The sequence below is a fragment of the Thalassophryne amazonica genome, chromosome 9, assembly GCF_902500255.1.
Source record: "Thalassophryne amazonica chromosome 9, fThaAma1.1, whole genome shotgun sequence".
Classification (NCBI taxonomy): domain Eukaryota; kingdom Metazoa; phylum Chordata; class Actinopteri; order Batrachoidiformes; family Batrachoididae; genus Thalassophryne; species Thalassophryne amazonica.
In genome coordinates this window covers 89782836-89927014 of record NC_047111.1, presented here as the reverse complement: position 1 = coordinate 89927014, position 144179 = coordinate 89782836, and the positions used below count along the sequence as shown (strand labels likewise).

The following is a 144179-nucleotide window of genomic DNA, read 5'->3' as shown; positions in this document are numbered from 1 at the left end:
GTTAATACCAATACCTTTTGGTGTGCAAAAGGCCAATACTTTGCACAATACCTGGACTTCTGCACACCTGTATATTTGTACAACTACTGAACAACTGATGTGCACAACCATATCTTTTGCACAATAATTCTGTCATGCTGCTCATTACAAGTGTGTTGCTTTTTATTTGATTTTATTCTTGCACTTACATATTGCACTTTATTTATATTCCCTGGTCTACTTTTAGCTTATTTAACGCGTGGAACCTTTTGAAACCTAATTTTGTATCGTGTCACATGGAAGCATATATGGTATGACAAAGAATCCTTGAATCTCACAAAGATTTATGGTATCATAAGCAGTTGTATAATATATTATACAAAAACATAAGAAGCTTGTTTGCATAACACACATTATTTTAAAAAGGAGTGCCAAGTTAACCCCCAAGAATCAACAAAGCTTTTTTCTAAAGGTCCAACAAAACCGTCAGGATCACAACACAGGAATCGATGAACGTGTCAGAGGCATCAGATAGAAATGTGACACTGTCCTTTAAGAGAACTGCTCTTGATTGGCATGCAGCAGTAACTATGTACCTATATTTTGCTTGTGTACTGTACTCAAGCATAAATTTGAAGTACAGTGTGTGTCTGTTCAATAACACTGGCTGCTGGCTCTCTGCCTGACCAACTGGTGTGGCTCTGTGGCCAGGTGAGCCACAGCTCCGTCTGGCCTCACTGACAGTCGCTGAAAAAAAGCTCCTCCCAGCAGGGTGATGTCCGTCACTCATTCTTCTGCTTTTTGCTATTAATCATGTGGTTATGACTCCCAGACTGACTGTTTCGCTTTTTAATTTTCGCTTTTTTCGGGAACACACGACGGTTCACAAACACGGTGACTGTGAGACTTGTAAAATCTCCGGCGGAAATGCACCTGCTGAATTGCCGAGAAAGAGCGATAATTAGGAATAAAATACATCAGCGAACACTACGTATTACCGCATGTGCGCGGAGAGACTTACAGTCATGAATACTTGGTGTTACTAACTGGAATGTTAAATAATGTGCGACATGTTATTTAAAAAATTAAATAAACATAAAAAAAACTGAAAACCCCCTACGATGGATGCATCACAGCGTAGGGGCCCACATCACAGCATCGGGGCCCACTACGCTCAACTGCGCTGGCACGAACCCTGCAGTACTATATTTGATTGCATCCATTTTCTGCTATTCTATTCTTCTAGATGCAAATGTTGTGCATATATATCACTACACTAAATTTATCTGACAGAATAAGATTCTAGTTATTAGAGCTCAACGATAGAACTGCCATAGGAGACCATGGTAAAATTTAGTTTTCACAATGTTAAAGTTTGAAACAGACATAAACATGAGAACAGCCAGCGAGTCAGTTTTTTACTTGCATGTCCAAGTATTTTTGTATAATTTGTTAAGATGGTTTTGATTTTATTTATTTCAGTCATCATGAATTAATATACTACTATGTAGCTTGAATGAGTGTGAGTGTATAATGATCCTGCTGTAAATAGCCGCACTGTCTATTCCGTGTGTCTGTATAGGAGAATTTGGGGGTCTTAAAAATGACATCATGCATGACTCTGGCCATCTACAGAACGGCAACAAATGCTATTGTTGTTAGCATTTGAAGCGCAACACCATCAATGATTCTTGTAATAATGGATATTTTAGGGGTATTTTTACTGAAAAACATAAGTAGCACTTAGGTCATATTTAGACATTTCTAAGTGCTAAAATCTTAGAAAACAACAACAAACACTAAGAAGTACTATTTTTTATTATGAAATATTTTTCACACATTTGTCACGAAGTTGTGACGCTGAATTCGAACAATGTCCTAATCAAAATGTGCAACATATTAAAAAAAATGGACAAAATCTGCTATAAGTATAAAACAGACAAAATCCGTTATATGTATGTAATGGATTACGCAGTTACAGCAAGGAGGTGCCGAACAATCTACAGGCAATCCCCAGCACCAATTAGGCTCATGTATTTCCTTGATTAAATGCCTGACCTTGAAAAGAGGCCTGCCTCATTTAATGACCGAGTCAAAATTTCATCAGAAAAAAAAAAAATAAACGCCTGCCTTAAATAAGCACAGAGTATTACGTGAATTAAAAAGAATTCCATTTAGTCAAGTCACTCTTTTTCTAAGTCCGCTCTGGAGTGGTACCTTAAAAGCCTAAAACCTGATTTATGCTTCCACAGCTCCGTAACTCTGTGCCCATGCAATGACGTTGATGTGCGCGTGACCTTTTTAAAGTTCTCCGTTGCTTTGGTGGGTGTCCTAATGCAATTTACCGCAGGAACAGTAGCTTTTTCTGGATCAATTTGTTCTTCAACGAGCTCCACTTCTTTATACAATCATCAACCTCCAAACCAACAGTATGGTACGTGCCATTTCCCTCCATGAATTGCAGGCCATTTGAGCATCTTTTTCTGACTCCGTGTTGTAAGGTTGGTCATATTTGCAGACATTTCTACCAAACGTATTTGATCCATGATTGAAATGTAATCAGTGTGTGGACTGCAAATCTTTTGAAATATGAGGTTGGAAAGAAAGACCTGAAAGCAGAAAATTGACCAATCACAGCACTTGTTGTCTGTCGTTTCAACTGGTGTTGTCATCTGATTCCCCCCCCCAATCGCAGCCACACATGGGGCTCTGATCTAAAGCGGTTGTGTTTGGTTTGCCATACTCAGGGATATGTGTGAAACTTAACACTAGGGATGAGCGAGTACACCACTATCTGTATCTGTTCAACCATCTCAATTATCTGTATCCATATCTGATCTCATAGTGGGCATGGCCTAACCCGGAAGTGGGCGTGGTTTAACCCGAAATGGCTAGGGCTTAAATCAGTACATTATTTTAAGTCTGAAATTGATATGATTGATCAGAAGTTGCTATATTTATTGTTTATTTCAAAACTATTTACAGAACAGCCTCAAAATTGAGATTCAAATCAATGTTTTTGATCACAAAAGTAAGAGAACTATTATTTTTATGAACTCAGAACATGAATACTCTTAAGTCTATGAATGAATATTTACAGCACAGCCTCAGAATTGAGATTCAATGTTTTCTGATCACAATAGTAAAGGAACTATTTTACAGAACAAGTTTTTTATGAACTCAGAACATTTTGATCACAACAGTAAAGGAGCAATTTTACAGAAAACGTTTTATTTATAAACTCAGAACATGAATATTCTTAAGTGTATGAACGAATAAAAGAACAGCCTCAGAATTAACATTCAATGTAGTAGGAAAGTATGAACTACTAATTATGCATGAACAAGAGTTGTCAGTTGTCATACTCAACTTCCATTTTTTATTTTTATGATCAAACTGTGATTTTTTTTTTTCAATTATTTATTTTTACAACCTAGTGTGTGTGTGTGTGTGTGTGTGTGTGTGTGTGTGTGTGTGTGTGTGTGTGTGTGTGTGTGTGTGCAGGACTGTCTGTGTGCATGTGTGTGTGACTGAGAGAGAGAGGTTGTTTGACTGACCAATTTATTTTTATGAACTGCAGTGAGAAAGTGTCAGATACTGCATGCAGCCATGTTCAATAAAAATATTAATATATGCTACTTTGTGTGTATGTGTGTAAGTGGTCTGTAAGACTGTTTATTTTTTAATGATCTGTGTGAACTTGGTGATTCATGCAACCATCCAGTGATGGCAAACAGGGAAACATTATGTCAGCCTTGTTCACTGTATTCTTCTCAAAAGTACCACGTTCAGTAGGAGCAAAGTTTTCCAAATGACTTTATATCTCCAGCCAAACTTGGAGCAAACAAACGGTAAAAAATAAATAAATAAATAAAAAAGACCGGAGTGAAGGGAGCGACCGACGCGACATGAGCCGTTTTCAGCTCTGTCTTGTCAAATCCACCGCGTACGATACGAAACAAGTTCACCAAGTAACTTTAAATATCATACAAACTGAAAAAGAGGTGAGCTGAAGAAAACTTAGGTACTGTATAATCAAGCCAAGCACAGAGAGAGATCGTGTGTGTGTGTGTGTGTGTGTGTGTGTGTGTGTGTGTGTGTGTGTGTGTGTGTGTGAGAAGCTGCAGTGAGATGTGTTTGTGTAGGGAGGGGCAGTGCTGGCGTTGACTGGCCAATCACAGAGTGTGAAGACAATCAGTCAGCCAATGAGAGCACAGATATTGATGAGCTTTATACGTATCATGCTTGTACTCGTCAAAAATGCTTTATCCGTACCAGATACTCGTTTCAGACGAGTATCCGGCTCAACCCTATTAATCACCATATTACAGTGCAGGCAGCAAGCAGCATTTTGTTTGGGCTGAAACGATTAGTCGAGTAACTCCAATAATTTGAATATAAAAAATGTTTGAGGCAAATTCTGTGAAAAACCAAATGATCCGCACAGCCACAGCGCTCCCAGTCAGAAAAAAGGTAAATTCTGTGCCTCGAAGTGCCATTTAACATTGTAGTACATATGCCAGGCCTGTGTGTGGCGCTGTAACATCCCCAGAAAAAAAAAAAAAAAAAAAAACGGAAGACTAGAGCATGCGCATAGGCTGTGTAAAAACTAATCAATTTAGCACCAAAAGCTACAACTTTCCAACGTGATGCAGGGAGTAAAATAAAGAATTTTAAGAGGAAGAGGGTCCACGCTTATCATCTGAAATAGACTTACTGCACATTTAAAGCGAAGCAATGTGTTTGAGACAGAGGGAGGAAGGGGGGAGACAGCGCTTCATGTACTGTTTTGAGAATGGCGCGCATTTCCAAAAATAAATAAAAGTACTTCTTTTAGTCTTTTGGAGTCAGTTTGGGTAAATTGTTGGAGTCAGTTTGGGTCAGTCTGGGTCAGTTTGGGCAAATCCTCACACCCTTCCAGAGCCCAGTTTTTCACAGGCTGTGCTCACATTCACATGCAGCCTGACTGACTGAGGATTACGCCGACCGCCTGCACTTACGGTCCGGTGTCAGGGGAGTGCTCAGCTCCTGACATCGGGAAAGATCCAAAACTTGTAAAGATGTGAAAAATAAATTACGCAGGAAGGGTACAGAAAGGGATACACTAAATTTGACAATCTGCATGATTGCCCAGCAACATTGTACCATGGCTTAGGGAGAGCCCTGGACTACTGATGTTGTTTAAAAATGCAAAAGTACTTTTTATCCAATTACTCGATTAATCAATAGAATACTCAATTACTAAAATAGTCAATAGCTGCAGTCATACATTTTGTTAATAATTGCCAAACTTGAATAAAGGTCTTGCGTGGTGTGATGCTATCTTAGACTATAAGCATGCATTATTGGCTACAAAGCAGACCTTCTACTCTGATTTGATCAACAAAAACAAGTATAACTCAAAGTTCTTGTTCGACACGGTGGCGACACTTATTCATGGACAACCACCTGTAGTTCGCTCTCATTTTACAGCACACGATTTCCTGGATTACTTTGAGAAGAAAATAGAAGACATTAGGTTAAACATATCCCAGCATGCCTCAAGCCAGCCACTACACCCTGCTACTGAGGTGGGCGCCATTACTGAGGTATTACCTAGATTTAGAGAATTTGACAGTATCTCACTAGGCATGCTGACGAAACTCGTAATGTCAACAAAAAGCACAACCTGTTTATTTGATCCTATACCAACAAAACTGTTTAAGGACCTGTGGCCCACTCTTGGGCTGACTGTGCTGGAAATTATTAATCTTTCTTTAACCTCTGGATCTGTTCCTAAATGTTTCAAATCTGCAGTGATTAAACCATTACTTAAGAAACCTAATCTTGACCCTAGTGTATTGAAAAACTATCAAATCTATCATTTTTCTCTAAAATTCTGGAAAAAGTGGTGTCACGGCAGCTCATGGACTATCTTACTGAGAATAATCTCTTTGAGCCACTGCAGTCTGCTTTTAGAAAATATTATTCCACAGAGACGGCTCTCACTAAAGTGGTGAATGATCTTCTGTTTGCAATGGATTCGGACATCACTACGGTTCTGGTGCTGTTAGATCTCAGTGCTGCATTTGATACCGTGGATCATCATATTGTACTTGATAGGCTGGAAAATCACTAAGGGAATACTGGGATCACTTTGGGATTAATGGGAGTGCCCTTGCATGGTTGACGTCATACTTGACCAGTCGCTCTCACTGTGTTTTGTACAGTAACACTAACTCTAACCTTAGTGATATGAAATTTGGGGTTCCACAGGGGTCCGTCTTAGGCCCCCTGTTTTTCTCCCTTTATATAGCACCCCTTGGGCACATATTGCGGCATTTTGGGATTACCTTTCACTGCTATGCTGATGATACTCAGTTATACATGCCGATAACTGCTGGTAATCTCATTCACATAAAATCCTTAGAAGATTGCCTTGCATCAGTGAGAAGTTGGATGTCTAGAAACTTCCTACTTTTAAACTCTGATAAGACTGAAATGATGGTTCTTGGTCCTGTGAGACATTGGCATCAATTTGACCATTAACGCTTAGCCTAGGCTCGTGTGTCATACATCACACTGACAAAGTGAGGAACCCTGGGGTAATTTTTGATCCTTCGTTGTCCTTTGGCCACCACATTATTACTAGGACTACCTTCTTCCACCTGTGAAATATAGCGAAGATCCGTCCCATCCTGTCTATGGCTGATGCTGAGACCCTGATCCATGCGTTTATCTCTTCTAGATTGGACTATTGCAATGTTCTATTTTCTGGTTTACCGCAGTCCAGCATTAGGGCTCTCCAATTGGTTCAAAATGCTGCAGCCAGACTTTTGAAACAAAGCAGAAAGTTCGACCACATTACACCCATTTTGGCATCCCTTCGCTGGCTTCCTGTCCCAGTGAGATCAGATTTTAAGGTTCTGCTACTAGTCTATAAAACTGTTCATGGACTGGCACCTCCCCACCTAGCTGACCTAGTTAAACCTTACATACCGGCCCAGGCTTTGTGTTCTCAGGGTGCAGGACTACTTTGTGCGCCTAGGGTGAATAAGAAGTCTGCAGGTCATAGAGCTTTCTCTTATCGTGCCCCTGTTCTGTGGAATGAGCTCCCCACATCAATAAAACAGTCAGATTCTATGGAGACTTTCAAGTCCAGACTTAAGACGCACTTATTTTCCCTTTCGTATGGCTAGCATACTGGCATAGTATAGTTCTGTGTTTTTTACTCTTTTAACTCATTTTATTAGGAAACGGAGCATGCTGCGGCCTCAACTTTACCTAAATTCTGGGTCTTTTAGTGAAACTTAGGGCTAGTGGCCGGCAATCACCTTAGTATCCTGTTTTTCTTGATGTTTAATTTAGGCAAATTATACTGTATTTCTTGTCTTTCTGGTGCCTGATTCTGTTTTTTCTCTCTGTTTAAAGTGCAGCTCCATCCAGAGATGGGTGTGGTATTTGTGCTGAAAACCCTCCTGTCCTGTGCACCAACAGCATTGTATATTTGTTTTGCGATTTGTTCTGTAATTTGTGTCTGTAGCATGGCCCAAACAGAGGGTCACCCTTTGAGTCTGGGATGTTTTGTCTGATGTGAGTGAAAATCCATTACAGTGGTCCCTCGCTATAACGCGGTTCACTTTTCGCGGCCTTGCAGTTTTGCGGATTTTTTTAATGCAATTTTGCATGCTTTTTTTTTTTTTTTTTAACAGCGCATTGTGTTCTGCGTCCTTATCAGGCGGGCCGGTCGCGGCACTGGTCGGCATCACCGCAATTGCTCTCACTGCCTCCGATGCGCTTACTGAGTTTGCGGGCTCGGTAAACGCAGCAGCGGGCCACTCACGCCGCCCTCCTGTCTGCTGTGCGGAGCTGTGCCAAATCTGGCAACAGGTCCACAGACTACGCTCACTGTTTTGATGCAGATGTTGACCGCAGCCGCAGAGCTCTGTGGCCACCGAGAGAGGACTTGGATTCTTTGCGGGTCCCGCATCCGTACCTCCGGAGGCAGTGAGTGAAGGGAGAGTTCTGCGTGTGTCTGTTTATAATCTTCTCGCCCAGAAGAAAAAAAAGAGTGTTTACACAGGAGAGAAAAGTGAGAAAATGTTAATGCCTGTTTGAGAAAAGTGTATAAAGTGTGTAGAGAGGGGTTTTACAGTCTTAAAACATCTATAATAATTGCAAAAAAATAGCGCTATTTTGCGGATTTCGCTTATCGCGGGTTATTTTTAGAACGTAACTCCCGCGATAAACGAGGGACCACTGTATACAAAATCTGCAGTCACAGACCGAACACCCTCCACCACACACACACACACACACACACCCTGCCTTCACTGCACATGCGCCATTAGCCGTGGTTCACAGATCATCACCTCATTTCTGCTTAAAACTGCACTCATTCAACTTTCTCAGCGACAGATATCTGAAGCTTTTGTACAACAATCATTTCCACATGAATTCAGCATTATTTCATCATAAAAGTCAGAGGAAGCGATCACAGCGCCACAGCTACATGAGCTGCTAGCTGTTGCATTCACTGGGCATCTGTCATTTCAAAGCGTCACGGAATATTGCCTCATTTCTGCTTAAAACTGACTTTAGAATGATTTAAGAGGTTGTACCTTGTCATCTGATAGTTAATAATCCCATTAAACCATTTGATCACTTTGGGTGAAGACATTCCATCTCAGATGTGCTGCTGTGGTCCGAAATGATGCATGCGCAGTGAAGGCAGGGCGGACCAATTTTTAGGGGGGAGAGTTCAGTCTGTGACACCGGTATATAAGGTGTTTATTACATGGAAAATCATACAAAAGCATCGGGACTTTTGCTTTTGGCTAGTGAATGTGAGTATCTGGTTTATACGGTGACGGTTTTACTGTGTTGATTTTCATTTAATTTCTTGAAGCATGAATTTGGCTAAATTTTCATGCTAACAACAGACATGTTGAAGCTGTATGGCCTCTGGGGTTTTTTTTTTTTTAAGTCCTGAAAAAGAATTTTCCCTGGCACCACGATAATTTTTCCTTAGCAATTAAATAAGGGGTTCATAATTAGACATCACCAATATGATGAAAATTCCCTCTATCTGGAAACAATTTAAAAATTCTCCCCCTGAAGGGGAGAAATTCAAATGATCAGACACCATGACCTACATTTGGTAGAAACATCATAGATCACATGTGGGCTTCCCCTGATCTGTGCATGGATGCTGGGAAGGACACAGCAACTGTCAATCAGAGTAAAGAAAGGCATCTTGACGTCAGCTGGCTGCTCACTCAAAATAAACTAAGATGGAAAACACTTCACAACAGCTTATTTCTGTGTAAATCTAATATGTTTCTCATATATTTTGCAAAAGTTAGCAAAAAATAAAACACTTGTAACCCTAAAAATGTTGATTTTGAAAACAGATAACACCTCTGAAGACACCTTACGAATGTTAGCATGCACGTGCATCAAGCAATTGGGTCAGGTCATACATAATCTCAAAACCTCATGCACACACTTCCTCCCGCAGTCCGTCTCCATGGCATAGGAAGGAAAAGACAATATTTGCCATGGGATCCCGCCAGATATATATGTTCCCCTCATTAAAATAAGCTGTCATTTTGCAACATGTTACAAAAATAAACCAACAATATAATGCTTGGATTTCAGCAGAAACTAAATTTTCTCAGTTTTGTTCAATCTGAAAGGCCGTACAGCTTTAATGAATGGTGCACGTATTTTATTAAACATTGGGACATGCAGATGCCTTTTGACTATTCCAGGCTTAATGCCCTTGAGATCATTCATTAAAAAGCCCATTTTTTTTTAACAGTTATATTTAAAAGATTTGTTGTGTAGGTGTGAGGGAAATAGAAACTTAGAAGGATACTTATTACTAACAATATTTTGAATCCTTCTGAACACGCCAAATTGAATGGACACAACTTATGTTTAAAAATGAAAACAATTAAATGAAAGGATAACATTTGCAACAGAAAATAAACCTTTGATAAAGTGACCACTACAAATATGTGTTTTGTCCGTTCCCAATATTTTCCCATGACTGGGACCCTCTTTTAATCACTCTCAACTACTGTATATACACAGTCTATGCTACTGCTTTCCCCCTCAGAAAAAAAAAACCTTGCGGTCCATTTGTTTGCATGTGTTGTTATTGGTACATCCGTAAATGATGCAATTTTTTTCCCCATTCCTTCCTTGATGTTGATTGCAAAAAATGCTAAAATGTTGTGTAAACACTATGAACTAACTATGTCACAAGTTGGCTGTGCTGACAACCAGGCTACTTAGGAGAAGAAGAGGCATTGAATCAAATTCTCCAAAGTGGCAAGCAAGGATACCCTAAATAAAGATATTATCATTATTATTATTATTATCCATCCATCCATCCATCCATCCATTTTCTTCCGCTTTATCCGGAGTCGGGTCGCGGGGGCAGCAGCTCAAGCAAAGCCGCCCAGACCTCCCAATCCACACACACCTCCCCAGCTCCTCCGGGGGAACCCCAAGGCGTTCCCAAGCCAGCCGAGAGATGTAGTCCCTCCAGCGTGTCCTGGGTCTTACCCGGGGCCTCCTCCCAATGGGACGTGCCCGGAACACCTCTCCAGCGAGGCGTCCAAGTGGCATCCGGAAAAGATGCCCGAGCCTCCTCAACTGACGCCCTTCGACGTGGAGGAGCAGCAGCTCGACTCCAAGTTCCTCCCGAGTGACCGAGCTCCTCACCCTATCTCTAAGGGAGCGCCCAGCCACCCTGCGGAGGAAACTCATCTCGGCCGCTTGTACTCGCGATCTCGTTCTTTCGGTCATGAGCCAAATTTCATGACCATAGGTGAGGATCGGAACATAGATCGATCGGTAAATCAAGAGCTTTGCCCCCCTACTCAGCTCTCTCTTCACCACGATGGTCCGATACAGCAACCGCATCACTGCAGATGCTGCACCGATCTGTCTATCAATCTCATGCTCCATCCGTCCCTCACTCGTGAACAAGACCCCGAGATACTTAAACTCCTCCACTTGAGGCAAGGACACTCCACCGACCTGAAGAGGGCAAAGCACCTTTTTCCGGTCAAGAACCATGGCCTCAGATTTGGAGGTGCTGATTTTCATCCCGGACGCTTCACACTCGGCTGCAAACCGCCCCAGTGCACGCTGAAGGTCCTGATTTGATGAAGCCAACATCTACTGTTTGCCACATCGTCGGCAAACAGTAGAGACGAGATTCTGCGGTTCCCAAACCAGACCCCCTCTACACCCTGGCTGCGCCTAGAAATTTTGTCCATAAAAATAATGAACAGAACCGGTGACAAAGGGCAGCCCTGGCGGAGGCCAACGTGCACTGGAAACAGGTTTGACTTACCACCGGCAATGCGAACCAAGCTCCTGCTGCGGTCGTACAGGGACCGGATAGCCCTTAGCAAAGGACCCCGGACCCCGTACTCCCGGAGCACCCCCCACAGCGTGCCCCAAGGGACACGGTCGAACGCCTTCTCCAGATCCACAAAACACATGTGGACTGGTTGGGTGAACTCCCATGAACCCTCGAGCACCCGATGGAGTGAGTAGAGCTGGTCCAGTGTGCCGCGACCAGGACGAAAACCACACTGCTCCTCCTGAATCCGTGGTTCGACCATCGGTTGAATTCTCCTCTCCAGTACTCTGGAATAGACCTTACCGGGGAGGCTGAGGAGTGTGATCCCCCTATAGTTGGAACACACCCTCCTGTCCCCTTTCTTAAACAGTGGGACCACCACCCCGGTCTGCCAATCCAGAGGCACTGTCCCCTGTCGCCACGCGATGTTGCAGAGGCGTGTCAGCCAAGACAGTCCCACAACATCCAGAGACTTAAGGTACTCAGGACGGATTTCATCCACCCCAGGAGCCCTGCCACAAACTGTAAAACATTGTTTGAGCTGCTGGTGATAAAGAAAGTTTTCTTTTGGCTTTTTTGTTTTGTTTTTTGCTGGAGGTAAAGTGCCTGTGAAAGTGAACTTGCATCATACTCCAAAGCTGATGAAATTATTGACAAAAAGGTAGGTTATAGTTGCATTTACTGGTTAAACGGGACAACAAAATAAAAACAGGGAGGCTCCATTGTGGAAACTGAAACATTACTCAAAAGACAGGCAAAAGTTTAACAACTCCTCCAGCAACTTGCAAGTGGGAAGATACCTTCTGTTCTGTCTTTTCACATTATAAGTCCCTGCCATAGATCAGGTAACTCAATAAAGTATCAGGCATCTTAAAATGATGAAGCACAGATTAAGATGCTTTGCAAAACGTCATTGAACGTACCAACGAACATGGGAAATGCAATATTTTCCATCACCTGGAAAGGTACCATGTTTTTGTTTTGTTTACATTCTGTATTGTTTGGTAACATGTAATGTGTGGCGTTAGATAAAAGGTTTTTAACCAAAGACTGTGTGCGTAAACCTATATGCTGTGATGAAATAGCTGCTTTAATTTATAGCATCTGTTGGGGTTTTTTTGTTTTGTTTTTTCTTCTCCCACAGGAGCAGTAATGTGCCTCCCACCCACTGAATGTTTAGGCTCCAGTGATGCTCATCCTGCATCATATCCGATCACATGTACATGCAAACTGCAGCAAAAAATGATAATAATAATAAAGCGCATTTTGTCAGAGAATACGTACCTTTGATTGCGTTGATGACACTGTTGCCATCTTTAATCACCTCTTTGAGAAACTTGTTGGTTCTTTCCAGCTCCACTTCGTAACACTTAAGAGTCTCTCTGAAGTCTGGACTGTCCGGATAGCAGTCACTGAACTCCAGAGCAGGATGGCCCATGACTGTGTGTGTGTGTGTGCTCCTCTCAGCCTCGTCTGCTGCTGCACACTTTCTGCTGCTGCTCCCTCTCAGCTGTTCGCGAAAACACAAACCATAGTGTCCGTGGGAGACTCCGGCGGCCGCTGCTTACTCATTAACCGCCTGAATCAGCCAAAAGCACACTGACGGACGCACTTCCCTCTTTCCCCGTTCAACCGACGCGCTCATTACCGTCATTTAACCGCATCCTACTTCTCTTTCACCACTTTTCCTTGTTGCGGTGGCGCTATTGCTAGCGCGTCTGAAATCGGTCGGGACGCATACCATTTCAGAATGATCCCGACTTTAGGAAAAACTCCGCCTTTACCTTTCATGGATGAAACTCTGTTTTAGTGTCTAGACTGAATGAGATCATAACTTTAATCCAGAGAGTTAGTGAGATGTTTCAAAAAGGGGATATTTTTCAGATCATTTAGCCTGCCTTATTTTAAAAAAGCATATGTCAAAACTAAATGGTATGCGGAAAATTGGCGCGAGCTCGACTCCTACTTTTCCACACCCAGGAGGTTCTTAAAGGAGCGGCATCGAATGCTGCTTTCATGTGCTGTCAGAAAACCGTGTATTCATTTAAAAAAAAGTGACAGAATGAACTGGGAGAGTGCAAAGTAGCAATGATGATGATGATAATAATAATAATAATCTAACAATAATAATAATAATAATGATAATAATAATAATATGAGCGAAGCTTCGCGCAACGGTGCAACGCTCACTCATGGTACAGGGCGTCCTAAACAGGAAGTGCCAAATTTCAAATCCACAGTAAAACAGGAAATGTTCAAATGTCAAACACTTCCTGGATTGACAGATGAGATCCCATGGAATCTCGCGGGAACTCAGTGGCAAGCTCACACTCAAACAGGAAGTGCCAAATTCTCAGTCACAGTGAAACAGCAAATGTCCAATGCTGAACACTTCCTGGCATGGGTGGAGCTAGAGCGGAGGCCGGGGATTCACTGGACTCCCCTGAAATCTGATTGGACACAGATGATTGACATGTCACAGCACTGTACGTCTGGCTGAAAGAGCTGCATTTTCAAATCAGTGAGTCACATTGACTGCTGGGTTCTTCCTGTCCAGTAGTTGGTGCTGTGTACCACAATAAGTTCTCATCCACCTTAGTAGAAGAAGAAAAATGTTTGCTTTAGATTTTAACTGAACACATCATTTGAACTATGGACTTCTAATCACACCAAACTTATATTGGTGAGTAAACGACCGTATTTTATGTCAGAAATGAGGTCCAGGTTGTTAAAAGCAGCATTTCTCCTTTAATTCGGGTTGCCTTATATACACGTTTAAGCTAACAGATAACAGCTGGTTCATGCTCTGCTGGCTTATTAGTGCAGCAGATAACTGAAACAATCCTTAAAATGGTGATACAAGCATCAAATTCAGCACAAATACAGTTGGAGCAAAATTAATGGAGCAGCTTTAACTTTTGACCCCTGTACAACCTGAAACTAACCCTTGTCACCATTCTTGCTGCTTTTACCTCATAACTCCACACACTTCAGTCACAGATTGTCCAAACTATACCTTTTTTGGAATCTTTATGATCAGGCAAGTAATGTTGTGTAGTTTTCTATATGATTGGAGCATCTTTTAATTTTGACCCCTGTGTAATTCTTCAATTGACCCCTACCTGGCTGCCTTTGAAAATTCAAGTGGCCAATCAGTTTTTTTAAGAGTTCAATCAATCAATCAATCAATTTTTTTTATATAGCGCCAAATCACAACAAACAGTTGCCCCAAGGCGCTTTATATTGTAAGGCAAGGCCATACAATAATTATGTAAAACCCCAACGGTCAAAACGACCCCCTGTGAGCAAGCACTTGGCTACAGTGGGAAGGAAAAACTCCCTTTTAACAGGAAGAAACCTCCAGCAGAACCAGGCTCAGGGAGGGGCAGTCTTCTGCTGGGACTGGTTGGGGCTGAGGGAGAGAACCAGGAAAAAGACATGCTGTGCATGCATGTCTATGGATTATTTGTGCTAAATTTGATGTTTGTATCACCATTTGCAGAATTCCACTCTAAATATTCTCTTATCTGCTGCACTATATATGAGATGTAAGATGCTGCTCCTCAGTGTTTTTCATTTGCCCTCAAAAGTAATGGAACACTTGGTATTTCACACATTTTAATTTGTTTATTCCATTTCAGATGCATTTTTTTCTAAAATTATCTTCCTTAACTCAGACTGAAAGCAAATCTCTACAACTTGATATAAAGTAATTAAAAATATAAAATCCAGCTTCCTGATGAAGTGGTGTAGAGGAGGATTATCTTAAAGTGAAGACCTGAAAGTTTAGCTACAATTTGACAGAAAGTACATTTGAGATGAAAGCCTAGATTTGATGTTTTGGTGAAAGAAACTTTAGTATTTCTTCATAATTGATGTACGTAAATAAAGTCCAAGACATATTCAGTGACTTGGAAATGTTCATGCTTCCATCACCTGACTTGTCTAAAGAAAACTGGCAATAAAACTGATTATTATTTACAGGTTTTATCAAGTTTTAGAGATTTGTTTTCAGTTTGAGTTTGAGGAAGATCATTTTAGAAATTTTTATTCTTTTTTTTTTTTTGTATTTCTTGTATTTAAAATGGCATAAACAAATGAAAATGTGTGAAATTCCAAGTGTTCCAATACTTTTGGAGGGCACAGTATCCTAACCTTATGATGAGTGCAAAATGAGTGTGGTATTATTATTGTTTTTGTTTAAGAATGGTTAATTTTCACTGTTGCTGCACTTTGTGTCAAATCATAGTCATATCCTATATCATATTGATATAAAAATTCAGTAAGGTATATCTTCTATTATACATTCCAAATCTAAGGTGGAACTCGACTAGTGTTTACTAAGGTACACCTAAATATCTTTAAAAAAGAGAGTAGAGCCACTTAGGTGCCTGGTCTTGAGAACCATGGGAACTCTCCCTACCAACCTAAGCGGCTCAAGAATATGGACAGCATGTATATTAGTGACATTTACATCATAATTTATATGACAATATTGAGATACGATAATTTGGCCATATTGTACAGCCCTACTGTCAACTAGTTGAAAATTTTGAATATTAATTTACATCTACATTTTAAAAAATGGTTAAAGTGGCAGGGGGTTAAGCTGTAATTGGGGTGTCAGCTGAAAAGCAAAAAAAGAAAAACTCTTAAAAATGTGGGGAGTATGGGGCAGAGCCCTCCAGAAGCTGAAAGGCAAAATAAGGAAAATGCTTAAAAAGGCGGGAGTCTGGGGGGCAGAGCCCCACCAGAAGCTGAAAGATTTTAGTCATGCTCATGCTCCCAAGAACCATTTTACTGAAAAAAGTCTGAAGGACCTAAATGACATGGTTAGATGCTGATGAGCTTTGCTCATTCATATCCGGGACATATGCATATTAATAATAATAATAATAATAATAGTGACTTATCATGATCATATCCTGATGTAGATATTAAAATTTAATGATCATTTGTTGCACTGTCATAGAAGTTAAATGTTAAATGAAATGCCTTCTCCGGTGATTGTGATTGCTCAAAATAAATACGTTCTTACAAAAACCTTACAAAAATATTACCAGATTCAAGGAAAATTTTAACCACAAGATGAGGAGCATTGTATGGAAATAAAAGTTCTCGTTATACAATTTAAAATAAAAATACATGAACTATTTTGGCAAGTAAGTCTGTATGTTATATAAATATCTATGAGGGATTACATGAGTCAACACTTTGTTATGCCTTTTTAATATAACTTTTAATATTTACATATATGGAGAGCGGCGTTGTGAGAAACATGTTATATGAAGTTCAGTAATTCAATAATGTCCAAATGTTCCATTGGTCAAATATATGATTTTAAGGGCAGAAGCATTTTTCCCATGTTTGTATGTTTAATTTAATAATCTATTTATGTAAAGATGATCAACTCCATTACATTACAAAAGCAGAATGGCCTTTTTAAAATAACTCTTGTGTTCTATTACAAACCATTAAAATCAAATCCAAGAGGTGAAAATGATGAACAGTGATATAAATAAAGCAAGAAAACAAATACACATACAACATCCCGCGGCCTCAACTTTATCTAAATTCTGGGTCTTTTAGTAAAGCTTGTGGCTAGTGGCCGGTGATCACCTTAGTATTTCTTTTGTTCTTGTTGTTGCTTAATGCTGACAAATTATACTGCATTTGTTGTGTTTCTGATACTTGATTCTGTTTTTTTCTCTCTGTTTGAGGTGCGGCTCCATCTAGAGATGGGTGTGGTGTCTGTTTCTGAAACCCTCCTGTCCTGCGCACTGGCAACATTTCCTGTATATTAATTTTGTGAATTGTTTTGTAATTTTTGTCTGTAGCATGGCCCAAGCAGAGGGTCACCCCTTTGAGTCTGGTCTGCTTGAGGTTTCTTCCTCAGAGGGAGTTTTTCCTTACCACTGTCGCCTGTGTGCTTGCTCTGTGTGTTGGTAAGGTTAGACTTTACTTGTGTGAAGCGCCTTGAGACAACTTTGTTGTGATTTGGAGCTATATCAATGAAATAAATTGAAATAAAACTGAATTGAAACCTGCTGTAAACAAAAAATAACAAAGTAACATATCATGTCTAAACAGTCACTTTGATTAGACTGTTGAGCTTGATGGAATTTTATATGTCATGAAATGAAAATTTCACCCTGCTTGGACCAAAGAGGTTGTCTTAGCAGTAATGACCAATGACATTTAACATCCAACATCGACATTGATATTTTACATACAGGAGGAGTCTACATTGTACCGTGAGCTTAGGAAAATGAACAGATGATTCCTTTACATCCACATATTATTTTGCCTTTCAGTGGCTGAAACCCATACTTGTGGTCAGATGTTTACATACACTCATCATGAGCATGAATGTCGTGGTAATTTTGAGCTTTTAATGATGTATTTGAACTGTTCTTTCACCAGGATGGAATGATTCAGCATACATTGTTAATTAATCATTTTAAAAATAAACAAGAATCTTAGATCTTCTCTAATCCACACAGGGTCAGAATTATGCAACACAGTTATTCTACCCTGGCAAAAGAACAGTTCAGAGAAATCATTAAAAGCCTAAAACTACCATGACATTCATGCCCAAAATGAGCGCATGTAAACGTCCAACCACAACTGTATGAGTCTGTTCAACACATTAAAAGAGAATCACATGACAAAGCGGTGGAATCAGGACGGCTGGCACCACGGCCAGATATGTGTGAGATATGGTGTAAAGCACAGCTGTTGATATTTAATAATACTGCTGTAAAAGACAGCACTTAACTGCAATTAATCTAGTGAAGAAAGTAAGATTTTTTTTTTAATGTTGTTGATACTTGTACTGTTGTCATATACTGTAGTTACTATAGTAGTACTGCACATCACCCCCACCTCTGTCCGTCAGGCTCTGCCCAAAATAACTCAAAATATGTAGCACGGTGCATGGATGTACACATTTTGTGACGTGATGGCCCTTAGGGCAGGGAGGAGCTGATCCTATTACAACACAGATCCAGATCTGATTCAGAAATCTTTTCTTGTATTAATCTGTTTTCATTTAATATCTTTGCCTGCCTTTCAAGAACTGGCCTCATGACATTACAAACCAAACATATACTGACAGCACTCTGGCTTTATGATGTCACAAAGATCTAGATCCTTAATTTAAAATCCCATGTCTGTGGGTTAGGAAATAAAGGCCACAGCAGACGTATGCACTGCATATTCTAGTTTTACAGAGTGACAGGGGACGCGTGCATGTGTGTGGGTGTGTTCGTGCATTTGAGATAATCCGCCTGCTTGTGCTGTTCAGGCAGTTTAACCAAAATCAATTGACATAAGCAGCACAAGAGTGTCCAGCCCTGTGCACAATTTTAGAGCCTAAACAATGTAAATGGCATGTTATTACTGTTGTAAAATACAGTGTGAAGCTAATAAATTGCTTAAATTCTCCTGCTTCTGTTAAGAAGATGCTGTAAAGCTGAATTCAAATGTTAAACACCCTTTATAATATTTAATACTGAACATTCACAGAGCTGATTGGGTCTGTGCTGAGGTGCTGCACCTGTTTGTATGAACTCATTGATGACAGAGCAGCATGTTGCTTCACCTGTCATCCTCAGAGAGCTTTGATCTGTGCACACACACGAGATGGTCACGTCGCAGTTACTACTAGTGACCTCCAGATGTCATCCGTCAGACTGAACCAAAGCAGGACAACAAACAAAAAGGCTCCATCAGACTTGACTCCATACATAAGCAGTACCTACTGTGCATAGTTTGAGGCACAAAAAAAAATCGTTAAAAAAGAAACAAAATTTAAAAAAATCATAATAATAATACAACACAAAGAAGGCTGCTGTTGACCAGCTAAAATTGAAATGAATATAACAACCTGATTATATGCATATACAGTCAGATACATAAGTATTTGGACTATGAAATCATTATTACATCCACCTAGGACGTAATAAAATCATCTGGGTTTACTTCTCTGTCAGTCTGCCTTTTAGCAGGATTACATCAAAACTACTGCATGGATTTTGACAAAATTTCCACCACAGATAGATATTAGGCCAGTGAAGAATCCATTAAATTTTGGAAGGTAGATTTCATGTGGATTCAGGATCACGTGAAAACTACTTCACGGATTCTCACCAAATTTTCACCACAGATACATATTAGGCCATGGAAGACTCCATTAAACTTTGGAAATGATCCAGATCCGGATCCAGATTCTGGATCAAGATATCACTTTATATACACTTGGAAGGATTACTTCAAACTTCTTCACAGATTCTCACCATATTTGTACCACATATAGATATTAGGGCATGGAAGACTCCACTGAATATTGGAGGTGATCCCGATCTGGAGTCTAGATCAAGGTTTCCCTTTACTGTATATAGGTTCTGAAGGATTACATCAAAACTATTTCATGGATTCTTACCAAATTTGCACAACAGATAGATATTAGGGCATGGAAGACCCCACCGAATTTTGGAGGTGACCTGGATCTGGATTGGTGGACGTCAGAAATCTCTGATTGCTCTTGTTTTTAATATAATTTTGTCTCTGTCCATCACACTGAAGTTAACCTGCAACAATCAATTCAACACTTCCCGAACGTAGGTTGAATTTACAGTCGGACAGCATTCGTGCTCATTTGGCCTCTAGTGTGCCAGAGGTATTAGAGATGTTCATGTATCCATCCCCTGATTGTGTGTGTGGTCCAGCAGTGCAACATCGAGATGTTGCTCAGCATCACGTGGTTGACATATGAAGCTGGCAGACTGAAGGAGTGATAATTACGATAATAAACCCCCATCCTCTTTTGAAACATTCGTTTTTTTTCCTTTTAGACCTTTATGTTTTACTCCACATTGCGTCAAAATCGTCCTCCACTTCCTTTCAGCAACACAGCACAATGATGACAAGAGGACAGGCCTCCGGTCCCCACACAGATTCCTCAGCTGGGCAGAACTTCAGCGTTTGATCTGAATTCTAAAGCTGTTTGTTTGCTCGTGTTAAATGGAGCTATTGTATGCAAATATTGCACACAGAATCATATGACCTCTCCAGTGCAGGGCAGAGGCTAGTGTGAGAGAACTTATTAGCAATGCAAAGTCACGGTGCTCAGATCCTCCGATTCTCAGACAAAATGGACACCAAATGTGCCACCTTACGATGTTCTGGACGTGTTTTATTCTAAACTACAGCTGAAGGTAAATAAGTTCTTATTTATTCAGAGGCAAAGATTGTACAGCCTGTATTAACTCTTTGAGAAATACTTACAGAGCTACTTTTTAACAGGGGAGGGTCCACTAGACCTTGGGTCCAGTCCTAGGGTACACCGGTCCTAACTTCTTTATATTATTTGATGGTGACATTACAACCCCAAACTTATTTTACAGTTCACCCTAACCCCTAATCCTAACCAAGACTAGTGAACCCTAGAACGAGTGGGAAGTTCCCTTTTAACACAATCAGATATTTAATGCAAAAATTTTATGCCTTTGTCCTACTAGTAATCCAGCCCCGCTGCCTCTTATCTCTTATTGGTTGTGCTCATTACTGTGTGCACCGCGACAATAGCAGAACGTTGGTATTGTGAGATGCAGTTATATTTAGTACAAATGGCCACCTTGCAGTCTGCATCATGGCAGCTGGTGAAACAGGTCACATGATGCACAGTGCCAAACCGCAGTCTCTTTTAAGCGACATGCCATCCGCCAAGGCGGTCAGAGAGGCTTTAATCTCCTCTGGGTTCATATCCATACCCACCCGGTGGGTCACCATCATCCTGTACGTTGCCTCGAATGACTCTTACACCTCCTGCTGATCTCGGTAACAACTCTCACATTTATATCAGACAAACACAAATTACAAGGATTTATACATTTTCAAGCTTTAAATGATTTACTCACTTAGAAAACTGAAAATTTGCTTATCTTTCAGATAGAATAAAATGTAGAAAACTGCCAGTGTGTTACTTTTATTTAAGTAAGCAAAGTGCAGATGTTTAAGTGCACTATAAATGTTGAAGATGTTAAGACAAAATGTACACAAGTATTGCACTTGTGAGAATGTTTTAAAAATCTCATTTTTATTATTGTTTTGTTTTCATTCTCTTCACACAAGTCTTCAGCTACCACTGAGCAAAACAGAAATTCACCCACAACCTCTTTAAATGTGGCAGTATTTTATCACTGTAATATCACATCATTTGTTTTGTGATTTATTAACATAATCTTGTTAAATTTGAGTAAGCTGTACTGTGATTGAGAAAGATACAATTTGAAAAAGTAAACTAAAAGTACACATGAAATATATATTTTTTTTAAAAATCAGCATCTTTACAAATATACGATATTTAATTACACAGTATGTTTCACATTATAGAGCAATGAGTTAACTAATATAAGGAGGTTGATGGAAACATTATGGTCAACTATTGTGGTAATTAAGTGTTTATGTTAGTTATAAAGCAAAAAGTTAAATATTGATCTTTTTTTCATTTTTAAAATATGGTGATTTGTTTTCTTTCCTAGTTTATTTGAAGTAAATTTGTTTAAACAGCATTTTAAATTTATTTGAACATATTCTGTACTGGTTCAAAACAGATATTTTCTCATTTTGTTCTGGTTTGCAGTAGCTATATAATAACAGTATACAATTTATATCAAATTGTAAAGATTTGCTTTCAGTTTGAGTTTAAGGAAGATAATTTTAGAAATTTCTATTTTTTTGTGTTTTTTGTATTTTTTTTATTTTTTTATTTATTTATTTATTTATTTATTTATTTGTATTTGAAATGGCATAAACAAATTAAAATGTGTGAAATACCAAGTGTTCCAATACCTTTGGAGGGCACTGTATACAGAGAAAATAAAAAAAAAAAATGGATGGAAATGTATTTATGTATATATTCTGTGTTTTATGCACTTTGTTTTTCAGATCCACCAAAGATGAACTGGGCGACATTTTATGCTGTTATCAGCGGCGTGAACAGACACTCCACGGGCATCGGCCGCATCTGGCTCTCTGTTCTGTTCATTTTTCGCATCCTGGTTCTGGTGGTTGCAGCTGAGAGTGTCTGGGGGGATGAGAAGTCTGGCTTTACCTGCAACACCCAGCAGCCAGGCTGCGACAGTGTCTGCTATGACCAGTTCTTCCCCATCTCCCACATCCGCCTGTGGGCGCTGCAGCTTATCCTGGTCTCCACCCCTGCCCTGCTGGTAGCCATGCACGTGGCTCACCGCCGCCATGTCGACAAGAAGCTGTACAGACTGACAGGCCGCATCAACCCCAAAGAGTTAGAGCAAATTAAGAGCCAAAAGATGAAAATCACAGGGGCTCTGTGGTGGACGTATGTCATCAGCCTGCTGTTTCGTATTGTCTTTGAGGTCACCTTTATGTATCTGTTTTACATGATCTACCCTGGTTATAAGATGATCCGGCTGGTGAAGTGTGACTCGTACCCCTGCCCCAACACCGTGGACTGCTTTGTCTCGAGACCCACGGAGAAAACAGTCTTCACCGTCTTCATGCTGGCTGTGTCTGGGGTTTGCATCCTGCTCAACATCGCAGAAGTGGTCTTCCTGGTGGGGAAGGCCTGCAGTAAACATCTGCACAGTGCTGGAGACTCCACCATGGGGGCTTGGATCCAGCAAAAGCTCTGCTTATAGCGAACAGCACATTTTAAACAAGCACAAAGAGGCGTAGATTTTGAACAACGTTTAATTTAGTTTGTGAGAAAGGTGCACGAAATGTGCAGTGCACTGCAGCTTGCCATGGCGACAGATCGCCAGTGCGCCATTATCTTCCAAAGCTACTCGGTGGCGATGGATGGAAGGGAATCCGTGTTTATTTTATTTTCCCTTCATTACATTTGCCATCAGTGTGTGAGCTGTTCTCACCAGATGAGGTTTCATTTCTGCAAGAACTGCAGCATCTATCAACAGCTGACACTTTGTGGCATTATTGTTACACTGAAACAAAAGACTGCATACAACAGCAGCATGTTGTGGAGATGTAAGTTTAAATAATCACTGACACAACATTCAATCCAAAAAGGCTTTCATTACCAGAGCAGCATACACTTATTACCAAGATTTATGATGTTGAAATATGAACATTTAAATGAGAAATGTGACTCTTATTCTTGTTCGGGAAACCATCAGATGTTAGAATGAAGTCTTTTTCTTTTCCTTTTAAATGAACTGGGTAACAGTGTCCATTGTAGACAGTAAGAGTAATCTGACATTTGACCCCAGTGAGCTTGACCTTTACGCAAATGACTGACCTCTGCCTAAGCTTGGCAAGGCAGCTGTGCAGTCCATTCATGTGTGCCCCGTTTGGTCCATACTTGGTTGAAAATAATTTCTTGACCTTGACTTTTGCACAAATGAACTGTTTTAAAGACAGCTTTTCCAAGTTTGGTAGAAATCAGCAAATGAACGTAGCAGGAGCAGGCTAACAAACAAACAGGCAGACATGACCTTGACCCCAAACTTGAGCAATTTCGGAACCAAACCCCATATATGTAGCAAGCTTGGTGCAAATTGGATGAAAAATCATAAATTCTGATCTTTGACCTCAGTTACATTGACCCCAATGACTGACCTTTGGTAAATTAGACTTGCCTGGGAAATTCCACCAGCATTGTCTGTAAATGAGTGAAATATTGATGGGGTGTAATATTTCTAACCCAAGGCTAGGTGCAATATTGTCATTTTAACATGACTAAATATTTTATTTAAATATGCTCATTTTGTAGCTGAATGATCGTTTTCCTTATACAGATGGATAAAGCTCTTTTAACACATTTAGGTATCTTATATTGTAATACATTTTTATTGTGATCGTTTATCACTGTGTGTTTGTGCTGTCAGTATTCTTTGAAGTGATTTTTTTTTTCTTTCAAGACCAAATGCTCCAAATCCAAAGTTACACTGTTTTCATAGTAAAGCCAGGTTTCCACTTTCACAAATTCTCAACATCTAAACCTGCCCCACCCACCATGTAGTCATAGCACTGTGGAGACACCACTACAGCATCGTTACATCACTGCAGCTTTGCAAACCTGATAAAACGACCAATAATAAGTGCCATGAATTCTCACAATGTTATGAAAGGTTACAGATGTGTGACGATGCCGGTGCGACATGTCACAGTTTGTAAAGATGTCAGCCACAACTTTTGGAAAGTGTTAAAGTTTCTTCTGAATATAAAACATGCTATGTATTGTCATCATTGTGAATTATGGACACTGATCCTGAATGATGGATGATACCGCAGCTGAAGAGGAAGAATGTCTGCTGTCATGTGATCTTGAACGTGATGTTGCTGGTTCATGACTCAGCAAGACACTGTCACAAAACCTCCAAGACCCTGACAGGATTCAAATGGACTGCATTTCTATATGTTGCAGATGCTCAAAGTGTTTTAAAATAGCACCTCATATTCACCCGTTCACGTGCCATGCAACATGCTCAACAGCAGACTGGGAGCAGCTTGGGGAGGGAATTGAACTGCAGATCCTCTGGTCACAATCCTGCCTCACTAATCTCAAAACATTCGAATCCAAAATAACATAACACATTATTGTTGTCATCAGTGCCGCATCATGTCATATTGTGACTGGGGACTCCGGTTTTCCTCCCACCATCAAAAAACATGTACGTCTAAGGTCTGCTCCTTTCCTTGCCACCAAGAAGACAGTGTGTCTAGATCTAGACTTGATCCCCAGGCACCGGACTGTAGCTGCCCACTGCCCTGATTGGTTATATTGTGTATAACTGTATTTAGGATGGGACAAATGCAAAGGACAAATTTTGCTGTATGCATCCATGAATATATATTAATAATAAAAACCTTTCTTCTGTTTAAATTTTTTTTTTTTTTTTTTTTTTTTTTTTAGCATTTCAAGAAGTGATGCAGCAGAATGTAGCCCTCCAAACCCTCACAGCATATCATGAGGTGGTGCCGGTGTTGCGGTCCGATCAGTCCCCCTGTCTTCACTGTGCATGCGTCATTTTGTAGCATCAGCAGCGATTAAACGATTATCGCCTCATTTCTGCTTAAAACTACACTTTAGAATGATTTAAGGGTTTTTACATGGTCATCTGATGGTTAATAATCACATGAGTCCTTTTGATCAGTTTGGGAGTCAGAATCAGACACGTCGGTGTCATGCTCTGATACAGGGGTGGGCAACTTGTTCCAGAAAGGGCCAAGAGGGTGCAGGTTTTCTTTGCAGCCACTGACTCCACCAGGTGATTTCACTGATTAACTGATTCCATCTGCTCAAAGTGATATTAATCAGTGAAATCACCTGGTGGAGTCAGTGGCTGCAAAGTTTGTAAAGCACTATCTTGTTTATTTTTTTCTTGATGGAAATGAAGTCCAAAACATGTTCATTGACTTGGAAATGCTTACGTATCCATCACTTGACTTGTCTGAAAAAAAAAGGACCTGTAATTGTGGTCATTCATATTAACCCCTTAACGCCCGAATTTATATAGCTGTATATAAAAAAATGTTTTGTGTGTGTTTTTGCCTTTAAGTAGATGGTAAATAATGTTGAGTTTATTAATTTCACTTTTGCACAAAAACTAGATAGTATTATTGGGTATTCTGGTAATGACTTTATGTTATAATGTTATAATAATAATGATGGTATGTTGCAAATTTGCGACAACGGGCATACAGGTCAGTTTGGTGAGTTGCATATTTGAGTCAGAGATTGTAGCATATATGCGACGATGGGCGTTAAGGGGTTAATAATAATCCTCATATTTTGTTTGTCAGTTACTTTTGGGCTCTGAAAATAGAGTGATTGTGTATTAAAATGGCAGTAAGTACTAAATGGTTGCCATCATATTTTCTTAAACCCTTTGAATTAAAGCTGAAAGTCTGCACTATCAGTATATTTTGACTGTATTATTTAAACTGTTGTTGTGGTGTATGGAGACAAAATTGAAATCAATAAATAAAAATTCTACTGTCCAAATTACTTATGGACCCACAATAGTCATTTAGGATTCAGGATATGTACATTATATAAATGAATTGATACAGTTTTGTTTAAATATATGTAAGTCATATCCAGACAGACAGAACACCCCCCCCCCCCCCAAAAAAAAAATCATCAATTTGTAAGTGTGATGAATATGATCCGTTAGTCACAAGTATTCCTAGTATGTAGGAACAAAAATAAAGCTGCAGTCGCAGCAGTGTCACTTCATGTAATTCTTCTCAGTTGTCAGCAGTGTGACTCCTCCCAAGAAATAAATACATTTAAAAAAAAAAAAGGAAATGTGACCAGAACACCATATTTAACTGTATGCCAGAGGTTGGCACCTGTCTTAGTGATGAATTAAGTTCTGCTTCTGGTGAGCAGAGTTTTGGGTTATCAATAGCCTCACCATGTAAGGGGTCATGTGTGAGTGACAAAGGTTAACCTGGCAGACAGCTGAACTTGCCACGGTGCTTCTCTTTTTACATGACCATCGCTTGCTGAGCACACATCGACAAACTCTCCTTCGATCCATTTTTCCTCTCTGTGGTTACTTCATTTACACAGCTGTTGTGACTAACAGTTTTGTTCTTTGTGAGGTATTTTTGTCACCTTTTTTTCCCATGATGGATAAGAAAAGCCTCTTTAATGTAACTGGCACCTCAAACTCCCTCATGAGGGGGAAACTAATTTTAATCACAGTTTTTGCAAACAATCCCTCTGCTGTGTCACTGAGATGAGGAGATATGGGGACAAACATGCACAGAATTATATTACAAGTCAGGAGTCAGCATGATGAGAAATACTTTGATGGTGAACCTAAGGGGCCATTTAACTGATATTATCAGTTAAATGGCCCCTTTTAAAATCAGTATTAGCTCCCAATTCGGATCAGGGAGACAGACACCCTCTCTACTTTTAAGATTAGGCTTAAAACTTTCCTTTTTGCTAAAGCTTATAGTTAGGGCTGAATCAGGTGACCCTGAACCATCCCTTAGTTATGCTGCTATAGACTTAGACTGCTGGGGGGTTCCCATGATGCACTGAGTGTTTCTTTCTCTTTTTGCTCTGTATGCACCACTCTGCATTTAATCATTAGTGATTGATCTCTGCTCCCCTCCACAGCATGTCTTTTTCCTGGTTCTCTCCCTCAGCCCCAACCAGTCCCAGCAGAAGACTGCCCCTCCCTGAGCCTGGTTCTGCTGGAGGTTTCTTCCTGTTAAAAGGGAGTTTTCCTTCCCACTGTCGCCAAGTGCTTGCTCACAGGGGGTCGTTTTGACTGTTGGGGTTTTTACGTAATTATTGTATGGCCTTGCCTTACAATATAAAGCGCCTTGGGGCAACTGTTTGTTGTGATTTGGCGCTATATAAATAAAACTGATTGATTGATTGATTGATTGATTGATTGATTGATTGATCAAAAAATTATTTAAAAAAAATCTAAATAATAATGGTGTTTTTCAGTATTTAATCAGAATAAATAACTGGATTAAAAAAGCAAGCATGGGGCCCACTTTGAACTCACTCTACAATTTTGATCAACATGTGTAAGTAAGATAAAATATTTCCATATTTACAATATGTTGAATTAGGTAAGATAAATGAAGGATTTGACACAATTTAAATCACATGGTCTTGTTTCATTACTTGTGATATCATCTTTTAAATGAACTTTTTAGTCGTTTTAAACTGTTACCAAATTGAAAAATCATTGCACACCTGCAGTACCTTTATTGCCCTGGAGGGGGCGCAGCCGACACTTTGGGTCACTGCTGTACACTAAAAGACACTAAACTAAAAAACAGTTTGAAATATGTGAACACAGGCTCATATTTGTATTTATTTTGTAAACAAATAAGTATGGTGATCAGTTATACTCAGGTCCAAAAATAACTGGACATGGAATTTTTGTACATTTATCTCTGCATACCACCACAGTCACCTTGAAGTGGAACAGACTTGCAGAAAGTGCAGACTTTCAGCCTTAATTCAAGGCATTTAACAAAAATATAACGTTATGCCATTTGATAATTACACACACACTTTCATATACAGTCCATGCATTTTCAGAGGCCATAAGTAATTGGACAAAGTAAACACAAGGATTATTGTTCATAAATAAATAGTTCACTTCTTCTTCTTCTTCTTCTTATTCTGCAGGGAAGCACTTTTAACATAACAGATCAGATGAGTAATCCTCATATTTAATTTCTCCCTGCTCGCCAACAAGAGTGACCAAAAAAGAAAAAAAAAATGCATGCTTCACCATGAATTATATTTAGACTGACACTGACACGTAAGACAACATCCTGCAACCTCACCGGACTCTTTAACTGCCACTCATATGAGGAGAAATACATTTCAAGGCCTTTTAAATATGCTGTTACGCAGAGAGAAGGGTTTATTTTTTTGGGTGAAGGTCAGACAGTATTTTAGTTGAGGGATCTTGTTGAACACCAGGCATTGATCAGGTTGGTGAGGGAGGGCAGCAGGCGGGATCACACCGCCTTCAGTGAAATCCATGTAAGAAAAGTTTATCTATAGACCACAGTGTTATGGTTCAGGACACCGCGGCATCAGGAAGGATCAGGATTGGCACTGCTGCAGGAGATGATCATTATCAGGTAGGTCTTCTTTAAATAAAGAAATGTGTTTGATGTTTTAAATATACAGTGCATTTGGAGAGCATTCACAGTGCTTTACTTTCTCCACATTTTGTTATGTTACAGCCTTATACCAAAATGGATGAAATTACCATACCATTATCATGATGACAATGTGGAAAAAAAGTTTTTTTTTTGTTTTTTTTTTTGCTAATTTATTAAAAATAAAAAAGCTAAGAAATCACGTGTACATAAGTATTCACAGCCTTTGCTAAGAAGTTCAAAATTGAGCTCAGGTGCCCCCTGTTTCCACTGATTATCGTTGAGATGTTTCTACAGCTTAATTGGAGTCCACCTAGGGTAAATTCAGTTGATTGGACATGATGTGGAAAGGTACACACCTGTCTACATATAAGGTCCCGCAATTGACAGTGCATGTTAGAGGACAAACCAAGCATGAAGTCAAAGGAATTGTCTGTAGTCTCCAGAGACAGGATTGTCTCGAGGCACAAATCCAGAGAAGGGTACAGAAACATTTCTGCTGCTTTGAAGGTCCCAGTGAGCACAGTGGCCTCCATCAGCCTTCTTCAGATCCACCAGGACTCTTCCCAGAACTGGCAGCACGTCTAAACAGAGTGAATGGGGGAGAAGAACCTTAGTCAAGAAGGTGTCCAAGAACCTGATGGTCACTCTGTCAGAGCTCCAGCATTCCTCTGTGGCAAGAGGAGAACCTTTCAGAAGGACAACCATCTCTGCAGCAACCCACCAATCAGGTCTGTATGGCTATGAAAGTTCGTGAGTGGCCCAGCCAGAGCCCACACCTGAACCTGACTGACCATCTCTGGAGGGATCTGAAAATGGCTATGCTCCCCATCCAACCTGATGGAGCTTGAGAGGTGTTGCAAAAAGGAATGGACAAAACTGCCCAGTGCACCAAGCTTGTGGCATCACATTCAAGAAGAATTGAGGCTGTAATTGCTGCCAAAAGAGTATCAACTATGTACTGAGCAAAGGGTGTGACTACTTATGTACATGTGATTTCTGAGTTTTTTTTATTTTTAATAAATTTGTAAAAAAAAAATAAGTAATTGTTTTCATGTTATCATTATGGGGTGCTGTAAGTAGTAGAGTGTTCTGAAGGAAAATGAATTTACTCCGTTTTGGAGTTCGGCTGTAATATAACAAAATGTGGAAAAAGTGAAGTGCTGTGAATACTTTCCGGATGCACCGTAGTTCCAAACTGTGTAAATATCTCACATTCACAACAACAATTAAAGTATGAAGGCAAAATGCAATTGCAGGTTTGGCATCTGATCACTGAAGATTATATCTAAAGAGTAAGTCAGCAGTTATTAGTTAAATTCAGATTATATACAGTTTATATCCAGTAGCCAGTCAACCCTTGACCTTTTTTCCTGCACTGGTTACAGGCAGCATAGGGCTTTAGGCAGCAAAAATGTAGATGAGTGGGTCAATAAATTAGTCCATCAAAGCTATGTTGTGCAGACAGTAACTCAAAAACAATAAATGCTAACTTGTCATTCAATAAATTCAAAGAACATATAGCAAAAACAAACCCTTTTGTGTCTCATGGACTTTGATGCACCAAATTGATAATAATATTTTTTAAAAACCCTTGCACATAATTTGTCTACCTCCTGAACACGTGCTGCGCACAACCCAACCAATAAGCTAGCAACTGCATGGAGAAACATGATGTCAACTATATGGGCAAATACTCAAGGAAATACACAACAGAACAGGAAATTAAAACTGGAATTCAACAATAGATAAATTGTTTGGCTGGGGATATTGTCAAAACATTTTGCCTGTTCTAAACAATAATGATGGCTAACTCAACTCACTGCCCTGGAATATTGTGAAACGTGTTTCAGATATTGTTCCAGAATTATCAAAAGGAAGACATCACTAGATGGGAAATACTAGATCAAATATGCAACAGAACCAGAAGTCAAAACTGCAATTAAAAAAATAGACTAGCGCATTGTCCATGGTGATCCATGGGCTCTAAACTGGGTAGTGTTTATAAAATAGATAAATTACATTTTTCAAGGGTGGCAATAAATTATGCTAAGTTTCTGTAATGAGTTGGAATGACGTGTGAGTCCAGAATGTTTTTAGAACCTAAAACCCCTGTTACACCAGGCTTGCATGCATTTGCGTTGTGATGCATATGGAATATGCTGGAAAATAGCGCAGGTTTGGCGTAGTCCCTGTGTAGGCTGTTGTGTGAATGCGTTCCTAGTCTTGCTTTCAGTTGTTTACTGCCGCTATTTTTCTGTCTCTCACAGTCCACTCCTGCCTACTTTTTGTTTTGTTTTGTTTTTTTGTTACATTGTGGAAATGCGATCCATTCTCAAAACAGTACATGAACGGTACTCACGTTGCACGTTGAGAGAGAGAGAGAGAAACCTTGCGTGCAGAGGGGAGAGGTCGGCTCCATGATGCTGACTGACACACAGATGGATGTGATACATTGGCAAAAGTCAGAAGACATTATTTCAAGGGGTAAATGGACTTTATTAACAGGTTACAATTGTGAGAAAACTTAAGAAGGTGAAAGTGCTGAGAATTTCTAGCTGGCAATCGTGCGCATTCCGTGCATGAGGAGTAAACAGTGGACATGTCACTGACCATCCGTCCGTGAGGAGTTAACCTGGACATGGAAATATCCTCTTGCTGGTGATCGGTCCATGAGCAGGAGCTAATGGACTTTATTTAACCTGCCACAATCTTGAGAGAACTGAAGGATGTGATTGAAAGCTGCAGCGGCGATGGCGCATGCGATCCATGCATGAGAAGTGGACATGGAAATGTCCTCTTGCTGGCGATCTGTCTGTGAGTAGGAGTTAATGGAAAATGGGGCCCATTAGTGCGCAAAGGAATTGTCTGTAGACCTCAGAGACAGGATTGTCTTGAGGCACAAATCCAGGCAAGGGTACAGAAACATTTCTGCTGCTTTGAAGGTCCCAATGAGCACAGTGACCTCCATCAGTTGTAAATGGAAGAAGTTCATATCCACCAGGAGGATTCAGGATATGTACATTATATAACATATGTGTGGCTGCAACTGACCACCATTGTCACAATCTTGAGAGAACTGGAGGAGGTGAAAGCAAAGTGGAGATGCATCTGGCGGTCGTGCACGGGATCCGTCCATGAGGAGTGAACGGTGGACATGTCCTCTCGCTGGTGATCTGTCCATGAGGAGTGGACGTGGACATGTCCTCTAAATGTGGAAGCTTGGCTCGCCTCTTCTTCTTCCATTTTGATGCATCACTGCCAGCAAAGTTCAGTGGGATGAATAAAATCTATCAATGCAGGTATGTACTGATAAAAGGATTTTTCGCCCTGGTATGTAGAATCAAGATCACGTCTACTGAGGAAGTGATCATTTTAGCCAAAAGACGAAGCTGGAAAAAACTTGCTTTGACAACAGAGTTTATCTGTTGATCAAACCTCAAACAGCTGTCAAATATCACTCTCAAATTCTTGACAGCTGGTTTTACATAATTAGCCAGGGCACCAAAATTTGATGTTGCCACATTTGGTATGCCAGAGCACTCAAATACCATGATCTCAGTTTTACCATCATTCAGGTAAAGGAAGTTTTGGGACAGCCACTGCTTTACATCACAAATACAATTAAATAATGGTGACAATGCATCACTCCCATTAGTCCTCATAGTCAGATAGATTTGCAGATCATCTGCATAGCAATGAAAGAACAGGTTGTGCTGGGCTATAATTGACCCCAATGGGAGAATGTGCAAAGAAATATAGGACCAAGAACAGAACCTTGCAGCACACCACAACACAGAGGAAATAGAGGAAAGCCAAATACAATCTAAACAACTTAAGTGCAGTACCCTCACTAAATGCCAATAACATGTTCTAACTGGGAAACAAGTACTGTGTGATCCACAGTATCAAAGGCTGCTGTGAGGTCCAACAGCACCAGCACAGCAGGATTCCCTGCATCCACTGACAAAGTGATGTCATCATGAACTTTTAAAAGTGCCGACTCAGTGCTGTGTCGCAATCTAAACCCAGATTGCAATTTTTCAAGGATGTGTTTGTCTATGTTGGCCTAGGTGTGAAAGAAGCTTCAGACCTAGTATGCTGGGGCCAAAATCTGTATGTGCACTAACATATATGTTTCTTATAGTACATCCCCAAATCAGAAAAACTTTGCATGCATGGAAAATGCAAGAAACCCCACAATGATGACTTCTCTGGGTTCCGAGGCATCTGGGCTGGACCATCACATAGTAGAAATGTGCATTGTAGTGAAACAAATGAGTATTCCAGATGTCTTTTTGGAAGAAACAGATGCCATGTAGGTGGCACAGCAAGAAGGTCCTGGGATTGTTTCCCACGGGTCCTTTCTGTGTGGAGTTTGCATGTTCTCCTCATATTTGAGTGGGATCCACCCAGATGTTCCCACTTCCAAAAACATGCAGTTTCGGTGAATTGCAAACTTTAAATTGATGATAGGTGTGAGCGACGGCTTGCTCAGGGTGTACATCACCTCTCGCTCAATGACTGCTGGCATAGGCTCCAGCCCACCCATGACCCTTAACTGCAATAAACAGGTGTAGAAAATATATGAATGGATGCCATTGACACTGGACCAAAGATGAACAGGATGAGACTGTTAACATCAACAGGACCAAACACCAGGGTCTGTCATGGGATTGTGTCACTGCCGTTGGCAGAGGTCAGACTTCTGTTGTTATTCATACAGCACCACAGTGGATTCAGCACAGATCCACATTGGGATTTGGCACAAGTTTTACACCAGATACTATTCCTGATACAACTCCAGTATTACTGGGAGAAACACAACACCTAGTGTTCCGAAAAGGTCTCCCATCCAAGTACTAACCTGGATCCACTCTGCTTAGCTTTTGAGATCTGACAGCATGAGGCATACACAGAGTCGTGTGGCTGCAACTGTACACTTCTGTGACAGCAACATTAATGTAGAAAAGTACATTGAAATATTACAGCAACATTGAAGACAATATCTTTTCCATGGATGTCTGTGCATTTTTCAATAAGACAATGCAAAACCACATTCTGCACACATTACAAAGGTCTGGCTGCAGAAGGGAAGAATACAGGTACTGAACTGGCCTGGCTGTAGAGAATGTGTGGAGAATTTCTAAATGAAAAATGCAACATTGACCCTGTACTGTTGTGCACCCTAATACATGTTTGCAGGAAGAATGGGATAAAATAACACCAGAAAGTAACACTTCATTGCTTGGTATCTTCAATGCTAAAGGGTTGTGTTGTGAGAAGGAATGGCACTTTTTTTTTGTTATCAACTGTTTATTGATTTTTTACATATATAAAATTCGATGAAAAATGGAACAACAACATGTCTAGCCGATCTATGAGTATAGTCCCTAGTGCCAGGGTTCATCATGGGCCAAAGATCTATCAACCCAGTATCAGTATACTATTGCTTGAGTGCCTCTGATGCACGTTTCTGATTTAGATTTTGAGAAAGACCCGATCGATCAAGAAAAGAATCAGCCACTGCATTAAAATCTCCAGCTACCACAAAGTTGAAATTTGGTAATTCAAGCATTATTTTGGTTAAACATTCATAAAATACTTTATCATAATTGTTAGGTGCGTATACAGAAATAAAAGCCAAATTTGTCCTTTCAATATGCAATTTTGCAATGGCAATTCTTCCTTTATTATCAGACCAACAATCTAAAAGTCTAAACTGTAGGTTTCGACGGCAGATGACAGCCACACCTTTGGATTTATTGGAGGCGGAGGAAAATGCTATAACCTTATAAAATTTATTTGCTAATCGATTGATGTCAGATTTCAATAAGTGGGTCTCTTGGAGCATAGCGATCTGGATGCCGTTACTATGAAAATAGTTTAAAATGGCCACTCTTTTTACTGGGTTATTTAGACCCCCAACATTGAGAGTTAGTATTTTCAAATTAGTGGTATCTGACATTTAATTGAAAAATAAAAACACCTGAGCACAGATTATACATCATACAAGCACTGCCCTGGACCTGGACAAGGAACTCAACCTGAACAAGAAAAACTAGAACATTACTAAAATACAAACTGAAGATGAGGAGAAGATAAGGCTCAACCATATCAAACACTCCTATGGAATATGAAAAAAAACGACCCCTATATTCTAGGCTGCGCAGAAAAGAAAATAAATAAATAAAAGAGGAAAGGTTCTCAAATCTACCTAAAGTCCCCCTCCCTGTCTGTCATGAGCATAGGCATAAAAATTATGTTCTTCAAAAAATAGGTAATTATGAAAAATTAAATGAAAAAGGACAAATGTTCCAGAAATAGATAACATTCCTGCTTAACATGACAAATTTACACATAGAATATTAACATCTTATGTTACGAGAGTCAGTTAACACTCACCACCGCACTTTTGTTCATTAAATAACTCTACTTGTCCTCGTGGGACGCAGCGCTCCCAAGGAAAGCTCTGGCCCGTTTGGGCTCTGTAAAAGATTTCTTTATCCCGTTCATTTCAAAACACAAGACTGCAGGGAAGGTCATGCGAAATCTAATATTCCGCTTTATGAGATCCGTGCAGACATTGTTGAAGCGTCTCCTGGCGAGTCGGACCGCTGGTGGGATGTCAGGCACTACGCGGAGAGGTCGATCCTCATTGCTGCAAATTCCCCGCGCGTTTAGCTGCAGACAATACCGTGGTAACGTGCCTGGGGCGATGAAACTTGATAATGACGGGGCGAGGGCGGCCGTCAGCAGCAGGTGGACCAGATGTGCGGTGAGCACGGTCAATGGAGATGTCAGAGACGGGTAACTGCAGAAGTGTGGGGATAAACTTTTGAAAAAATAAAATGGGGTTAGACCCTTCCGCAGACTCTCTCAGGTTCAAAATGCAAATATTATCCCTCCTTGAACGAGCCTGGAGATCCAAAACGTGCGAAGCTAGCTCTGAATTGGACTTGATCAGCTCATTCACTCTGGCTTTCAGCGGCGCCATGTCATCCTCTAGTGCGGAGATGCGGCTCTCTGCCTCGGCTTGACGTACCCCGATAGAGTCATATGAGGCTGCTACTTCGTCAATGCATTTAATAACGTCGTTGATTTTACCATCAAGAGATAACTCCAGCCTAGCAATGGACCGATCTATGGCTGTCTGAGAGCGTTTTGCTTCTGCTGCAATTGTTTCAGAGATGTGTTGTAGCAATGTCCCGCTAACAGGCTCGATAGTGTTAGCAGCAGGGCTAGCATTTCCCGGTTCCTCCGGAAAATCTTCCGTGAAGTCCCGGGGTGAATCAGTCTGTAGTTGTTTTTGGGTCTTCGGCATTATATAAGCTTTATGGGTTGATTTTTAGCCCAAAAAGATGTGATAAAGATGGACACGGCTATATTTTCAGGATACAGACAGGGAGTAGACCAAAACACGTCACCACCATCTTGAGAACCCCTCAAGGAATGGCACTTTTATGAAGTGATGAATGCTTTAGCATGCCTACTTTTTTTTAATGTTTTGCAGGCCTGAAATGCAGGAATCAATGTATTAACAAATGAATAACAATTAAATAGAAATCAAAGTAAATGTAAGAATCACAGCAGGGTGTGCGCGCATGCACGTGTGTGCATGGGCATGCACGTATGTGTGTGTTTTTTGTTTTGTAATCTGCATTTTTTCAGAACTTCCAACTTCTTTCTGATTTGGTGTCGTATAAAGAAGACTCCTAACACTGTAGTCGGGAGCCACTGTGTCACATCACATGAGGCCGTATAAGCTGCTGCAGGGCTTCTCCTCACACAGTCAGCTGTGTTATGGCTCCTTTCATCAGCTTACATAGCCATCATATTACACAGCTAAAATATAGAATTCACGATCAATGAGTCAACTGATAACTGAGCACTTAGCATTTGAGAAAAAAAATATAAGTATTTCAGTATGTGATGTACTGTATTTGGAAACACAAAATTCAAGAAAGGCTGTTTGAACGGACATTTATAAAAAGTAATTTCAGATTTAATGGATGGTGCTGTCAAGTTGCGTGGAAAAAGAATGAGGTTTATTAAGGTAACTCGTGCAATGTCCGATGGAAGTTTTTTGTTTGTTTGTTTGTTTTTTTACTTTTATGGGGGGCAAATATCACTTGCATTGCAAAATAATACAACCCCAATTCCAAAGAAGTTGGGACATGGTGTGAAATGTAAATTAAAACAGAATTCAATGACTTGCAAATCCTGTTCAACCTATATTCAATTGAATACACCACAAAGGCAAGATATTTAATGTTCAAACTGATAAACTTTATTGTTTTTGTGCAAATATTTGCTATTTTAAAATGCATGCCTGCAACACGTTTCAAAAAAGCTGGGGCGTGGCAACAAAAGATGGGAAAGTTGATGAATTCTCAAAGAACACCTAATTGGAAACAGGTGAGTGTCATGATTGGGTATAAAAGGAGCATCCCAAAAAGGCTCAGCCGTTTACAAGAAAAGATGGGGTGAGGGTCACCACTTTGTGAACAACTGCGTCAAAAAATAGTCCAACAGTTTAAAAACAATGTTTCTTAACGTTCAATTGCAAGGAATTTAGGGATTACATCTACAGTCCATAATATAATCAGAAGATTCAGAGAATCTGGAGAACTTTCTACATGTAAGTGGCAAGGCCGAAAACCAACACTAAATGCCCGTGACCTTCAATCCCTCAGGCCGCACTGCATTAAAAACCAACATCATTGTGTAAAGGATCTTACCACGTGGGCTCAGGAACACTTCAGAAAAGTTAACAAAAGTTAACAAAAGTTGTCAGTTAACACAGTTTGTCACTATATCTACAAGTGCAAGTTAAAACTCTACCATGCAAAGTGAAAGCCATACATCAACAACATCCAGAAATGCTGCCGCCTTCTTTGGGCCTGAGCTCATTTGAAATGGACAGACGCAAAGTGGAAAAGTGTGCTGTGGTCTGCTGAGTCCATGTTTCAAATCCAGATTGTTACCAGTGCAAAGTTCAAAAGCCAGCATCTGTGATGGTATGGGGGTGTGTTAATGCCCATGGCATGAGCAACTTACACGTCTGTGATGGCACCATCAATGCTGAAAGGTACATCCAGGTTTTGGAGCAACACATGCTGCCATCTAAGCAACGTCTTTTTCAGGGACCTCCCTGTTTATTTCAGCAAGACAATGTCAAGCCACATTCTGCACGTGTTACAACAGCGTGGCTTCGTAGCCAAAGAGTGTGGATACTAGACTGGCCTGCCAGCAGTCCAGATGTGTCGCCCATTGACAATGTGTGGCGCATTATGAAGCCCAAAATACGACAACGGAGACCCCGGACTGTTGAACAACTGAAGTCGTACATCAAGCAAGAATGGGAAAGAATTCCACCTACAAAGCTTCAACAATTAGTGTCCTCAGTTCCCAAAAGCTTATTGAGTGTTGTTAGAAGGAAAGGTGATGTAACACAGTGGTAAACATACCACTGTCCCACGTTTTTTGAAACATGTTGCAGGCATCCATTTCATAATGAGCAAATATTTACACAAAAACAAAGTTTATCAGTTTGAACATTAAATATCTTGTCTTTGTGGTGTATTCAATTGAATGCAGGTTGAAAAGGATTTGCAAATCCTTGTATTCTGTTTTTATTTACAATTTACACAATGTTCCAACATCATTGGAATTGGGGTTGTATACAAATAATGAATGTTTATGAGTTCAATGGTACAAATATTTCATGAGGTGAAAGCTGGAATATACCATTCTACAAGGCGAAGCCGAGTTGAATGGTATATTCCAGCTTTCACTGAATTAAATATTCATTCCATTGAAAGAATGTAAAAAAAATCATTATTGGTTTATATAATGACTAAAATAGATCCTTGTCATTTGATATTTTATTAATTTATAAACAACAGAAAAGGGATTTACACTGTGGTGTTCCACTGCTGCTGAGGTCCAAATTGTGATGTGTAGTCCAGTGATGCTGTGCACTGACTTCGGAATTCCATAAAAAAAAGAAAAAAAAAAGACTTTGTGTAGTTCCTCAGTCCAGCCAAAAATCATGTCAGCTTTTCATCTGAACAGCTCTTCATGCATCCAGACGGCTTACAGTGGAGTGGATTTTGTGTGTGTGTGAGTGTGTGTGTGTGTGTGTGTGTGTGTGTTACAAGAAATAGCAGCGTCAGTTAGCTCATTGTCCCCCACGCGCGTGCGCAGACACACACAACCAGGTCAGCGCTTGTGCGCGAGTGTACTACCAAAAAAGACTGTGTACATCCTCAGTGCAGCAGAAAAAAATCACGTCAGAAGTTAGTCCAGCTTTTCATTCTTTCTTCCTGCTACCAGCCTCCAGACAGTGCAGTGGATTTGTTTTGTGTGTGTGCTCACACGTGCATGTGTGGGGGAAATGTGTGTGTGTGCACATATGCAGAGTGCAATGGTATGGAACCACATTTGCACTCCAAATGGAAACAAATTGCACTCTAAATGCAATGCAACACAAATGGGACAATTAATCCATGTCATGTGACATACAAAGCACCAATCAAATGACAAGGATCCACTCAGCCGTTATATAATAAAGAAGAGGATACAGTTTGGTGTTGGCATATCAAATTAAAATTATGTTGAATGAAGAAAGATATGAGTTAATGCATTTAGTTGGTGTCATTTGATGATTAACTTCACATGGTTCAAGGTTATTTTCATTAACTAACTAACTTGGTAGGAGTTGTCGATAGAGTAAGATAACGTTCCTTAGTGTGTTTTGTAAAGATAACCACAAACTAATTCTGTGCTTTCTTAAATTCAAATGAAACACAATATTAGTCATTGAATTAAGTGTTGAAGCTTGAAGAAGGGTTTGAAAATAAATCCCAAACAACTTCATACTGAAGGATTGAGTTGATAATAAGCACTTTTATGTCATTTGGGTCTATGTTTTGATTGATATGTTATATTAATCATCTCATGTTCAACCGCTTATCTGGGATTAGGTCGCGGGGGCAACAGCTCTAGCAGGAGACCCCAGATTCCCCTTTCCCGTGCCACGCTGACCACCTCTGACTGGTGGATCCTGAGGTGTTCCTAGGCCAGTGTGGAGATATAATCTCTCCATTTAGTCCTGGGTCTTACCCGGGGTCTCCTCCCAGATGGACGTGCCTGGAACACCTCCCTAGGGAGGCACCCAGGAGGCATCCTTACCAGATGTGCAAACCACCTCAGCTGGCTCCTTTCAACACAAAGGAGCAGCAGCTCTACACCGAGCTCCCCACAGATGACTGAACGTCTCACCCTATCTCTAAGGGAGACACCAGCCACCCTCCTAAGGAAGCCCATTTTGGCTGATTGTACCCACAATCTAGTTCTTTCAGTCATGACCCAACCCTCATGACCACAGGTGAGAGGAACGAAGATTGACCAGTAGATTGAGAGCTTTGCCTTTTGGCTCAGCTCCCTTTTTCATCACAACAGTATGGTAGAGCAAATGCAACACCGCCCCTGCTGCACCAATTCTCCGGCCAATCTCACACTCCATTGTCCCCCCCACTCGTGAACAAAACCCAGAGGTACTTGAACTCCATCACTTGGGGCAAGACCATATCCCCTACTTCTAGTAGGTAATCCATCGGTTTCCTGCTGAGAACCATGGCCTTAGATTTAGAGGTGGTGATCCTCATCCCAGACGCTTCACACTTGGCTACAAATCGATTCAGTGAGTGGTCGAGGTCACCGGCCGATGAAGCCAACATAATCACATCATCTTCAAAAAGCAGTGATGAGCCCCTGACCCCACCAAACTGCAAACCCTCCTCTCCCCGACTACACCTCAGTATCCTGTCCATGAATATCATAAACAGAAGTGGTGACAAGGTGCAGCCCTGGCAGAGGCAACCCCCACTGGAAACGAGTCTGACCTACTACCGAGCACCTGAACCCAGCTCTCGCTTTGTGAGTACAGAGATTGGGACCCCTCACTCCATACTCCCGCAGCACCTCCCACAGTATCTCCCAGGGTACCCGATCATACGCCTTCTCCAAGTCCACAAAGCACATGTAGACTGGATGGGCATACTCCCAGGCACCCTCCAGGACTCTTGTGAGAGTGAAGAGCTGGTCGGTTGTTCCAAGACCAGGATGGAACCCGCATTGTTCCTCTTCAATCAAAGGGTAGACTATCAGCCGGACCCTCCTTTCCAGCACCCTGGAGTAGACTTTACCAGGGAGGCTGAGAAGTGATGCCCCTGTAGTTGGCACACACTCTCTGGTCCCCCTTTTTAAATATGGGGACCACCACCCCAGTTTGCCACTCCTTAGACACTGTCCCAGACCTCAATGCAATGTTGAAGAGACCTCTCATCCAAAACAGTCCCTCCACAACCAGAGCCTTCAGCATTTCTGGACGGATCTCATCAACCCCTGGGTCGTGCCACTGCGGAGTTGTTTGACATTGTCAGTGACTTCCACCAGGGAAATTGATCAGCTTCCAACTCTGCCCCTACTATAGAGATTACAAGTATCTATGCAGGAGTTCCTCAAAGTGTTCCTTCCAGTGCCAGATTAAATCCTCAGTTGAGGTCTACAGAGTCCCATCCTTACTGTACACAGCTTGGGTGGTTCACCATTTTCCCCTCCTGAGGTGCTTCACGGTCCGCCAGAAGCACCTTGGTGCTGACTGAAAGTCCTTCTCCATGGTTGCTCCTAACTCCTCCCACACCCGCTGCTTTGTCTCCCCCACAGCAGAACCTGCTGCCCTTCAGGCCTGTCAGTACCTTGCAACTGCCTCCGGAGTCCTCCAAGATAACATATCCCGGAAGACTCCTTCTTCAGTCGGACGGCTTCCCTGACCACCGGTGTCCACCATGGTGTTTGAGGGTTGCCGCACCTTGAGGCACCTAAGACCTTCAGGCCACAGCTCCCTGCCGCAGCTTCATCAATGGAAGCTTTGAACATTGCCCATTCTGGTTCAATGCCCCCAACTTCCATAGGGATGCTAGAAAAGCTCCACCAGAGGTGTGAGTTGAAGATCTGTCAGACAATGGGCTCCTCCAGATGTTCCCACTTCACCCGCACTATCCATTTGGGCTTACCAGGTCTGTCCAAAGTCCTCCCCCATCCTCTGATCCAACTAAACACCAGATAGTGATCAGTTGACAGCTCTGCCCCTCTCTTCACCCGAGTCTCCAGAACATGCGGTCTCAGATCAGATGATATGATGACAAAATCGATCATTGATCTTCGGCCTAGGATGCTCTGGTACCATGTACACTTATGGGCATTCTTATGTTCGAACATGGTGTTCGTTATGGACAGTCTGTGACTAGCACAGAAGTCTAACAACAAATGACCATTTGGATTTAGACTGGGGAGGCTGTTCCTCCCAATCACACCTTTCCAGATGTCTCTGTCATTGCCCACATGTGCAATCAAGTCCCCCAGCAATGGAGTCCCCCACCAGAGCCCCATACAGGACTCCATTCAGAGACTCCAAGAAGGCCGAATACTCCAAACTGCTGTTCGGTGCATACGCACAAACTACAGTCAGAGTAGTGTGTATGACCACCTGCCTGTTTATCGACCATGCCTAAGCCTGATGTTAGTTGTACTTTTGCTCTTGATGGACTGCCTTCTTGTATACCGGACCCCATTTGCTGTCTCAGTAAACTGTTTTTACATACAGAGCTACCTGTCTAAGTCCTGCATTTGTGTCCACCCGTTTCTGACTACCAAGCCTGATGTGTTTTAATAAAAGCAACTGTTGAAATGTGTTGGATTTAGTAAAAACACACCAGATGCCCTTTCTGACACAGCTCCACATTACAAGGAGAAATACAGCAGGGGTGGGGTTTGAACTGGAAACCTTCCACACTGAAACAAAGTGCACTAACTACTTGGCCACCACCCCTGCAATCTGTACCTAAAATAATTGTAAAAGCTGTAATTTGTATCAGTTTGTATCACAGGAATTTAAACTATTCAATAATACTGAATGTAACTTTGTTGGCTAAGTTTTCTGTGTTTAATTTACCTAATATCATGACCAAACTTAAGTAAACTGTGTACAGTTTACTTAAGTTTGGACAAAAGCAGACTGTGACTCAGCTTGTTGTTAACAGTTTTTGGTTTGTTTGTTTGTTTTTTCTGCCCTGACAGATATCTCTCTTGGGTTTGGTGAGAAGTCAAAATACGTGAACTAGTATGGGGGACTGGAGCTCTTTGGGGAAGCTGCTTGAAAGTGCCCAAGAACACTCTACTGTTGTGGGCAAAGTCTGGCTAACGGTACTGTTCATCTTCCGCATTCTGGTTTTGGGAACTGCCGCTGAGAAGGTTTGGGGCGATGAACAGTCTGGCTTCACCTGCGATACCAAGCAACCTGGTTGCCAGAATGTCTGCTATGATGCAACTTTCCCCATTTCTCACATCCGCTTCTGGGTGATGCAGATTATATTTGTCTCCACTCCAACACTGATTTATTTGGGTCACATCCTTCACCTGGTCCGCATGGAGGAAAAGGAAAGAGAGAAAGAGAAGGAGCTCGCTCTCCAAAATGAAAAGCAGCAGCATTTACTTGGCAACAAAGGCACCAAGTCTCCAGTTAAAGACAGCCAAGGCCACGTGCGCCTCCACGGGGCACTCCTGAGAACCTACGTCTTCAATATTATTTTCAAAACCATGTTTGAAGTGGCTTTCATTGTAGCTCAATATTTCTTATATGGCTTTGAGCTCAAACCCATGTACACCTGCGACCGCTGGCCTTGCCCTAACACGGTGAACTGCTACATCTCACGACCAACAGAGAAGACCATCTTCATCCTCTTCATGCTGGTGGTAGCCTCCATTTCACTGCTGCTTAACCTGGTGGAAATGTATCATTTGGGGTTTAAAAGATGTAAACAAGGACTTCGTTACAGGCGGTCACATGCTGCAAGAGAAGCTTCCAAAGCCCAGAAGGAGGCCATCATGCCTTTTGTCCCAAGCCATAGCTACTTTGTTGGTCATTCTACAGCCCCTGAACCTTTCACTTCGTCAAAGCACAGCATGGCAGAACACAGTTCTGCCTACAGTCCATACAACAGCAAAGTGGCTCACAAGCAGAACAGAGACAATATGGTCATGGAGAGAAAAGGCAAAACAGAAGGAGATGATCTAAAAGACTGGAAAAGCTCAGACCCTGAGTCAGCTGTTGAAAACCAACGAAGAAACAGCCAATCCAGTAAACACAGCAATAACAAAACCAGGCTAGATGACCTGAAGATCTAGAAATATGCTGTTTTCATGCAAAATACAATGCATAAGTCTACGGTGTATTAACTGGAGGAACATTTATATAAGAATGGAAGATGAATAATTAGGATAAATCGTAATAAAGATACAATAAACTGTATTCCATTACAGCTGTCATTGCATTTGCAGTAAAATGAAAAAGTAATCAGATTACAAGTACTTCTTTTTAAACATGGTGGTTATTTTCTGCAGCGCACAATTGCCTACATATGAGCGTAAATGATATCTTACACCTGATGGGTGAAACAGAATAAAAGTTACTGCTACTGGAGACAGACTGTCTGCAGACCACAGGCATCTCCACTCTCAGCAACATGAGTGCTCCTTTCTCTGAAGCCACCTCAGCTCTTCCTAAACTGGACAAGTTACTTTTTTTACTTTTAATGGGTGCAGTTGTATTAATCCAAAATTATACGAGTAGTGTACTCTGCTGTTAGGCAACAGAAAAATCATCAAACCATTATTGACGGCTGCTTATAATAGATATTTTAGTAATACCCCATTGTTTGCAAAAACAAACAAATATATAAATTAATGTCAACCATGTGTCCTGTATAATAAATAGCACATAAATCTTCTGCTGGAGCAGTATTATGTTCATAAGCTGCATGGAATTCCATTAATAGTGTGTCACTGATTAAATCTTGGCAATGACAATGGGTACTGTGCAATCAGTTAAACTGACATATGGAATTATTGATCAAATAGTTACCAGGTATTGTTCCACACCAAGTTGCACCTCATGTATATTTAGATATAACAGGATAATGCCCATTACGAAATATAAGGTCAACATACGAGGGCTGTCAATAAAGTAACGGTCCTTTTTATTTTTTTCAAAAACTATATGGATTTCATTCATATGTTTTTACGTCAGACATGCTTGAACCCTCGTGCGCATGCGTAAGTTTTTCCACGCCTGTCGGTGACGTCATTCGCCTGTGAGCACTCCTTGTGGGAGGAGTCGTCCAGCCCCTCGTCGGAATTCCTTTGTCTGAGAAGTTGCTGAGAGACTGGCGCTTTGTTTGATCAAAATTTTTTCTAAACCTGTGAGACACATTGAAGTGGACACGGTTCGAAAAATTAAGCTGGTTTTCAGTGAAAATTTTAACGGCTGATGAGAGATTTTGAGGTGAGACTGTCGCTTTAAGGACTTTTCACGGTGCGAGACGTCATGCAGCGCTCTCAGGCGGCGTCATCAGCCTGTTCAAGCTGAAAACCTCCACATTTCAGGCTCTATTGATCCAGGACGTCGTGACAGAACAGAGAAGTTTCAGAAGAAGTCAGTTTCAGCATTTTATCCGGATATTCCACTGTTAAAGGAGATTTTTTTAATGAAAGACGTGCGGACGGGTCCGCGCGTCGGGACGCAGCCGCCGCGACGCTCCGCCACAGGAAAAACACCTCTGTTGAAAGCCTTAAGGACAAGTTGGAACATGTCCTGCCTGTTAAACAATTTCTCATATACTCACTCCACTGAAAGCCATCAAAAGCCGCCTGGATTTTACAAATGGTTATCAACACGGAGGTGTTTTTCCTGTGCCGCCGCACCGCGTCGGCTGCGTCCCGACGCGCGGATCCGTCCGCACGTCTTTCATTAAAAAAATCTCCTTTAACAGTGGAATATCCGGATAAAATGCTGAAACCAACTTCTTCTGAAACTTCTCTGTTCTCTCACGACGTCCTGGATCAATAGAGCCTGAAATGTGGAGGTTTTCAGCTTGAACAGGCTGATGACGCCGCCTGAGAGCGCTGAGCGACGTCTCACACCGTGAAAAGTCCTTAAAGCGACAGAATCACCTCAAAATCTCTCATCAGCCGTTAAAATTTTCACTGAAAACCAGCTTAATTTTTCGAACCGTGTCCACTTCGATGTGTCTCACAGGTTTAGAAAAATTTTTGATCAAACAAAGCGCCAGTCTCTCAGCAACTTCTCAGACAAAGGAATTCCGACGAGGGGCTGGACGACTCCTCCCACAAGGAGTGCTCACAGGCGAATGACGTCACCGACAGGCGTGGAAAAACTCACGCATGTGCACGAGGGTTCAAGCATGTCTGACGTAAAAACATATGAATGAAATCTATATAGTTTTTGAAAAAAATAAAAAGGACCGTTACTTTATTGACAGCCCTCGTATAACAATTTTCAAACAAAAAGGAGACTTCCATTTCACAGTATCGGAGCCAGTTTAAAAAATAATAAATCATTTCCAACATAAATTGGATGCCTTTGTAATAATTACATTAAAATCATTCTCAGAAAACCTAAAACCTTATTGTGCCCCTGTTCTGTGGAATGATCTCCCTGCATCAATAAAACAGTCAAGATTCTGTAGAGACTTTCAAGTCCAAACTTAAGACGCACTTATTTTCCCTTTTGTATGGCTAGCGTACTTGCATAGCATGTGAAACTTAGGGCTAGTGGCCAGTGATCACCTTAGTATTTCTTCTGTTTGTCTTGTTGCTTAATGCTGATAAATCACGCTGTATTTGTCTTTCTGATGCTTGATTCTGCTTCTTTTTCTTTTCTCTCTGTTTGAGGTGCAGTTCCATCAAGAGATGGATGTGGTATTTGTTCTGGAAACTGTCCTGTGCACCGGCAACATTTCCTGTATGTTCGTTTTGTAATTTGTGTCTGTAGCATGGCCCAAGCAGAGGGTCACCCCCTTGAGGCTGGTCTGCTTGAGGTTTCTTCCTCAGAGGGCGTTTCCTTACCACTGTTGCTCTGGGGGTTGGTAAGGTTAGACCTTACTTGTGTGAAGCACCTTGAGACAACCTTGTTGTGATTTGGTGCTATATAAATGAAAATAAATTGAAATTGAAATATGTTGAAATCATTTATAATTTTTTTCTTTCTTTTTTTTTTTTTTTTTTTGGTTGGGGTCATCATAGTGGATCCATAGGCATTTGACAAACATTTTAAACTGATGCAAATGCAGACATGGAGAATGGGGCATGAGTGGCATTGATCCATGAACTTTATAGGGGAGGTGATGGTCTACTGGTTAAACGTTGGGCTTTTGACCAGAGGATGCTTGGATCAAATCCCAGCCTGACTGGAAAATCACTAAGGGCCCTTGGGCAAGGTCCTTAATGCCCTAGTTGCTCCCGGTGTGCAGTGAGTGCTTTGTGTGGCAGCACCCTGACATCGGGGTGAATGTGAGGCATTACTGTAAAGTGCTTTGAGTGTCTGATGCAGATGGAAAAGTGCTATTATAAATGCAGTCCATTTACCATTTACAGTCCATTAACCTTCCATTTGGGAAGCAAGTGTACTAATTGCATACACTGCCATGTCACTTAAATGCAGCTTTCTGTGTCCCTCTGGAATTGAGTGAATTTGACCGACATCAAGAGAATCCTGTTTCAAATGAGTACATAAAGATCATGCTTGGTGAATGAGGTAATATTTTCAGTCATGTGTGTTTGACGGCAGGAGGATATCTAAAAGAACCTATTTCAGTTAAATTTGTTGGTGAGGAGTTGAATAGAATTTGTAGCAGATGTGGATACAGGATCCCTTTTAATCAACATGTCTGCCATTGAATTTTGTAATATAAACTGTCCTGAAGTGTTGGTCATGGTGCTGTTTATCAACAAACAACATGGTAATCAATGGGAGGTAGAAAGAAGACTACTTGACTTTGGCAGATGCATCAACTCTGATATTAGACTTTAAATTTAAATGCATTGAACTATTTGTCAGCTTATCCTTATAATTGCCTTTTAAAAAGCAAACGTCACTACATGTAATTATTTTTTTTAAAAGGCAGATCTTTTTAAAGTTGTAAGAAGGACAGTATCTCATCCGCTTAAAGCAGCATATAATTATAGTCAAAAATATTAACTCAGAACATAGAAGTGAAGGAGTTCAAAATTTATATCAAAAACCAAACAATGTTTTCATTGTTTTAAGTCAGATGAAGTAGGAAACCACCCATCTTATATTCATTTATCTGTACAGGGTGAATTGGGTCACGAGAGACCATCACAACATGTTAAAGACCTAAAATTAAACAAACTATAATTCACACAATCAAATGCTTTTTGAAAGAAGATTCTCCAACAAAAATGTTTTGGTATACAAGCTTCCATAATTGTTGATGACGTTTGTTGCTGTTCTGTTGTTGTTTACATTTTACTTCATCCATAGTGTCAGATGCAGAATCAGATATTAAATGGCAAACAGACTGTTGTAAAAGTGTAGAAGAAAAAAAACTTCTTAATGGTGAACATGTGAGATTTTTTAAGGCAATGTTATTCAGTTTATGTTTCACAGTTTCTGCCTGTTATGAAAAGGACATATTGCAGATCACACTGCACCCAAGGCTCGATAATAAATTTGGCACAGAGGGTGCCTGAAAAAGTTTCAGCTTTGCTGTGACTCTTGACTTGTGGTTATTTGATTAACTTCAATTTTCCATCCTAATGAGATGTGTCCTTATCTAATGTCTAAGATCTCAATCTAAAAGCCTTACATTTAATTAATATTATAAATGCTGTGTATTCCTAAAACAAAGATGTGTTTAGTCTTGCCAAGTCAATTTACAGTATTACTATACCAGTAACTTTTCTTTTTCTTCTTCTTCTTCTTCGTTCTTCATGAAAAGTTGCTTGCAAATTTTGGGGCCAGTGTTTTAAAATTGTTTGGATTTCTTTCCTAAAATGTAGTCACTTATGTTTGAGCTTGTCCCAAATATGTCCAATTCCCAATCACAAACTACATTAATAAAATGAAATTTAACAAGATGACATCTGTGGAGCATCAATCAAAAACTTCAGAAAGGGTATACACAAATATCAAATTATATTACAGAGGATCACAGACAAATGTTTACTGGTAACCTGAGATTCACAGTTTCAAAACAATTAAATCTATAAATAAATGAACATACTGGCGCTTAGAAGAACTCAAAAGACAATCAACCATCCTCCAACACTGAAACTCCTGGCAATTTTGACAAATAATTCACATCTATATTTGATTTAAAAATATCCAAATATAAGAAATCATTATTCATTAATGAATCACTGCATTCAAATATTTTAAAAGAGAAAGAAGATTTAGAAAATGTCAGAAAAAGTCCTCACAGAATCTAGAGACTATTTGCAATTATTGGTGCAGAAAATTAATAAATTATCAGATTTCTTTCTGTAACTAAAATCAATAAACAAATGTACTGTTTTACTCAAGCGCCCACAAACTGACAGATAAATCAGAAAATCAGAAAATGTTGGAACAGCATGGAAAATGCAATGATTCTTATATTTACTTCAACTCTAATTTCATTGCGGACCATATGAGCTCAAAATATTTCATGTTTTGCATGGTTAGTTTCATTTCCTTTATTGGTACATCCATTCCTGCATTTCAGACTTGAAACATATTTTGGGGGGGGGCAGGACATTAAAGCATTTACCACTTTGCAATGTTCCCATTCCTTCACACAACACTTAAATGATGCTTTGCCATGGAGGATACCAAGCAATGAAAGGTTTCAGGTATTATTTTGTCTCATTCTTCATGCAAACACATCTTAAAGTGTGCAACAGTATGGGGCTGCCATTGTTGCCTTTTTCGTTTCAAAATTCTCCACATATTGTCTGTTGGGGACAGATGAAGACTACAGGGCCCGGTTTCATAAAGCAGTCTAATCTTTTAGTCTGCTAAACGTATTTAATCGACTAAGGTTAGTCGCCCAATATTAGCCGTCGAATCTCCATTTCACATCAACGGCCAAACTTGTAGTTTAGCTGTCTAACGTTAGTCGACGATTTTCACAGGCATAAGCGGCATGGCCGTTGCCAAGAAACACCTCCAATGCGCGAGAGTTTCGTTTACTTCTGGGTTGGTTGTCAGCTACAACATGGCTGAGTCTGCTCCGCCAGAGGAGAAGCGCTCCTGGCCTCTGCATCCGTAAACGTCTCCAATGAATTATTCTGGTCACGGAACACCCGCTCCCACCGCAAGGCTCTCCTTCCTTCCAGCTCCATCAAGTGGTGATACAATGATAGCTGCCATTTTTGAGGTAAGACACTGAAGTTTTGTTGACTAAAATAAGATTAGCTTCCTCTGTAGCAGGTTAAACACTTTAGTCAAGGAATGCGAAAGTTCAGCCGACTAAGCGCTTTGTACAATGACTAACATCAAAAGATAAGTCGACTAATTGAGTTTAGTCAAGTAAACAAGATTAGACTCCTTTAGGAAACCGGGCTCAGGTAAGCCAGTCTAATGTCCGTGCCCTCTTTGTCCGCAGCCATGTCTTTTAATGTGTACAGAATGTGGTTTGCATTGTCTTGTTAAAAAATAAGATTAGATTACATAAAACTTTGTTGATCCCTTGGGATAACTCCCTCAGGGAAATTGAGGTTCCAGCAGCATTGTGTAGCAGCACACAGGGTAAGAAGCACACAGAGTATCAAACGTGAAAGTAAAAAAGAAAAACAGTTTGCAATATAAATACCAGACATAATGATCAATACTGGTTTACTGGCTACTACTGTTCCTCTCATTCCAGACCTCTGTCTTCCTGTTACTCCTCCTCCCCCTGAAATACATGGAAGGCAGGGTACACCCTGGACAAGACTCCAGTCCATTGCAGGGCCACATACAGACAAACAAACACATTCATACACGCACACACACCTGTGGACAATTTAAAGTTTCCAATCCACCTAACCTGGTGTGTCTTTGGATGTGGGAGGAAGCCGAAGCACCCGGAGAGAACCCACGCAAACACGGGCAGAACACGCAAACTCCACACAGAAAGGCCATAGGGGGGAATCGAGCCCATGACCTTCTTGCAACAGTGCTAACCACTAAGTAACCATGCTGCTCAAGAAGTAAACTTGAAATGTTTAAAAACTCGATGTACTTTTCTGCATTAATGCTGCTATCATAGAAGTGTATATTACCTAATTGAGAAGGACACTGACACAACCCCATAAAATGACAAAAGAAGTCAAAACACACGTTTTAAGAATCATAGTGTGGGGGTCTTATTTGCATTGTCCATACTGTCACAACTTTTCTGATTTGAGGTTGCAGCTCACAGTGGAACTCTAACATGGAGCAGTTCTGAAAATAAATGACCAGAATCACAAAGTTGTAAAATTCAAGCACAAATTGAAAGAAATAAAGATTGTTTCACTTGATGGTACCTTAGCACTACAGAAATGTAGCATCCAATTTGACAATCTGGACAGGAAATACTCCAGAACCACTCAGTTTCTGGGCAAAATATTGAAGAGTACCCAGTGTAGTCTACAGTGCATTCTTCTTGATGGAGGTTCAAGTGTTTTCGCTCCAGACTCAAGTTAGAGGTTCCATGTTTACTGACCTGTTCTACTGTCTGAGATTCGAGTGTATAAATAAAGTGGATCTATAATTCTCTCTCAAGTTGTCAAGCCCCTTTTTGACATGAATTCATTTATGAACATCTGTTTCAGGGATTTTCTTGAGATTGTAGCAAATCTTAAAGACTTGATGCCTCATGGTGCATGCACAATGTGACCTGCTGACCCCTCAGCACTGGCGGCCAAGCACCATATTTTGTGCACCACAGCCAGAATGGCTTTATGTGCCTGTGGCAACAACAAAACAGAAATTTTGTTTTTTTTTTTTAAGATTTGATATCTGAACAGTTTTCTTATTGATGTACAACCTCAATTCCAATGAAGCTGGGACGTTGTATGAAATGTAAATAAAAACAGAATACAATGATTTGCGAATCCTCTTCAACCTATATTCAATTGAATACACCACAAAGACAAGATATTTAATGTTCAAACTGATAAACTTTGTTTTTGTGCAAAATATTTGCTCATTTTGAAATGGATGCCTGCAACACGTTTCAAAAAAGCTGGGACAGTGTTATGTTTACCACTGTGTTACATCACCTTTCCTTCTAACAACACTCAATAACTGGGAACTGAGGACACTAATTTGAGTGTCATGAATGGGTATAAAAGGAACATCCCTAAAAGTCTCAGCCATTCACAAGCAAAGATGGGGCGAGGATCACCATTTTGTGAACAACTGCGTGAAAAAATAGTTTCTCAATGTTCAGTTGCAAGGAATTTAGGTATTCCATCATCTGCAGTCCATAATATAATCAGAAAATTCAGAGAATCTGGAGAACTTTCTACACATAAGCAGCAAGGCCGAAAACCAACACTGAATGCCCGTGACCTTCGATCCCTCAGGTGACACTGCATTAAAAACAGACATCATTGTGTAAAGGATCTTAGTGCGTGGGCTCAGGAACACTTCAGAAAACCATTATCAGTTAACACAGTTCGTCACTACATCTACAAGTGCAAGTTAAAACTCTACCATGCAACGTGAAAGCCATACATCATCAACATCCAGAAAAGCCGCCGCCTTCTCTGGGCCCGAGCTCATTTGAAATGGACAGACGCAAAGTGGAAAAGTGTGCTGTGGTCTGATGAGTCCACATTTCAAATTGTTTTTGGAAATCATGGATGACATGTCCTCCGGACAAAAGAGGAAAAAGACCATCCAGATTGTTACCAGTGCAAAGTTCAAAAGCCAGCATCTGTGATGGTATGGGGGTGTGTTAGTGCCCATGGCATGGGTAACTTACACATCTGTGATGGCATCATCAGTGCTGTTAATGTACATCCAGGTTTTGGAGCAACACATGCTGCCATGCAAGCAACGTCTTTTTCAGGGACGTCCCTGCTTATTTCAGCAAGACAATGCCAAGCCACATTCTGCACGTGTTACAACAGCGTGGCTAAGTGCAGGTACTAGACTGGCCTGACTGCAGTCCAGACCTGTCACCCATTGAAAATGTGTGGCGCATTATGAAGCGCAAAATACGACAACGGAGACCCCGGACTGTTGAACAACTGAAGTTGTACATCAAGCAAGAATGGTAAACAATTCCACCTACAAAGCTTCAACAATTAGTGTCCTCAGTTACCAAACGCTTATTGAGTGTTGTTAGAAGGAAAAGTGATGTAACACAGTGGTAAACATACCACTGTCCCAGCTTTTTTGAAACGTGTTGCAGGCATCTGTTTCAAAATGAGCAAATATTTGCACAAAAACAATAAAGTTTATCAGTTTGAACATTAAATATCTTGTCTTTGTGGTGTATTCAATTAAATATAGGTTGAAGAGGATTTGCAAATCATTGTATTCTGTTTTTATTTACATTTTACACAATGTCCCAACTTCATTGGAATTGGGGTTGTATTTACAAAGTGAGGAAAATATGTACGCAGGTCATATCATTCACAATAAATGTGAAAACGCTTGCTTGAAACATCTATCAAAATTGATGAAGGTTAAAAACAAAAACCTGTGCTGTGCTAGAATTTGATTAAACTGATGCCCAAAAGACCAGCGCTGTGTTTGTATGAATTTATTTATACAGTATTTCTTCCTTTCAAACATATGATTTTCTCTCCTACTTATGGCAAAATGTTTCAGCCAGATTTGTTTTTCTGAACATACCCACTGCTGCAAGGAGATTGCTGATGGTTTAATGTAAATAAGAAATGCATCCACTAAAAATCAAATGTTTTATTCATCCCACAGCTCAGCAAATGTCACAGCAGGCGCACCAGAAAATGCTGATATTCACATAAGCTTCTTCTAAAATGACGGATGCATCATCATTAATTTACCAAATGTGCCTGTTGAAAGTGTGACGTAGATTTGCAAATTCTGTGCTATGTTGGTTTGTGGTGCCATTTCATAAGTAACAAATTGATATTTTAATCAGTGAACGCAAGTTTAAAAAAAACATTTTCAAGTGAATGTAGACTGAAATAACTTTATTCCACAGAGAAACTTGCTTTGCAACAGCTGGCAAATATTGCAAGATACATCTGCAGTACATTAAATAAAAAGGTGAAGGCAAAGCCAGTTACTACAGTGCTGTAAAAAGAAACAAAAAATTATCAAGTATATTTGTCTGATCTGAAGGACACACACACACACACACACACACACACACACACACACACACACACACACACACACACACACACACACACACACACACACACACACACACACACACACACACAACATAAAGACCTTGTTTATTGAAGGAGCTTTGGAAAACGTCTTTTGAGTCATATCTGAGAAAAAAAACAAGCTTTTTTTTGATTCACCATAACATTTTTAAGCTGCTGTGTTTGTAACATTGTAAACCCAAATGTTCACATTTAAAAAAGTGGAGAAGATGTGACCACCCTCGTCGGAGTCCCAAGCTGAAAGCTAAAGTAAGTACTCACACCGGGCCATGTGCCAGCAAGGAGCATGCTGTGCCATTACAAAAGAGGGCAAACCGCTGTGTCTGTCTTGGGTTTTTATTTTTTATTTCTTTGTTGTTTTTGTTTTTGTTTTGTTTTGTTTTTTTTGGCCTCCACATTTAATCAACACACACACTGTACTGTAAAAAAAATAGTTGAGAATACTTCAAATTTGCAGGCAACAGTCTGCACTAAGACTTTTATGTTGTGCCGATGATAAACTATATACTATAACATATATTTCATCATCGGCACAACATAAAAGTCTTAGTGCAGACTGTTGCCTGCAAATTTGAAGTATTCTCAACTTCTTTTTTTTTTACAGTGGATTTCGGGTTCTTTTCGCCCTCTTTGGTAATGCCAGCAGTGCCCCCATGTAGGCACGGCAGTGTTACATTAGCTGTATAGGGAGTCCTCACTCTAGCTTTCATGATATATGTAACTCCATGAGCACAACTTAAAAGATTTAAGTCATTATATATGAAAATATCCGAGTTGACGTAATGAACACTTTCACAGGGATGGTGACCAAGTGGTTAGTGTGCTTGTTTTCGATGCAGAAGGTTTCCGGTTCAAGCCCCAACCCTGCCAAATTTCTCCATGTAATGTGGTGTTGTGTTAGGAAGGGCATCCGATGTAAAACTTGTGCCAAATCAACATGCAGATCCACCTTGGAACTGCTGTGGTGACCCTGAGTGCAAAAAAGGGAGCAGCCGAAGGGACTTACTTTTACTTAATGAAAACTTTAATTTAATTGTAATCATGAGGTACAAGTAGCATATAATCAAAACTTTTAAGTTCTGGGAACAACTGACTTTTATGTTTATGAACTCAAAAATTTTGTGGCAACTGATTGCCTCAATATTTTTGAATGCTGCTAACTTGTTCGGGTTTACAGTATCAGACAGGATCACTTAAGTCAATTGTCACTAAGATATAATGACTTCTTTTTAGATAATACATCTAATCAAATAAAATGTTGCAAGAGTCTTGGAAACATCTAATTTGGAGCCAACTTTGAATCACCATAAGATGTAACACTTCCTAAACAAGTAATGTAAACCTTAAAATGTGTTTTCTCAGCTAATTTCAAAACCTCATTTCGAGAAAGTCAATTTTCACTTGTTCCATTGGCAGATGTCTTTATTTACAATTTTTTACATGAAAAAAAGGTGTTTTTAAGTTATGCCTTGTTATGTGGGCCGCTGAAGAGGAGGTACTGCTGGCCCACCACCACCAGAGGGCGCCCTGCTTGGACAGCTGTCACTCATCGCACCAGCTGTCACTCATCATCATCACCATAAAGGCCGGACTGCAACTCCACCTCCTCGCCGAGAAATCGACTACCATTGAAAAGGTAATTTCTCTGCTGACAGACACTTTGTGTGTATAACCTGAACTTCTGTTGCAGCCGTTTTCCTGGAGTGTTTCCTTGTCTGAGGGATTGGCGTTTGGTGTGACAGCGACGGCTTCACCTCACATCCCAACCCAGATAAGTGGTTAAACCAGGAGCTGTACGAGTGTGTGATTGGAGGTGGAGGTGCTCCCTCCTAACTGTGTATGGACTGTGGATTACTGAGTGTGCGGACTCACACTCATACATCTTATCTCTGCTTTCTGCCAGCAGTACCAGGGTCGACAGCCGAAGACAGAGGCCACCTGGGGACTCGGGACTTGGCGGCTCCGGTGTTCTTCAGACCGTTGGTGGTGGAAGCCGTGTGGGACGCGGCTTCTCTCTCGTCGGGGGTCTTCTATCTTCGAGCCTGCCCACACGTCACCTGGTGTTTATTGACTGTGCAAATTTCTGTAAATTTAGTTGTGTATTATCACAACATTAAATTGTTACTTTTTGGCTTACTCATTGTCCGTTCATTTGCGCCCCCTGTTGTGGGTCCGTGCTACGACACCTTCCCAACAGGATTTCTCGGCCATCGTCATGGATTCCGAGGGGCGTCAAGCCGAACTTGAACGGCCAATGGAAGAGCCAGGAGCGCAGGCATCAGCGGGAGGCGTGTTGAGTGAGCTGCAGCAAATCTTAACCGCCTTCACAGCTCGGCTGGATTTAGTGGCCGAGCAGAATGTTCTCCTTAACCGGAGGGTGGAGGCTCTCACCACCAGGGTGGAAGCGCGCGATCAGGGCGCTGCTGCAGCCACTCCTCTGGCTGGTCCTGGGCCTGTAACAGACGTTCCACTGGTCGTTCAACGACCCCCCCCCCCCACCGTTCCCTGAAGCATACATAAGCCCTCCGGAACCGTACGGAGGCTGTGTTGAGACATGCGCAGATTTCCTCAAGCAGTGTTCGCTCGTCTTTTCACAGCGTCCTGTCATGTACGAGTCAAACGCCAGCCGGGTGGCTTATGTTATTAGTCTGCTTTGAGGAGAGGCACGCGCCTGGGCTACGGCGCTTTGGGAGAAGAATTCACGGCTCCTAACGTCTTATGCTGAGTTTATACGGGAGTTCAAACAAGTTTTTGACCATCCCAACAGAGGCGAGACCGCTTCGAGCGTGCTGCTGTCAATGAGACAGGAGCGCCGCAGCGCAGCCGAGTATGCAGTCGACTTCCGCATCGCGGCAGTGTTTTCCGGCTGGAATAACGTTGCGCTCCACGCCGCCTTCGTAAATGGACTGTCTCTGGTCCTGAAGGAGCACCTACTGGCTAAGGAGGAACCGTGGGATTTTGACGGGCTTGTCGATTTGGTTATACGCTTAGACAACCGTTTGAATAAGCATCGTTGGGAGCAGGCCGGGGGGCGTGACCGGGCACGAGCCGTCCCTCCCCCTTCTGGTTCCGAAAGGGTGACGTCGTCCCCACGCTTCACTGCGAGAGAGCTCCGTGTGGCTACAGCTCCCCCTGCTGAGGAGGCTATGGACACGAGCAGGGCCAAAATAAAAACAAACGTCAGACAAAGGAGGCTGGCCCGCGGGGAATGTTTTGTCTGCGGCTCTTGTGAGCATATGCAGAAGGACTGCCCCAAAACGGTCAAACTACAACGCCCGTCCTTAGAAACTGGGCTAAGGGTGGGCCATAACACGCACGCGGGGAAACCCCACAAATCTGCACGAATCCCAGTAACGATCCTTTGTGGGGATTTAACCCTTCACGCCCCAGCACTGGTAGACACGGGGTCGGAAGGGAATCTGCTGGATAGCGGATGGGCAAAGGAAGTAGGGCTCCCCCTGGTGGCTCTGCTGGCACCATTGCAGGTGCGAGCACTAGATGGCACCCTGCTTCCATTAATTACACATCAGACACATCCAGTGACCTTGGTTGTGTCTGGAAATCACAGGGAGGAGATCGTGTTCCATGTAACACCTTCTACCTCCCGAGTGATTTTGGGATTTCCATGGATGGTGAAGCACAATCCCCGGATAGATTGGCCGTCTGGGGTTGTGACGCAGTGGAGCGAAACCTGCCACCGGGAGTGTTTAGGATCCTCGGTTCCTCCCGGCACGACGGCTAATGAGGAGGTTAAAGTCCCCCCCAATCTATCGGCGGTGCCAAAGGAGTACCACGATCTTGCTGACGTTTTCAGCAAAGATCTGGCGCTCACACTTCCCCCGCACCAACCGTACGATTGTGCCATCGATTTGGTCCCGGGCGCTGAGTACCCGTCCAGTAGGTTGTACAACCTCTCACGTCCGGAACGCAAATCAATGGAGACCTACATCCGGGACTCTTTAGCTGCCGGGCTGATCCGGAACTCCACCTCCCCGATGGGTGCTGGTTTCTTTTTTGTGGGCAAAAAGGACGGCGGACTCCGTCCATGCATTGATTACAGAGGGCTGAACGAGATCACGGTTCGCAACCGATACCCGTTACCTCTGTTGGATTCAGTGTTCACGCCCCTGCATGGAACCCAAATTTTCACTAAATTGGATCTTAGAAACGCATATCACCTGGTTCGGATCCGGAAGGGAGATGAATGGAAGACGGCATTTAACACCCCATTAGGTCACTTTGAGTACCTGGTCATGCCGTTCGGCCTCACTAACGCCCCCGCGACGTTCCAAGCTTTGGTAAATGACGTCTTGCGGGACTTCCTGCATCGGTTCGTCTTCGTATATCTGGACGATATACTCATCTTTTCCCCGGACCCTGAGACCCATGTCCAGCATGTACGTCAGGTCCTACAGCGGTTGTTGGAGAACCGGCTGTAGGCCCGCTGGTCTCTGTTCTTCGGGCGCTTTGACTTCCGGATCATGTACCACCCCGGGACCAAGAACCAAAAATCAGATGCACTGTCCCGGGTGCACGAAGAAGAAGCCAAAGCGGGGCTGTCGAACCCCACTGAGACCATCATCCCCGAGTCCACTGTCGTGGCCACCCTCACCTGGGACGTGGAGAAGACCGTCCGGGAGGCCCTGGCAAGGAGCCCGGACCCGGGGACCAGCCCCAAGAACAGACTGTACGTCCCACCAGAGGCAAGAGCTGCCGTATTGGACTTCTGTCACGGGTCCAAGCTGTCCTGTCATCCCGGAGTGCGTAGGACCGTGGCAGTAGTCCAGCAGCGCTTCTGGTGGGCATCCCTGGAAACCGACGTCCGGGACTACGTCCAGGCCTGTACCATCTGCGCCAGGGGCAAGGCAGACCATCAGAGGACTTCGGGACTCCTCCAACCCCTGCCGGTGCCTCATCGCCCCTGGTCTCACATCGGCCTTGACTTCATCACGGGCCTCCCGCCATCCCAGGGCAACACCGTAATTCTCAGGATAGTGGACCGGTTCTCCAAGGCGGCCCACTTCGTGGCCCTCCCGAAGCTCCCGACGGCCCAGGAGACGGCAGACCTCCTGGTCCACCACGTCATGCGGCTGTGTATAATAAATGTTATTGTGCTGTTTTGCACCTGTCTTAACGTAACCCTGAGAATTTAATTTTGTTTTAGCACTCTGGGGTCAGTCTGAACTGGGAGCGAAGAGCTGGATGTACTTGTTACTGATAGCACGACTTTGTTTTCGTAGCCACTAACGACTGGGAGTGAAGCATGCTGGGATCATTCTGAACTGGGAGTGAAGAACTGCTTTTATTATATCTTTGAAATAACTTTCAGATGCCTGTTGATTAAAGAAATTATGTGCGCCAGGGAGGTTGAGTTGGCCACTCACCCTCCCTTCGCGGACACACTAGAAAAGAGGGAGTAGAACCATGCTTCAACAGAGTCTGCTGCGGGTTAACGTACGAACGCCCAGCCGGTTGACAGGCGCACTCTGCTGAAGGTGTTGGCTCTCCACCTTAAAGGCGTCACGGTAAGAGAAAAATGCGCTGCAACCACTTGTGTTTGATGTAACTGCTTTTGTGGGGAATAAATATACGCCTTTTTATTCTAGCAAAATGCAGTCTGTGTGATCATTTCTGTGTGCCGATCTGACCGAACCTTGTGTTTCAAAACATTTTTGGCGTTGTCGGCAGGATACGGTTACGCTCAGACTACACACAGAAATGTCTTGCTTTAGATTGGGAAAGAGAGATGCGGAGGTGGCATCTCAGCAGGAGTCTTGCTTTAGATTGGGAAAGAGAGATGCGGAGGTGGCATCTCAGCAGGAAGAAGTGGTCCCGGGGTGGGATGGGATCACTTTTAAGGAAATAGGCCAGCTTCTACGGCGACGTGGGGGACGCCCTGGGCCGTGGACTGGAGCGATTCCCACCGCGACTCCGCCAGTTTTATGTGAAATGTTAAAACGGGTGGAGGTTAAAGAGAAAGCTCCGTTGGGAGGTATTCATGAAATGATGTGGATTTGTGCAGAAGCCTGGAAAGAGCGGGTTTTAACTTTAGATACAGTCCGCTCATCAGAATGTGCTAAATCACAAAAGGTGACAAGATTAGAACAACAAGTGAAGCAATTGGAAATTCAAGCCGAAGAAATAGACGGTGTACCAACTTCCTTCTTGGCTGAAAAATGTAAACAAAAAGGATTGAAAGTGACTTGTGTGTCAGGGATGCGCCCTGATATGTTTGAATTGGCCTCATTGTTGAAAGAAATTTTGCAGGGAGAAAAGAAAGGAGTGAAACCTAGTGCCCCTCCCCTACAGGAGGAGGAGGAGGAGGACTGATGATGATCAGCTGCAAATAGCTGCAGTCCGGAAAGGAAAGAAAGACAAAAAGAAGGGGAAAAATAAAGAAAGGCGTTCTTGGAGCTTTGACCCTTGCGAGGAAGATTAGGATGATGGTCAAACTCTTGTGGCCCGCCGAGAATTAAAACAATGGTTTTTGGAAAAAATCAGTTCAAGTCACCTCGGCTTTAGTGGACACAGGAGCGGAGGCCTCATTGATTCATGGAAATCCAGAGAAAATGAAGGGACCTATGGTTCCTTTAACTGGATTAGGTGGACAATTGGTGTATGGAAAAAATATATCGATACCGCTTAAAATTGGAAATATGCCAATTAAAGTGTACACTGTAATAGTGACTCCAATTAATGAATGGATAATTGGCATGGATATTTTAGCTGGAATGACTTTGCATTTAGAACAGGGTAAATTTCAATTTGGGATAGCAAACATAAGAATGATTCTGGTGGGAAAAGTAAAATGAAACCTTTTCCCATTCCAGAGGCTACATGTGTGATTAATCAGAAACAATATCGTATTCCTGGAGGACAAGCAGAAATTACTGCAACCATAAAAGACTACTTGGAGGCAGGAGTTTTGAAACCAGTGACAACAAAATGGAATAATCCATTGTGGCCAGTCCGTAAATCGGATGGTACATGGAGAATGACTGTAGACTTTAGAGGTCTAAATAAACATACACCGGCTTTGACTTCAGCTGTACCTGATGCTGTGAGTATAATTGAACGAGTGCAACATCATAGTGGTACGTGGTATGCTGTTATAGATTTGGCTAATGCATTCTTTACCATACCAATCCCAGAGGATAGGATGGAACAGTTTGCATTTACGTGGGAAGGACGGCAATATACATTCACAAGATTGCCACAAGGATATTTACACAGTCCCACTATTTGTCATAGAGTGGTGGCGGAGCATTTGGAACAGTTCCAGGTTCCAATGAGAATGATGATCTCACATTACATTGATGACATTATGCTTCAAGGAGATACAGAAGCAGAAGTAGTGGAATATCTACCGAAATTAGTGACTCATATGAAATCATTTGGCTGGGAAATTAATCCAGCAAAGATTCAGGGACCAGCTCAAACAGTGAAATTCTTAGGAATAGTTTGGAATAAAGGAGAGAGGGAAATCACACAAAAAGCTAAAGAGAGAATAGCTAACTTTCCAGTACCTCACAGTAAGACAGATGCACAACGATATATTGGTTTATTTGGATTTTGGAGACATCATATTCCACATTTAGGACAGATTTTGCAGCCTTTATATCGATGCACTAGAAAAAAAGAAGAGTTTGTATGGGGAGAGGAACAACAATGCTCATTTGATATGGCAAAGGAGCCATACAACAAGCTGTGTCCTTAGGAAAAATGCAATCAGGACCAGTAGAACTTCAAGTGTCTGCTCTAAATGATTATGCTAATTGGAGCTTATGGCAAAAACAAAACAGGATACGAAAACCTTTAGGATTCTGGTCGAGAAAACTCCCGGACGCAGGTATGCGTTATACACCTTTTGAAAAACAGCTTTTAGCATGCTATTGGGCGTTGATTGAAACTGAATCACAAACGGTGGGACATGAAGTAATGATGAGGACACAGATACCTATTCTCTCATGGGTGATGAGTAATCCCACCACTCACCGAATAGGGACAGCTTAGGAGGCTAGTGTGATAAAATGGAAATGGTATGTGTCAGAGCGTGTAAAACCAGGTGAAAAAGGGGTGTCATTGCTGCATGAACAAGTAGCTGATGCTCCTGAGGAAGATGAGGAACCTTTTGAAGTTCAACCATTGGAGGAATTTCCTGTTAAAGCAGGAAAAAGGTGGGATGATTTGTCAGATGATGAGAAAAGTCGAGCATGGTTTACTGATGGTTCCTGTCAATATCAAGCAGGAAAAAGGCGATGGAAAGCAGGAGCTTTTAACCCACAATTAGGTCAGTCTCTGGAAGAATTAGGAGAAGGAAAAAGCAGTCAGTGGGCGGGGTTGAAGGCCGTGCATATGGTGGTCATGCAGGGAGGACCACAGGGCCTCCATATTTATACAGACTCATGGTCAGTGACCCAAGGACTACTTACCTGGATGCCTACATGGCATGCCACTAATTGGAAAATACATTCTAAAGAAGTTTGGGGAAGAGAATTGTGGGAAGACATTTGGGAAAAGGCTAAAACAATTCCTATTACTGTGATGCATGTAGATGCACACACTAATGGACAAGACTCAGAAGCTTTATATAATAAAGCTGCAGATCAATTAGTAAAAGTAATGATTGAATTAAGACAATCCAGCCCAGGATTGGCTAGATGGGCTCATGTCAAAGCAGGACATTGGGGGGTTCAAGGTACCCTAAAATGGGCCAGAGATCGAGGTATTGATCTAAAATTGGATGATGTGAAAACAGCAATCACTGAGTGTGAACAATGTCAACACCACCGGAAGGGTGTTCCTCAACATTTGCATGGGCAGTTAAATCGTGGAAAAAGTCCTGGTCAAATTTGGCAGTTAGATTTTATTGGACCACTGCCCCATGTCTAAGGGATGTAGACATGCATGCACTGCTGTAGATACATTTTCTGGGGTCTTGGTAGTGCATCCATGTAAATTTGCAAATCAAATGGCCACACTTAAGTGTTTGAAAATAATACAGCAGTATTATGGTTTGCCAGTACTCATTTTACAGGAAATAAAGTGAAAGAGTGGGCCCAAGAACATCATGTTGAATGGATTTATCATATTCCCTATTACCCGCAAGCGGCGGGGTTAATAGAGCGAATGAACGGGCTTCTTAAAGAGACCCTACGGAAGCTGTCAAAAGATCGCACTATGCGACATTGGAAACAGGACTTGACTACTGCTGTGGATCAGCTGAACAATCGACCTTTAGGGTCGGGATCCACACCCTTGATAAGAATGATTTCAGGAGAAATGATAGAGCATACTACAGAAAGCATCAAAATGTGGAAAATTGATCCACAAGCAGAATTACCTGTCAGAGCAACTCCAGGCTCAGCAGGACTAGACTTAAGAACATTGACTACTGTCACATTGGTACCTGATAAAATTCAAGTGGTAAAAACAGGGCTAGGCCTACAGTGTCCGAAGGGCACATATGGGCACATCCTGCCACGCAGTGGTCTATCACTTAAAGGGCTGACTATTCAGGCCGGAGTGATAGATGCAGATTATCAAGGTGAGATTGGAGTGGTTTGTCGATTATTTGGAGAACAACCCCTGATATTGAACAAAGGGGACAAAATTGCTAATAATTAAACCCTGTGAAATGGGGTTGGTACAGGAGATACCAAAACCCGTAGTAATAACTACACGAGGAACACAAGGTTTTGGTTCCTCAGATCAAGCAGGTGCCAAAGTTTGGGTGAAACAACCTAACGGACCGCCTAAGGCGGCAGAAATTATAGCTCAAGGGAATGATGCAACTGTTAGTATACTCTATCAGGGTGAAGAAAAATGGGTAAATGTGCCTGTATCAAAGTGTTATGTAAGAGAAGACTAATCGTTGTCATTCTACCCGTAGTTACACTTGTGTTGTCTAGGCTCGGATTGATGCCCTGCTGGGAGTTGCTGATCGGGCGATCGAGGACCACAAGAGGCGGGCGTCGCTATGGCAACCAGTGGAAGCCCCGGGATTGGAGGTGTCGGCTGCTGGGTCATACTCCTCCTTGTAGGTGGTGCCATGGTCTCCGGTTGTTGGGGAATGACGGAAGGACATCAAGTGAGAGAAGTCCAACCACGAGTGGAGCTCGTCTGGAGAAATCTCACTAAAACAAGTCAACAGGACAATTTTACTTGTGCCACAAGCAACAGTGAAGACAAAGGTATATTGGCAAGTTACCTTTCCAAAAATTCAGAAGACGTCGAAGGGCGTGGTATGACACTCTATTAGGAGGAACAGGAACTGTCCTGGGGGTGTCGAATACAGTAGATAATGAGGTAACCAGAACAATGTTATCAAACACTGGGAAATACTCGTCCCAAGTAGTTCATCAGGTTGGAGAGTGGAATGTATAATAAATGTTATTGTGCTGTTTTGCACCTGTCTTAACGTAACCCTGAGAATTTAATTTTGTTTTAGCACTCTGGGGTCAGTCTGAACTGGGAGCGAAGAGCTGGATGTACTTGTTACTGATAGCACGACTTTGTTTTCGTAGCCACTAACGACTGGGAGTGAAGCATGCTGGGATCATTCTGAACTGGGAGTGAAGAACTGCTTTTATTATATCTTTGAAATAACTTTCAGATGCCTGTTGATTAAAGAAATTATGTGCGCCAGGGAGGTTGAGTTGGCCACTCACCCTCCCTTCGCGGACACACTAGAAAAGAGGGAGTAGAACCATGCTTCAACAGAGTCTGCTGCGGGTTAACGTACGAACGCCCAGCCGGTTGACAGGCGCACTCTGCTGAAGGTGTTGGCTCTCCACCTTAAAGGCGTCACGGTAAGAGAAAAATGCGCTGCAACCACTTGTGTTTGATGTAACTGCTTTTGTGGGGAATAAATATACGCCTTTTTATTCTAGCAAAATGCAGTCTGTGTGATCATTTCTGTGTGCCGATCTGACCGAACCTTGTGTTTCAAAACAGGCTGCATGGGATACCATCGGACATTGTATCAGATCGTGGTCCCCAGTTCTCTTCGCAGGTGTGGAAGAGTTTCTGTAAGGAGCAGGGGGCCACCGTGAGTCTCTCGTCCGGGTACCACCCCCAGACAAACGGCCAGGCAGAGCGGGCCAACCAGGAGCTGGAGCAGGCCCTTCGATGCGTCACCTCCGCGCACCCGGCGGCCTGGAGTCACCATCTGGCCTGGATCGAGTATGCCCATAACAGCCAAGTTTCGTCTGCTACCGGCCTCTCCCCTTTTGAGGCATGTTTGGGGTACCAGCCCCCATTGTTCCCGCTGGTGGAGGGAGAGGTCGGTGTGCCCTCGGTCCAGGCCCACCTCAGGAGGTGCCGCCGGGTGTGGCGGACCGCCCGCTCTGCCCTGTTGAAGAGGAGGTACTGCTGGCCCACCACCACCAGAGGGCGCCCTGCTTGGAGTGCGGGCTCCAAGCACGAGAGGGCGCCAGACCCAGAAGAAGTGACAGCTGTCACTCATCGCACCAGCTGTCACTCATCATCATCACCATAAAGGCCGGACTGCAACTCCACCTCCTCGCCGAGAAATCGACTACCATTGAAAAGGTAATTTCTCTGCTGACAGACACTTTGTGTGTATAACCTGAACTTCTGTTGCAGCCGTTTTCCTGGAGTGTTTCCTTGTCTGAGGGATTGGCGTTTGGTGTGACAGCGACGGCTTCGCCTCACATCCCAACCCAGATAAGTGGTTAAACCAGGAGCTGTACGAGTGTGTGATTGGAGGTGGAGGTGCTCCCTCCTAACTGTGTATGGACTGTGGATTACTGAGTGTGCGGACTCACACTCATACATCTTATCTCTGCTTTCTGCCAGCAGTACCAGGGTCAACAGCCGAAGACAGAGGCCACCTGGGGACTCGGGACTTGGCGGCTCCGGTGTTCTTCAGACCGTTGGTGGTGGAAGCCGTGTGGGACGCGGCTTCTCTCTCGTCGGGGGTCTTCTATCTTCGAGCCTGCCCACACGTCACCTGGTGTTTATTGACTGTGCAAATTTCTGTAAATTTAGTTGTGTATTATCACAACATTAAATTGTTACTTTTTGGCTTACTCATTGTCCGTTCATTTGCGCCCCCTGTTGTGGGTCTGTGCTATGACACCTTCCCAACATGCCTAGAGCTGCAGTGATTAAACAATTACTCAATTATTTTCGTTTACCAAGTTAATCAACAACTATTTTGATAATTCATTTTAAGTCTTTTTTTATATCCAAAATCTCTGATTTCAGCTTCTTAAATGTGAATACTTTCTGGTTTATTTTAGGGCTAGGGTTTCTGTCGCCTGTGTGTTTGTTCAGGGGGGTTGATAAGGTTAGACTTTACTGGTGTGAAGCATCTTGAAGCAGCATTGTTTCGCACTATACAAATAAAGTTAATTGTATTTTCTGTACCGAACAACTATTTGGATAATTGAGAAAATAATCAACTGATTGATAACAATAATCATTAGTTGAAGTCCTACTTGTGACAAGTATAAATAAAAAAATTGATGAAGCTAACAGAAGAAGCAAAAATTCACTTAAGATTTCTTGAAATAAGGTGTTGAGATGAGCTGAAAATTCATTTTAAACTTTATTTTGCATGCCTTATTAGATATTTTGACTGTAAATTAGACAGATATACTTGGTAAAAGTTTGCCTTTTTTGCCGTGCACATGACGTTAATGTGAAAAAATGCTGTCAAAACTCCAACAAAATACTCCAAATGTGAAAATTTCAATCAGCTGCATGAAAGCATTATTTTGCCATGTGCTGCTTTTCGTTTACAGAGACTAAATTCTCCTCCTCGTGATGTTTAGCAGTAAATGATGACATTTAAATGGAAACAAGATAATGTCTTCATTCTTCAAAGACAGAAAAGTCACAGTGTGGACCGTGACAGCGGGACGTACAGTGGCCATATTCATGTGGGAGTTTGATCCAGCGTGCACTGCGCTTACTGAACACGTCCCCTTTTTCCACAGTGTTGCCAGAAGGTCTCAGGCCTTTGAAAAGTGCAATGAAAGACATTTCACACTTGTGAAGTATCATCAGCCTGCGTGTTCTCTTCACATCTTTGCAATAGTTGCTGTTAATAAAGGAGAAAAAAGATATACTTTTCTATAATAAATGTTTTTTTTTTTTGTTTTTTTTTTACACAAAGCCTGGATCAACATAGCACTTATTCTGTTTAGATTTTGTCTGACGTTCATTTGGTGAACATCATATTTTGTAAAACTGCCCATGTCTCAAATTTTCCAAAAAAAAAGAGTCTCGCAAATGAATGAATTACCAAAAGGTCACCGCAGAGAGGGCGCCAGTGGACCTCAGTCTGCAGTTCATCTCCACCTTAAAGACACTAACCACACGTTTGAGGACAAGGAAGTTAAAATCTTAGCCAGAGAGAAGAAATAGTTTGAGAGAGGGGTCAAGGAGGCATTCTATGTGAAACAGTTGAAACCCAGCGTTAACCGGGGAGGGGGTCTGAGACACGCTTTGTCCCCTGTTTACAATGGGGTACTCAGATCAAAGCACTTTCAGTCTTTTGTTCATGGTAATGAGTCATTCACGTCATCAGGAGAGGCGTCCGTCCCATCATTAGGAGGGACAGCTGCCCTGTCATTAGGAGGGTGCTAACTAGAGCACACAATAGGTGCTAATTAGAGCTATTGTTTAGTCACTAGCCTATAGCAGTCTGCCTCTCGGTAGGAGGGGTCTGGTTAGGTTTAAAACTCCAGCTTTTGTGGCTTCTGTTTATTCTTCTCTACAAGAGTCAAGACAGAAGTCAGACTACCAGAGCAATAATTTTAGCTGAGGAAGCTTCTGCGATTTGAAGCGAAACGTCCTCGCGTCAAGCAACCCGGTCCAGTCGAAGATTTAAGCTTCTCTACTATGGAAACCACCTGGACAACTGAGAGCCTTCACAGAAATATATTACCAAAAGATAAGTCGAGCACTGACAAAAAAAAAGAAAAAAAAAAGAAGTGAAGCACTCCTTCAAATCAAGTGTACTTGAAATGTGCATGCCAGGCTTTAAAAGGAAATGTTTCAGGTCGTAGTGACACTGTGAAGTAAAACGGTGACTGTGAGACGCCGAACGCAGCTGCAGCAGGTTTGACTGAAAGTGAAGTGACAGACAGGTGATGGAGGCCAGAGGTCATGAACTCTGGGATCCAGAATAGAGCGAGCCCATCCATCACGGCCTCACGCCGCTCATGACTGACTGCCCATTTTAAGACGAAACGGTGAAGACAAATTTCAGGGGTAAAGAAAGTTTCCTGCACCTTAAGATGTGTTTTTTGTAGTTGTGTGAAGAAGTGTCGTTTGTTTCTGTGCATTAAAGCAGCACTTGTCCATCATAAGATCCTTTTGTGGTGTATGATGGAGGGGAGGAGTTAATTCCCGAACCGAGGGACGAGTCCAGTGGGGGAGTGACTGTAACAGTGGTGCACATGACTCCTGAGGAGGAAAAAAGAAACAGTGAAGTAAAAATAAGATGAATGAATCTTTTTCATGTGGGAGCAATAAATCAGTAGGAACACACTGATGCTGCAAGGCGTGAAACATTCAGATGAGAGAGAGACTGGATGGGCTGAAACAATCTCTTCAATTATTATCTTTTGATGTCTGCAAAATCCCTCTTTTTTATGCAAACCATTGATTTTGCTTTCATGTTTGTATCAGTGTTGTATATTTTAAGTCTAAAAATTGGGTCAAACTATACTAGGTCAAATCTGGGAGTATGCGCCAGTGTCACGCAACGCAGCATCCACCACACTGCGGAACCGCCTTGGGTCCAGGATGGCAACCACTCAGGCAGACAACTGCTCCAACCCCACCTCTGGAAAACAACTATCTGCAGCTTCCTTGGCCTTCTCCAGCCCACAGGGGTCCATAAACACTGAGGCACCTATATGCTGGATCATGCAGCGATGCACCACGTAGCACAACAATATTTATTGTGAATAAATAAGTCCTATAAAGGTTCTGAGTCCCATTAGGGCATCCTCAGAATCTGGAGTGTGAAGCAGATGGGAGTCTACAACTCCCCCTGGATGGGAAGGCAGTCTACTGCAGTTACATCCCCCCAACCAAGGATGCAACCCAGAAGTTTTTTGTCCAAGGACACAGACGGGTACAGACCTGGGTCCGTATCCATGAATGGATATGGACATGGATAGGATCCTAAGCATCCTATCCATGTCCGTATCCATGAATGGATATGGACATGGATAGGATCCTAAGCATCCTATCCATGACGTCATTCTAAGAAAAATCTTAGAATACTTCAAATTCAAAGACATGTCTTAGAATTTTCCCTTAGTAAGATAAAAAAGTTATTCACAAAGCATCTTAGGCCTTGAGAGAGCTCCTAAGGTGCCAAACTGTTAAGCGGAGGGAGGAGGACTTTTAAGAAACTTAAGAGTGTGTGTCTTAAACAGACAAGAAGGCAGAAAGACAGACAGGAAGGAGAGATATTGTCCGTATGTTGAATGGCAGTGATTCAGTAACACTCTGCAGGCTTGATGGTGCAGGAATAATTTGTTTGTGGTTGACCTCATCAGGAACGGGCTTACTTTTCCCACCCAGCGCAGTAAGGTAATTGTTGTGAAAGTGTCGTGACACGGACCCACAACAGGGGGCATTAATGAACGGACAATGGATAAGCCAAAAAGTAACAATTTAACGTTGTGAATCACACAACGATGTACAGACAATAACAATATAGTGACTGTCAATCATACACCAGGTGACGTGTGGGCAGGCTCGACGATAGAAGACGCCTGGCGAGAGAAAAGCCGGATCCACACAGCTTCCACCGCCAATGGAGCTGAAGAACACCGGAGCCGCCAAGCCCTGCGCCCCAGGTGGCCGCTGTCTTCAGCAGTCAGACCCGGTACTGCTGGCAGAGAACAGAGACAGTCCAGATGAGTGTGAGGTCGCACACTCAGTAATCCCACAGTCTGTATTCAGTAAAGGAGGGAGAACCTCCACCTCCAATCACACACTCGTGCAGCTCCTGAGTTAACCACTTATCTGGTTGGGGTGTGAAGCGAAGCCGTCGCTGATCACACCAAACGCCAATCCCACAGATAAGGACACACCACAGGAAAACGGCTGCAAAGAAGTTCAGATTATTACTCAATGTTTTGAGTCAGCAGAGAAAATTACCTGATTGGTAGTTGATTTCTCGGCGAGGAGGTGGAGTTGCAGTCCGGCCTTTGTAGTGGTGGTGATGGGTGACAGCTGGTATTGATAGGTGACAGCTGTCACTTCCAGTGGCTCTGACGCCCTCTCGTGCTTGGAGCCCGCACTCCAAGCAGGGTGCCATCTGGTGGTGGTGGGCCAGCAGTACCTCCTCTTCAGCGGCCCACACAACAGGACCCCCCCCTCAACGACCAGGCTTGTCTGGGTGCCGGGCGTAGAAGTCGGCCAGGAGGGCCGGGTCCAGGATGAAGCTCCTCTTCACCCAGGAGCGTTCTTTGGGTCCATATCCTTCCCAGTCCACCAAATACTGGAATCCCCGGCCCTTTCGACGAACGTCCAGGAGTCGGCGCACAGTCAAGCCGGCTCCCCATCGATGATCCGGGCAGGCGGCGGCGCCGGTCCAGGGGCACAGAGGGGAGAGGTGTGGCAGGGTTTGAGTCTGGAGACGTGGAATACTGGATGTATCCGCAGTGAAGCTGGCAGCTTCAGCTTCACTGCGGCTGGACTGTGGACCTTCACGATGGTGAAGGGTCCTATAAATCTGTCCTTAAGCTTCTGGGATTCCGTTTGTAGAGGTATGTCCTTTGTGGATAACCAGACCGCCTGCCCGGGCTGGTATGCAGGGGCCGTCTGCATGGGCCTTAGCCCTCGTCCGGGCTCTGAGCAGGGCAGAGCGGGTGGTACGCCACACCCGACGGCACTTCCTCAGATGGGCCTGGACTGAGGGCACCCCGACCTCTCCCTCCACTAGCGGAAACAATGCGGGCTGGTACCCCAAACACACCTCAAACGGGGAGAGGCCGGTGGCAGATGAAACTTGGCTATTATGAGCGTACTCGATCCAGGCCAGATGGTCACTCCAGGCCGTTGGGTGCGCGGAGGTCACGCAGCGGAGGGCCTGCTCCAGTTCCTGGTTCGTCCCCTCTGCCTGCCCATTCGTCTGGGGGTGGTACCCAGACGAGAGACTGACGGTGGCCCCCAGTTCCCTGCAGAAACTCCTCCAGACCTGGGAGGAGAACTGAGGACCACGATCCGAGACTATGTCCGATGGAATCCCATGCAGACGCACGACATGGTGGACCAGGAGGTCTGCAGTCTCCTGGGCCGTCGGGAGCTTCGGGAGGGCCACGAAGTGGGCCGCCTTGGAGAACCGGTCCACTATCGTTAAGATGGTGGTGTTGCCCTGGGACGGCGGGAGGCCCGTGACAAAGTCCAGGCTGATATGAGACCAGGGGCGACGAGGCACAGGCGGAGGCTGGAGGAGGCCTTGGGCCTTGTGATGGTCGGCTTTGCCCCTGGCACAGGTGGTGCAGGCCTGGACATACTCCCGGACGTCGGCTTCCATAGACGCCCACCAGAAGCGCTGCCGGACCACTGCCACGGTCCTTCGCACCCCTGGGTGACAGGAGAGCTTGGAATCGTGACAGAAGTCAAGGACCGCAGCCCTGGCCTCTGGTGGGACGTACAGATTGTTCTTCGGACCTGTCCCCGGGTCCGGGCTCCGTGTCAGGGCCTCCCGGACGGTCTTCTCCACGTCCCAGGTAAGGGCGGCCACGACAGTGGACTTGGGGATGATGGTTTCAGGGGGGTCTGACAGCTCGGTCTTGACCTCCTCTTCGTGCACCCGGGACAGGGCGTCAGATCGTTGGTTCTTAGTCCCGGGGCGGTAGGTGATCCGGAAGTCAAAACGCCCGAAAAACAGCGACCAGCGGGCTTGCCTGAGGTTCAGACGCTTCGCGGTCCGGATGTACTCCAGGTTCCGATGGTCCGTGAAAACCGTAAATGGTACCGATGCTCCCTCCAACAGGTGTCTCCACTCCTCAAGAGCCTCCTTCATCGCAAGAAGTTCCCGATTGCCGACGTCATAGTTCCGTTCAGCTGGGGTCAACCTGCGGGAAAAGTAGGCACATGGATGGAGAACCTTGTCGAACTCCCCACTCTGGGACAGCACGGCTCCTATCCCTGAGTCAGAGGCATCCACTTCAACAACAAACTGGCGCTTGGGATCGGACTGCACCAGAACCGGTGCAGTCGAGAACCGGCGTTTCAACTCCCTAAACGCGGCTTCGCACCAATCCAACCAGGTGAAGGGGACTTTTGTGGAGGTCAGGGCTGTCAGGGGGCTAACTACCTGACTGTAGCCCTTGATGAACCTCCGGCAGAAATTTGCAAAACCGAGGAACTGTTGTAGTTTCCTACGGTTCGTTGGTTGGGGCCAATCTCTCACCGCCGCAACCTTGGCCGGATCAGGGGCGACGGAGTTGGAGGAGATGATGAACCCCAAGAAGGACAAAGAAGTGCGGTGGAACTCATACTTCTCGCCCTTCACAAACAGCCGGTTCTCCAACAACCTCTGTAGGACCTGACGTACATGATTGACATGGGTCTCAGGATCCGGAGAAAAGATGAGTATATCGTCTAGATATACGAAGACAAACCGATGCAGGAAGTCCCGCAAGACGTCATTAACCAATGCTTGGAACGTCGCGGGCGCATTGGTGAGGCCGAACGGCATGACCAGGTACTCAAAGTGACCTAACGGGGTGTTGAACGCCGTCTTCCACTCGTCTCCCTCCCGGATCCGAACCAGGTGATAAGCATTCCTAAGATCCAATTTTGTGAAAATTTGGGCTCCATGCAGGGGCGTGAACACTGAATCCAACAGAGGTAACGGGTATCGGTTGCGAACCGTGATCTCGTTCAGCCCTCTGTAATCAATGCATGGACGGAGTCCGCCGTCCTTCTTGCCCACAAAAAAGAAACCAGCACCCATCGGGGAGGTGGAGTTCCGGATCAACCCAGCAGCTAACGAGTCCCGGATGTAGGTCTCCATTGATTCGCGTTCCGGACGTGAGAGATTGTACAGCCTGCTCGACGGGTACTCAGCGCCCGGTATCAAATCAATGGCACAATCGTACAGACGGTGCGGGGGCAGCGTGAGTGCCAGATCCTTGCTGAAGACGTCAGCAAGGTCGTGGTACTCGGCCGGCACCGCCGTCAGATTGGGGGGGACTGAAACCTCCTCCTTAGCAGTCACACCGGGTGGAACCGAGGATCCTAAACACTCCCGGTGGCAGGTTTCGCTCCACTGAACCACAACCCCAGACAGCCAATCAATCCGGAGATTGTGTTTTAACACCCATGGAAAACCCAAAATCACTCGGGAGGTAGAAGGTGTTACATGGAACACAATCTCCTCCCTGTGATTCCCAGACACCACCAATGTCACTGGCTGTGTCTGGTGTGTGATTAGTGGAAGAAGGGTGCCATCTAGCGCCCGCACCGACAATGGTGACAGTAAGGCCACTAGAGGGAGCCCAACCTCCTTTGCCCATCTGCTATCCAGCAGATTCCCCTCCCACCCCGTGTCCACCAGTGCTGGGGCGTGAAGGGTTAGATCCCCACTCAGGATCGTGACTGGGATTCGTGCAGATCGTCGGGGTTTCCCCACGTGGGTGTTGTGACCCACCCTTAGCCCAGTCTCTAAGGACGAGTGCTGTTGTTTTGACCGTTTGGGGCATTCTCTCTGTATGTGCTCGGTAGAGCTGCAGAGAAAACACTCTCCACGGATCAGCCTCCTTTGTCTCTGATCTGATCGTTTTTTGGCCCTGCTCGTTTCCATAGCAACGTCAGCAGGGGGAGCTGTTGTCACGTGGAGAGCCCTGGCAGTGGAGCGTGAGGAAGTCGGCTTCCTTTCGGACCCGGGAGGAAGAGGGACGGCTTGTGCCTGGTCACGCCCCTCGTCTCGTTCCCGTCGGTGTTCCGTTAATCGGTTGTCTAACCGTATAACCAGGTCGATAAGCCCATCTAAATCCCGCGGCTCGTCCTTCGCCACCAGGTGCTCCTTAAGGACCAGAGGCAGTCCGTTTACAAAGGCAGCGCGGAGCGCAACAGCATTCCAGCCGGCTCGCGCTGCCGGGATGCGGAAGTCGACTGCATACTTCGCTGCGCTCCGATGCCCCTGCCGTATCGACAGCAGCACACTTGAAGCGGTCTCGCCTCTATGAGGGTGGTCGAACACCTGTCGGAACTCCCTCACAAACTCAGTATAAACCGTTAGGAGCTGTGAATTCTGCTCCCAAAGCGCCGTAGCCCAGGCGCGTGCCTCTCCTCGAAGCAAATTGATCACATAAGCCACCCGGCTGGCGTCTGCTGCGTACATGATGGGACGCTGTGAAAAGACGAGCGAGCACTGCATCAAGAAGTCCGCGCACGTCTCCACACAGCCTCCGTACGGCTCCGGAGGACTTATGTATGCTTCAGGGGAAGGTGGGGGGGTTCGTTGAACGACCAGCGGAATGTCTGTTTCTGGCACACGGTCAGCAGGAGGAGGTGCTGCAGCAGCGCCCTGGCCACGCGCTTCCACCTGGGCGGTGAGACCCTCCATCCTACGATTGAGAAAACTGCTCTGCTCGGTAATTAAATCCAACCGAGCGGTAAAGGCAGTTAAGATGTGCTGCAGCTCACCCAACACGCCTCCTGCTGGCGCCTGTGCACCTCGCTCTTCCATTGGCTGTTCAAGCGATGGTTGACGCCCCTCGGGATCCATGACGCTGGCCGAGAAATCCTGTTGTGAAAGTGTTGTGACACGGACCCACAACAGGGGGCGTTAATGAACGGACAATGGATAAGCCAAAAAGTAACAATTTAATGTTGTGAATCACACAACGATGTACAGACAATAACAATATAGTGACTGTCAATCATACACCAGGTGACGTGTGGGCAGGTTCGATGATAGAAGACGCCTGGCGAGAGAAAAGCCGGATCCACACAGCTTCCACCGCCAACGGAGCTGAAGAACACCGGAGCCGCCAAGCCCTGCGCCCCAGGTGGCCGCTGTCTTCAGCAGTCAGACCCGGTACTGCTGGCAGAGAACAGAGACAGTCCAGATGAGTGTGAGGTCGCACACTCAGTAATTCCACAGTCTGTATTCAGTAAAGGAGGGAGAACCTCCACCTCCAATCACACACTCGTGCAGCTCCTGAGTTAACCACTTATCTGGTTGGGGTGTGAAGCGAAGCCGTCGCTGATCACACCAAACGCCAATCCCACAGATAAGGACACACCACAGGAAAATGGCTGCAAAGAAGTTCAGATTATTACTCAATGTTTTGAGTCAGCAGAGAAAATTACCTGATTGGTAGTTGATTTCTCGGCGAGGAGGTGGAGTTGCAGTCCGGCCTTTGTAGTGGTGGTGATGGGTGACAGCTGGTGTTGATAGGTGACAGCTGTCACTTCCAGCGGCTCCGACGCCCTCTCGTGCTTGGAGCCCGCACTCCAAGCAGGGTGCCATCTGGTGGTGGTGGGCCACCAGTACCTCCTCTTCAGCGGCCCACAAAACAGTAATAACGCCTGAGGTGAAGGTCATCACAACATTGTGATACCTGGCTATGGGAAAAAATGTAAATTGCATGTAAATTCTATCTTTCATGTTGTTGTCCATTCGCTGCTCCTGTCCATTCGCTGCTCCACAGCGGATACAGCCAGATCCGCATTGGTAGTTAGCACTAGTTTTATGCCGGATGCCCTTCCTGACGCAACTCCAATGTAACCTGGAGAAACACGCACTGCTTAGTTTCTGAGATCTGCAATTACTAATATCAAAGTAAGCAATGTCAGCAGCCAGAGACTAAATGGTTGCCTACAACACTCACCTGTTTGAGAAGAACTTTGCTTGTGTGCTGCAATCTCTGCTCTCACGTTGGATTGCAGTACGTAGCAACTCTTCTCACATTCATCGCTTGCGCGCAATTACCAGCATGGAGGATGGCAACCACTCAGTCAGACAACTGCTCCAACCCCACCTCTGGAAAACAACTATCTGCAGCTTCCTTGGCCTTCTCCAGCCCACAGGGGTCCATAAACACTGAGGCACCTATATGCTGGATCATGAACGGGGCCATGTATCATGAGATTTTAAGCCAAAACCTCCTTCCATCAGTGAGAGCATTGAAGATGCAACGTGGCTGGGTCTTCCAGCATGACAATGATCCCAAACACACTGCTCAGGCAACGAAGGAGTGGCTCTGTAAAAAGCATTTCAAGGTCCTGGAGTGGCCTAGCCAGTCTCCAGACCTCAACCCCATAGAAAATTTGTTGAGGGAATTGAAAGTCCATGTTGCCCAGCGACAGCCCCAAAACATCACTGCTCTAGAGGAGATCTGCATGGAGGAATGGGCCAAAATACCAGCTACAGTGTGTGCAAACCTGGTGAAGACTTACAGGAAACGTTTGACCTCTGTCATTGCTAACAAAGATTATGTTACAAAGTATTGAGTTGAACTTTTGTTATTGACCAAATAGTTATTTTCCACCATAATTTACAAATACATTCTTTAAAAATCCTACAATGTGATTTCCTGGATTTTTTTTCTCATTTTGTCTCTCACGGTTGAAGTGTACCTATGTTGAAAAATACAGACCTCTCTCATCTTTCTAAGTACGAGAACTTGCACAATCATGGGCCGAGTAAATACTTTTTTGCCCCACTGTATAAAGAAGTTCATTAGCAAGTGTTTAAAAAGCCTTTAAAGGATCCCATTTACTTTGTTTTTACTGTGAAGAGAATGCATACGACTGCTAACACAACAGAAAGGGACTGATTTTATTTTATTTTTGTAAACATTGTTTCAGTTTGCACCCAAATGTGCATGAGGTGCATCAGCTTTGAACATGGCTGCATATTGTCATAGTATTATTGCTCATACTATGTGTTAAATGAACCAGTAGATTTGTACATTGGAGAGAGTACAAGCAAGAGGGAGAGACAGCTCTGAAGTGTTTTCAAACTTCTCATTCGCACGCGCGCGCACACACACACACACACACACACACACACACACACACACACACACACACACACACACACACACACACACACACACACACACACACACACACACACACACACACACACACACACACACACCCATAAAGTAGCCATTTTGAAAATGCCATTGGTTACCAAAAGTGAAGGCAGTGACCCCTTTGTGGACTGTGAAGGTACTCTAGGTGGACTGTGAGAGGTTATTATAAATAAATAACCTCTTCGATTTTCAATTTTTAATGAAGTTTAGAATTACCCAAAAATGGTTATAATTTTCAAGATGTTTCAGAATTAATGCAACAAGGGTATTAAATTGTGTGCTCCATTTTTCTGATGTGCAGTGAGGCAAATAAATATTTGATCCACTCTCAAATTTGCAAGTTTACCCTCTTACAAAGAATGGAGAGGTCTGTAATTTTTATTGTAGGTACACTTCAACTGTGAGAAAGAATCAAAAATTTTTTTAGAGTACAGAATAGGAGAGCTTCTTAACAGGTCTGTGACAGCCAGAATTCTTGCTGGTTGGTAGGTGATCAAATACTTACAGTTGGATGTAAAAGTTTGGGCACCCCTGATGATTTCCATGATTTTCCTTTATAAATCATTGGTTGTTTGGATCAGCAATTTCAGTTAAATATATCATATAGCAGACAAACACAGTGATATTTGAGAAGTGAAATGAAGTTTATAGGATTTACAGAAAGTGTGCAATAATTCTTTAAACAAAATTAGGCAGGTGCATAAATTTGGGCACCCCAACAGAAAAAAATACATAAATATTTAGTAGATCCTCCTTTTGCAAAAATAACAGCCTCTACACGCTTCCTATAGCTTCCAATGAAAATCTATATTCTGGTTGAAGGTATTTTGTACCATTCTTCTTTACAAAACATCTCAAGTTTGTTGGTTTCTGAGCATGGACAGCCCACTTAAAGTAGACCTGCTTTGAAATAAATGTGTTCAGATCTCAGAAAGAAATAGCTGATATGTATTTATAAGACCCTTATGAATGCAGCAAAGTAAATCTGCAAGCCCAAATTTGTAATCAGGCGGAGAATGCTTTGTTTAAAAATGACAAATTTGCAGCTAAAATTTGGCCCTCCGTGAAAACTGGTTGTACATCCGGGACATTGCTGTGACGTAAGTGAGAAGACAGAGCGCTAGTGCGATCCCGTGCGTTGAGTGAATGCAATACTAGCTATTTCTCAATTAAAATTGATGTTATTTGTTAGTAATGTTACTGTTTTACACATCCTGGTTTCAACATCCAAACGTAAGCTGCAATGAATGCGAGATACAGCTCTGCATGTTCAGATCAGCGGCGACATCAACAGCAGGCGACGTTCTTCCCCAACTCTTACTGCGTCAGTCCACTCGCTAGCATAGCATGCAAGCGGGTTGTCGCGGTAACCCCGACCCCAGCCCTGCCCCGTGAGAAAATATTGGCTTACATGGAGTGCCTCCGTCCGTTCACTCATACTGCAGCTGCATTGATCATGCAGATCCTACTTACATTGCAAAAAGTCCTGAAAATATCATTTTTATGCAGTCCACAAACATTCAGTCTTAGAGCAAGATAATATAAAACTCACCAATAATTGTTTTTTACGGGGAAATATGTTCGAATATAGATCTAGCCTAAAGGCAAAACAATCACAAACAACCTCGAAATGGCGGTAGGGTAAAAACAGTAGATTTTCAATGCGACACCACTCAATCAAATGGCTGTATGAAAAAGTCCCCAAAAATATTTTTCAGGCAAAAATAAAAGAAATGTATACTCACCAAACGTACCGCAAGACAATATGAAGTTTTAAAAAGAGTTGATCCTTCCGTATAAGACAATAAAAAGGTGCTTTTGTAAGAGATGCAAACTGATGGAAATCCACAAATTACAGCTGGTGCGCGCAATGCATGCTGGAATAGTGTCTTCTCTCTGATGTCTCGGCAACGTCCCAGATGTGATGACAGGTGTGCTGAGGGCCAAATTTTAGCTGTAAATTTGTCATTTTTTTAAACAAAGATTTCTCCGTTGAATGACAGATCTGGACTTGCAGATTTACTTTACTACATTCAGAAGGATCTTATGTGTAAATATAAGCCATTTTTTGGTCCAAAGATCTGACTGCATTTACTTCAATGCAGGTCTACTTTAAAATCACACCACAGATTTTCAACAATATTCAGGTCTTGGGACTGAGATGGCCATTCCAGAACATTGTACTTGTTCCTCTGCATGAATGCCTTAGTAGATTTTGAGCATTGTTTAGGGTTGTTGTCTTGTTGATCCAGCCCCAGCGCAACTTCAACTTTGTCACTGATTCATGAACACTGTTCTCAAGAATCTGCTATTGACTGGAATCCATGTGACCCTCAACTTTAAGATTCCCAGTACCTGCACTGGCCACGCAGCCCCACAGCATGATGGAACCACCTCCAAATTTTACTGTAGGTAGCAAGTGTTTGTCTTGGAATGCTGTGTTCTTTTTAAGCCATGCATACCACCCCTTGTTTGTCCAAATAACTAAATTTTAGTTTCATCAGTCCACAGCACCTTATTCCAAAATGAAGCTGGCTTGTCCAAATGTGCTTTAGCATACCTCAAGCGACTGTTTGTGGTGTGTATGCAGAAAAGGCTTCCTCTGCATTACAGCATCATACAGCATCTCTTTTTGTGTAAAGTAGACTGTACAATTGAATGATGTACAGAGACACTTTTTGCAGCAAGGTCATGTTGTAGGTCTTTGGAGCAGGTCTGTGGGTTGACTATGACTGTTCTCACCATCCTTCGCTTCAGTTTATCGGAGATTTTTCTTGGCCTGTCACTTTGGGCCTTAGCTAGTACTGTGCCTGTGGTCTTCCATTTCCTCACTATATTCCTCACAGTGGAAACTGACAGCTGAAATCTCTGATAGCGTTTTGTACCCTTCCCCTAAACCATGATGCTGAACAATATTTGTTTTCAGGTCATTTAAGAGTTGTTTAGAGGCTCCCATGTTGTTGTTAGAAGAGATGCAAAGAGGAGAAACATTTGCAAATGGCCACCTTAAATACCCTTTCTCATGATTGGATTCACCTGTGTAAGGAGGTCAAGGGTCAATGAGCTTCCCAAACCAATTCTGTGTTCCCATAATTAGTGCTAAATGCATTAAAATCAATAAAATGGAACGGGTGCCCAAAGGGTACACCTGCTGAATTTTGTTTAAATAATTATTGCACTTTCTGTAAATACTAGAAACTTCATTTCACTTCTCAAATATCAATGTGTTCATGTGCTATATATTTAACTGAAATTGCTGATCCAAACAACCAGTGATTTATAAAGAAAATCATGGAAATCATTAGGATTTGGATTTATATTCTGCAATAAAATAAAGGTCAAAGTAAATATAAGAATCACTGCATTTTTGTTTTATATTTATTGAAATTTCTGATCCAGACAACCAATGACTTATAAAAGGAAAATCATGAAAATTATCATTGGTGCCCAAACCTTTGCATGCAACTGTATGCAGATTGCACACACGCACACACACACACATATATACAGTATAGTCAAACTGGCAAGAGTGAGCACATTAACTGTACTTCTCCAGGTTTGGTTTCACCTCTGACATTCTCTGTCCACTTGTGTAGTTTATGATCCTGCTGTTTCAGAAAATAAATATACATACAATAGTGTCCTTTTATTGTTATTTATTGCACAGTAGAATCAACTGTATGGTTACTCACTAGTTTGTCTCATCTTTACAGATGATGTGCAGCAATAATGACCCATATCAATTTATTCATAGAATCTTCACTTTATTCCTATGCATTATGCAAACTGAGAAAAATTATATTCAAGTAAGCACATAAAATATATGCTCTACCTAATGTTGCAAAAAAATAATTTCAATCAAAAGCGACAGATTGTGGAAGCTGTAAAACATTTGTACTTCTGCATCAAAAACTAAGCAGTAGCTGGAGCATTTTTCATGCTGGCCTTATGCACTTTCATGTTTACAAAAAAAGCAAGTGTGTGCTAGAAAATAAAGACTTCCAACTCTCATCTGCATGCTTTTGGTCATATACCCAAAAATTATCATTTTATTTATTTTTTTTGCAGAATTTACACCAGATGAATGCAATTAAGAATCATCAAAGTATATTCCTATATAATGTATTGCATTTTGGCTATACTCTGCATGAGATCAAAATAGATTCTGGAAAACAAATTGCTTTAAAACAAACAAACTCCAACTTAAAATATATGACCAAATAATCAAAACTGCAGTGCAACAATCATACTGAAACACTGAGACCACAGCAAGAAACAATTTTTAACAAAGACAGACACAAATATTACTTGCAAGTTCATGGCAGGAATACAAAAATGAGAAGATTTAAGAATTGCACTTTAACTTCAATAGCATCTTAAAGAACACAATTGGCAAATTTGGCCCCTAACACCACAAGCAACAGGCAAATAAGCCAGGATCACATGGAATGCACAATTTGACATTTTAATAGGTAAGCTAGGATAACCCCTTTACACCTCCCAACAACAAAAACATATATTTTTTCTTTTTTGTTCTTCAGACAACCACAAAACAGGATGAGTCCCCCCCACCCCTAACCAAACAAACAAAAACAAATAAAAAACCTGGCCTTAAGCCAGACATAAGATGTAAGAACAGAATGTCTACCAAAATAGGATTTTTCATTAACATTCAGTGACATAAGACTTAATTTTTTTAAACTTTTCTGTGGGACTAAAGTTTTACATCACAAACACAAAATTCAAAATGGCATTCAAAATGGCCACCATTAAAATGGGCCCAAAGTACTTCATAGCAACAAACAATAACAGAACATTATATTTAGGCAGCCGTTTTGAATATATAACCTGAGGCCAATTTTTATTTCTAGAAACATGCCGATTGTCTTTTATAGTTAAAAGAACCTTCAAAAATTGCTTTGCTTTAGTTGAGGGTCCGATCTAGCTCCCCTAAAAATTTCTGAGCATATCTTCAGCTTGAGGAAAAAGCAGAAAATACGAACAAGCTAAGCGGGTGAGACAAAAAAAATATTACATATACATTTAAAGAGCAAGTGAAATACTGCAGGTCATATCTGGCTTTTCTGGAAAACATTAACAGTTGAGTTAACAATAGCAATCCTATAATAACTATGCTACACATGCTGCGGATTTTAATGTTACAGACAAAATGCAGGCTATGGTAAACTGTCTCAAAATGTGTATGTCCCAGTTTGAAAAATATCCCTTTTCTTTTTTATGTTACACAAATTGCACCCTGAGATTTGGTAAGATCATATCATATCTTGCGTTATCAATCACATCAATCTCATCACTACAAGATTGCGGTGACTGAGCATTTGTACTTAAAAACATGTTCTTATACTAGAACATAAGCAAACAACACGTCACAGAGGAGATTGCACACAAGACAGTTATTCCACACAATTTCATGACTATGAGCTCTACCTAAAGTTATTATTCAGGTGGCACATGCAGTTTTAGTTGAGCCACACTGTACAAAAAACAATTTGCGTTTTACAGTTATTTCCAGTACAGAGTGGTGGCACTAGCAGTACTAGCAGTGGTGGACACAGTTTAGCTAATGAACTACCAGCTAATTAGCAAAGCTAACAGTTTCATTAGCAGGTAAGGTTTCAGCCAACTCTGAAAACAACTAGACCAATTAGCTTGCATTAGATTCAGTTCTGCTCATTACTAAGCCTGCCTTTGAATGAAGTGCAACAGTAAAGAAAAAATGCAAACGCTAAAAATCTTATGTTGGTTCCTGCTGGAGCTTACAAGCTAATCTGTTATGTAAAATTGATACATGATGCAAAAGCAACATTTTGAAGACTGGGGGAGCAGGAGATCAAGACAGAATAAATGCATTCATCAGATTATTAAACTTATTTTCCATATGTATTTTATTTCGATGGATTTTGGATGCATGCTTGTTAAAGCAAGGGTCATCACAGCAGATCAGATATGGATCTGTATGTTGATTTGGCGTGTTTTATACTAGACATCCTTCCTGATGCAACTCAACATTACATGGAGAAGGAGCAAGCAGAAGCCTCCTACTCTGGAAACCAGCGCACTAACCGCTTGGCCACCACACTGCTGCAATGTATTTTTATTTATTAATATTTGTTATTTGCCCTGTGATGGACTGGCGTCCTGTCCAAGGTGTACCCCGCCTCTGGCCCAATGAACGCTGGGATACATGCCAGCTCCCTACTGCCCTTTGCAGTTAACAATAGCTTAAACTGAACATATTAGTGGCTTAGTGTTATCACAGTTAATCTTTCAGTTAGCAGATTAGCAGTTATCGAAGCTAACTTTTAGGTTTGCCATGCCCACCACTGGTTAGCCTACTAGGCGTTCTGCTATTACAGCATGCAGATGCGCTGCTGTACACAGGTAATGCGCTGCTGCTACGCTACTTTGCTATCCTTTCTTCTACATTGTCTCAAATACATAATACCCGAATTTATTCAGGCATTCACACTCAGGTAGTCTATAAAAGCAGTTTATGGCTTCAAGATACAACTGTTTGTCCTGCTTACTGTAATGTGAGCCTGTAATAGCTGAAAAGCTGGTGTTTCTTAAAATATGCAGAGGTTTCTTGGACAACAGGGAGAAAATAGATTCATGGATAACATTAACATTTACAGTACAGTTCACTTTACACCAGCAGTAAGCAATCTGAGAAAACAAAATATATCAAGAACTCTTCGTGGCCCCACTTACTTCAATGTTACAATTTGGAGTTAGATTAGATTCAGCTATATTGTTGACCAACCCAATCAGTCAAGATTATGACTGGTGACAAGAAAGTTAAAATAAAACTATCACTGGAAACATGCAGGTTTTTAGTAATTCTCAGGTTACAGTTATGTTGTGTTTCAAGTTTACGCACACTGAATTCAGACAGTTATGCTATGGTTTGATTTTTGATCATGTCCAAAATTCTGTTTAGGTGAGCACCTCTTGTATCAAGATACATGGAAAATCTCTAAAAGGTCTGCTAATCAGCTTTTCTAAATGTCATCTTTTTTTTTTATGAAGTTAAACCTCAGCACAACATTAGAAAATCTACTCCTGTTTCTCAGTATAGGGGACAGTATAGAATACTCCCTAATACAAATATAAATCTTTGAACACTTTGCATAGGACCAAATAAAATAGCTACATGACAGAATGATCAACACTGACTGAAAATGCATAATCACGTTTTGTTGTTAAAAAACTAAATGGAATAAAGGTGATACATACAAAACAACACAAAAAAAAGCACTGAAGGTGTTGGTCAGTGGATGTCGGTTACAACAGTGTTTAATGTCTTCAAGATGTATCTCATCATGCAAAGTCATCATCTGGCTGAAGAGTGAGACATGTTGCAACCTGCCCTTTAAAATCTAATTTCTCCTTCTTGGTTTGAGATAGCAATTAATCAGACTACCATACTAAATGGCACTGCTTCATCAAACTTGAAAACAATTCTTAGCGATATCTGGGATTGAACCAGAAGTCAAACCCAGAACATGTCCATTTACTTATTTGCCTTTATCTTCAGTTGGGCAACCTTGGCTTGTCGTAGTTTGGCCTGAACATCAATTGGCCTTTCAAAGAAGCCGACTACAGCTGGTTCGTTGAGAAGAGATGCCAGGACCTGCTCAAAAGAAAAAGACCATTCCAGCTCAGACAGGACACGTCTTGCATCCTGAGAGCTGGTGGAGCTGGAGGTGTCTGAGCTCTCCGAAGCATCTTCGGGTGACGACTCATTGGGAGCGATACTGTTAGTTTTTGTGGTCTCATAAGGACTGCTCGGCTCCTGCAGCTTCCGTCCCACCTCCTCCATCCTCAGAAGAAGGCTAGTCACATGGGCCACAGCGCGGTAAAGAACCTCCTCCTCTGGGTTGCCATGAAAAATGCTGTACAGGGTCTTTGTGAACTGGATGAACTGAGCCTGAGATTTTAAAGAAACAATACACATATGTTCCAATTCATCACAAAGCTTGCCCAACTGTATGTCAGAGGATATTGCATCACAATAACCACTGTCGTCACCTTTAGCAAGAAGGCCGGAATCACAGCTGCAACTACTTTTGGCCAGCAAACCAACAGCAGCTGTTGTTCTCAGGAAAATGTACAGCTTTTTGCTGCTGCCACCCAAGTTGATCATTGCTCAAGTTTTCCACCATTTTGCCACAGCTTGTGGTGTCACCATGGCAACAGCAGAAAAGTACGGTCACAGCCAATTTTATCACTCATCACTGGACTACAAAGACTATCATTAAGAGCCAAATAGCTTCAAGCTTGAATTGCCAACCTTCAACAATGACACAGTGTTGTATCAGTCACTAGCAAAATTTGTAGGGTTACTTCAGAACCAATCGAGCCACACTTGTAATCATTACTTGCAATGAATGTTCCAAAATGTAATAAATGATGTGGGCTTCCTACCGACAGCTACCACGGTGACAGAACTGCACCCCGCTGCTGAGCCTTCGCAGCACAGACCACAGAAGCAGCGGGAAGGACTTTAATGTGTTACTCACGCTTAGTTCTCAGCAGGATGGTTGAGCAAATCCTAATGTTCTGGTCAATGAACGATTGTGTTACCTGATTAATTCTCGGTAAGTCCTTGATGGTTTCCTCTTTCTTAAGTATTTCGTTTTGCCACTGCTTCAGGTAAGCCTGCAGGTCCACTTTTCCTCTTCCTGTAAGTATCACAGATAAATCCCAACATTAAATATACAAATGGCACGTATATTTTGTTAAAACCAAGTATTATTTTCCACAACTAATGTTTCCCCAAGTGCAAGGTGAAACTACCTCTTTCAGGACTTTTCCTTATGACGCCATCTTCTGGAAGCTCAAATGCTGGAATACAGAAGTGTGAAAATGTGAATAAACATTGTAAACGAACTTCAACAAGAAACTGGGCAAGCATTTTAATGTGTATTCTGACTCAATTTAAGAGGAAAAGGAAAAGCCAGCTTAGTGTTTCAAAAGATAAGAAAGAGGAAAAAGGCTAACCAGTGTTTTTACTGAAGTGAGAGTCTTCAGTCACTGGAATAAAGTGCTGGAGTCTTTGTTCTTTTGAGCACAAAGGACTACCTGTAAAAGCTAAAAGGCACCATCAGTGGTTGCACTGAAAGGAAAGATTAAGAGGGTAGTGTGAAGCACATCTACAGTATAATACAGATGATTAGAACGTGTTAAGAACTAGATTAATAAAGCACAGATTTAGACATCCAGATGCAATACAACAGTTCAAAACAAATAAACTGTATGTTAGGGAGATCACGATTTAATTATTTTATTTCACAAACTGGTATCAGCTTGATAAACTCCATCCACACCTGGAAGTTTCTGTTTTGTTTAAAACAAAGTCATAAATTACTTATTTTGCCTCACGTCTGCTCCTTCACAAAGCTCTGCAGAATGCTACACAACAGGAGAGGCGATTTTAACACCCCATTTAGTTTCTCTGTTTAAACATACCCCTAATGTGGTGTGGTAGCTTAAACGTCAGCAATTCCGTACCCAAGCGAACTAAAAGGATGCTTAACTCACTGTTTTCTCTGTGTCTGTGAGAGGAACACGCAGCTGAACACAAAAGAGGTTGATGATTTCAGCGGCCATGTTAACTCAACTGCTTCAACAGTATGAATAACTAGAATAGTCACAAAACTTCTGTATAAGCTTTATTCAAGTGGCCAACATATTTAAAGAAGAGTCCTCAGGAGATGACATATCTTCCTGGTCCCCTCAAATCTGTAATACAAAGTGTCAGGGATCATCCAAGTAGTACCCTTATGCTAAATATGAATGAAATTGGTCAGCTGGTTCTTGAGATATCACGCTAACTAGGGTGGCAATCACAATATCTTGAATATCTCACTGTGACTTTGAAATTGACCCTAAGGTCATTGTAATCGACTGGTTTCGGGGGATTACCCAAGGACACCCTTATGCTACATATGAATGAAATTGGTCAGCTGGTTCTTGAGATATCATGCCAACTAGGGTGGCAATCACAATATCTTTAATATCTCACTGTGACCTTGAACTGACCTTAAGATCATCGTAATCAACTGGTACCGGGGGATTACACAAGGCCACCCTTATCCAATCCACTTTATTTCTATAGCACATTTTACAAACAGAATGTTACCAAAGTGCTTCTGTGTAGGCTCTCAGTTGTCCAGGTGGTTTCCATAGTAGAAGCTGGAATCTTCGACTAGACTGGGTTGCTTGACACGAGGACGTTTCGCTTCAAATCGCTGAAGCTTCCTCAGCTAAAATTCTTGCTCTGGTAGTCTGACTTCTGTCTTGACTCTTGTAGAAAAGAATAAACAGAAGCCACAAAAGCTGGAGTTTTAAACCTAACCAGACCCCTCTTAAGGAGAGGCAGACTGCTGTGGGCTAGTGACTAAACAATAGCTCTAATTAGCATTTATTGTGCTCTAGTTAGCACCCTCCGCTTTTGTGGCTTCTGTTTATTCAACCCAGTTGAATAAACAACCCAGTCCAGTCAAAGATTCAAGCTTCTCTACTATGGTTACCAAAGTGCTGCCCAAAAATTGAATAAAACAGCACTCCTACCATGAAAATAGTATAAATGCAATAAAACCATAAATAAATAAATGACTATATCATTAGAAAAGTACAAAATCAAACTATAGATAAAAGCCATTATAAAATATCATAAAAGTACAAGTTAAAACACTAAAAGACAACAGAGGACCATACAACTCACACAGAGCTAAAAGCCAGAGAATAAAACTGGGTCTTTAGGCGAGACTTAAAATTTCAAATTTATTAATTTATATAGCACCAATTCACGATGAAATCGTCTCAAGGCGCTTCACACAACATAAAAAAACTTAATTAAAAATTTTAAACACAATAAAAAGACAACCATAAAAGAATACAAGAATACATGAAAACACGTAAAAGCACATCATAACACTAATGCTAAAACAGGGAAAACAAATGAGTCTTTAAATGTGACTTAAAAGTCTCCACAGTAGGTATCCGACTGCCGAATGTGTGTTCCACAGAGCTGGGGCACGGTAGGAGAAAGCTCTGTGATCGGCAGATTTTTTATTCACCCTGGGAACACACAGAAGTCCTGCAACCAAACACTCCACTGTGGGGCAGTTCGGACGTGAAGGACAGAGCATTCTAAAGTCTGGGACCTGCCACAGAGAAGGCTCTGTCCCCCCTGGATTTAAGCATGGTCTTTGACACTGCAAGCTGGAATGACCCTTATGCTAAATATGAATGAAATTGGTCAACTGGCTCTTGAGATATTACGCTAACTGGGGTGGCAATGAATATATCTTGAATATTTGTATGTGCATATACACCACATTAAAAACTCCGGGCCAGAATTTGTATCTGTGACTTAATTTCTTGTAATACCAAAGCATAATTTTTAATATATGCACACAATTAAAACCTCCCAGCTGTTGACAGCACATGGTTCTATAACTGACTGATGGAAGTGTCCCACTTTGTACAGGCATTTTTCAGCATATCAACAGCTGTGACTACGGCTGAAGCAAGGTGAGGTCACTGTGACACATGCTTACGGACTGTTTTTGTCATCCTGCTGTTGCTGAAGATTAATTTCATCTTTTATTCTACTGCGGCTTGTACAGTGATTTGATGAATTGTCTGCTTGATAAGATCTAAGTGAAGAATTCTGATTTGTTGTGGTTGTCTGATGTTGATATGCTGAGTTGAGGTTTATTCTATTCATGTATGTACTTTTGTTCTATCAGGATTTGTAGATGATGGTGCCTGGCAGCTGAGACAGAGGACACTGCATACAATATGTTCTGAAGTGTATCCCTTTTGGAATTTATGGCACTGTGCCTTATGATTTGTCTGGTGGTCATCCAGTTTCTTGTTAACTGTCATATAAGCCCAGAACGACACAGGACATTTCAAACAAATAAATAATTAATATCCATCAGTTCTGCTCCTGTCACAGATCCTCATTATGGAGAAGCGTCCCTCTTGCAAAAAAGCCATCAGTTTCTTATATGTATGCACTATTGACATGACAAATTTCTTGCCACTCGTACCTGTGCCTAAAGCAGGCAGCACCAAAATATGAAGGCAATTCACACTTAAAGGACAGTTTGCTTTTGTAGGCAATCTGCTCACTGAAACAATCTAAGGACTGTATTATTGACATGATGTGAGCCTGAGTTTTGGAGAGCTCCTGCACATCTGCTTTTCCTGTATTAATACAGAGTCAGCACAATCAAGCACCAAAAACCAACCTAATATTTCTGTCTTTCTTAGCATAAAGAAAGGAATGTTAAAAAAACAACAATTTATTTGAAAAAATTAAATTTACCATTTGGATTTAGACACGCTGCTTGTTTTATTCTGTGTTTGGTACTCACCTGGTGGTAGATGCAGCTTGAAGAGGAATTTCAGCTTATTTGTGAAAGACCCTGTGTACAAAGTATCTGTGGAAGAAGCGGTATCCAGTTTTAGAGCAGAGAGATGTGAAGGTTAACAGATGGATCAACAGAGGGCAAAGCTTGAGTGCATTTACCAAGGGCACAACAAAATTCTTTAAAGTTGACAAGGCCATCCTGGTTCTCATCAATCAGGCGGAACACCCAAAGAGAGAGGACACTCTTGTTGGTGCAGAAAGCCCAGGGCTCCAGCAGGGCAAACAGCACACTGAACTGCTTGAACCCCAGCTGGTACTGCTCTAAATAGGCCAGGCTGGGGTCATGATGGAGGAGGGCTGGGCTGTTTATGGTCCAATAGCAGCTGATGAAATGCTGCCTCTGACAAATAAAAAAGGAGCACGGACTATATTTCATAATTTCAACACTTTGTTTTTCTCTACACATTTTTCTGCTATTATGGCCAATGCCATTTATGAAGGATGATAGTGCAGGCACAGCTAATAGATGAAAGAACAGCTGAGCCATCAACTTACTTTGAACAAATTGTAAAGCTCATCAAGTTGTGAGGCACTGAACCTCACGTCTTGGGACACCACCCGCACCTGAAAATTAATAGTAGCAGACAATCCAATGTCCTAATGGCCTACAGTATTTTCATAAAAATGCAGTATTTAGATATAAGCACCATAATAAACATATCTATACATATCATCATATCTGTCAAGACAAGGCATGTATACGTTGTGAATATGAAATGTCTTAGGAAACATTCTGGAGGTATGGCTGTTGGAATGATTTATGCAAATGAACACCAAATCTGTACTGTACATGACATCCTATTTGTGCCAGCTATAATATGCAGACATTTTGAATATAACAATAACATTAATTTACAGCATTTACAGCTTGGGACTCTGACGAGGGCGGTCGCATCTCCTCCACTCTCCCTTATCTCTGCTTTAACCTTCAAGTCCCTACTTCACCAAACTGTGAATTCCTCAAATTATATTGGCTACCGGATCTATTGAACTACTATTGGATTAAACATGGAATTGATCAGCTGGTCTCTGAATGCTATTGACACCATCTTTTCTACAAGAAGGTCAGGACCGGGGGATGCTACCTGCCCAGATGGAACGTATCCTGCGGGCTATGTTCTCGACCCCTGGGGGTCGTATTTGGGCGTATTTGCATGCTTTGTGCCATTCTCTGTGGAGGACGTCAAGGATTTATTCATATTTGGTCTTATGGTAGCAGGGCTGGTACTTTCTGGCTTATGTGCTGCCCTGATCTACCGGAAAATTGTCAAGACGGCGGCATCAAGAACAACGGCCCCTCGCTTGTCCGTCATGATTAACGAGTTTGGTAAGGCAATGCATTCTCAGACTGCGATGACTCTTGAACTCAGACGCAAACTGGATGACATCTTGGAGCAGATGCGTGCCTTGCAGATGAAGATTTCGGAGGCCAGGGGAATATTCTTAATTCATAACTGGGATTTGGTTGTTCAAGTGAAGCTGTAAAAAGTGTTTTTCACTGCTCAAACCACAACATGGCAGGCTTATCAGCCTGAAGGACGGTTTCACAGGACTGAAGCATGCTCCACTCCCTCTCCCCCCCCCCTCCTACCCCCCCATCACACACACCCCCCACTCCGGCTTTTGCTCTCATCTTCCCTTCCCTTCTGCAGGGGCGGCGCGGTTTTAGCTGCGGCAGGTCCCCGTTCTCCCCCCAAGCTGACGGTAGCTCAGGGTTGCTGCATGACCTTCACCCACTTGCCTCAATTCGGATAACAGACTTCTTCAAATTTAGTGCACATAAACAATGTCAAATGTGTATGTGCTGTCATTAATTGTGATGTGTGCCACTATTAAGGTAAACAAGTAATAATTGTGGACTAATTGCTGTCTGAGGTAACTGGAGTGTAAACAGATCAATAAAGTATATCTCATTGAACACAAGCAACAGTGGCCTTAGTTGTCCCACGTACACTGTGATTAAGCTTCACCAGTAGTAGGGCTGTTTGTGTTTATTTTATGTCAAATGATTCTCAACTTGGACCTCAAGTACCAAAGGACCTACACATTTTCCACTTCATGCTTTGTCACAAGCTGATTAGCTCATTCAGCTATGCAGCCAATCAAGTACAACCCCTGGCAAAAATTATGGAATCACCGGCCTCGGAGGATGTTCATTCAGTTGTTTAATTTTGTAGAAAAAAAGCAGATCACAGACATGACACAAAACTAAAGTCATTTCAAATGGCAACTTTCTGGCTTTAAGAAACATTATAAGAAATCAAGAAAAAAAGATTGTGGCTGTCAGTAACGGTTACTTTTTTAGACCAAGCAGAGGAAAAAATATGGAATCACTCAATTCTGAGGAAAAAATTATGGAATCACCCTGTAAATTTTCATCCCCAAAACTAACACCTGCATCATATCAGATCTGCTCGTTAGTCTGCATGTAAAAAGGAGTGAACACACCTTGGAGAGCTGTTGCACCAAGTGGACTGACATGAATCATGGCTCCAACACGAGAGATGTCAATTGAAACAAAGGAGAGGATTATCAAACTCTTAAAAGAGAGTAAATCATCATGCAATGTTGCAAAAGATGTTGGTTGTTCACAGTCAGCTGTGTCTAAACTCTGGACCAAATACAAACCACATGGGAAGGTTGTTAAAGGCAAACATACTGGTAGACCAAGGAAGACATCAAAGCGTCAAGACAGAAAACTTAAAGCAATATGTCTCAAAAATCGAAAAATGTACAACAAAACAAATGAGGAACGAATGGGAGGAAACTGGAAGTCAACGTCTGTGACCGAACTGTAAGAAACCGCCTAAAGGAAATGGGATTACATACAGAAAAGCTAAACGAAAGGCATCATTAACACCTAAACAGAAAAAAACAAGGTTACAATGGGCTAAGGAAAAGCAATTGTGGACTGTGGATGACTGGATGAAGTCATATTCAGTGATGAATCTCGAATCTGCATTGGGCAAGGTGATGATGCTGGAACTTTTGTTTGGTGCCTTTCCAATGAGATTTATAAAGATGACTGCTTGAAGAGAACATGTAAATTTCCACAGTCATTGATGATATGGGGCTGCATGTCAGGTAAAGGCACTGGGGAGATGGCTGTCATTACATCATCAATAAATGCACAAGTTTATGTTGATATTTTGGACAATTGAAAGGATGTTTGGGGATGATGAAATCATTTTTCAAGATGATAATGCATCTTGCCATACAGCAAAAACTGCAAAAACATTCCTTGCAAAAAGACACATAGGGTCAATGTCAATGAGCAGATCTGATTTGATGCAGGTGTTAATTTGGGGGATGAAAATTTACAGGGTGATTCCATAATTTTTTCCTCAGAATTGAGTGATTCCATATTTTTTTCCTCTGCTTGGTCTAAAAAAGTAACCGTTACTGACTGCCACAATCTTTTTTCTTGATTTCTTATAGTGTTTCTTAAAGCCAGAAAGTTGCCATCTGAAATGACTTTAGTTTTGTGTCATGTCTGTGATCTGCTTTTTTTCTACAAAATTAAACAACTGAATGAACATCCTCTGAGGCCGGTGATTCCATAATTTTTGCCAGGGGTTGTACTAACAGACACCTGCCAGACCAACTCTCTCATGAAATGACTGCTGGGATAGGCTTTAGCCCTCTGTGACCCTTAACTGGAATCAGCGAGTTCAGAGAATGGATGGAAGATCTCTCATGGCCCACTCGCACCACTATCATGGACCCCACTTTGGGAATGACTGGTCTGATCTATAGTGTCAATGAGTTACTGTGCTCACAAAAACATGTCTGCATTCACAGATACACACACGATGGCACCAGTGTATCAAATACTATGACAAGACATAAAAATCAATCCTAAATTCCAGTCAACCATCAAATTATTGTATTAAAGAAAAGGCTACTCACAACATTTTGTTTGGTTGTATCTTCTAGCGTCTGGATCACAAATAATTTGTTTCTTCTCCTTAAATTCTCAACTTCCTCAGAACGGATAATTCCATATTTCTGAAAGCAAAAAGATGAATTAAAAATAAACTAGATCACCATCGTCACTGAATAAAATTGACACTGAAGAATCATGTAGTACCTCATAAGCCTCTCTGATTAATTCACTGATGTCCACGCTGCAGTGGGATGATTTGTCATTACTGCCCGTCGAAGCTTGCTGCACTGTTGGAGGCAGTGGACTGTCTTTGTTTGTTACACTGTCAAAGAATCTGGAGACAAAATAAAGATAATTAAATTACAGTGTTATGTTATGTCATTTTCAAAGACATGTAACTCTGTTATGCAAGTATTCATGAGCAGTAAATTAACTGTTTGGCCCATTGTATCTGACACAGACTTGCTGAGGATGGTGACAGCCTCGGCGTCGTCGTGGCAGCTTATCAGAGCCTCCATGTTGTAATCCAGCACAGCAAGACCAAGCTGCAAAATGGCTTTGATGCCATCGTAGAAAAAACAGTCGACCACATTCACAGCGCTCTCTATGGGTAGGATGCTGATGAAGAGGGTGAGAAACCAGGACAAGGACACAGATGAGAAGAAACTCAGGTCGGTCATGTGCTCCACCAGCTGAGGGAGGTTTTCCCGAATCAGCTCCTCAAACACTGCTTGGTCAACTAAAGCACCTGAAGAAACATGCCAAAACAAACAAAACAAGCAGCAGCTATCCTTAATATTTTATGTTCTAAAATTACGAGACGCAAAACACTTTGTGTTCAAAAGCAATTCTTAGCTTCAGCTCTCACCTATAATTCGTCTGTTAAAGTAATCGGGTAGCATTCTCTCACAGACGGCAACCAACAGCCAGAAAGCCTCCTCTTCTTTAGCATAAAGCAGGAGAACAGATGTGAGAATATTCATGGCCTAAACAGGAGAAAAATTAAGATTTTTTTTTTTTTTTTTAAAGGGACAACTTTAATTGCAAGGAGTAGATGCAACAGCAAGGTGGTCACCTGAGTCATTTTTTGCCTGAACATTAGCACCTTTTTCCGTGATGTTAGAGGGGTGGCTTTTTTTCATTTTTAATTTCTTAAGTGCTTGGACTTTTTTGTGCCAAGTGTTTTAAGTTAAATACATCTCAGCCTTTCAGAGTCACTGCCCTTTTCAAAGTCAAAAACTGAAGAAAACAGTGGCGGAAACAAGATATTAAATCATTTTTACAAGCTCTTGATGGAAGGTAAAAACAAGTACCACTTCCTGTATGTTTTTGTGAACACAGATTTAACAGAGCATTTTTATGTTGGTCCTTTGCTCTCAAAAATGCCATATTTTCTATCTTTTTCATTTTAAACTTGTTTGGCTGATGCCAGGAGTTGCTTTTCAAAGCAACTTATGGCCTGGACACACTGCGTTAGCTGAACAAAGGAAAAAAAGTCCTAAAGTCACAAATCGAGAAAAAGTGGACAAATGAGCCTGGACTTCTCCCATAACCAAGACTGAAACAAAACTGAAACTAACAAAAGAAAAACAAAGTGAACGGCGACCTTGACGCTCATAAACAAAATCAAAATGAAGCACCAGCGTGGGATCATTTCTGCAGCGAGTCTGTGCTATCCACCCCCACCTACAGCAGCGTTGTCTTGACAACATGTGTGTGCACAAGACGTTGACAGGCTGGAGAGAGAGAGGCTGGACGACAATCAAACGGAACACTGGCGGTAGGGGAACTATACAAATGACGAGGAACTGTCAAGACAGAAAGCAAAATGGAATATGGATGAATTGAGGTTGTTGTCAGGATTTGTTCACAGTTTTCAACAGGAATGAAGCTGGACAACGGTTAAATAATGTCTCCGAAAGTCAACCCAAGTCCAGATTTCTTGTTTCATTTTGGCTTCGGTGTCCTTCGTGAGTGCGGTGTGACCGGGGCTTAATGTAAAAAAATTAAATAAAAATACTGCATTATAATCTACAGTGATAAGATGGAAATGTTTACACGCATGACCACTGAAGACTGTTCCCATATACTGATCTGAATGAGCTACTCTCGTTCATTTTTCAAAGCACAAGGAAGCAGCAATGTGCTATTAGGTTAGATACCAACCACCATAAAACAAGAAGAAGAAAAAGAAGCTCTGAGTGAGGAGGACATGCTGGGTCTTAAGAGAATAAATCATGTTCTCAAACTGAGACTACATTCTTGAATAAAAAGCAGGAATAACCTTCATGCTTCTTGGCATTCTACTTGTTTGCACTTTGTGAGTCTGCCAGAACAGCAAAGAGGAGGATGGCTAGGGTAAGGTAAGGCTTATCATAATGTGTTTATCCCTTTAATGGTCAACTCAACTGTTTGGTAGAGCATATTGATATCTACTAGGGTTGAGCCGGATACTTGTTTCAGACGAGTATCCGGTATGGATAAAGCATTTTTGATGAGTACAAGCATGATACAAGAAAAATTGGTCAATATCTGTGCTTGTGCTGAAGGAAAATCCTCATTGGCTAACCTGACTGTCTTCACGCTCTGTGATTGGCCAGTCACACACAGCACCTGCCCCCTCCCTACACAGATGTGTCTCTCTGCAGTCTCTCGCCACACACAGAGACAGGAACTGATCTCGCTCTCTGTGCTTGGCTTGACTTGAGCTCACGCTGCTGCTCTCTCAGTACTCCGTAAGTTTTCTTAAGCTTGCCTCTATTTTGGTTTGTATGATATTTAAGTTACTTGGTGAACTTGTTTCGTATCGTACGCAGTGCATTTGACAAGACAGAGCTGAAAATGGCTTGTGTCGTGTCGGTCACTGCCTCCACTCTGGTCTTTTTTTTTTTTTTTTTTTAAATAACAGTTTGCTTGCTCTTTGACTGGTGAAAAAAAAGTCAGTTGGAAAACTTAGCTCATACTGAACGCGGTGCTTTGGAGAAGAATACAGTGAAAAGTCTTACACACATACACACATGTAGCTGAACACACAAAGTAGCCTATATTAATATTTTTAATGTATATGGCTGCATGCAGTATATGACACTGTCACTGCAGTTCATAAATCTGTCAGGAGAACAAACTCTCTCTCTCTCTCCATCACACACACACACATTAATCAATTTAGTTTAACTTTGTGTGGAAAAAAAACACCAAGAACGTTAGGTAGTAAAAATAAAAGAATTTAAAAAATATTGCAGTTTGATCATAAAATTTAAAAATAAAATAAAAAAGAAAGTTGTGTTGAGTATGACAACTCTTGTTCATGCATACTTAGTAGTCCTTAATTTCCTACTACATTGAATCTCAATTCTGAGGCTGTTCTGTTATTCAGTCATACACTGAAGAATATTCATGTTCTGAGTTTATAAAAACTTGTTCTGTAAAACAGTTCCTTTACTATTGTGATCAAAACATTGAATATCAATTCTGAGGCTGTTCTGTAAATATAACCCCAATTCCAATTAATTTTGGGTCGTTGTGTAAAATGTAAAAAAAAAAACAAACAGAATACGATTTGCAAATCCTCTTCAACCTATATTCCATTAAATACCCACAAAGACAAGATATTTAATGTTCAAACTGAGACTTTTTTGTTTTGTGCAAATATTTGCTCATTTTGAAATGGATGCCTGCAACACATTTCAAAAAAAGCTGGGACAGTGGCAACAAAAGACTGGAAAAGTTGATGAAGAACACCTGTTTGGAACATTCTAAACAGGTCAATGCAATTTCAGGTATAGAACAGAAACCTTTCAACACCCCAGGAGGTGACATAAGAATATGCTAATGACGGGCTGAGATGATCTGCTGTGAAGACCTTTAACAAGAGCAGCCACAAAGGAGGGGAAAAAATCCAACTACTGGCACTGTATTGTAAAAGCTGTTATTTCCTTTCAGTCCATAAAAACATCTTGGTGTTTCCAAGTACTGAAACCTGAAATTACCTGCAGTAGCCAATTTTGGGTTCCTATAAGCGTAGGCTGTAAGGACTCTGCGCAGAGCAGAGATTCCTGTGTCACTCTGAAACGCGGGGTGCTCTGGCAAAGAGCGATGGAGGTCTCTCTCAATCTCATCCGTAGCCAAAGTGCTCGTGCCAAGAGATTGTTCAACCAACTCGGTGTAATAGCCGGGGTGAGTGGCCATGTCGTTCACAGCTCCTAGAGAAGCAATGCAACACACTTCAATGTCAGTTCAATGATCACACACACTGGACACAGTTTACTGAAATATTTAGGTGGAATGAGCATTTCAGAAGACAATCTGAACCATGTGAGTCTTCAATCACTGAATGTCCTGTCTCATCTTTGAGAGTGAAATACAAATAAATAAATAAAAAAAACAAAACAATGAATGAATACCTGAAAAAAGCATCCACAGCTCTCCTCTCAAGGCCTCGGGAACACCTCGGACAATCAAGTCTTGCGTCTTCCTGGTGAAGAACATACTTGTGCCTCGTCCATATTCTGAGAAATGGATATCCCATGACTGCTCCTTCATCTTTTCTTTAAGCTGTCAAATGCAGAGATAAGACATACCACAGTGATGCTGCTGATGCACCTGAAACCCTCCCTTTTGAATACATCAAGATGCACAGTCATATTTTTCAAAACCATTTCCAATTAAACGGAGGCTAATGAATTCAATGTTTCAAGAAAAATCAGATTTTTACCATTTTGGGATCAAGGTTTTCAAGATCGTGAGGGTGGAAAACAGTCATAAGAGCCTCAGTGCTTACAGCCTTGCTGCTGCCTTTCTGCCCAACCATTAGTGTTACGTCTTCTGGATTGTCCTCAAAGTGGTTGATGAGTGACTGGCACTCGCCCTCGTATGGCCTTAAGTACACGGTAATAAAAATTTTCCATTGTCATCACATTTATGCTGCAAATGTCTAAAGAAAGAGCAGGCCTGAATGCCACACAGCATGTTACCTCTGATGAAGCAGAGTGCTGAGGACTTGCACTAATCCCACACCTGCCACGGATTGTGTTTGCAAGCGTTGGTATTCCCGAATCTCAGAGAAACGTAATGCCCTCCTTCCACGCACCACACACCGTTAGAAGCCCTGCTGCTGGAGTCTGGCTTTTCAACATTTACAACCTAGAAGGAAGCATCATTAAACATTGTAGAACCAATGTACACTCAACAAAAATATAAACGCAACACTTTTGGTTTTGCTCCCATTTTGTATGAGATGAACTCAAAGATCTAAAACTTTTTCCACATACACAATATCACCATTTCCCTCAAATATTGTTCCCAAACCAGTCTAAATCTGTGATAGTGAGCACTTCTCCTTTGCTGAGATAATCAAGATGCTGATTAGACACCATGATTAGTGCACAGGTGTGCCTTAGACTGTCCACAATAAAAAGGCCACTCTGAAAGGTGCAGTTTTATCACACAGCACAATGCCACAGATGTCGCAAGATTTGAGGGAGCGTGCAATTGGCATGCTGACAGCAGGAATGTCAACCAGAGCTGTTGCTCGTGTATTGAATGTTCATTTCTCTACCATAAGCCGTCTCCAAAGGCGTTTCAGAGAATTTGGCAGTACATCCAACCAGCCTCACAACCGCAGACCACGTGTAACCACACCAGCCCAAGACGTCCACATCCAGCATGTTCACCTCCAAGATCGTCTGAGACCAGCCACTCGGACAGCTGCTGAAACAATCGGTTTGCATAACCAAAGAATTTCTGCACAAACTGTCAGAAACCGTCTCAGGGAAGCTCATCTGCATGCTCATCGTCCTCATCGGGGTCTCGACCTGACTCCAGTTCGTCGTCGTAACCGACTTGAGTGGGCAAATGCTCACATTCGCTGGCGTTTGGCACGTTGGAGAGGTGTTCTCTTCACGGATGAATCCCGGTTCACACTGTTCAGGGCAGATGGCAGACAGCGTGTGTGGCGTCGTGTGGGTGAGCGGTTTTCTGATGTCAATGTTGTGGATCGAGTGACCATGGTGGCGGTGGGGTTATGTATGGCAGGTGTCTGTCATGGACGAAGAACACAGGTGCATTTTATTGAAGGCATTTTGAATGCACAGAGATACCGTGATGAGATCCTGAGGCCCATTGTTGTGCCATACATCCAAGAACATCACCCCATGTTGCAGCAGGATAATGCACGGCCCCATGTTGCAAGGATCTGTACACAATTCTTGGAAGCTGAAAATGTCCCAGTTCTTGCATGGCCGGCATACTCACCGGACATGTCACCCATTGAGCATGTTTGGGATGCTCTGGACCGGCATATACGACAGCGTGTATCAGTTCCTGCCAATATCCAGCAACTTCGCACAGCCATTGAAGAGGAGTGGACCAACATTCTACAGGCCACAATTGACAACCTGATCAACTCTATGCAAAGGAGATGTGTTGCACTGCATGAGGCAGATGGTGGTCACACCAGATACTGACTGGTATCCCCCCCCCCAATAAAACAAAACTCCACCTTTCAGAGTGGCCTTTTATTGTGGACAGTCTAAGGCACACCTGTGCACTAATCATGGTGTCTAATCAGCATTTGATATGGCACACCTGTGAGGTGGGATGGATTATCTTAGCAAAGGAGAAGTGCTCACTATCACAGATTTAGACTGGTTTGTGAACAATATTTGAGGGAAATGGTGATATTGTGTATGTGGAAAAAGTTTTAGATCTTTGAGTTCATCTCATACAAAATGGGAGCAAAACCAAAAGTGTTGCGTTTATATTTTTGTTGAGTGTAGTTATTATTCAGCCCTCAGTAAGGAGCATGATAATTGAAAGTGAGTGTTACAGGAGTATTATATACACACACACAAACACACACTACTTTACCTCTCGCATGGGAATGATGACATGACACTGGCTGCCATCCTGACTGGCAAAACACAGGTAGTTCTCAGAGAGACATATTTTTCCAAGCGTATTAAAGTGGCTAAAGGGCACCCAAAGGAAGCTCTCATGGACCTCCAATAGGTTTTCCTCTTTGGGAAGTCTAAAAAATGCTCGGAATTGCTCACTCTTCGCATGAGCCTCCAGGCCTCTGTGAGGAAAGGAGAATGCAACGATGAAATTACAATACTGTATTTACGTACACAGTTTGTATATTTTGGTCAAATATCAACTGGTTCTTTTTCATATCAATATAAGCTAATCAGGACATATCCCAAAGTGGTCACTTAGCGAGATCAGCAACACAGCTAGTTTTGATTTCTTTCATCTTTTTGGCTGAATTGGCCCACATTCTGAAAGTTCATTTTGAACAAAGTTTGACTTTTTGTTTAACTTTTTGGTCAACTTTGAATTGCTGCAAAACATGATTTGCAGCAAAACTCTACAAAGCCACATTCTGCACATAGGCATGGCTGCAGAAGATACTTGACACATTCTGAGCAAAGATAGACATGATTTCAGAAATAACCAGTTGTTCTGTGGTTTTATTGTGTCTCAGTTGTATCTGTTTCGTGTCATCAAAGACTGACTTGATGTAGTGTCACACACAAATAAAATACCTCTTGGTGATTTGCAGGGGGTCAGCGAGTGCTGGTTCTCTTTGGAAGGCCTCTTTGTCAAAAAGGCGCTTAATGGAGTAGCTGGCCAGCTGTTCCATGATGATGAATGTCTCATTAAGGTGCAGAAGCATGGAGAAGTAGTGATCCTCACCATGAGCCAGGATGTGGATGCTCTCAGTCAGAAGAACATTGGAAGTTTTCTCCAGCCTCCACATCTCATCCCATGAGATGATCAGCTTCACTGGAGAGTCATTAGAATTCATAAAATTTAAAGGCACTGTAATCTGCACTAGTGCAGAAAGTCCAGCATTAACAGCAGAAGAAGTAATAAGTCCTATATAGGCCCCGAGGCCCATTGGGCCAGTGCTTATCCCCGGACACCCTAGCTTTAAGCAGATGAACATGTGACTCCCCCAAGATGGAACACCAGTCAATCAAAGGTTGCTTTCCCAGCCAAGGCATGTACAAATTGATACCTGGGTGGATTGGAAGGATGCAGAAGAAGTATTCAAGGACAACAGACAAGTAACAGTCACACCTGGAATCTATAAAAATGTAGTCTAACTCTTGTACGACCGAGCAATCTGCATTGCAATATTAATAGTGCAGTGTTGAATTGATATAAGACAGAGACAAAAGCTGGTAAAGACCCAGTCAAGCTTTGGGTGCAATTCTGCACTAGATGATCTTATGACCTACAGTTACAAGCAAAGGTTTACATGCAACTTAGCTTAAACAACTCAAGCTCAACATTGCCCTACTCCACATATTATATTTTATCAAACAATATATTTGTTAAGTCAATTACAATTTCTACTTTGTTACCATATGAAGTTATAACTTTATATGGTAACTTATGGGGGAATCTAAAGAATTCATCAAAGGGTTCCAGTGCAAAATTTTAGACGGGGAGGTGATGGTCTAGTGGTTAATCGTTGGGCCTGAGAACAGAGAATCTTTGGTTCAAATCCCAGCCTGACCAGAAAATCACTAAGGGCCCTTGGGCAAGGTCCTTAATCCCCTAGTTGCTCCCGGTGTGTAGTGGGTACCTTGTATGGCAGCACCCTCACATCGGGGTGAATATGAGGCATTATTTGTAAAGCTCTTTGAGTGTCTGATGCAGATGGGAAAATGCTATATAAATGCAGTCCATTTACCATTTGGATCTCCATGAGCCAGTTTCCTCATTAGGAGTTATTTTGAATAGATTCAAGGTAATACAAGCAATTGTACAGTCTGTGCAAAAATGCCACCCCAAGTCAGAAATAGTTTGGATCATATGGAAAACGTGGAAAAACAAAAATGCATTTACAGTAGTGTTCAGAATAATAGTAGTGCTATGTGACTACAAAGTTTAAGCCAGGTTTTGAGTATATTTCTTATTGTGACATGGGAAACAAGGTACCAGTAGATTCAGTAGATTCTCACAAATCCAACAAGACCAAGCATTCATGATATGCACACTAGGGTTATGACTACAAAATGTTTTTCAAAACTTTAATTTTCCTGATATTGCATTTGATGAATTTTTACCCATAGTTCACTTTTTTGAAGTTTATTTCATTGGATCATGAGAAAACCTCCCGCACCTAGCACCACATCACTTTTAAAGAATACGAGTTTACACAATACTATTTAAAATAACGTAACAAGAAAAGAATTAAGAAGTATCAAGAAATAAGAAAATATATACAAATAAAATTTGTCTGCAATTTGATGGTAAGGAAATTGACAATAAGGAGTACCAAGTTGTGTGCTTGAAAAATGACAAAACATTACAACTTGGCATTTTGGCAAGTGACAGTGGAACTGCTGCAGACATATATATACCACTACAGGACCTGCTTGATGAGTACAGTGCATGGAACAGTATTCAGATGATCATCTCTGACACAACAACAGTCAATACTGGTCGCAAAAATGGTGTTGTAGCCAGGTTTCAGAGAACATTTCGAAACGAGGGATTCAATGATCCTCAATACATCGGTTGCCAGCACCACATTCTTGATCTTGTTCTGCGATGTGTTGGATTTCTTTTTTCCTATACGGTCACGTCACCTAACATTAACTGCGAGTTTAATGATGAGATTTTGGAACAGTATGATGATTTGCAAAATGCATACATGGGCACAGAAGTGATACCAGAATATGAGAACCTTGGCTGGAGAAATGATTTTAAACTCCTTTTTGAGCTTTGTGAAGCATACAAGTTTTACAAAACGGAGGAAAAATGGTCTTGCATCAAATGGCACAAGCTGCCATCACTTCACAGGGCCAGGTGGAACTCACGAGGAATTTTTGCACTTATTGCATTTTTCCTTCTTCCAAATTGGCGAGAACAGCTGAGGGTAACTTGCGATTTCATTGCAACTACATGGTCGCAGGCCTGGTTTTCTAACCAACACTATTCAGAGACGGATTATGAAGACCTGCAGTCAGCAATATCCAAAGTTAAGTGTCCCAAAGCTGTGAAATGCTTCTCTACTCACTGGAAAAAGGAACCATCTACTTGCAAAACAGACAAATATCTTAACAGCAAATTTATTAACACTAATACACAAATCTGAAACACTATTAAAAACACTACAAATGCTATATGTACTCATTTTCATGTATTCCTCAGGTGTATTGTATGTAAAACTGACATGTTATAATAAAGAGTGTTTGAGCCGCGAGGTGTTTTAATGTGAAATATGAAACTGTCTTAGGTGCGGGAGATTTTTTCAAGATCTGGCAAAACCAAAGTCATTTTTGTGAGTTTTAGGTAAAAGTTCATCATTTATAACCCCAGGCTAATAAATTTGAGATTTGTCATAACCCTAATGCACACTCTTAAGGCTATGAAATTGTGCTATTAGTAAAAAAAAATAAAAAAAAACTAGAAAAGGGGGTGTTCACAATAATAGTAGCATCTGCTGTTGACGCTACAAACTCAAAACTATTATGTTCAAACTGCTTTTTTAGCAATCCTGTGAATCACTAAACTAGTATTTAGTTGTATAACCACAGTTTTTCATGATTTCTTCACATTTGTGAGGCATTAATTTTGTTGGTTTGGAACCAAGATTTTGCTCGTTTACTAGTGTGCTTGGGGTCATTGTCTTGTTGAAACACCCATTTCAAGGGCATGTCGTCTTCAGCATAAGGCAACATGACCTCTTCAAGTATTTTGACATATCCAAACTGATGCATGATACCTGGTATGCGATATATAGGTCCAACACCATAGTAGGAGAAACATGCCCATATCATGATGCTTGCACCACCATGCTTCACTGTCTTCACTGTGAACTGTGGCTTGAATTCAGAGTTTGGGGGTCGTCTCACAAACTGTCTGCGGCCCTTGGACCCAAAAAGAACAATTTTACTCTCATCAGTCCACAAAATATTCCTCCATTTCTCTTTAGGCCAGTTGATGTGTTCTTTGTCAAATTGTAACTCTTCTGCACATGTCTTTTATTTAACAGAGGGACTCTGCGGGGGATTCTTGCAAATAAATTAGCTTCACACAGGCATCTTCTAACTGTCACAGCACTTACAGGTAACTCCAGACTGTCTTTGATCATCCTGGAGCTGATCAATGGGTGAGCCTTTGCCATTCTGGTTATTCTTCTATCCATTTTGATGGTTGTTTTCCATTTTCTTCCATGCGTCTCTGGTTTTTTTTTGTCCATTTTAAAGCATTGGAGATCATTGTAGATGAACAGCCTATAATTTTTTGCACCTGCGTATAAGTTTTCCCCTCTCCAATCAACTTTTTAATCAAACTACGCTGTTCTTCTGAACAATGTCTTGAACATCCCATTTTCCTCAGGCTTTCAAAGAGAAAAGCATGTTCAACAGGTGCTGGCTTCATCCTTACATGGGGGACACCTGACTCACATCTGTTTGTTCCACAAAATTGACGAACTCACTGACTGAATGCCACACTATTATTGTGAACACCTCCTTTTCTACTTTTTTTTTTTTTACTAATAGCACAATTTCATAGCCTTAAGAGCGTGCATATCATGAATGCTTGGTCTTGTTGGATTTGTGAGAATATACTGAATCTACTGGTACTTCGCTTCCCATGTAACAAGAAATATATTGAAAACCTGGATTAATCTTTTTAGTCACATAGCACTACTATTATTCTGAACACTACTGTACTTTGACCTTTATTTTATTGCAGAGTATAAACCCAAGATATTCATGTTTTTCTATCATGAGCATTTCATTTAATATACATATATTAAATGGGGAGGTGATGGTAAGTTGCAATTAGCCTACACCGCGTCGGGCAGAATGAAGCACAAGGTGGCCATCGCAATTTAACAAACCTTTCCCAACTTGTGGTTAATGGCCCAGTCACACAGCACATGACGATTCCTGAACGAAGGGAAAAAGTTAAAAAAAAAAGTCACAAGTCATTGAGAAAAGGTGGACGAAAGAGCTTTATCACCAAACAGCCTGCGAAGCAAGAGCACAAAAGGGACGAAAGAGGAACATAAAAAACCGAAGCTAACGATCTCAACGCTTTAAATGAAACGCGCCTGAAGCCATAGCTGTCCCAGAACTCGACGCTGGGACGGAGCTCATAGCAACTGAGTCCTGGAGAAACTGCAAAAAGAAGCTGTGAAGAACTGTGTGCATGTCGGTGGACCACCTGCTCTGGTTTCTCATCCAGAACAAAAGAGGGATAATCTCCATCATCATCAGAATCTACACTGTCTGTTGACACGCTGTGCGCTCTGTTTTGCTCCAATTAAAAAAAAAAAAGTGTGCTGTGGTCACTGCTGTATCACTGTATTATGTTTTAAGTCTTATATATTGATTTATAACAGAAAACTGTCAAAAGGGGGAATAAATATACACTCAACAAAAATATAAACGCAACACTTTTGGTTTTGCTCCCATTTTGTATGAGATGAACTCAAAGATCTAAAACTTTTTCCACATACACAATATCACCATTTCCCTCAAATATTGTTCACAAACCAGTCTAAATCTGTGATAGTAAGCACTTCTCCTTTGCTGAGATAATCCATCCCACCTCACAGGTGTGCCATATCAAGATGCTGATTAGACACCATGATTAGTGCACAGGTGTGCCTTAGACTGTCCACAATAAAAGGCCACTCTGAAAGGTGCAGTTTTATCACACAGCACAATGCCACAGATGTCGCAAGATTTGAGGGAGCGTGCAATTGGCATGCTGACAGCAGGAATGTCAACCAGAGCTGTTGCTCGTGTATTGAATGTTCATTTCTCTACCATAAGCCGTCTCCAAAGGTGTTTCAAAGAATCTGGCAGTACATCCAACCAGCCTCACAACCGCAGACCACGTGTAACCACACCAGCCCAGGACGTCCACATCCAGCATGTTCACCTCCAAGATCGTCTGAGACCAGCCACTAGCTGCTGAAACAATCGGTTTGCATAACCAAAGAATTTCTGCACAAACTGTCAGAAACCGTCTCAGGGAAGCTCATCTGCATGCTCGTCGTCCTCATCGGGGTCTCGACCTGATTCCAGTTTGTCATCGTAACTGACTTGAGTGGGCAAATGCTCACATTCGCTGGCGTTTGGCATGTTGGAGAGGTGTTCTCTTCACGGATGAATCCCGGTTCACACTGTCCAGGGCAGATGGCAGACAACGTGTGTGGCATCGTGTGGGTGAGCGGTTTTCTGATGTCAATGTTGTGGATCGAGTGGCCCATGGTGGCGGTGGGGTTATGGTATGGGCAGGCGTCTGTTATGGACGAAGAACACAGGTGCATTGTATTGATGGCATTTTGAATGCACAGAGATACCGTGACGAGATCCTGAGGCCCATTGTTGTGCCATACATCCAAGAACATCACCTCATGTTGCAGCAGGATAATGCACGGCCCCATGTTGCAAGGATCTGTACACAATTCTTGGAAGCTGAAAATGTCCCAGTTCTTGCATGGCTGGCATACTCACCAGACATGTCACCCATTGAGCATTTTTGGGATGCTCTGGACCAGCGTATACGACAGCGTGTACCAGTTCCTGCCAATATCCAGCAACTTCGCACAGCCATTGAAGAGGAGTGGACCAACATTCCACAGGCCACAATTGACAACCTGATCAACTCTATGCGAAGGAGATGTGTTGCACTGCATGAGGCAAATGGTGGTCACACCAGATACTGACTGGTATCCCCCCCCAATAAAACAAAACTGCACCTTTCAGAGTGGCCTTTTATTGTGGACAGTCTAAAGCACACCTGTGCACTAATCATGGTGTCTAATCAGCATCTTGATATGGCACACCTGTGAGGTGGGATGGATTATCTCAGCAAAGGAAAGTGCTCACTATCACAGATTTAGACTGGTTTGTGAACAATATTTGAGGGAAATGGTGATATTGTGTATGTGGAAAAAGATTTAGATCTTTGAGTTCATCTCATACAAAATGGGAGCAAAACCAAAAGTGTTGCGTTTATTTTTGTTGAGTGTAAATAGAAGTGTAAAGATGATTGAATATATCAGAGCAGTAAATTAATCAGTGCGTGTGAACGCGCGCATTGACTCACATGTGCGGTTATTTCCACCAGCTGGTTAGGTGTGCCATCATGTTTTGATGACGTAACAAAAGCGAGCTGAGGAGCATTCGAGCGGGAGTCATTTGCAGTGCAAGTGAATGTGCAGGGCCATGGCACCAATGGTGGTCCTTGGGATATAGTGCTATATGGGGGCGGTGATGATCTAGTAGTTTAGCGTTGGGTTTCAGACCAGAGGATCCTTGGTTCAAAACCCAGTCAGAACAGAAAAACGCTAAGGGCCCTTGGGCAAGGTCCTTAATCCCCTAGTTGCTCCCGGTGTGTAGCGAGTGCCCTGCATAGCAGCACCCTGACATCGGCGTGTGAGTGTGTCTGTGTGTCTTGTGTGATTGTGAGGCATAGTTGTAAAGCATTTTGAGCTTCTAATGCAGATGGGAAAATGGTATATAAATGCAGTCCATTGTGGCGATCTATGCAGAGCAGCAAACAATTTGTTCCTGGTACATGTATGTACTCTGCCAACTTGCTGCTCAAGAAACCTCTGCCAGGTCTGAGAGCTGCTGACTAAAATTATGGTGACACTGTATTTCTGAGTTTTGCAATTTTCTTTTATAATATTCCAATATAATGGAACATACATTGTTAAAAAAAATACATGAATTAATTTTGCAGTCAGTTATAAGATAATACTGATGAGTACAAATAAAGGCTTTTCATGTAATTGCTAATTTCTTATTGGCTAACAAAGGCTCTCCATAGTAACTTATGACAGTGGATATTCTAGCTGCAACATGTAATCTTATTTCATGAAATCCCACAACACCAAAGTATTAACTGTCTAAAAGTACATCAATATAATTAGCAGGTTTTCAGATAATACTGGGAAAAACAAATACACTGCTTTCACTTACAGCTACTTATATGTAATTGGTTTACAAATAAACATGTTACACTACTGTGGGGGCAAAAAAAAAAAAAAAAAAGTGAATAGCTGTTTACCCGGTAAGGTTTGTTCATTATGGCCCATTCCCACTCTGACGATTAGCCTGGCTGACGGAGAGTGAAAAGTTGCTTAGCACTTACCAGCAGCAAGGTCTGCCAGACTCCGCAGGAACTAAGTCAATGTCAGTGGAGCAACATCAATGTCGGTCGTGGTCTCAGAAAAAAATTCAAAATCAAAGTTTGTGAAGTTGATTAATTTACTTTTCGTGATTACATCATGAAATGGCATGAGATAGGGTTCGATTTTTGTGAATCTGCTATGTCAGCCAGCGTCAGTCACGTGGATGGGCAGTTACTTAGTTAATTAATCAGAGTATCCCTGCAGTAACATTAGATACTATATTTCTGTGTGATTACTTCATACTGAAAACACAAGAGCTGATGCACCAAGCTTTCAGTCACTAGAATGTTTTTCCAAGTTCAATATTTTAATATTTGCATTGCTGTACTACATTCAATATTTGATGCCAATGGCTGAGAAATTATAGTACATAGTAAAAGAAAATAATTCATTTTTGTTTAATGTATCGCTTCTACACTGGCTAATTACTAAACTTAAAAAGCAAATAATATATGAAATTATAAAAAATATATTTGTATATCCACAACTTGTGGATTTATCCATTCAGGGCTATGCAATATTCTGTCCGGTTTATAAAGTACTGAAAAGGGTCATATAATGGAAAGTATTTACAAAGAAACAATAATGATTACGCAAAGATAATGTGGTCCTACATGACAAATAATTACTTAAATACTAGGCGCCAGGGACAACCCAGATGGGTTACATTTCCCACTTGGCTTGGGAACTCCTCAGGATCAACTGGGAGTTACGTGACTTGGCTGAGGATGGGGAAGTGCTTGGTCTGCCACCTTCACAACCCAGACCCGAAAAAGCAGCAAAAAAAAGAATAAATTATATACTATACACTGACCCATTCCAGTGAAACTGAAAAACATAAATGTTACAAATTTCGGCTCAGAATGAACCAATTTTTAAAAAGGACCTTCTTTGAATCCCATACAAAAGCAATACATCTGTTACTTTTCTATTAACCCAAAACAATTCCATGTACAGTAGTGTTCAGAATAACAGTAGTGCTATGTGACTAAAAAGATTATTCAAGGTTTTGAGTATATTTATTGTTACATGGGAAACAAGGTACCAGTAGATTCTCACAAATCCAACAAGACCAAGCATTCATGATATGCACACTCTTAAGGCTATGAAATTGGGCTATTAGTAAAAAAAAAAAAAAAAAAAACTAGAAAAGGGGGTGTTCACAATAATAGCTGCATCTGCTGTTGACGCTACAAACTCAAAACTATTAAGTTCAAACTGCTTTTAGCAATCCTGTGAATCACTAAACTAGTATTTAGTTGTATAACCACAGTTTTTCATGATTTCTTCACATCTGCGAGGCATTAATTTTGTTGGTTTGGAACCAAGATTTTGCTCGTTTACTAGTGTGCTTGGGGTCATTGTCTCGTTGAAACACCCATTTCAAGGGCATGTCGTCTTCAGCATAAGGCAACATGACCTCTTCAAGTATTTTGACATATCCAAACTGATCCATGATACCTGGTATGCGATATATAGGCCCAACACCATAGTAGGAGAAACATGCCCATATCATGATGCTGGCACCACCATGCTTCACTGTCTTCACTGTGAACTGTGGCTTGAATTCAGAGTTTGGGGGTCGTCTCACAAACTGTCTGCGGCCCTTGGACCCAAAAAGAACAATTTTACTCTCATCAGTCCACAAAATATTCCTCCATTTCTCTTTAGGCCAGTTGATGTGTTCTTTGTCAAATTGTAACCTCTTCTGCACGTCTTTTATTTAACAGAGGGACTCTGCGGGGGACTCTTGCAAATAAATTAGCTTCACACAGGCGTCTTCTAACTGTCACAGCACTTACAGGTAACTCCAGACTGTCTTTGATCATCCTGTTATTCTTCTATCCATTTTGATGGTTGTTTCCATTTTCTTCCACGCGTCTCTGGTTTTTTTTGTCCATTTTAAAGCATTGGAAATCATTGTAGATGAACAGCCTATAATTTTTTGCACCTGCGTATAAGTTTTCCCCTCTCCAATCAACTTTTTAGTCAAACTACGCTGTTCTTCTGAACAATGTCTTGAACGTCCCATTTTCCTCAGGCTTTCAAAGAGAAAAGCATGTTCAACTTAATTAATCTTTTTAGTCACATAGCACTACTATTATTCTGAACACTACTGTACTTTGACCTTTATTTTATTGCAGAGTATAAACCCAAGATATTCATGTTTTTTTTATCATGAGCATTTCATTTAATATACATATATTAAATGGGGAGGTGATGGTCTAGTGGTTAAGTGTTGGGCTTGAGATCAGAGGATCCTCGGTTCAAATCCCAGCCTGATCGGAAAATCACTAAAGGCCCTTGGGCAAGGTCCTTAATCCCCAAGTTGCTCCCGGTGTGCAATGGGCGCCTTGCATGGCAGCAGCCTGACATTGGGGTGAATGTGAGGCATTGATGTGTAAAGCGCTTTGAGCATCTGATGCAGATGGAAAAACGCTATATAAATGCAGTCCATTTACCATTTATATATCCATTCCTGCATTTCAGGCCTGCAACACATTCCAAAAAAGTTCCGAATTTTAAATTGACCATTTTGTAACATTGCTATTCCTTGTCACAACACTTAAAAGATGTTTTAGCATAGAGGATACCAAGGGAAGAAGCATTTTAGATGTTATTTTGTTCCATTTTTCATGCAAACAAATCTTAAGGTGTGGAACAGTATGGGGTCATTGTCACATTTTTCATTTCAAAATTCTCCACACATTCTCTACTGGTAAGGTTATGACTGCAGACAGACCAGTACCAGTGTGCAGAATGTGGCTTTGAATTGTCTTGTTGAAAAATGCATGGACGGCCATGGAAAAGATTGAAGGCAGCAAAAGTTACATACATTTTTACATTAATGCTGCCATCACAGAATGCCAAGGGCCCTGACACACATTGCATCCACCCCCCTCCCACACCAACAAAAACAAATAAAAAATAAAAATCTGGACAAGTGTCTTTGGAGATTCTCGGTCATCCAGGTCATGGTATCCAATTAAGTGGAGTCTGGTCAAATGGACTTCTTTAGCGTTTTGCAGATGTTTCACTCTTCATCCAGAACAGCTTCATCAGTTCTACTTGACCTGACTCAACCTACATAGATACCTGGAACACCGAATCATCTGACCAGAATACACACTCCCACTGTGTGATGACCCAACCAACGTCTGGCCTTCAAGGCCAGACGCTGATGCCCTTCTGGACAAAGTTAAGATAAGGCTTTTTTTGCACAGTTAAGTTTTGAGTGGCATTTGTGACTATAACTTCAAAGTGTAGTGCCAAACAAAGGTTTCCCAAAGTAGCCTTTAACCATCGTTTGACAAATGACAGTTCTTGATACACTGCTGTCTTGAGGGATGAGAGATCACAGGCGTTCAGTTTCAGCCTCCTACCTTGCCCATTACGGTTAAGGATTTTATATATATATATATGTTATCACTGTTAAACATTTGTACCTTTTGTCTTCTTTCTGATGAGAACGGTGTTGTGCTGTTTGCACCTGACCCCGAGAATGTACGTGTTATTCAACCTTGTTTTAGCATGCTAGGGTCAATCTGAACTGGGAGCTGGATGTACTTATTATTATTATTACACAACTTGTTTTCGTAGCCGCTAACGACTGGGAGTAAAAGAACTGAAGGTTGAATTTTGACTGATTGTGATGTGATGCTTAGTGTTCCAGGCAGATGCAGAACAGCTGATAACTGCAACAGACGAACGAGATGTGCTGACCTCCGACGATAAGAGTAAAGAAAGAAACTGTTTTTCCTTACAGCTGCGCTTATTGACGTATGTGTTTATGTTACGGGAAGAAACTTGTCTCGCGTTGTCCCCCCCCCCCCCCTTAGGACAAGTTTTATGATGTGATGAGGGATTCACTAATAAAAAGAGCGAAGCGCAGGCCAGACTTTAGTGTAGCTTTGGTGTATAGCCTGACTGCACTCCGCGCGTAAAATTTGACTTTCTGTCTCACTAGTGGTTCTTGACTCTGTTTGTCTTATCAAAGGTTTTAAGAATGTTTGGAGGAGAAAATACCCAACATTGACTGGGGGCTCGTCCGGGATCTCAACAATACCGGAGGTGTCCAGCGGAGGTCGTCAAGTCCAGACGTAAATCCTTGGCCAAGGTCCGATCGATTGATCGTGTCTGCAATTGTCGACCACCGTTGGCATCGTCTGGTTGACGAGATTTTCCCGAAGAAGACAGACAGGAAGTCGAGTCAGTGAGTAGAATTTCTTTGTAAATAGTACTGAGTGAGTGGTGATCAGATCACATAAACAGTTAAATTCCGCAAGCGATGATACAGAATCGTCTGTTAATGCAAAGCAGTTAAACTCTGTAAGGAGGGTGCGGACTCCTCTGTTTATATACGCGTACCGGTAGGGGATACAAGTGATCACATAAAACAGTTAAACTCCGTAAGCGATGATACAGAATCGTCTGTTAATGCAAAGCAGTTAAACTCTGTAAGGAGGGCGGACTCCTCTACGGTTGCGAGGGACGCACGTAGTTAAATTCCGGAAGGAGGATACGGACTCCTCTGTTTTAATACGTAAAGGAAATCCCGGGTAGAAATACGTGCACTGTAAAAAAGCAGTTAAATTTGGCAGGGACGGCGGAGTCCCCTAATGCAGGACATTAGTTAAATTTCACGGGAGGGTGAGCTCCCCTGGCATAAGAATACGCGTACGATTATTAAAAGTGTTTCTATGTGTAAATAGTGTTTTGTGTAAGTGTAAATAACTGTGTGAAAGTGCAATACTTTGGACAACGTTAGTGACAACCGTGCGTGTGGAAGCAGCAGGCAAGTGATTCCGCTTCCCACGGGGAGGTGAAAGGAATCAACCACACGACGGCAAATTAATTGTCACGTCCAAAGAAAGTGTGAAAACTTCAGATTTAGAACACCCTAGGTGTGCCCCCGTCTGAAGTCCAAATTATAACAAGGGATAATAAAAATGGGGGGTAAGACGTCTATAAATAAGGGAAATTTATCAACTGACGACTGGAAATTTATGGAAGCAAAAAATCCAAAAGCAACAAAGAAATTGGAGACCTGGATAAATAAACATGACTTTGACGGACGACTGAACCTGATCAGTATACAGAAGCTAAAGAAGGAGTTAGAACAGCAACATAAAGGTGATGAGAAAAAGATGCAGAAAGTAGGGGCAGATTTAGTGGCATTTTGGGAGGAGGAAGCAGAGAACAGACGGAAGGGAGCAGAGAAGCGACGATTAGAGAAAGCAAGGAAAAAGAAAGTTGTAGGTAAGGCAGAAGAAGATGTGATAATTCAGCACAGAGAACCAGAACAGCCTCAACAACCACCGCCAGCTGGATCGTCGGTGACAACAACACCTTTATCTCCTCTACCAGAGGATGACGATGTACCGCCACCACAGTATGATTTAGCAGTAAAACCTAAGGTAAAAAGTGAAAAACCAGAAAAACTAGAAAAACCACAAACACGCAGTCAAGCGAAAGTGCCTACAGCCCCTCCCATGGTGGAACACAGTGACCAGGGAGGTGCCTAGCCTATGATAGAAGTACCAAGTCCTCGTGCAGGAACAGCAGGATATCGATCAACCATGCTCGTATATCGGACATGGAATGCTGATGATATCAAAGCAGCAGTCGACATGATACCATCGCCACATGTCGATATTGAGGGATTTATGCAGGATATAGAAAACATTAGAAATTCTTACCACCTTAGTGGACCTGAAGTCCAACAGGTGTGGATGAAAGCATGTGGCCCTAAATGGAGTCAGGTACGCGGAGACTGGAATCCTGCAGACCAACAAGGCGTACCACGGACACATGATGATCTAGTCTTAGAAACAAGAGTGGAAGCTATGATTACACGGGCAAAAGGTGTGTTAGGACCAAAGATAAATTATACTGAAATTACCAGGACAACTCAGAAAGAAGGAGAACCATGGATAGAGTTTAGATGCAGATTTGAGAGTGTATTTAGAGTCCATAGTGGCATATTGCCAGGAACACCAGTGTATGAAAACAAATTGAAAAATATTTCACCTGTGAAGCTGACAATGACCGATTTGATTCATGATGGCAACTCAACAGCTGTCATAACAGTAACAGGTGCCACTAAAGATGTTTTAAAATTGAGATTCACAGGTATGCCATTACATGTGTCACTTTGTAAGACATATTTGACAGAATGGCAAGAATTGGGACTGACAGTCATAACAGCTTTGTCAGCCACTGATTGGAGCAGAGTTGGACCAGGAACGGAGTTCAGTCCATCAACTAAATTGTATAAAGTGCCAGTTAATGTCTCATTGGTGCTGACAGCTGGAACACACATTGATGTGTCCACTTCACAATCCTGAGTGTTTCAGTTGAGTCCTGAAGAGGATGATCTCTCTCTTCTGTACCATCAGGATTGTGGACAACAGGTCCTTCAGACGTAGGACTGATAAAAAATGCACAACCTGTAGTTATAAGACCAAAAACAGAATACAGACCATGTGTAAGACAGTATCCATTGAAACCTGATGCAATTGAAGGAATCAGGCCAGTAATAGAGGATTTGTTAACAGCAGGAGTAATAGTGCCATGTCCAGATTCACCATGTAACACACCCATATTTCCTGTAAAAAAAAGGCTCCGCCCTCAGTGGGGTGGAGAATGATTCAAGATCTGCAGGCAGTAAATGCTGCTGTAGTAAAAAGAGCTCCATGTGTACCAGATCCGCACACACTGTTAAGCTCATTGAGATTAAATTCTAGTTGTTTTTCTGTAATAGATATCAGTAATGCATTTTTTTTTTCCTTCCTGTACCAGTACACCCAGATAGTCAATTCTGGTTTGCTTTTACCTTTAAAGGACAACGATATACATTTACCAGATTACCGCAGGGTTACGCAGAGAGCCCAACTATTTATTCTCAAGTCATGTCAGCATGTTTAGCCAATTTTGTTCCACCGGCAGATAGCCAACTATTAGTGTATACTGATGACATTCTGATTGCCTCTGACACACGAGAAAACTGCATAACTGACACAGTAGCATTATTATGTTTCTTATTTGATAATGGCCACAAAGTGAGTAAAAACAAAGTTCAGTTGTGTAGGGATAAAGTAAAATATTTAGGACATGAATTATCAGCCACAGGGCGCACGATCCTGTCTGACAGGAAGGAAGCAATTTTACACGCTCCAAAACCACAAACCAAAAAGCAGATGATGTCATTTCTTGGACTGACTAATTACTGCAGGGCATGGATTCCCTGCTATGCAGAATTGACTAGTCCACTTTCTGATTTGATGTACAAGGATGATATTTCAATGTCAACCGTGTTGGAATGGAACAAAGATGCTGAGGAAGCTTTTGTAAAAGTAAAACAAACATTAGTGTCATCCACAGTTTTGGCACTACCAGATTATAGTAAACCATTCATTCAAACAGCTGATTGTAAGAATAAGTTCATGACTAGTGTTTTGGTTCAAGTGTATGGCTCAAAATTGAGGCCAGTTGCCTACTACTCATCTAAATTGGATGCAGTAGCAAGTGCTTTACCACCATGAGTACAGGCTGTTGTTGCAGCCTCTATGGCTGTTCAAAGTAGCAGTAATGTTGTTCTATTCCATCAGTTGACACTGAAAGTTCCACATGCAGTCTCTGCACTTCTGTTGCAGACAAACATGAGCCTTTTGTCCCCAGCAAGACATCTTTCGTGTATGTCCTTGCTATTATCACAACCACATCTTACGGTAGAGCGCTGTACAACATTGAATCCATCCACATTGATACCCTTACCTGAGGATGGTGAGCCGCACAATTGTCTTGATGTAGCTACGGTCTGTACGAAAGCACGCCCAGACCTCTGGGACACACCCATTCCAAACAGTACAATTGTGTATGTGGATGGTTCTTCCACTAAAAACGCTTATGGACAAACACAATCTGGATATGCTGTTGTCACAAATTCAGAAGTATTGGACTCTGCTTCATTGCCATCCTCATTTTCAGCACAAGCAGCTGAATTAGTTGCTTTAACTGCAGCTTGCTATCTGTTTAAAGGTACGGCTGTAACAATTTATACAGACAGCCAGTACGCTTTTAGCACAGTGCATGTGTTTGCAAAACTGTGGGAAGAGCGTGGAATGGTGACATCATCTGGAAAGCCAGTGACTCATGCCACTCTCTTAACTGCACTACTGAAGGCTGTGAGATTGCCTAACCAAATTGCTATATGCAAATGTGCGGCTCACACCAAAGGCTCTGACAGTGTTTCAAAAGGAAATGACGTTGCTGACAAAACCGCAAAGGCGGCAACAGCTCTTTCTATTTTTCTCCTATATGACACCCCTCCGGATATGACCACAAAAGAAACCCATATTGCCAAAAAATATGTTTAAATGGGCAGCTATTATGAGCCATGGCGTGACGCATGTCTCATCAGGGGGTATGATATCGCAATTGCAATCTATTTTTTGTCTTTATGGGTTCAATGCATATGCAAAACAGCATTGTAGAGCATGCATGACATGTGCAAAACACAACTCACAAGGCAATTTGAGACCCCAAAGAGGCAAATTTCCAACACCACAATATCCCTTTCAAGTGATTCATATGGATTATATACAGCTGAGTAAACATGAAGGGAAGGAATTTTGTTTAGTCATAATTGATGCCTTCTCAAAATGGGTAGAATTGTTCCCTACAAAACATGCAGATGCACTTACAGTGGCTAAGGCATTGTGCAAAGACATCATTCCATGATTTGGAATACCAGAAACAGTCTATTCAGATAATGGAGCGCATTTTGTTAATACAATAGTGCAATACGTAGGAGAAGCGCTACAGGTCAATCTCAAAAATCATTGTGCTTATCATCCACACAGTGCCGGATTAGTGGAAAGGACAAAGGGCACAATAAAAATAAGATTAAGGAAATGTATAGAAGAGACAAAACGAACCTGGATTGAATGTTGGACCTAGTAAAATTGTATATGAGAATAACACCAACACCATCAGGGTTAACACCATTTGAGATACTTTATGGACGACCATATCGTCTACCAATTTTGACATGGATACTAAAACAGCAGATGAGGAACAAACATTAGCAAATTTTATGAAAAAGACATTAACACAGAAAGAGATAACTTAAACACATTTACTGCCGAATAATTTTGATCTTCCACAGGACGGCCTTCCAGTAGTCTAGCCAGGAGACTGGGTGTTCATCAGAGTGATTAAGAGGAAGAACTGGTCCAGTCCTCGTTGGGAAGGTCTATACCGAGTGCTGTTAACAACACCAACTGCAGTAAAGATAGCGGAGAGATCAACGTGGATACATCACTGTAAGATACAGCGTGTGTTGGCGGCCTCCACAGTGTAAGGGGAAGTCTGGCTACAAAGGGAGTCTATTTAATTAGCAATAGATTGTCTCAATGCCAGTGAAGCAGGGAGATCCTTGCACTATTAGGTGAGGTGGTTAACAACACTGTATCCTAGCAATCATGACTGAACTACAGCAGACCCCGGAGCGGCGTGCTCAGCGCCGCCGCTGCCGGACTGTTGGTAGGGCAGCCGGTTGCGTTGTGATCTTAGTGTGTTTCGTGCTCCTCGGATTCCTGGCCTGGTGGTTGACCCAAGAATCGCAGCTCACTGTGGACCAAGCCAGAGAACAACGCAAGCAACGTCAGAAGAGGTTTATTCATAATGTGAATGAGACAGATGGACACCCTCATATATACCATACTAATATGGGGTACAGATATATTCATTTATTGGCTATGGAATTACGTTACTAATTGTTATGTTTGTCCGCAAATACCTATATCCTCAACACACCCAGCTCTGACGGCTAAACCGTACCCTGCTAGGGTGACAGAATGTCTTATCATACGGATGCATAATCAAACTGTATTTCGGGGGCAGCAGTTCTCAGCAAATCTGATAAGATGTAACACCACTTGCCTCAGTGCAACCACTTATATGATAGGGATTTCAACAGAGGACGTACAAGCGTGCCCAAGTGCTGCTCCATTGACTAGACTGAAGGGAAACGCAAAAATATCATCATGTTAAATTGTCATCACAACGGCCATTCCCAATTTGCTTTTACGGGACAGGGAATAAAAATGTAGGTAAAATTAAGAAACGTCTGTGTACCCAAACGTATGTTTTATCAAATAATTTAAGCCTAACCAAAACATAATATGTGGATGGTACTTATCTTCATCACATTGGACGGGGATGTAATTATACAGGCTCCTGTCCATGGGGAACGGATGAATCATGTGCTTATGTTAGTAAGTTTTTGCTACCACCTGTAAATGGTATTCCTGTGTATGATGACATCTATTGGCTTTATGGTTCCAGACTGTACATGAGTCTCCCACCAAATTGGGGTGGTGTGTGTGCACCTACCCAGGTGACTGACCATACATATGTGGTAAGACCTCCACAGAGAAGAATGGCAGCACCAGACGGAGGAGATTGATATACCCAGATGTGTTACCACATAATCACATGTGGGGCTCGGATGTACTAAAGGACCAAAAAAATTGTGGTCTGTAGGAGATAAAATAGCACATTCATTGTTCCCCTGGATAGGAGTGGAAAAAAAAAAAATTAATTAATGATTGAAACTCTGAATTATCGATTGGGTCTGTTCATGAATGTAACTAAAAAAAAAAAAAAAATAGTAGCAGCTCAAAACACTGAAATAGATGCTTTACGTACCATGGTGATGCAAAATCGCATGGTTTTAGACTTGCTTACTGGTTCACAGGGAGGAGTTTGTGTTCTGCTGAACACAACATGCTGTACTTTCATCCCAGACTCCATTCATTCAGTGGATATGCAGGACGCATTGGAAGAGCTGAATAAACTTCGTGATGCAATGCATAAAGACACCCTAGCCTTGAACTGGTGGAATCCCTGGTCCTGGTTGACTTCAGGACCATGTTGGCAGTTACTATTGAAAATGGTGACACCAGTTATTATAGTCCTAATTCTGATTGGACTTTGCATGTGTTGTGTGATCCCTTATATCAAAACAATGGTTGGCAAAATGGTGTCAAATACATTCGTACAGTGTAATCTGGCCTTCCAACAAACTATGCCAAAATATTAAGCATTGAAACAGTCAGACCTTAGTGGAGAAAACTGTAATGACTGTACTGAGAATTATGATGATATTGAAAAGCTCACAACTCCAGTTCAAGCTTGAACTGTTGACGTGATGAGTTAACACACTCTTAGCCTATGAAGCTTTAGCTGAAAAAGTAATAAGACAAGTGGTGTAGTCGAATAATACAGAAAAACGGTTCATTTATACCAGTCGGTAGGAGTGATGTATGGTGGTGGTGTGGTGATAACAGAATCTTTGACAGACTGCCACGAAATGTGTCAGGTTATTGTGCATTAATATCATTATTGTTACCCATGACCCCTGAAGACGTTACGACATATGCAGCCTCTCTTATTCCTGAGGATTGGCAGAAAGGCATAGCCAGACATAGAGTAAAAGAGATTGGAAAGGAGTAGGAAATCCAACATATATTGACGCAATAGGAGTCCCCAGAGGAGTGCCTGACGAGTATAAACTGGTTGATCAAATAGCAGCTGGATTCAAATCTTCCATCTGTTGGTGGTGTTCAATTAATAAAAACGTGGACAGAATAGATTAAGTTAATAAACTAACTAAGCTGGGTGATGCCTACTGTATGTTTAACAGGTGATAAACAGGTGGGAAATGTTAAGGATTTTATATATATATATATATATATATATGTTATCACTGTTAAACATTTGTACCTTTTGTCTTCTTTCTGATGAGAACGGTGTTGTGCTGTTTGCACCTGACCCCGAGAATGTACGTGTTATTCAACCTTGTTTTAGCATGCTGGGGTCAATCTGAACTGGGAGCTGGATGTACTTATTATTATTATTACACAACTTGTTTTCGTAGCCGCTAACGACTGGGAGTAAAAGAACTGAAGGTTGAATTTTGACTGATTGTGATGTGATGCTTAGTGTTCCAGGCAGATGCAGAACAGCTGATAACTGCAACAGACGAACGAGATGTGCTGACCTCCGACGATAAGAGTAAAGAAAGAAACTGTTTTTCCTTACAGCTGCGCTTATTGACGTATGTGTTTATGTTACGGGAAGAAACTTGTCTCGCGTTGTCCCCCCCCCCCCCCCTTAGGACAAGTTTTATGATGTGATGAGGGATTCACTAATAAAAAGAGCGAAGCGCAGGCCAGACTTTAGTGTAGCTTTGGTGTATAGCCTGACTGCACTCCGCGCGTAAAATTTGACTTTCTGTCTCACTGGTGGTTCTTGACTCTGTCTTATCAAAGGTTTTAAGAATGTTTGGAGGAGAAAATACCCAACAATTACGCACTTCCACCAAACTGCTTGAAACGTTTCATAATATTACGCACCATACAGGGAGAAATAAACAAATCCCTTCCAAACATTTTTTAAGGAACACTTTGAAAACATTTCCACAATTTTCTCACATATTTACTCGTATTGACAAAGTGAAGATCTTCTGCCCATCTTTGCTCTTCAAAGACTCAGCCTTTCATGGATCCTGCTTTTGTACCAAATCAAGATTACGAACACCTGTTGATATTGCCTATTTGAAATAACACTTTATTTTCTTACCTCATGACTAGCCCCAAGTTGCCCCCAATCCACCTGTTTTTGGGAATGTGTTGCAGGCTTTAAATGCAGGAATTGATGTATGTATATTATCAAATGAAAGTTACCACACAAAACAGTAAATATCTTTGATTCATACCATCTGCAATGAAACAGAAGGCAAAGTGAATGTAACAATCACTGCTTTTTTTAATTAAAGGTTGCATTTTCCAAACCATCCCAATGTGTTCTGATTTGAGGTTGTATATGAAGCTTGGGAATGCACAGACTTGACTTCATCAAGGAAGGAGGCCCAAATTTAAACCTGGGAATTAATGAACAGAATCTGTTTCACAATTTAGGAAAATGATGAAAAGGTTGGAGACATCAGATATAAAATAAATGTGGCATCATTCACTTTTAAGAGTGCACTCATCACCATGATCCAAAAGGCCATCAACCACAGACAAACCCACTCTCTTATGGACCCCCCACCCACCCACACACACAAAAAGTCTCAGCCTTCATCCTGGTGATTAACTGTTATTGTAACTGTGTAACTGAGCCATATGTCACTCCGGAACTCGTTCATTTGGCAGGGGATAATAGCAATAATGTGTAATATTGATTAGCATTTGTCCAATCAGCACACACAGATCAATCAATCAATCAATCAATTTTTTTTTTATATAGCGTCAAATCACAACAAACAGTTGCCCCAAGGCGCTTTATATTGTAAGGCAAGGCCATACAATAATTATGTAAAACCCCAACGGTCAAAACGACCTCCTGTGAGCAAGCACTTGGCTACAGTGGGAAGGAAAAACTCCCTTTTAACAGGAAGAAACCTCCAGCAGAACCAGGCTCAGGGAGGGGCAGTCTTCTGCTGGGACTGGTTGGGGCTGAGGGAGAGAACCGGGAAAAAGACATGCTGTGGAGGGGAGCAGAGATCGATCACTAATGATTAAATGCAGAGTGGTGCATACAGAGCAAAAAGAGAAAGAAACAGTGCATCATGGGAACCCCCCAGCAGTCTACGCCTATAGCAGCATAACTAAGGGATGGTTCAGGGTCACCTGATCCAGCCCTAACTATAAGCTTGAGCAAAAAGGAAAGTTTTAAGCCTAATCTTAAAAGTAGAGAGGGTGTCTGTCTCCCTGATCTGAATTGGGAGCTGGTTCCACAGGAGAGGAGCCTGAAAGCTGAAGGCTCTGCCTCCCATTCTACTCTTACAAACCCTAGGAACTACAAGTAAGCCTGCAGTCTGAGAGCGAAGCGCTCTAATGGGGTGATATGGTACTACGAGGTCCCTAAGATAAGATGGGACCTGATTATTCAAAACCTTATAAGTAAGAAGAAGAATTTTAAATTCTATTCTAGAATTAACAGGAAGCCAATGAAGAGAGGCCAATATGGGTGAGATATGCTCTCTCCTGCTAGTCCCCGTCAGTACTCTAGCTGCAGCATTTTGAATTAACTGAAGGCTTTTTAGGGAACTTTTAGGACAACCTGATAATAATGAATTACAATAGTCCAGCCTAGAGGAAATAAATGCATGAATTAGTTTTTCAGCATCACTCTGAGACAAGACCTTTCTGATTTTAGAGATATGCGTAAATGCAAAAAGCAGTCCTACATATTTGTTTAATATGCGCTTTGAATGACATATCCTGATCAAAAATGACTCCAAGATTTCTCACAGTATTACTAGAGGTCAGGGTAATGCCATCCAGAGTAAGGATCTGGTTAGACACCATGTTTCTAAGATTTGTGGGGCCAAGTACAATAACTTCAGTTTTATCTGAGTTTAAAAGCAGGAAATTAGATGTCATCCATGTCTTTATGTCTGTAAGACAATCCTGCAGTTTAGCTAATTGGTGTGTGTCCTCTGGCTTCATGGATAGATAAAGCTGGGTATCATCTGCGTAACAATGAAAATTTAAGGAATACCGTCTAATAATACTGCCTAAGGGAAGCATGTATAAAGTGAATAAAATTGGTCCTAGCACAGAACCTTGTGGAACTCCATAATTAACTTTAGTCTGTGAAGAAGATTCCCCATTTACATGAACAAACTGTAATCTATTAGACAAATATGATTCAAACCACCGCAACGCAGTGCCTTTAATACCTATGGCATGCTCTAATCTCTGTAATAAAATTTTATGGTCAACAGTATCAAAAGCAGCACTGAGGTCTAACAGAACAAGCACAGAGATGAGTCCACTGTCCGAGGCCATAAGAAGATCATTTGTAACCTTCACTAATGCTGTTTCTGTACTATGATGAATTCTAAAACCTGACTGAAACTCTTCAAATAGACCATTCCTCTGCAGATGATCAGTTAGCTGTTTTACAACTACCCTTTCAAGAATTTTTGAGAGAAAAGGAAGGTTGGAGATTGGCCTATAATTAGCTAAGATAGCTGGGTCAAGTGATGGCTTTTTAAGTAATGGTTTAATTACTGCCACCTTAAAAGCCTGTGGTACATAGCCAACTAACAAAGATAGATTGATCATATTTAAGATCGAAGCATTAAATAATGGTAGGGCTTCCTTGAGCAGCCTGGCAGGAATGGGGTCTAATAAACATGTTGATGGTTTGGATGAAGTAACTAATGAAAATAACTCAGACAGAACAATCGGAGAGAAAGAGTCTAACCAAATACCGGCATCACTGAGAGCAGCCAAAGATAACGATATGTCTTTGGGATGGTTATGAGTAATTTTTTCCTCTAATAGTTAAAATTTTGCTAGCAAAGAAAGTCATGAAGTCATTACTAGTTAAAGTTAATGGAATACTCAGCTCAATAGAGCTCTGACTCTTTGTCAGCCTGGCTACAGTGCTGAAAAGAAACCTGGGGTTGTTCTTATTTTCTTCAATTAGTGATGAGTAGAAAGATGTCCTAGCTTTACGGAGGGCTTTTTTATAGAGCAACAGACTCTTTTTCCAGGCTAAGTGAAGATCTTCTAAATTAGTGAGACGCCATTTCCTCTCCAACTTACGGGTTATCTGCTTTAAGCTACGAGTTTGTGAGTTATACCACGGAGTCAGACACTTCTGATTTAAAGCTCTCTTTTTCAGAGGAGCTACAGCATCCAAAGTTGTCTTCAATGAGGATGTAAAACTATTGACGAGATACTCTATCTCCCTTACAGAGTTTAGGTAGCTACTCTGCACTGTGTTGGTATATGGCATTAGAGAACATAAAGAAGGAATCATATCCTTAAACCTAGTTACAGCGCTTTCTGAAAGACTTCTAGTGTAATGAAACTTATTCCCCACTGCTGGGTAGTCCATCAGAGTAAATGTAAATGTTATTAAGAAATGATCAGACAGAAGGGAGTTTTCAGGGAATACTGTTAAGTCTTCTATTTCCATACCATAAGTCAGAACAAGATCTAAGATATGATTAAAGTGGTGGGTGGACTCATTTACTTTTTGAGCAAAGCCAATAGAGTCAAATAATAGATTAAATGCAGTGTTGAGGCTGTCATTCTCAGCATCTGTGTGGATGTTAAAATCGCCCACTATAATTATCTTATCTGAGCTAAGCACTAAGTCAGACAAAAGGTCTGAAAATTCACAGAGAAACTCACAGTAACGACCAGGTGGACGATAGATAATAACAAATAAAACTGGTTTTTGGGACTTCCAATTTGGATGGACAAGACTAAGAGACAAGCTTTCAAATGAATTAAAGCTCTGTCTGGGTTTTTGATTAATTAATAAGCTGGAATGGAAGATTGCTGCTAATCCTCCGCCCCGGCCCGTGCTACGAGCATTCTGACAGTTAGTGTGACTCGGGGGTGTTGACTCATTTAAACTAACATATTCATCCTGCTGTAACCAGGTTTCTGTTAGGCAGAATAAATCAATATGTTGATCAATTATTATATCATTTACCAACAGGGACTTAGAAGAGAGAGACCTAATGTTTAATAGACCACATTTAACTGTTTTAGTCTGTGGTGCAGTTGAAGGTGCTATATTATTTTTTCTTTTTGAATTTTTATGCTTAAATAGATTTTTGCTGGTTATTGGTGGTCTGGGAGCAGGCACCGTCTCTACGGGGATGGGGTAATGAGGGGATGGCAGGGGGAGAGAAGCTGCAGAGAGGTGTGTAAGACCACAACTCTGCCTCCTGGTCCCAACCCTGGACAGTCACAGTTTGGAGGATCCAAGAAAATTGGCCAGATTTCTAGAAATGAGAGCTGCTCCATCCAAAGTGGGATGGATGCCGTCTCTCCTAACAAGACCAGGTTTTCCCCAGAAGCTTTGCCAATTATCTATGAAGCCCACCTCATTTTTTGGACACCACTCAGACAGCCAGCAATTCAAGGAGAACATGCGGCTAAACATGTCACTCCTGGTCCGATTGGGGAGGGGCCCAGAGAAAACTACAGAGTCCGACATTGTTTTTGCAAAGTTACACACCGATTTAATGTTAATTTTAGTGACCTCCGATTGGCGTAACCGAGTGTCATTACTGCCGACGTGAATTACAATCTTACCAAATTTACGCTTAGCCTTAGCCAGCAGTTTCAAATTTCCTTCAATGTCGCCTGCTCTGGCCCCCGGAAGACAATTGACTATGGTTGCTGGTGTCGCTAACTTCACATTTCTCAAAACAGAGTCGCCAATAACCAGAGTTTGATCCTCGGCGGGTGTATCGTCGAGTAGGGAAAAACGGTTAGAGATGTGAACGGGTTGACGGTGTACACGGGGCTTCTGTTTAGGGCTACGCTTCCTCCTCACAGTCACCCAGTCAGCCTGCTTTCCCGACTGCTCGGGATCTGCCAGGGGGGAACTAACGGCGGCTAAGCTACCTTGGTCCGCACCGACTACAGGGGCCTGGCTAGCTGTAGAATTTTCCACGGTGCGGAGCCGAGTCTCCAATTCGCCCAGCCTGGCCTCCAAAGCTACGAATAAGCTACACTTATTACAAGTACCGTTACTGCTAAAGGAGGCCGAGGAATAACTAAACATTTCACACCCAGAGCAGAAAAGTGCGGGAGAGACAGGAGAAGCCGCCATGCTAAATCGGCTAAGAGCTAGTAGCTACGCTAACCTAGCGGATTCCTAAAAACACGCAAAGTGAATAATGTGTAAATAATTTAGAGGTAATTCAGCAGAAGGAGTGCTTTAGTTAAGGCACCAGACAGGCCATGAAGCAGCACAGGTAACGCACGGCAACAGTGCTAAAAAATAAAATAAAATAAAAATCCACCAGACAGGCTGTGGAGCAGCACAGGTAACGCACGGCAACAGTGCTAAAAAATAAAATAAAAATCCACCAGACAGGCCATGAAGCAGCACAGGTAACGCACGGCAAGAGTGATACAATAGATACAATACAATAATTAAATTCAGCATAGACGTAGCTCACGATGCTCTCACAAGAATTGCTGATGGAATCATATGGGTGGGGCTGTGTTTACGGCCTCATTTTGAAAACTTAAAATGTCACATTAACATGTAACTGGGTGTTTTCCATTAACAGCCTGCATTTGAAGCACCTCAGCACCGTGAGGTCTCCTATAATGGCTTGCTCATAATTATGAAAGATGTCATTATGATGGATGTTTAGAACTGCGGCATTACTTAGTTACCACTAATCAGACAAATATGAGCCCTATCAATAAATGGCACTTAAATGGCTTACCCTCAGCTCCCAGCAGGTACGAATAGAAGCTGAGGAAGTTGGTGCTGAGGTAGAGCCAGCCCTGGCACGGCACTTTGCCTTTCCAGTAACTGCATGAGTAATAGGTGACCAGCTTTTCCTCTTGCGGCAACTCAAACCACTTCTCAAACCTTAGATGTGCTTCTCTGAACTTCTCGGGATCATCTTCCAATACCAGGGAGGTTTTCCCTTCCTCAGCAATAAGGCCCTAACACAGGACAGAGAAAGGTGAGGGTGTCAACAGAACAATGCATGTGCAACTGTCAAAAAGACACTTTCTACTTGAATTTTCAGGTCAGTCTTATATTTTACAAGTCATACTTCATCATCAGTATTAACTTGGGTGTAACAGGTTAGCTTTGTGGTCTAAGTTCCATAAAATTACATATTTTTCTTTTTTAATGTCTTACTCTAATCTTGCCCTGTACAAAGCTGGTGATGTCTTCACTGGAATCAAAAACAGACAGCGTCCTCATGATGTTTTGCTGCAGCCACTCCCAGTGCTGAACAATCTCTTCCTTGGTCACGCCTAACAAAATATTCGAGAGAAAAACTTACTAAAAATGTATTCATGGAAAGTCGCAAAAATTAGCAATACCCCATCATGTTTTTATTTTGAAAAGGGTTGCATTCACATTTGATTTAATCCTACTGTGGGGACTTTGACGAGAAAAACAATTCCTGCATGTGAATACTTTGTATGTACGTAACACCAGTTAGTACATACTCCCCAACTGTAACTGTTGCACAGGTACTAAGCCAGTAAGTAACCAAGCAAGTAAGAGGGAAACCTGCACAAACCTAGACACTGTGACAATTTCTATTTAGCAAGGACAGACTTTTTAAAATATTTCCTGATGTATATTTGTAGAGGGTGACCCCCCCCCCCCCCCAAAAAAAAGAATCCATACAAATTGTAATAAATCCTACAAAGGTCCAGCAAATTCACTGAAATTTTCTGGACTTAAACTTCAGTCTGTGTACGATCACTCCCCAATCTTTCAGTTATCTTGGTCACTTTGCATAAAAGTCATGTTCTTTCCAAACTATGCTCCAAATGATATGATTTGTTGGTGAAATAGACCTGCAAGCCTGTTATGTCATTGAAGAATGACAATGCCATAGCCCACAAGTTAAGTCAAACGCTGTGCAGTGCCTCAATCAAGGCTGTGAACTGGCAGCCACAGGCCACGTTTGGAAGCCTCTTTTTGTCTGGACCAGGGTATCTGGGGTTAAGCTTTAAAGAAAAAAGTGGGTACACATGCATCCTGAGATTTGTCAGTGATGAATGTGGATTCTGACAATAAACACCCACATTAAATTTTGCTTATACCCAAATATATTATTTACACCCATGCAGTTGGTGGTGGGGAAGATAGTGATGCTGAAACTGAGTAATTCTACTCTTTGGATATTCTTCAATATGAAAAATAATTATGTATTTTTCTGTGAAAAAAAATAAAAATAAATAATAATAATAATAATCAAGCTTTGCAGGACTGTGGATTATATAAATAATGAGCTTTTGCAGTTCTGAGCACCTCACATTTTCTGTGCAACGCACCTTGTGATTTAAGATTTTTATTTATTCATTCATTTATTTTGGTTTGGTTGTTTGAGTACCACTAGGCCTTAAAAAAAATTCTAAGGAAAACACTAGTGAGAGAGTGTGAATGAGTCTGTCTGTCTACTATGTGCTGGCCCGACAACAGAGTAGTCACCTGTCCAGGGTGTGCTCTGCCTCTCAGCCAATGACTACCGGGATCGGCTCCTGCCACCCGTGACCCAGGTTTCAAAAATGAATCAATAAATAGCCTTGATTTTAACATAAACATAAGAACATTGGCTTTCTACGCAATGTGATTACGTTAAATAAATATCTGAAAAGCTGCATTCAATGACCGACATTTAATAATTCTGACATAAAATATGCAGAAGTGGGGTGAAAATAAATGACAAGTATAAACGTGACATACCGCATGCTATTGACCAATAAACCTGTGAATCTCGTGTGTGGTGTAGAATGCGGAAGGGTGCAACTTTAGATGTGGAATCCAACACAGTGTCCAGAGTTCCCACAAGGAGGCCTGCAACATAAAATAAATTAGTAGAAGCTTAGCAAATACGGTGAAATGAAAAATATCCTTTAATCCACACCAGCATTTATTGACAGTCACTCAGTCTGGTCTCTATGGTTTACGAGTACCCAATCAAGGAGTAGGCATTAACAATGGCACACCAGACCTTTTCTGGTGAGAAAGCCAATGGGGTTACTTATTTTTTTTATTGTGTTGACTTATGTTTCGTCTGTTAAAATTAATTTTTAGATGCAGGAAATGTCCCACAATTGTGTAAAATTTTACTTTCAATACAATCGGTACTTGGGGTGTCACAATACATGTATTTGTATTGAACCGTACCGGTAAACATGCGATGGGTCAGAGCACAAAAGTGTACGCAGAATACGTGATACGACTGTGCATATTATGACTGTATATACGTGTATTTCTTTCCATAAGTCACTGACTGACATTTCAGCAAGTAGCGCTACTCATGTCCACAGACAGTGTCCCTCTAGTCTCATGCTCTGTGCAAGAGGTGTGGCCAGCCCCCTTAGCCTGTGTGTGAGACGATCAGAAGGCACAGAAAGTTAGCCAACTGAAGTGACCCAACACCATATTCCACCCAACTTTGGACACTTTCAACTTTGGACACTGAAATGGAATTGGTTAATTTACATTTTTCTTCTGAAATATGAAACTAAATTATCTAATATATAAAGCTGTGTGTGTTTGCTATGCACAGCCACAGTAATTAAGCAATCCATACCAAACTTGCTAAGGTGACTGGGGCCACCAAGTGGGAGGTCAGTGGGGCACCATAACAATAATAATAAAATAATAATATTAATTAAAAAAAAAAAAAGAAGATGGCACTGGGAAAAAGCTAAATATGAGGACCTCCTTAACCGGAGGTACAGTATTTGGGAGAGGTAAAAAGGAAAAGAGGAAAAAAAATTAAAGAGCAGAGAGCAGGTAGCAGCTAAAAGAACAGAAGAAGAATATGATGAACAAATAGGGGCAGAGAGAAGTCGTTATTGTGGGATTCTTAAATGGTTTATAGAGAATTAAAAACATTTATAAATGTTTTATAAAGACATTACATACATTTATTAATAATTATTAAGCCATCTATTTATGTTCTTACCAATGAGTAGCTAATAAAAAAAGAATGCTTTGTAAATGTTTTACAAGTAGTTATTTAAGCATTTACTTACACTCTATAAATGCTTTACTAATGCTTTATAGCGTGCAGTTGATATAAAATGTTACCAAAATTAACAAAACAATAACAAAATGTAGAAAAAGTGAAGCACTGTGAATACTCTGTGGATGCACCGTACATTGTCTGTAAGTGTTTCAAGGCCTTGAAATCCATCTGCCTGGTGCTTGTCCATGGATGCTGTAGCCTGATGCAGATGAGAGTCTAAGACTCCCCCTTGATGGGTCACCAGTCCATTGCTGAATACTCTCCAACCAAAGGCTGGCACCAATTTACACCCAGGATAACTAGTGTCTTGTCACGGACAGGTACTACGAAGCACAATCCTGTAACTGAGTAGTTGGTAGTCCAACTCCTATACCACAGAACTACCTCCTCTGCATGTTACATATCTCACATTAGTTTCACCTTTTCAGCCTTTCCAATGAAAGGCTCGTTAGCAGACTTTTAATGAGCCTTTCATTGGATTCAGGTGTGCTGGAGCAGGGAGACAACTAAGAGTGTCACGAAGGTGGCTCTTGAGGACCAACCTTGGCCACCCCTGCTTTACAGCATCAAGCAATACTAATGTAAGAGTTTCACTGCTGCCAAATATTAGCTGTACAATTTGTGTTTGATTAGGTTCCCATTGTGTGTTGAGACTTTGATGTTTGGGCTACACCTTTGTTGACATTTTCTGATTGTGCCTTTAATTCCATTCAGCATGCGGAAATGAAATATTTCCTTCTTCTCAGCGATGTCATCCATAAATAATTAATGAGACCACAGCATCACAGCTAAGAGTGGCACCAGCTTTGCAGTGGTATGGCTCTATTTCTATACAAAAACACAACATAAGGACTGAACATGCACTGCTCTAGAAATACACCAATCATCAGTATTCCATACAAATTCAAACTGTTAAATTTAATAATAATAAAAAACTATAACAATATGACAACTCAGTTGAGCACATTTATTGTCAAGAAGATGACACCAGGTAATATTACAAACTAAAGGCATAGTTATCCAGATTCTTGGTTGGCTCTCACTGCGGTATTGTATCACTTCCTGTTCCGGAGCACAGCGGTGTTTTGCTGTATCTGTTAGCCGTTTAATCTGCGCAGTTAGATTGATCTAGTTACCTAGATAACAATTTGCTTCACAGTGTAATCTTCACGTGCCTTAACTAAAGCACTCCCTCTGCTGAATCACCTCTAAATTATTTACACATTATTCACTTTGTGTGTTTTTAGGAATCTGCTAGCTTAGCGCAGCTACTAGCTCTTAGCCGGTTTAGCATGGCGGCTTCTCCTGTCTCTCCCGCACTTTTCTGCTCTGGGTGTGAAATGTTTAGTTATTCCTCGGCCTCCTTTAGCAGTAATGGTACTTGTAATAAGTGTAGCTTATTCGTAGCTTTGGAGGCCAGGCTGGGCGAATTGGAGACTCGGCTCCGCACCGTGGAAAATTCTACAGCTAGCCAGGCCCCTGTAGTCGGTGCGGACCAAGGTAGCTTAGCCGCCGTTAGTTTCCATCTGGCAGCTCCCGAGCAGCCGGGAAAGCAGGCCGACTGGGTGACTGTGAGGAAGAAGTGTAGCCCTAAACAGAAGCCCCGTGTACACCGCCAACCCGTTCACATTTCTAACCGTTTTTCCCCACTCGGCGACACACCCGCCGAGGATCAAACTCTGGTTATTGGCGACTCTGTTTTGAGAAATGTGAAGTTAGCGACACCAGCAACCATAGTCAATTGTCTTCCGGGGGCCAGAGCAGGCGACAGTGAAGGAAATTTGAAACTGCTGGCTAAGGCTAAGCGTAAATTTGGTAAGACTGTAATTCACGTCGGCAGTAATGACACCCGGTTACGCCAATCGGAGGTCACTAAAATTAACATTGAATCGGTGTGTAACTTTGCAAAAACAATGTCGGACTCTGTAGTTTTCTCTGGGCCCCTCCCCAATCGGACCGGGAGTGACATGTTTAGCCGCATGTTCTCCTTGAATTGCTGGCTGTCTGAGTGGTGTCCAAAAAATGAGGTGGGCTTCATAGATAATTGGCAGAGCTTCTGGGGAAACCTGGTCTTGTTAGGAGAGACGGCATCCATCCCACTTTGGATGGAGCAGCTCTCATTTCTAGAAATCTGGCCAATTTTCTTAAATCCTCCAAACCGTGACTATTCAGGGTTGGGACCAGGAAGCAGAGTTGTAGTCTTACACACCTCTCTGCAGCTTCTCTCCCCCTGCCATCCCCTCATTACCCCATCCCCGTAGAGACGGTGTCTGCTCCCAGACCACCAATAACCAGCAAAGATCTATTTAAGCATAAAAATTCAAAAAGAAAAAATAATATAGCACCTTCAACTGCACCACAGACTAAAACAGTTAAATGTGGTCTATTAAACATTAGGTCTCTCTCTTCTAAGTCCCTGTTAGTAAATGATATAATAATTGATCAACATATTGATTTATTCTGCCTTACAGAAACCTGGTTACAGCAGGATGAATATGTTATTTTAAATGAGTCAACACCCCCGAGTCACACTAACTGCCAGAATGCTCGTAGCACGGGCCGAGGCGGAGGATTAGCAGCAATCTTCCATTCCAGCTTATTAATTAATCAAAAACCCAGACAGAGCTATAATTCATTTGAAAGCTTGACTCTTAGTCTTGTCCATCCAAATTGGAAGTCCCAAAACCAGTTTTATTGTTGTTATCTATCGTCCTCCTGGTCCTTACTGTGAGTTTCTCTGTGAATTTTCAGACCTTTTGTCTGACTTAGTGCTTAGCTCAGATAAGATAATTATAGTGGGCGATTTTAACATCCACACAGATGCTGAGAATGACAGCCTCAACACTGCATTTAATCTATTATTAGACTCAATTGACTTTGCTCAAAATGTAAATGAGTCCACCCACCACTTTAATCATATCTTAGATCTTGTTCTGACTTATGGTATGGAAATTGAAGACTTAACAGTATTCCCTGAAAACTCCCTTCTGTCTGATCATTTCTTAATAACATTTACATTTACTCTGATGGACTACCCAGCAGTGGGGAATAAGTTTCATTACACTAGAAGTCTTTCAGAAAGCGCTGTAATTAGGTTTAAGGATATGATTCCTTCTTTATGTTCTCTAATGCCATATACCAACACAGTGCAGAGTAGCTACCTAAACTCTGTAAGTGAGATAGAATATCTCGTCAATAGTTTTACATCCTCATTGAAGACAACTTTGGATGCTGTAGCTCCTCTGAAAAAGAGAGCTTTAAATCAGAAGTGCCTGACTCCGTGGTATAACTCACAAACTCGCAGCTTAAAGCAGATAACCCGTAAATTGGAGAGGAAATGGCGTCTCACTAATTTAGAAGATCTTCACTTAGCCTGGAAAAAGAGTCTGTTGCTCTATAAAAAAGCCCTCCGTAAAGCTAGGACATCTTACTACTCATCACTAATTGAAGAAAATAAGAACAACCCCAGGTTTCTTTTCAGCACTGTAGCCAGGCTGACAAAGAGTCAGAGCTCTATTGAGCCAAGTATTCCTTTAACTTTAACTAGTAATGACTTCATGACTTTCTTTGCTAATAAAATTTTAACTATTAGAGAAAAATTACTCATAACCATCCCAAAGACATATCGTTCTCTTTGGCTGCTTTCAGTGATGCCGGTATTTGGTTAGACTCTTTCTCTCCGATTGTTCTGTCTGAGTTATTTTCATTAGTTACTTCATCCAAACCATCAACATGTCTATTAGACCCCATTCCTACCAGGCTGCTCAAGGAAGCCCTACCATTATTTAATGCTTCGATCTTAAATATGATCAATCTATCTTTATTAGTTGGCTATGTACCACAGGCTTTTAAGGTGGCAGTAATTAAACCAGCTATCTTAGCTAATTATAGGCCAATCTCCAACCTTCCTTTTCTCTCAAAAATTCTTGAAAGGGTAGTTGTAAAACAGCTAACTGATCATCTGCAGAGGAATGGTCTATTTGAAGAGTTTCAGTCAGGTTTTAGAATTCATCATAGTACAGAAACAGCATTAGTGAAGGTTACAAATGATCTTCTTATGGCCTCAGACAGTGGACTCATCTCTGTGTTTGTTCTGTTAGACCTCAGTGCTGCTTTTGATACTGTTGACCATAAAATTTTATTACAGAGATTAGAGCATGCCATAGGTATTAAAGGCACTGCGCTGCGGTGGTTTGAATCATATTTATCTAATAGATTACAATTTGTTCATGTAAATGGAGAATTTTCTTCACAGACTAAGGTTAATTATGGAGTTCCACAAGGTTCTGTGCTAGGACCAATTTTATTCACTTTATACATGCTTCCCTTAGGCAGTATTATTAGACGGCATTGCTTAAATTTTCATTGTTACGCAGATGATACCCAGCTTTATCTATCCATGAAGCCAGAGGACACACACCAATTAGCTAAACTGCAGGATTGTCTTACAGACATAAAGACATGGATGACCTCTAATTTCCTGCTTTTAAACTCAGATAAAACTGAAGTTATTGTACTTGGCCCCACAAATCTTAGAAACATGGTGTCTAACCAGATCCTTACTCTGGATGGCATTACCCTGACCTCTAGTAATACTGTGAGAAATCTTGGAATCATTTTTGATCAGGATATGTCATTCAAAGCGCATATTAAACAAATATGTAGGACTGCTTTTTTGCATTTACGCAATATCTCTAAAATTAGAAAGGTCTTGTCTCAGAGTGATGCTGAAAAACTAATTCATGCATTTATTTCCTCTAGGCTGGACTATTGTAATTCATTATTATCAGGTTGATAAGGAGAGAGCATATCTCACCCATATTGGCCTCTCTTCATTGGCTTCCTGTTAATTCTAGAATAGAATTTAAAATTCTTCTTCTTACTTATAAGGTTTTGAATAATCAGGTCCCATCTTATCTTAGGGACCTCATAGTACCATATCACCCCAATAGAGCGCTTCACTCTCAGACTGCAGGCTTACTTGTAGTTCCTAGGATTTGTAAGGGTACAATGGGAGGCAGAGCCTTCAGCTTTCAGGCTCCTCTCCTGTGGAACCAGCTCCCAATTCGGATCAGGGAGACAGACACCCTCTCTACTTTTAAGATTAGGCTTAAAACTTTCCTTTTTGCTAAAGCTTATAGTTAGGGCTGGATCAGGTGACCCTGAACCATCCCTTAGTTATGCTGCTATAGACTTAGACTGCTGGGGGGTTCCCATGATGCACTGAGTGTTTCTTTCTGTTTTTGCTCTGTATGCACTACTCTGCATTTAATCATTAGTGATTGATCTCTGCTCCCCTCCACAGCATGTCTTTTTCTTGGTTCTCTCCCTCAGCCCCAACCAGTCCCAGCAGAAGACTGCCCCTCCCTCAGCCTGGTTCTGCTGGAGGTTTCTTCCTGTTAAAAGGGAGTTCTTCCTTCCCACTGTCGCCAAGTGCTTGCTCAGAGGGGGTCGTTTTGACCGTTGGGGTTTTTACGTAATTACTGTATGGCCTTGCCTTACAATATAAAGCGCCTTGGGGCAACTGTTTGTTGTGATTTGGCGCTATATAAATAAAATTGATGATGATGAATTGATGGGCTCAGCAATAAATGGATTGAAAAGTAACTGTCCTCTGGCATAAAATTCAAATGTGAATTTTTGGAAACACTGATGGCTGATCGTATGGAGGACATTTAAAATTTAAATGCCTTAAATCAGTAGCTACCTCAAAAAAAAAAAAAATTCTTTTTTGTGAAGGGACAGAAAGGTGTCAGTACACTGACAATGAACCTGCATGGTTACACCATCTCAGATATGAGGCTTTGATCCTTTTGTTTAAAAGATTACTGTAAATATACTTTATTTGTTACTGTTCATTGCTTCTGCATCACCATAATTAGAAGCAGAAGAAAAGAGGAATGAGGAAAAGAATGAGTAGAATATGAAGAAGAATGAGACTAGAATGAGAAGGAAAAGAAAAGAAATTAAAAATGTAAAAGCTAAAATGACAAATTAAGCAATCCCTTTGCACACTGGACACATTATTTTCTGACACTTTATAGACTAAATCTGTCAATAATGAAAAATCAGCAGTCCTTCTGGACTCTAAGCTTTTGCTGTAGGACGTGGAAATAATGCTACTCTGTATCCCAGAGGAACCCACACACATCTAACAGAAAGCAAAATAGGTCAATGGTTTGAGGCTGTTTTTTCAAGCGCATACACATCATGTAAACTTACCCACAGACAGACAGTAAAATCTGCAGGAAATGAAAGTAAATGTACAGAGAACAGAGTAACAGGTAACATCCTCATCACCTGACTGAGTGCTGCACATAAACCAACATACAGACATGAACACCAATGGAACCTTCACAAAGCTGTGACATATTACACCAAACTCTGTAATCCTTCACATTCTATGGCTTCATTAGGAATTTTACACTCACGATTATATATGCAGCCGCTCTGTTTTGTGTGTGCCTGATCCTGTCAGAAGTTAAGCGGAGTAGGTCCTGATTAGTACTTGGATAGGAAGCCTCAGAATACCAGGGCCTGTGTGTGTTTCTCAGTAAAACTGCCGCTGCATCACAAAGGGCATCCAGCGTAAAACTTGTGCCAAATCCCAGTGCTGATCTGTACTGGCTCCACTGCAGCAACCCTTAACAAAACAGGGGCAGCAAAAGACAAACAACATTTCAAGGAGGTTATGTTTTTGGTTCTACAACCCCAATTCCAATAAAGTTGGGACATTGTGTAATGTGTAAAACGTAAATTAAAAACAGAAAACAATAATTTGCAAATACTCTTCAACCTATATTCAATTGAATACACCACAAAGACAAGATATTGTTCAAATATATGTTCAAACTGATACACTTTGTTTTTCTGTAACAGGTGGTTGTAATTTACAGATGAAAGGTTTCTAAAGAACCATTTCTTGATTGTTTAGCTATTTTAATTGCAAGTGTTCTAAACTTTTTTTTTTTTTAACAGTAATCAGAAATTCTGAGGTAACAAACAACAAAAAACATTTCCAAGGATTTTTCTTCAGAAAACTGCTCTATAAATGAGCAGTCCTGTGAAATTTCTGTTTTGTACAGATCAGTGGTTTCTGCACCGATCTGTTTTGTACAGATCAGTGGTTTCTGCCACTAGTCTTCCGTGTTTTGGCCCTGCACATTGATCCTATTGGATAGCACAAACATACGTCACAGCTTAGCGCATCGAAAGTTGGATTGGGTTGAACTTTGACCTCGTCAGCCTGCCGACAAGCGGCAATGTGCACTCCCGTCAGAAGCATCGCGTCAAAAGCCGAGCTAAAGTGACGCTTCTGACGCCTCTAAAAAGCAAAGCGTCTTATTGAAAATAATGCTTTTTAGACCGATTCCTGACCCCTCTGATGCTTCCGACACGTTCAATGTGAAAGGCCAATAAGGCCTAACCTAAAGTAAGCGGTTGAAGATGAGTGAGTGAGTGAATGAGGTGCTTTTGACATGAACTGTTAACCAGATGTTGATAACAACCAAAGTAACCCACACATACAAAGAAATCAAACCATAAACATCCATAAATTAAGTTACATGTAATACGAGTGAAGCGCTGTCCAGCAGCGTGAAGCTTACTCTTATGGTACACGTAGGCACAAACCGTAAATGGCACAAAAAAAATCTTCCCAGTGGAGGGGAAAAAAAAACAAAACAACAACAAAAAAAAACACACAAAAAGAACAACATTGTCGTAAAAAGCCACAAACCCATGGTAGATGAAGCCGCAAATTGGAAATGGCACAAAATGATTTGATCCACCAACATCAACAGTCTTTTTGCTTAACAATTCCCTTATTGATCCTTCAGAGTGGCCGTTGTTTTTGAGGGTGTTTGTCAGGAAAATGATCATTTCTCTATGTTGATTGCAGACCCTGCAGAGGGTCTGTAATCAACTGCTTCTGCAACGGCTCCACTTTGAAGCTTGTACCAATGAAGCAGTGCTCCGATGCGCTGCTTCATTGGTTCTCTGCTTTGATGCTTTTCAGAAGCGGCAAGTCCACTTTTTAACCCCTCTCAAAGCCATTTAAAGATGTCAATCGTGAGTCACTTTTGTGCGGATTAAAGTCACTAACTGGGACTCTTGTCTTGTTGCAGTCAAGAAACAAGACTCATTCTCTGTTCCATTTGCACAGCTCCAAAGGCCACGCTGCTCTCTGAAGAGTGATGTTAGAGTCTGGCCGTAACTATTAACTTCAAAGCGAATCACCATTTTAAATCAAATGACACCTTTCCAAACATTGTAATACAAACAATAAATTACAACTGACTAAAATGTTTTTTTCCTCCCAAAATGAGATGTCCGATATTGATGCTGACTTGCAGCACAGCCAGCTGAGCTCAGCTCGGAGGTATGGAGTGACATTTATGCCATTAATGTCTGAAAGGAAATGCTTTAGACAAAAACTACAGACTGTTTATTTCTATTTATGTCTAGAGATAAAGGATCCACCATGTAGATTTTATTTAAGTACATAGATCAAGGATCCAGTGACCAATTTCATATTTATTTACTTGAAGACTCAATAAAATGCTGACATAGAAAACCTGTAAAGCCTACTTTTACTACACAGAAAATTCACAAGAGGTATTGATAAGGGAATCGAATCAATAAGCAAAATCCATAATGGTATCAATAGATAAAATCTTATCAATACCCATCCCTAGACCTAAATGACACGGTGAGATGCTGAACAGCTTCACTCGTTCATGTCTGTGACATATACATATTAATGTAAAATAACAGGAAAAAAGTATTGAACACCTGATGAAAGGGAGGTGCAAAAAGACATGGAATGCCAAGACACCAACTGAAATCAGTCATTAGAAAGCAATCCTGCTGCTTGTCAGTGCAAATTAATATGAACTGGTTCAGTTCTAACTGATGGCCTATAAAAAGCATCTCATTAACAAGGTGTCACATAAGAAACATCTCATGATGGGTAAAAGCAAAGAGCTCTCTGAAGATCCTCACAACCTTACTATTGCAAAACATATTGATGGCATTGGTTACAGAAGGATTTTTTAAACTTCTGAGAAGAAAACAATAAGCAGTGCACTCAACCACTATGGCCTATATGCACGCTCACCACAAAAGACTCCACTGCTAAAGAAAAAGAATGATGAAGCTCATTTAAAGACAAGCTTGTGAAATACTGGGAGAATATAGTCTGGTCAGATGAGATCAAAATTGAGGTGTTTGGAGGGCAAATGGCACTGTACACCACCCTAAAAAACACCATACCAACAGTGAAATTTACAGGTGGGAACATCATGGTGTGGGGCTGTTTATTAGCATATGGCACTGGCAAACTTTATATTAGGCCCCATTAAAAAAACAGTTTATCATCTCTGCCCGCATGTCAAAATTGGCCTGCATCAATTGTGGGTTCTTTTTTTTTGGTGGGGGGGGCAATTTTATTGACAGCTTTACAGCTGGCACATCCCCAAGGTAGTGAGTGTGCTTTGGCCAAAGACGGCCGTAGTTTACCGAGCCGGACACAGAACTTACAGCTTGTCATTGACAGCCGGGTCATTCCATGTCAATTCAACGAGGGCCTCACGCACTTTGTCTCAGATTTTCTTCAAATTTTAATCAAATATTCCAAGACTATTCAAACCAACAAATCTGTAGAACAACCAAGTAGTTTCTGAGATATGGCCAATTTAGTGTGCATGGGGTTTGCCATTTTTAGGCAAAAATTATGGCCGCCATTTCTGGAGCCATGTTCAAAGTAGAATATCTCAGCAAATAATGGACTTAGAGGCCTAAAAATTTTCTGTGGCAGTTGTCATGGACACTGAGACTTGGACTATAGTCAAACATCAGACATTGACACTAAACTGTGAAGTTTATGTATGCTCAAACTATGGAAGATATTACATTGACTATTGTGAGCATCCATGTTTGAGACACTGAAGCATACCACTACACTCAAACAAGCCTTTCCATTTCTTGGCTCCTTAATGCCAGCAATACTGGCTATGAAATATGTAAATATGGCATATCTGTGGTAAACAGTTATTGTGGGAGAAACCTCTGAAATCTGAAAAAAACATTTTGTGGTCGAATTTTATTAGAAGAAAAGCTTGTGTGGGCAGTAAATAAAAGTCTTCAAACTGATTCCATTTTGAAGGTACTGATATCTACTTTATGTTATAAATATGGCCTTCTTTATGAAACTCCTTCCTGGTTAATTTAAGCATCCAATTATAGCTAATTTGTGCACTCGTGAATGGATTTCTAGTGCTGAAATGACAATCTCATTTTAATTGTGTGCACACACTGCATTCATATGATTCATGACACACCCCAGAATTTTTGCACATAGATCTGCCAGGGGGATTCCCCAAGGTTTCCACGGTTACTATATCCATTATATTCTGCCACCATCTACCAAGATGATGAAGACAAAAAGAGGGTGGACATTTCAGCAAGACAATGACCCCAAACACACAGCCAAGGAAACTCTCGACTGGTCTCAGAGAATGAAAAAAAGCTGAAAGAATGGCCCAGCCTATCACCTGACTTGAATCCAACAGAAAATCTACAGAAAGAACTACAGATCAGACTTAATAGAAGAGTTCTACAGAACCTCCAACATTTGAAGATTGTTTGTGTGGAAGAATGGACAAAATCACATCTGAGCAATGCATGTAACTGGTTTCTCCATACATGAGGCATCTTGAAGCTGACATTAGAAACAAAGGATTTTATACGAAGTATTAAAAAATTCAGGAAGCCTGTTCAACACTTTTCCCCTATCATTCCATTTTACAACACATAACTTAATTCCTGTACTTATTTGTTTTGGTTTCTTTGTATGTGTGGATTACTTGGGTTGTTACTGACATCTGGTGAAAATTTCATGTCAATAGCATCATTAGAAATACATTTATTGACTAAAAAAAAATGGTGATGTGTTCAATACTGATTTTACCAGCTGTTTGTGTTTGGGTGTTGCGAACACTGACAGTTCTGCAAAGGCACTGTGCACTTTCGGAATCACTCCAAGGCTCTAGGATGACATCTTCGATGCAGAGTGACCTTGCCAACCATTTTCTCCTAAATGGAATAGGGCTAAGGGTTTCATTTCCCTGAAACGTACAAAAACTGTCAAAATTTGAGCAATAATTGTAATGGCTTCCTAAACAGTGTGTGTGTGTGTGTGTGTGTGTGTGTGTGTGTGTGTGTGTGTGTGTGTGTGTGCGCGTGTGTGTGTGTGGGGGGTCACTTTCGGATGTGTAGCATTCCGGAAGATATGTGGCATATCAAGTTTCTGATGTGGCCCAGGTCTATGATGAACTTGCCCCAAGTCTGTGAGACTTCCTCCAGAGAGGTCAGACATACGACACCGATAACAAACATGTCCTTCTTTTGTGGCCATCAGAGGGTGCTGAAATCTACTGGAAACATGACAGATTATGCAACAAAAACTGTAAATATCAAACTGATTTGGTTTTAAAATATATCATTTGGTGGTACGGTAGCTTAGTACTATTGCCTCACAGAAAAAAGGTTGTGGGATCACTTCCCATCTGGTCCTTTCTGTGTGGAGATTGCATGTTCTCCCAATGTTTGTGTGGGTTCCCTCTGGGTGCTCTGGCTTCCTCCCACTTCCAAAGAAATTAATCTTCGGTGAATTTGTGACTCTGAATTGACCGTAGGTGTAAGTGTGAATGAGTTTGTCTGTCTAAATGTGCCCATGTGACATACTGAAATCCTGTCTAGAGTGTACCTCGCCTCATGCCCTACAACTGCTGAGACAGGCTGATTGGAGTAAGCGGGTATAGAAAATGAATGGATGAATGTATGGCACTTAGTGGTGGAGTCTTGTTTTGCCACTGGCCAAAATAATTCTCTCCTGCAATGCCGCCCTGCTTGTACGATAACTATAGGTTGCTATGATGGCATAGCAGCTCTCTGCCAATCGAGACCAGATGATCAGATCGAAAACAAACACTTCACAATCTTTAAAGGTGAGTGGACAACAACCATTATTAGTCTGCATGATAGTCACAATCGAAAGGCATGTGTGCCAACACTGTGTGGTGTGTCAACCTCCTGTAGACCACACTCTCACAAGTGCCACTAACTTAGCTTATGGCAAGCTAAAAGTGGATGCTCTCATTATGGCCAAACTCCTATACAGTTTTTGTATATTCTGTGTTAGTACGCGCCCGCGGCTGACATGCTTGATGAGTCCCTGCACAAAAAGTAGTTCCCAGATAATTGTGATATTTGGCACAAGAAATGTGCCAAATATCACAATATCACTGTGTATTTCATGTGTTTTTATGCCTAAATGATCGCAAGTCAATACTCACGCTCATTCAGCCACATCTTCTCATGTCTGCAAATTCAGCGCCATTTTGCAAACAACCGGAAACTGGGTCATGCAAAAGCAGTCCGGTGAGCTCAATCTGTGGGCGCGAGCTATCCCACAATGCCAAAATAGCAGAGATGTCGCTCCAGTGAGAGAGGCACGCTGAGCAGGGTGCCTATAGACTGGAGGTCACACAGACATGGGGTCAAGACTACGGTTCGCGCAGTGAGGCCAGATTGTGGTATAATGTGTGCTTCTACAAAGTACCAAAACATGATTCTGAATTCACCATTTAAGAGAAATTAAAAAACAAAACAAAACAAAGCAAAAAAAAAAAAAAAAAACCTTCCCATTCAACACCCCATAGGTTGGTCACCTATGTAACCAACTGTAATTTTAATTTATAGAAACCAACACCTTGTGGCATCATGCTAAAGAAAATTACATAATTTTCAAACGGTGCAATCAAGTGTCTCTTTGCAATCCAAACAGTATAAATCAGTGTATACCCGTTGTTTTTAGGTCTATTTATCAAAATGCAACGGACAGTCAGAATTTGACGGTTCACGTAATTTGCTGTAACATCATCTCGTTCATTCAGTGTGATGGAGGTTGTACCCGTAGAAATGAGGCTCTGCAGACGAGCGAGGCATTACAATATAACACCAGTACCGCCCTGTGTACGGCAGACACCGTGCCAGATAAGTAAATATATGCTGAAACCATTCGATAATAACTTCCTTGGGTTAATATCTTCACAAGATCCCGCCTCTGTTGTCCTAAAAGTGTGAAGAGGTGACACCATAAGCGCTAATGTTACCTGTCAAGCCGCCTCCGCCTTCACCGTAGCCTCGTCTCCTTTGCAGGACGAAATATTCATTATCCCGCTCGGTGACCCACAACTTAAAGGCATTTTTCAAAAGTATCTCTTCAGGCTTGAGCCACATGTTTCAAATGTCGCGAAATTATCCAGCAAACCAGCCGGACATGTCGTAGCCTAAAACCGAACCCGTGGACATTTGTTTGTGTTCCTCCCTTCACACACGTCGACAAGAAATTCTACCAAGGTTGCAAGGCATTCTGGGATTGTAGTTCTGGACCAGAAGGAGTGTTTTGTTTTGTTTAAGTTCCCCCAAATTTTCACTTTTAATTTAAATTTGCAGTTTTCAGTCTGTCATTGCTAATTATTTTTAAAACAGCTACCACCAAATTATTTTAATTACGGATTAAATCAAATATCATGTTTCCTCCATTAGCAGTTACCCACAAATATTCAGTTTACAGTAATGTAAAACAAAGGGGGCAGGGAGAAGTAAGGGGCATGTCTGCTTATTAAATTACTTCAAAGGTTAATTATCAAAATTTGAGGAA

The 144179-nt window shown here is 41.8% G+C and overlaps 4 protein-coding genes and 1 long non-coding RNA gene across 6 annotated transcripts in view; 3 read left to right on the top strand and 2 right to left on the bottom strand.

The window, feature by feature from the left end:
• LOC117517636 (oligophrenin-1-like) overlaps positions 1-13067 on the bottom strand; it is a 205872-nt gene extending 192805 nt beyond the window's left edge. Inside the window, exon 1 of the mRNA XM_034178746.1 lies at positions 12626-13067. Coding sequence (XP_034034637.1) covers positions 12626-12779 — 154 coding nt within the window. The 5' untranslated portion in view covers positions 12780-13067. The remainder of the gene's footprint in view (positions 1-12625) is intronic.
• LOC117517640 lies at positions 8744-17308 on the top strand. Its single transcript, XR_004562778.1, has 3 exons — positions 8744-8824; positions 9795-9801; positions 17297-17308. It is a non-coding gene; the product is annotated as an uncharacterized LOC117517640 (long non-coding RNA).
• Positions 17309-20428: 3120 nt separating this feature from the next.
• On the top strand, positions 20429-23048 carry cx27.5 (connexin 27.5). Of its 2 annotated transcripts, none has more exons than XM_034178745.1 (2): positions 20429-20559; positions 22292-23048. In XM_034178745.1, exon 2 carries the CDS (start codon positions 22303-22305, stop codon positions 23020-23022), a length of 720 nt encoding a protein of 239 aa, XP_034034636.1. In that variant the 5' UTR covers positions 20429-20559; positions 22292-22302; the 3' UTR covers positions 23023-23048. The 2 variants fall into 2 exon arrangements, with proteins under 2 accessions (XP_034034636.1, XP_034034635.1); XM_034178744.1 differs by lacking the exon at positions 20429-20559 and adding an exon at positions 20926-21181.
• A 20108-nt stretch (positions 23049-43156) lies between these two features.
• On the top strand, positions 43157-44268 carry cx39.9 (connexin 39.9). Its single transcript, XM_034177457.1, has one exon. The coding sequence runs from the start codon at positions 43190-43192 to the stop codon at positions 44249-44251; it is 1062 nt and encodes a 353-aa protein (XP_034033348.1). The 5' UTR covers positions 43157-43189; the 3' UTR covers positions 44252-44268.
• Positions 44269-80993: 36725 nt separating this feature from the next.
• tbc1d8b (TBC1 domain family member 8B) lies at positions 80994-143871 on the bottom strand. Its single transcript, XM_034179100.1, is given in 24 exon segments — positions 80994-85294; positions 85951-86048; positions 86164-86211; positions 86368-86457; positions 89757-89822; positions 89912-90152; positions 90308-90376; positions 93722-93820; positions 93903-94032; positions 94161-94446; positions 94567-94684; positions 97440-97453; positions 97688-97900; positions 98102-98252; positions 98413-98553; positions 98672-98727; positions 98730-98796; positions 98799-98840; positions 100566-100773; positions 101243-101483; positions 127166-127391; positions 127594-127712; positions 129160-129270; positions 143629-143871. Coding segments are annotated over 24 exon segments (3378 nt in total). The 5' UTR covers positions 143756-143871; the 3' UTR covers positions 80994-84877.
• Positions 143872-144179: the final 308 nt, after the last annotated feature.

Excerpts from the sequence above, each read along its gene's own strand:
- cx27.5 (XM_034178744.1), top strand. The coding sequence starts at position 21,154 with ATGACTCTTACACCTCCTGCTGATCTCG. Across the intron at positions 21,182-22,291 it reads TACACCTCCTGCTGATCTCG|ATCCACCAAAGATGAACTGG; the intron begins GTAACAACTCTC and ends TTTGTTTTTCAG.
- cx39.9 (XM_034177457.1), top strand. The coding sequence starts at position 43,190 with ATGGGGGACTGGAGCTCTTTGGGGAAGCTGCTTGAAAGTGCCCAAGAA.